The 144,179-nt window shown below is 45.8% G+C and overlaps 2 protein-coding genes across 3 annotated transcripts in view; both read right to left on the bottom strand.

The window, feature by feature from the left end:
* Positions 1-20,206: 20,206 nt before the first annotated feature.
* On the bottom strand, positions 20,207-64,799 carry TGM6 (transglutaminase 6). 2 transcript variants are annotated; one of them, XM_012455307.2, is made up of 13 exons: positions 64,726-64,799; positions 51,117-51,290; positions 50,313-50,555; positions 49,465-49,583; positions 48,070-48,198; positions 46,394-46,571; positions 45,709-45,847; positions 42,993-43,096; positions 42,670-42,912; positions 34,982-35,323; positions 22,334-22,488; positions 21,938-22,071; positions 20,207-20,470 (listed from the first exon to the last, which is right to left on the bottom strand). In XM_012455307.2, the coding sequence occupies exons 1-13, from the start codon at positions 64,730-64,732 to the stop codon at positions 20,317-20,319; spliced, it is 2,121 nt and encodes a 706-aa protein (XP_012310730.2). In that variant the 5' UTR covers positions 64,733-64,799; the 3' UTR covers positions 20,207-20,316. The 2 variants fall into 2 exon arrangements, with proteins under 2 accessions (XP_012310730.2, XP_012310732.2); XM_012455309.2 differs by lacking the exon at positions 21,938-22,071.
* Positions 64,800-97,378: 32,579 nt separating this feature from the next.
* TGM3 (transglutaminase 3) overlaps positions 97,379-144,179 on the bottom strand; it is a 47,499-nt gene continuing 698 nt past the window's right edge. Inside the window, exons 2-13 of the mRNA XM_012455306.2 lie at positions 131,300-131,473; positions 130,711-130,950; positions 129,997-130,115; positions 128,121-128,249; positions 123,799-123,976; positions 123,559-123,694; positions 112,860-112,963; positions 110,497-110,742; positions 106,576-106,884; positions 103,337-103,494; positions 98,484-98,617; positions 97,379-98,023 (exon numbers count right to left, since the gene is read on the bottom strand). Coding sequence (XP_012310729.2) covers positions 97,876-98,023; positions 98,484-98,617; positions 103,337-103,494; positions 106,576-106,884; positions 110,497-110,742; positions 112,860-112,963; positions 123,559-123,694; positions 123,799-123,976; positions 128,121-128,249; positions 129,997-130,115; positions 130,711-130,950; positions 131,300-131,473 — 2,075 coding nt within the window. The 3' untranslated portion in view covers positions 97,379-97,875. The remainder of the gene's footprint in view (positions 98,024-98,483; positions 98,618-103,336; positions 103,495-106,575; positions 106,885-110,496; positions 110,743-112,859; positions 112,964-123,558; positions 123,695-123,798; positions 123,977-128,120; positions 128,250-129,996; positions 130,116-130,710; positions 130,951-131,299; positions 131,474-144,179) is intronic.

Genomic DNA, 144,179 nt, shown 5'->3' on the forward strand with positions numbered 1-144,179 from the left:
CACGATGTTAAGGTTGGCCAGTAGGGGGTGCTGGAGAGACATTGCAGAAAGACAGGCTTTCTTTCCTGGTTCTGGAGTGCTGTCTTCGTAGTTCTGCAGCCTGCCCTGCCTCCCCCAGGGCCTGGCTCACAGCCTCAGTGATTTCTCCAGCACCAGGCTTCTGTAAGGAAGACAGTTTTGCAATGCACGGTGGCCATCCGCACCAAGCAACCAGCAGCTGCTTTTGTCAACTTCTGGGGTGATTTTGTAAGAGTACCTCTGGGGAGACGGTTCGCCATGAGTGGCTTTCCCTGCTATGCCACAGGGCAGATTTCCAGCAGGTTCCACCAGTGAGGCACCACAGTGGCTTCTTTGAGATCCACTGAACCACAGCATGCCCTGTCCGACAAAGCCTGGCCCTCAACCTTGTTGGCGTGAGGGGAGCGTGCTCTTCCTTGCGCACTCTAGGGATAGTAGATGTTCCTTAATTCTGCAATTCCTACATTCTTTGGCATTCTCTTTATTTCTTACTAGCTCACCTCTGTGAACATCGATTTATACAAATTGAGGCCATTCTTGTCACATCTAACTAAATCAGAGTTGAGGGACCAGAAGGAAAAATCACACTGGGCACATAGCACCTGCTCCAAGAATTAAATTTTCCACACACCCAGCTGCCAAATGTCTTGCTGTAACCCTAAGACCAGTGCTACCTGGTAGCTGCTGAAACAACCTGCCATGCCTCTAAGACTGGTTTCTCCTACAGCCGCCACTCGCCAATCAGAGCTTGCCAGCTCCCCAAAGCTCCTCCAATGCCAGTGAACTTTCTCAATACGTAACATTACTTTTTCCAGTTAAACTCCCAACCTTCTCTTTGTTCTTTGAACATAGTGAAGACACTCTGGTCTGTATGCGTGCCCTGAGTTGCAATTCTTGCTTTCCAAACAAAACATTTTAAATGTAGGGATTCATCTCTGCATTTTTATTTTGACCTCAACACCTTCCAATTCCTCCAACCCATGTTACAGTAAATAATTCTGTATATCAAACTCCCCCCACACAAATGACTGCATGGTTTCTATCTTAGGAGTAGACCCTGACTGGTACAGTCGCTCTAGCTTTAAAGGCATAAGAGAATAAAGGGTAGGAGATGACGTCAGAGAGGAACTAGGGTTCCTGGAGGACATTTACTTTCACTGAGTGAGAGGAGTCATCCATGGAGGAGATTTGAGGAAAGTAATGACAGGATGTGACTTAGGTTTTTTGAGAAGCTCCCTGTGGCTGCCTAGAAGGAGGAGAGGGAATAGAAAGGGAGGTAGGAGCAGAGCGATGAAACCGGTGACGAGGCTACGGGTGTGTTGCAAATGACAGATGATGGGGGCTTGGATCAGGGTGGGTTGTTGGTGGTGTTGAGAGACACATGGATTCTGGGTACCTCTTGAAGATCAAACTGGCAGGATTTGAAGTTGGATTTAATGAGATGAGGGAGGAAAATAGGGATAAAGAATAATTCAGTGGTTTTGACCCAGAGAGCTAAAATGGTCGAGTTTTCGTTGACAGTGAGAGGGGACAAGATTGGGAATTCCATATTGGATGTATTAAATTACACATAACAAATTGAGGAACATTAATTTAAGAAAATCTACCAAAGGATGGAGCTTATTTGCTCAAGGTGCTTAAGCACAACCTCTGACTATGCTGACCGAAGGTGACTTCTAGGAAGTCAGACTTAATAATAAAAAGAATTAAAGAAAAGAGAGAGACACAGAGACATCAGCCCTCACCCAGTGCTAGGGAAATAGGTTCCACAGAATTAATCCAGCCAAATCCAGGAAACGAAAAAACCAAATAACAGCGATAACAACCACTCCTCCTGGGGGAATCAGAATTCAGAGTCGCAATGTATTATGTAACATGTCCAGTCTTCCACAAAAAATTAAGAGGCATGCAATTCTCTCTCTCCTATCTCTCTTCTCTCTCTCTCTCTCTCTCTCTCTCTCTCTCACACACACACACACACACACCAGGAAAGTATGACTCATGTACAGAAAAAAGCAGTCAATCCACAAAATCTTTGAGGGGACCCAGATGTTAGTCTTAGCAGACACAAGATTCAAAGCAGCTATTATAAAGATGTTGGCTTATCAAATCTATAGACATCCCCCAACTCCCAGCAACAGCAGAATACACTCTTCTCAAGCACCCAATGAGCATTCTCAAGAACGGACAAGCTAGGCAACACAACACATCTCTATTAATTTTTTAATATTTATATTTTTCAATCAGCTGCCTCAAGTTGAAAATTTTTTTTGTAGAGATGGGGTCTTGCTATGTTGGTCAGGCTAGTCTTGAACTCCTGAGCTCAAGTGATCCTTCTGCCTTGGCCTCCCAAAATGTTGGGATTGTAGGTGTGAGCCACTGCACCTGGCCTGTAATTTTTTTAATTAAATCTTTTATTTTTAGATAACTATCAATTTACATGTCTTTGTAAGAAACAATAGAGGGATATACTTAAATATTACTCAATTTGTCCCAGTGGTAACATCTTGCAAAACTATAGTAAATCAACACAACCAGGTTATATCCCAGCCAGGATACTGACATTAATACAGTCAAGATACAGAACATTTGCATCATAACAAGGATCTTTGTGTGGCTGTGTTGTCTTTTTATAATCACATTCACTCACTCTCACTCCCCTACCCTCCTTAACCTCAGGCAACCACTAATCTGTTCTCTAGCTCTATAATTTTGTTGTTTCAAGAATGTTACAAAAATGGAATCATACAGTATGTAACCTTTTAGGATTGACTTTTTTCACTCAGCATACTTTTATGGAAGTTCCTATCACTTTTTATTCTATGGCATGGAGGTACCACAAGTTAACTACTCACAGGTTGAATGACATCCAGGTTGTTTGATTTATTGCTATTATGAATAAAGCCGCTACGAATATTCATGCACAGGTTTTTGTGGGAACACAGATTTCATTCCCCTGGGATGAATGAACAGGATGCAATTGCTGGGTTATATGTTAGTCGAGGGTTTAGTTGTTTTAAGAAAATGCCAAACTATTTTTCAGAGTGGCTATAACATTTTACATTTACATCAGCAATAGATGAGTAATCAAGTTTCTTTGCATCCTTGCCAGGAAGGAAAGTGTCACAATTTCTTTTCTTTTTTTTTTAGTCATTCTGTTTTTATATAGCGATATTTTATTTGTGGTTTTAATTTGCATTTTCCTAATGACTAATAATATTGAACATTTTTTTCATGTGCTTATTTGCCATCTGCACATTCTATTCAATGAAAAGTTTATGTCTTTGGCCATTTTCTTTTTCTTTTTTTTTTTTGAGATGGAGTCTCACTCTATTGCCCAGGCTGAAGTGCAGTAGTGCAATCTCGGCTCATTGCAACTTCCGCCTCCTGGGTTCAAATGATTTCTGGCTAATTTTTGTATTTTTAGTAGAGACAGGGTTTCACCATGTTAGCCAGGCTGGTCTTGAACTTCTGACCTCAAGTGATCCGCTTGCCTCGGCCTCCCAAAGTGCTAGGATTGTAGGTGTGAGCCAACGGGCCTGGCTATTTTCTTAATTAGATTTTTTTTTACTGTCATCTCTTGCTCTGAGCCTCTTTTGATGTGTTAATGGAATATTGGAGCCTTTATTCATCGCTTTACCCTCAGCTTCTATTCCTTCATTTTGTTAAGGACTTTCGCATCTATATCAATGAGGGTTATTGGTTTATGGTTTTCTTTTTTGTGCTCTCTTTGACTATGTTTGGTATAAGGGTAATATTAACTTCATAAAATGAGATGGGAATGCCATCTCCCTCTCTTTTTCTGGAGGGGATTGTGTAGAATTGGTGTTAATTCTTCTTTAACATTTGTTAGAATTCTCTAGTGAAATATTCTAGACCTGGAGGGTTTTTTTGAGAGTTTAAAAATTACAAATTAAAACCTTAACAATAATAGGGCTGTTTTAATTATCTATTTCATATTGAGTGACTTGCAGTAGCGTATTTTTCAAGAAATTGGTCCATTTCTTCTAAGTTGTAGAATTTTCTCTTAATATTATTTTGATGTCTTTAGGGTCTGCAGTGCTACACCTTGTTTAATTTCTGATATTGGTGATTTATATATTCTCTCAATTTTGGGGGGTCAGTCTTGCTAGGAGTTTATGAAAAAATTAACTCTTTGTTTTATTAATTTTCTCTATTGTTTTCCTTCCTCCCTCCCTCCCTTCTTTCACTTTCTTTCTTTCTTTCTCTCTCTCTCTTTCTCTTTTTCTTTCTTTTTCTCACTTACTCTGCCACCCAGGCTGGAGTGCAGTGGTGTGATTTCTGCTCACTGCAACCTCTGCCTCCTGGGGGGTTCAAGTAATTCTCCATCCTCAGCCTCCCAAGTAGCTGGGATTACAGGCGCCCACCACCATGCCCGGCTAATTTTTGTACTTTTTGTGCAGATATGGTTTCACCATGTTGGCCAGTTTGGTCTTGAACTCTTGACCTCAAATGATCTGCTCACCTCAGCCTCCCAAAGTGCTGGGATTACAGGCATGAGCCACTGCACTTGGCCTGTTTTTCTGTTTCTTATTTTATTGATTTTGATGATTATTTCCTTTCTTATGCTTCCTTTGAGTTTAATTTGCCCTCGTTTTTCTAGGTTCTGAATAAGCTAGGAGTTTAGATTGTTGATTTGAGGCTTTTCATTTTTTTCTGATGTAAATATTCAGTGCTATGAATTTTCCTCTCAGTACTGTTTTAGTTGGGTTCCACAAATTTTGATATGTGGCATCTTCATTTTAATTCAATTCAATGCATCTTTTAATTTCCCTTGAGCTTTCCTTTTTGATCCATGAATTACTTGGAAGTGTGTTGTTCAGTTTCCAACTGATTAATGTAGATGTATTTTTTTCATAAAAAATATATTATATATTTATATTATATATATATATTTTTTTTTCTTTTTGAGATGGGGTCTCACTCGCTCTATCACCCAGGCTGGAGAGTGCAGTGGCATGATCTAGGTTCACTGCAACCTCCACCTCCTGGGTTCAGGCGATTCTCCTGCTTCAGCCTCCTGAACAGCTGGGATTACAGGTGTGCACCACCATGCCCAGCTAATTTTTATACTTTTAGCATTTTCACTGTGTTGGCCAGGCTGGTCTTGAACTCCTGACCTCATGTGATCTGCCAACTTTGGCCTCCCAAAGTGCTGGGATTACAGGTGTGAGCCACTGTACCTGGCCATAAAATATAATTCAGATTAGTGTTTCTTTTCAAATCAAATTTAGAAAGTTTTGGCCATTATATTTTCAAGTATTCTTTTTCTGACAAAAGTCATAAATATTTATTATTTATAGCTTGTTGTTTTGAAATCAAGTATTTTTTATTATCCTTTATTTCTACTTCTGAGACTTCCATTGTATGTATGTCAGTATTCCTAATGGTGTTCCACGGGTTTCTGAGGCTTTAATCACTTCCCTTTATTCTTTTTCTCTTGGTTTCAAAGACTGGATAATTGCAATTTGATGCAGCACAGGAGGGCCTCAAAATTGGGGCTTAGCCTGGGAGGGTTCTTGGCTTTACCTAGGAAAGAATTCAAGAGCAAGCCAGGGTGTTAGATGGCAATCTTTTTTTTTTTTTTTTTTTCTTTTTTAAAAGACAGAGTATCACTCTGTCACCCAGGCTGGAGTGCAATGGTGCGATCTTGGCTCACTGCAACTGCCACTTCCCAGGTTCAAGTGATTCTCTGGCTTCAGGCTCCTAAGTAGCTGGGATTACAGCCACCTGTCATTGTACTTGGCTAATTATTTTTGGATTTTTGTAGAGACGGGGTTTCACCATGTTGGCCAGGCTGGTCTCAAACTCCTGACCTCAGGTGATCTGCCTGCCTTGGCCTCCCAAAGTGCTGGGATTACAGGCATGAGCCACTGTGCCTGGCCAGATGGCAATCTCTTATTGAATGGTGCTGCTCCTTGAGGAGGAGGGCTAACTCATAGGCAGTGCACCCAGAGTCAGCAAGGTGTGGGCTGTTGGCAACTGCATTTTACCCACTTAAAATTACAAATTAAAGGCAGGTTGATGCAAATTGAGGGGGCGGGCTACTTAGAACTTTGTAGGAAAGGGGTAGTAACTGCTGCATTGTTGCCATGGCATTTGTAAACTGTCCTGACACTGGTGGAAGTGATTTATGGTAATGAGCAATGAGGGCAGCTAAGGATTCCTTTTGTCACCATCTGCTGGTTTCAACCACTTTCTTTACTTCATCCTGTCTGGACCAGATCCCATTTTGTTCAGCAGGGTTGTGACTAGAAAACAAGTCCTGCTGGTCTCTAACCTCAAATTAATCTGTTTTCAAGTTTGCTTATTCTTTCTTCTGTCAGCTCAAATCTGTTCTTGAGTCCCTCTATTAAAATTTTTATTTTACTTATTATACTTTTTAACTCCAGAAGTTCTGCTTAGTTCTTTCGTATGGTTTCTATCCATTTCTATCCATTATTGACATGCTTTATTTGGTGAGCCTTTTTCTCATACTTAAGAAAGTTTTTTTACACATAGCTTTTTTTTTTTTAGTTCTTTGAACATATTTAAAACAGCTGATTTAAACTGTCTAGTAAATCCAATATCTGGACTTCCTCAGGAGCAGTTATTATTGAGTTCTTTTATTTTCTTGGGTATAGGCTATATTTTCTTATTCATTGTATATCTCGTATATGTTTTGAAAATTGGACATTGAAAATAATGTGGCAACTCTGGAAGCCAAAGTTCACCATTCTCCATTATTTTTGTTGTTTATTTAGTGACTTTCTTGTATTAATTCTTTAAAGTTGTGTGTTGCCACTGGAGTCTCTGCTCCATTAGCTTGGTAGTCAGCTAATTATTGAACAGAGATTCTATTAAATGTTTTGAACCAATAAACTCCCCAGCTTTTATTGAGGAGCTCTTTGTGTATGTTGGGGCATACCTTCAATTTTCAGGCAGGAAGTTTACAACTATACCTTATTCTCCACTTCCTCCTTATGTAGCACCTATGGTCAGTTAGAGGTGAAAATTTAGGGCTTCTTAAGTTATTCCTAGGCAGGCATACAGGAATAACTTAAGAAGCCATGTGCAGGTGCACAGTCCTGTGCATGCAAATGGCCTCCTACATTTCCAAACATATGTTGGAGCTTTTCAAAGTCCCCTATGGACATCTCATTTCTCAACTTTTTCTGTTAGTATTTTTGGTCAGCTTTTTGTTTACTCTATTTGCCCCAACTTTAGGTAGTTTTGATGTCAAACAATTTCTGCTGCTTGTTTTCAAAAAACTCCTAGGGGAAAGAGTCTATTTGTACTGAGCAAGCTCTGAGTCAGCTCAAATAAAAAGAAGCCCTACAAGTGAAAATTTTAGGGAACTACCAGACAGGCCAAATAATAATAATTCACTGAGAATGATGTTTTGTAGGAGCTCAAAACCTGTTCTGCCCTTTCCAGTGTCTGCCAAACTACTGATTTTCACCATAATTGCAAGGATGTTGGTTTTCAAGACAACCAAGGAAATGGGAAGTTAAAACATTACAAATAGATCGAGCAGGGAGGGTCACACTGGTAATCTCGGCACATTGGGAGGTTGAGGCAGGTGTATCTCTTGAGTCTAGGAGTTTGAGACCAGCCTGGGCAACATGGTGGCACACAGTCTCTACAAAAAATACAAAAGTTAGCTGGGCATGGTGGCATGTGCCTGTAGTACCAGCTACTCAGAGGCTGAGGTGGGAAGACCTCTTGAGCCCAGGAGGTAGAGGTTGCAGTGAGCTGAGATTGGGCCACTGCACTCCAGTCTGTGTGACAGAGTGAGACCCCCTCTCAGAAAACAAACAAACAAACAAACAAACAAGAAAAAACCCACTGCAAAGCCTTTACCATTCTAACTAATATTCATTTTTTAAAAATTGAATAAGCACTCCACAGATTGCTGCAAACCTTTGGTTAATTTACAGAGTTTGTTTTTGACAATTTTTGTCAACGTTTTTATTGCTTTAATGGAGGAGTGGAGGTTAGTACTCTGGCATTCCTGATGACATCCTGGGAATGTGGACATTTTCATGCCCCACCTTGCTCCCTCTTTTCTGGGTTCAGTGGCAGGTGCCTGTAATCTCAGCTACCATTGAGGCTGAGGCAGGAGAATCGCTTGAACCTGGGTGGTGGAGGTTGCAGTGAGCCAAGATTGTGAAACTCTGTCTCTAAATAAATAAATAAATAAATAAAAGGGCTAAGCAGCCATTTGCTGACTAGAGGTTATACATGTACTCTGCACTCCCAGAATGCTCAATTTTTTTTAACTTTGGAACTTTTGGATCTCACCTCAACCAACCAATCAGAGGTCACCTGCCTTGACCAATCAGAGCTCAACTGTATTGACCAATGAAAACGAAGTAAGTTTGAATCCTTCATTTGCATAAATGGACCTAATTGGGAACCGGGGTGGAAACTTTTGCTATAAAACCTGAGCCTTCTCTTTGTTCTCTGGAAAGCATTTTCATTTTACATGAAGGGTGTGTCTTCCCAGTTTGCAAACTATTCACTGGAATAAAGTATCTTTCCTCCAAATTTATTTTTTAAAAAATTTTGTTCACAGTGCATTTTTAAGTATTTAACCCAGTTTGAGTTATCTGTCTGTTCTTTATTGATTTGTAGACATCCATTGGATTTAAACCTTCATCTCTTTTCTGTGTCACATATATTTTCTTTCATTTTATAGTTTTCCCTTTTACTTTCTTAGTGGTGTTTTTGATTAACGCAAGGTCTTAAATTTTAATGTAGTTCTATTTACTAACATTTTCCTTGATGGTTAATGCTTTTTTAAGTGCACCATTTAATAAATCTTTCCTATTCTAAGGTAACAGTTTTTTTTTCTATGTTATCTTTATTGTCTTACCCTTCACAGTTAGATTTGCCATCCACCTGGAATTTATTTTTGTGAATGCTGTAGGGTAGTGTTTCGCAAAAGGACCAGATAGGTAAAGTGACCCCTGATTGTTCTGTGAAAGGGCTGTATATGCAAAGTGACCCAGAAATGCAGAATGAGCCAATAAACCAAAGAATGAGGCAGACAAATCTAGTTTGTGAGTAGCGGATGGTTTATTAGGGAACTTATGTACAGAAGCCTAGTCTTGGGCAGCAGTGAGGCAGGTAGATTTCCCCACTGTTACTCCCTAAAATCATAGCTTATATACCATAGGGAAAGAATGTATGTGTTCTATAAAGACAATAAAAAGCAACCCTGCAGAACAGTTAAGAATGCTGTGTGTGCCATAGCCTATGATTTGTGTGCTAACATCAAGGTTGCTTTGATTTAAAGGCAGAATTTATAGTAAGTATATGTTCTCACACTAAGAACAGTAAATAAGGTAGGAATCAGGAGGTATTCATGAGACTGGGGTTAATCAGAAGTCAACAAGGTGGATTAGCATCCAAGATGGAGTCACGTTTGTCTCCACAGGTCAGGTCTGGATTTTAACTTTTTCTTTCCTTCCTTCCTTTCTTCCTTCCTTCTTTCCTTCCTTCCTTCCTTCCCTCCCTCCTTCCTTCCTTCCTTCCTTTCCTCCCTCCTTCCTTCCTGCCTCTCTTTCTCTTTCTTTTTTGAGACAGAGTCTCATTCTGTCACCCAGGCTGGAGTGCAATGACATGATCTCGGCTCACTGCAACCTCTGCCTCCAGGGTTCAAGTGATTTTTCTACCTCAGCCTCCACAGAAGCTAGGATTACAGGCGCACACCACCACACCTGACTAATTTTTTTGTATTTTTGTAGAGACAAGGTTTCATGATGTTGGCTAGGCTGGTCTTGAACTCCTGACCTCAGGTGATTTGTCCACTTCGGCCTCCCAAAGTGCTGGGACTACAGGTGAAAGCCAATGTGCCTGGTCGGATTTTAATTCTTTTCTATGGATATTCAACTGACCCAACATCAATCATTTAAAAAACTGTCATTATATCTTTATTATAAATCAAATATCCATCCATGGGTCTATTTCTGGCCTCCACTTTTTCCCATTGGTCTTATCTTCCTCCTGTCATACCTCATCATGTTAATCAACATAGCTTTATAATTAATCTTGATATGTAACTCTTCTCATTTTGTTCTTTGAAATACTCTTATCTACTTTTGAATTTTTGCATTTCCATATACATTTCAGGATAGATGAATAGACAGTAATTTTTATTGCAATCGCACTGCACCCATAGATCAATCTGTAGTCTTCCAATTCATGAACCTGATATATTTCTTCAACTATAGAGAGCTTTCACTTTTCTCAGTAATATTCTATAGTTTTCTGGGTAGAGGCCTTACACATTTTTGTTATATTCTTTTTTCCAAGTATTTCATGACTTTTGGTGCTATTGTAATGATATCTTCTAAAATTTATTTTAAAAATTTTGTTGCTGGTATATAGAAATATGACTACTCTTTTCTATTAACCTTCCATCCAGTGATTTTACTAAATTCACTTATTAATCCTACTAACTATCCTTAGATACTTTTGGATTTTTCTATAATTGTACACAATCATGTTGACTGTGAATAAGGACAATTTTAGTTCTTCTTTTCCAATCCTTACCTTTTAAATTTCTGTTTCTTTATTGCACTGGAAGCTCCAGTACCTTGCCAGGTGGAAGTAATCATAATAATGAACATCTTTTCCTCATTCCCAGTCACCACTCCCACTTCCTGCCTTTGGGTACTCAAGAAATGTAAATCCTGGCTGGGCACAGTGCCTCATGCCTATAATCCCAGCACTTTGAGAGGCTGAGGCGGGCGGATCACTTGAGGTCATGAGTTTGAGACCAGCTTGGCCAACATGGTGAAACCCCCTCTCTACCAAAAAATAAAAAAAAATTAGCTGGGCGTGGTGGCGCACGCCTATAGTCCCAGTTACTTGGGAGGCTGAGGTGGGATAATCATTTGAACCCGGGAGGTGGAGGTTGCAGTGAGCTGAGATCACATGACTGTACTCCAGACCTTGGCAACAGAGTAAGACCCTGTCTCAAAAAAAAAAAAAAGAAGAAGAAGAAGAACTGTAAATGCAGGTGCATCACCATACCAACCTCTCATCTCTCCAGGCCAGGATAGCGCATGATCCCGCCATATGGCCTGGGGCCTGGAAATGGAGTTTAGCCCTTGCCTGGAGATTAAAAAGGCCTCAGTCTCCCCTAAGCATAACTTCCCTGGGTTATGCTTAGGAGTTCAACCCATTCCCTGTGGGCACGTTGGCTGAAAACTTCTCTGGAGAGAAGGGGGAGTAAAGAGGGGCTGGTTTCTAGGCTGGGCTGTGTCATTTGACCTGGTCTAGTGAGACAGGAACCTCACCCAGTTCTGGAGGCATCCTAAAATTTGAGGGATTATTGGGACATCCTGTAATTCTGGAATCCTCATTAAATATTGTTGTTATTAGACAATATTAACTCCCTGCCTCCCATGCCTGTGTTTGATGCAAACCAGTTTTACAAATAGCAATAGCCAACCTAGACTGCCACTGCTTTCCAGAGTCTGTTCAATAGCCGACTTCAGCACGGTGATGGTTAATTTTAATGTGCCAATTTGACTGAGCCATGGGGTGCCCAGGCATTTGGTCAAACATTATTCTGGACACTTCTATGAGGGGTTCTTGGATGAGATGAAGATTTAAATTGCTAGACTTGAGTAAAGCAGATTGCCCTCTCTATGTGGGCGGGCCTAATTCAATCAGTTGAAGGCCTGAATGGGACAACAGGGTGACTTTCCTCTGTAAGAGGGAATTCCTCTTGCCTGACTGCCTTCCAGCTTGGCTTTCCCCTGCCTTTGGGCTTGAACTGAAACACTGGCTCTTCTTCGATCTCAAGTCTGCTGGCCTTTAGACTAAAACTACACCATCGATTCTCCTGGTTCTTAGGGTTTCAGACTCAGATTGAGGCTATGCCACTGACTCTCCTGGGTCTCCAGCTTGCCAACTGCAGAGCTTGGGACTTATTAGCCTTCCTAATCCCGTGAGCGAGTTCCTTGTAATCAATCTCTTCTGTCTATATACACATCCTGTTAGTTTCATTTCTCTGGAGAATCTAACACAAGAACCACCATCACTACACCCCTCCTGTCCCTTGCTTGTTTCAACTTAAGAAACAGTCATAACCTCCTCTGCCTGGCCAATGAATAGGAGGCCAGAGATTTTCCTGAAGGGCATCCTTTTAGGCCTGAAGAAACTAAGATGATGTGAACGAGAAGCTGTTGGAGGGGTCAGAGTCAAGGTACTGGCCTCTGAATCTCCTTTGGTTACCTTCTAGGCTTTGAAGTTCAGGGCAACTGACCAGTGTCAAGAAGAGGATAATAAGCTGCAGGACGCTCGGGCACACTGGCCTCACTCTGTTCCTTAGATACATCTGGCTCATCTCTACTTCAGTGCCTGTATGGGTCAGGGCTCTTTGTCACAAGCAAAAGAAACTGACTCTTGCTGGCTTAAGCAAAAGGGGATGAAGTGGAAATAAAGCACGCATTGGAGAGGATGCTAAGAGACAGACAGACCTAGGGAATACTGGATCCCATGAATTTCCAGAGGGTCAAGAGCAGGCAGCAAGAAACAGCATGGCAGATTGTATATTTCCAAAAATAGCTACAGCAATATTTCCGGCCCCATAAGCTCTTCCAGAATCTTTCCACTCCTTATGATGAGCTGGAGTCTATTTCCCTTCTTGTTGGAACTGGGAGGAACTGCCTTGATAAATAGAATGTGGCAGGAGCAACACTAGGTGACTTACAACACAAGGCCATAAAGGCGAGATGGCTTTCTTCTGGTGCTCTTTCTCTGCGGATGTGCTTGGCCTTGCAACCCAGCTACCACGTTGTGATAGCCCAGGCCATGTGGAGGGATCACAGGTAGGTGTTCTAGCTGACAGCCACCACTTGGGGCTCAGCCAACAGCCAGCATGAACCCCCAGCAAGGTGAGCAAATGAGTAAAAGCTTTCAGATGATTCCAGCCTCCAGTCTTTGAGCCACCCCAGCTGTTGCTGAGTTGACCAGAGATGAGCTGTTCCCACCAAGCCCCACCCAAATTGCAGATTCAAGAACAAAATAACTGTCAGTATTTTAAGCCTTCAGTTATCATTATCTTGTTATGCAGCAATTGGTAACGGGAACACAGCAACCATATCAGCAGAAATCACCTGCCTGGAACACTGCCTAGGGCTCTACCACCACCACCTTTAGTGCCTTCTGAAGCTTCTCTCCGTTCTGATCTCTTAAGATCCAAGTCCCAGGAGGGAGCATATGCACCGTCTGAGTCAAGGTGCCCACTGTGGGCTGTGTTAAGGGCGGATGCAGAAGGATCTGTCTTCCTCAGCCCGAGGAAGAGAAAGGGGCAGTGGGAGATGAAAGCCAAGGGTCACCTTCCTGCAAGACTGTGTGGGAAAGGTGATTCCCTGTAAGTGTTATTGGAAAGGCATGAAACTGATGCGTGTGACCTCTGCCTGGAAAACATGCATTCTCCAGGTCTTTGCACAGAGGACTCTTCACATGCATAAAGCATAGCAGCTGAGAGTGCAGTCTCTGCTGGCCTGAGTTCAAATATCAGGTCTGCATCTTATGTCCTGTGCAACTGCATATAAAGTGGCTTCATTTCTCTGTGCCTCAGTTTCCTCACTTGGAAAGAGGAAAGAATAATGGCACCTACTTCCTTAAATTATTATGAGAATTAAATAAATATGTGTAAGGCATCTGAAACAGTTCCTGGCAGGTAGGAAGCACATTCATTAAGTTAAATTTTAACCATTATTTGTATTGTAATTACTAATATTTAAACTCAAACATTGCTTCCTCAGAGAATCTTTCTCTGGTACCTCCATCCAAAGTAGGGCTATGTTGGCTGGGTGTGGTGGCTCACACCTGTAATCCCAGCACTTTGGGAGGCCAAGGCAGGCAGATCATCTGAGGTCAGGAGTTTGAGACCAGCCTGGCCAATGTGGTGAAACCCTGTCTCTACTAAAAAGAACAAAACAAAACAAAACAAAAATTAGCCAGGCACAGTGGCGTGTGCCTGTAATCCTAGCTACTCAGGAGGCTGAGGCAGGAGAATTACTTGAACCCGGGAGGCGGAGGTTACAGTGAAACAAGATCGCATCACTGCACTCCAGCCTGGGCAACAGAGCAAGATTCTGCCTGAAATAAATAAATGAAAAAACAAATAAACAAATAAAGTAAGGCTATAGGGCTATCTTAACTCCACCACTCAGGGAGAGGTGGCTGTTGCTTTTATTTCCTTTTTGGTACTCATTCACTACATTTAATTAGCTTATTTATTCATGAATTTGTCTACTTGTTTACTTTTATTTCTCATTGTACTTTTCCTAGCTTTTAAAATGTGATTGAACACCTGTCTCCACCAGCTAGAGGATAATCCCTGTGAGTACAAGCCTAGGGGATCTGTCATGTCACTACTCTGTTTTTTGGGTTGGACAGAATGCAGGTGGGGGACACAGAGACACACGACTTAGACCCCCCTTAATGGAGGACTTGTTCCCCAAATTACTGTGAGTGCTGCACGCAGATGACCCTTAGCTGTAGCTGCTCCAGGGCTGGCCTCTGCTGTAGAGAGCTGTTTTGCCCAAAGTCATGCCCTTTCCTGGGTGAATCACTAGCAAAGGCAGGCATAGGAAGGCTCAGCGATCTTGGCCCAAACTGGACAACTCAGATAGGCCATTCTAGCTCCAGAGCTGCCTGGGGTCAGGACAGGCAGTCTCTGGGCCTGTACCATGGTTTGATTCCTCCCTCTGCCCACTCATGCTCCCCCATACCCTTCCATGGGTATTGAACCTAGGTCACTCTTTGATCAACATCCTGCATCCTAAACTCCATCTCACAATCAGCTTCCTAGAAAACTCAGCCTGCAACAGATGAGCTTGAGGCATGCAGACAGCTGGCATCTGCTGGAAGGATGAGGTGTCTGGAGCCACCACAAGGGGAAATGGATCTGATACACGTGGAGCCTCCCTGCGGGAAGGAGCATCCTTATATGTGGAGTGGCAGATGGCCTCCTGTTCCAGGGAAGATGCTTACACGGTTCCTTTCACTTGCGGGAGATGCATAAGAGGAGAAAGAAACCTGCATGATGAGAGGAGGGGACCCTGGGGGTCAGATGCTCCTTGACGATTGGGCCATGAATGTATATTCTCACTGTGTGACAGAGCTAAAGGATCCAGGGGTTCACCACGTTTCTCAAATATTCCTGCCCAAGTATCTCAAAGGGAAAGAAAGTTGCATGCAGAACCCTGGCTCAGGGACAGGCTGTCTTCACCCAGTGACCAGAGATATGGGGCACTCAGATCAGGCTGGAAATCCAAAGCTAAGTCCAGACCCCAGCTGGATCTGAGTGCCTGCCACTTAGTCCATTCCTAAAGAACTGAGGGTCCTGGGGATTTAACTATGTCAGTCTTGGGTCAGAGCTTTGTTTGAGGTTATAGCTTAGTCTGGGATCAGGGTTCACGTAGGATTGGAGCTCAGTCTGGGGTCAGGACTTAATCTGAAGTTGGGATGAGAGTTCAGTCTGGAGTCAGGACTGTCTGGGACTGGACCAGGGCTCTGTGTGGAGCCAGAGCTCTGTCTAGAGCCAGAGTCAAGTCAGGATTTAGCTATGGTAGGATCCAGGGCTTAGTGTGAGGCCAAGGTTTAGGGTTCATCTAGCGTCAGGGTCATGACCTAGTCAGCCTCCGAGTCACGGCTGTCTCTGGGGTCACAAGCACAAGCTGGAGCCTCATCTGAGTTTCAGGCTGGGGCTTGTTCAGGGCTTGGCCTTGGTTCGGTTTGGGCTTGATCCTAGGCCAGGGTGTAACCTGGTGTCAGAGCTCAGTCCTGGAGCAAGGTTTGAGGCAATGTGTTATTCCATAGCAAGGTCAGCCAACTACAACCTGTGAGCCAAACTTGGCCTGCCACCTGTTTTTGTAAATAAAGTTTTTTTTAAAAATTTTTCTTTAACCTGCAGTGTTCTATCATAAGTAAATAAAGTTTTATTGCAACACATCCATGCTCATTTGTTTATGCACTATGTGTGGCAGTTTTCATGCTATAGCAGCAGAGTTGAGTAGTTCTAACAGAGACTCTATGGCCTGCAAAGCCTGAAATATTTACTACCTGGTCATTGACAGAAAGTTTACCAACCCCTGTTCTAAAGATTTGGAGGCCCCTCTGGTGTGTGAAAGCCCAGATCCCTGACCTAACTTGGTGTCAAGGGCCACCGTGAAGTTTCAGATGGTGTTTAAGAGACCAGGGGGACTCAATGGAGGCAAGAGTCCTGAGTCTCAGTAAAGGCCTGTTGCTGGTGTCCTTCTGAGTGCCCCATGGGCAGCCAACTCTAAGGCTTTTCCCAGTCTTGAACTACCTGTTCTGTCCTTCCTCTGTTGAGGGCATGGTCAGGGTATTGCCCTATCAGCTGAAATACCAGGGTATTCCCTACCTGCACGTTTTTCTTTGTAGTTTCCAAAACCACATTCCCACTCACACTCTCCCTTGGACTTCTAAGCTGTCTTCTGTCAATTTCTCCACCTCTCCCACCCACAAGCAGGGCTTTCTCATTGGCTGTTGAGGCGGCTTCTGCTTTCCACTGGGGCTGGAATAACCAGTGAGGCCAGTTTTATCCCATTAAAGTGCTACTCAAAGGTGCCAAGGGCAAGAGCATTGTACTGTAAACAGGGTTACCTGGCAGGTGACCTCACCACCTGCAGCTACGTTCCCTCCCCTAAACACCCACAAGGGGACTTCAAAAAGTTAATGGAAAAGTAACATTAAAATATAAACATAAAAAACAAACTTTATTTCTCAACACGAGCTCTGTCAAGTTCAAGACATTTCCATAAACAATAATACCTGCCATTGAGTCCATCCCTAAAGAACTGAGGGTCTTGGGGATTTAACTGTGTCAACATAGTCTTTTTTCTTTTTTAACACAATCAACTGAAGTAAAATGGGCACCTTTTAAAGTTTTTGTTTTTTAAGATTAGGAAATAGGCTGGGCACGGTGGCTCATGCCTGTAATCCCAGAACTTTGGGAGGCCGAGGCGGGAGGATCACTTGAGGTCAGGAGTTTGAGACCAGTCTGACCGACATGATGAAACCCTGTCTGTACTTAAAATGCAAAAATTAGCTGGGCGTAGTGGCACACACCTGTAATCCCAGCTACTCGGGAGGCTGAGGCAGGAGAATCACTTGAACCCGGCAGGCAGAGGTTGCAGTGAGCTGAGATCACACCACTGCACTCCAACCTGGGCAACAAAGGAAGACTGTATATGAAAAAAAAAAAAAAAAAAAAGGTTAGGAAACAAAAAAAAGTCAGAGGGAGCCAAATCAGGGTTGTACGATAGATGCTTAATGAATTCCCATCAACACTCTCACAAAATTGCCTTTATTTGGTGAGAGGAACGAGCAGGAGCATTATTGTGGCAGAAGAGGACTCTCTGATGAAGCTTTTCTGGGGCTTTTTCTGAAAGTTTCAGCTCACTTTATCAAAACTCTCATAATAAGCAGGTGTTGTTACTCTGTGGTTCTCCACACAGCCAACAAGCAAAATGCCTTGAGCATCCCAAAAAACAGTTTCCATGACCTTTGCACTTGACTGGTCCACATTTTTCTTGACAGAGTCTTGCTCTGTTGCCTGAGCTGGAGTGCAGTGGTGCAATCCGGTTCACTGCAACCTTCGCCTTCCGGGTTCAAGTGATTCTCCTGCCTTAGCCTTCGGAGCAGCTGGGATTACAGGCACGCATCACCACGCCTGGCTAATTTTTGTATTTTTAGGAGAGACAGGGTTTCACCATGTTGGTCAGGCAGGTCTCGATCTCCTGACCTCAGGTGATCCACCTGCTTCGACCTCCCAAAGTGCTGGGATTACAGGTGTGAGCCACCATGCCCGGCTGGCTGGTCCCCTGTTGCTTTGGCTGAATCACTTTCTTGTAGCCATTGCTTTGATTGTGCTTTGTCTTCAGGACTGTATTGGTAAAGCATGTTCCAGCTCCCGTTACAATTATTTAAAGAAATGCTTCAGGATATTGATCCTTTGTTTACCATTTCCACTGAAAGCTCTGCTCTTGTCCGCAGCTCATCTGGGGGCAACGGTTTTGGCACCCATTGAATGAAACATTTTCTCAACTTTAATTGTTCAGTCAGAATTGTGTAAGCTGAGCCAAGCGAGGTGCTGGCTGTTGTTTGTGCTGTTAGTCACTTGCCTCTTCAATTAGGGCAATTTTCCTCACAAATCAATGTGGATGGTCTGCTGCCGAGTGCTTCATCCTCAACATGATCTCAGAATAACTTATCCATTTGTAAATTGCTGATTTCTTTGAGGCACTGTCCCCGTGAATGTTCTGTGAAGCATCAGTGATTTCACCATTCTTCCATGCAAGCGTCATCATCAGTGACACTGCTGATGTCTGTTTTTGCTTTAATTTTAGCAGAATTCATGTTGCTCTGATAGGGACTCTTTTTAAATTGACATCTTATCATTCTCAGGCGCTAAACTAGATCCTGCTCAGACATGCTATAACAAGGTAGTTTGAGTTTATTTTGGTGCAATAAACTTTTAAAATCCACGCATAGATTTTTCATAATACATATTTTCCAGGAACTTTTTGAAGACAGCTTATGCTTAGTCTGACAGGCCATTCTAGCTCCAGAGCTGCCTGGAGTCAAGACCTGGGCCTGCATGGTAGTTTGATTCCTCCCTCTTCCCACTCTGCTTCCCTCACTCCCTTCCATGGGTGTTGATCACCAGGTCACTCCTTAATCAATATCCTGCACTCTAAACTCCATCTCAGAATCTTAAGGAAGACATGCAGTTGGCATTTGCTGGAATGATGAGGTGTTTGAAGCCACCACAAGGGGAGACCCACCTTGGCTAACACATAGACCTTCTCTGCTGGAAGAAGCGTCCTTATCCTCGGAGTAGTATTTTGTCTTCTGTTGTGTTTAGTCCCCAGTGCCCCTTTCCTGCTGCATAACCCTGTGGAAATGCGCTTGCGCCCAACTTCCCCTTTTATACGAGATCAGCATCAAAATCCCTGGGTTGAAAAGGCAGTCTGACAGTTGAGGCAGCCCACAGGTCTTACTCATTAAATGCATCCATTCATCTGCTTCTCCAAATCCCATCCCCATGTGTTGAACCATCAGAGAAATGCCTTCACTGAGGGATGGCCAGGATCATCCATCAAACACTGTCCGTGTGTTTACCTGACCTTGTTTTTTGCAAAGACTCACTACATATTGTTCTCACTTAAATTCATATTCAAGAGCAGTCTCATTGCAGATAAGCCTGTTTTATTGTTTTTGTTCAGATTACCTAAATTATGTGATCAATTATAATTCCTTTGGCTGACTAGAAGATTTCAGAGTTGAATTCCGTGTCTAGTGCAGTTATCTTCAGGGCCTGGTGGTATCTACTTTGGTCCTTGTCCCAGGATTCTGTGTCCTGCCTCGACTCAAAGTCCATGATTTGCATAGTGTAAAATGCTGGGGATATTTTGCAAAGTCAGCACTGTTTTAAAGAAAGAAGTCCACACTGGGGTAGCTGGGTTGGTTTGTGAGCCCCTTAAAGACCATAACTAGATCAGATTTGGGGCTGCAGACTTTAGGGGAATGCAATCCAGTTTGGGCCTCTCCTTTGTCTTCTTAGCTTCTCCTAGGCATCAGTCGCCCTTAGATCCTCGGCCTGTGTCTTCATTGAGGGAAAATCTCTCTTTGCTTAAGATCTAATGCTTTTTAGGGTCAGGACTTAGGAAGTGTAAATGGCACACACGTGGGCCTCAACTGTGCCTGTAGCTCACCGTGTGCCCTCAGCAAGTTTCCTTCTTCTCTGTAATGGCAGTGTTGAGGGATGGTTAGGTTCCAGCTCTGATACTTTTGGGTTCTCTGTCAGGACTATGAGGAGGATCTCTGGCTCTTGATGTGGCCAGGGTATTTGAGAAGCAAAGAGAGCCCAAGGGCAAGCCAGGGTGTTGGTGAGCTGAAAGGGCAGAAGATGGCAGAGCTGAATGGGCCAGGGTTACTGTGATGCTCGGGTCTGTCAGCCTCCCAGCTCTGGGGATGATGAGATGAAGGTTGGAGAGGCTCCCTAGGTTCTTACATCATCTACGCTTGTCCAAAAGTTTAAGGATTACTGAGTGCAACACCTCATTTTAGAGAAGAGTAAACTGAGGCCCAGAATGAGAAGGAATTTGCCTAAGTTTACACAGTAGCACATAGGTTGAAGCAGGACTAACTGAGGGCCCCTGGCTCCCATGTGGAAGAGACAAAGAATGGGCAGGAAGAGGACAAGGGCCAAAACCTCCCCTCTCAGTCCATCATGATTCATCACTTGGCAGTGGCCACACGGATAATCACAAAGCCCTTGATGTCTGGGAAGTGAGGGCTTACAAGGTCCACCTGCAGCTGCCTTGGGCCACTCTTGGAGGGAGTGATGTCAAACTGGACTGAAGTTCTTTCCTGGGGCTCCAGGGTGGGCATGCTGAAGGAAAAGGTGGGGAGAAAGGCAGACCATCAGTCCTCTGGCCATTCTGAGTCTGGCCTGCCAGTCCATGGCTCCCCAGACTCCTCAGGATCAAGTTTACCTTGTGGCTTGACATTCAAGCCTTGTCAACATGTTTCCAGGTCAGGTGCAGTAGCTCACTCCTGTAATTCCAACATGTTAGGAGACTGAGGCGGGTGAATCACCTGAAGTCAGGAGTTGGAGACCAGCCTGGCCAACATGGTGAAACCCCATCCCTACTAAAATACAAAAATTAGCCAGGCATGGTGGTGCACACCTGTAATCCCAGCTATTCAGGAGGCTGAGGCAGGAGAATTGCTTGAACCTGGGAGAAGGAGGTTGCAGTGAGCCGAGATCATGTCACTGCACTCCAGCCTGGGCAACAGAGTGAGAGACTGTCTCAACAAAAAAGAAAAAAAAAGAAAAACAAACAAACAAAACCACCAATAACATGTTCCCGATTTAATTTTCTCTTCTACTACCCACACTCTTCCCATCCAGCCAGGCTAGTTTTCTCTCTGTGCCCTAAACTTCCCTCCTCTAGACTTTCATCTGCTCTGTTCCTCCCACCTGGGATGACGTCCTTATTCCAATTCACCCAAGGCCCAGATCAAGTTCTCTTCCTCCAGGAGACCTTCCCTGATGACACCAGCCATTGAGACCTCTGCCTGGCAAACTGTCCTTCCTCCTTGATACCTGGAAATCTCAGTTCATTGTTTAAGGCTCAGCTCAAAAATCATCTCCACTGGGACTTCTTCCTGGCCCCATTCCACCCTCACTTAAGGGCTGCTTTTGCTCCCCCAGATCTTGGACAAGGTCTTTTCCACAAATCACTGTCCTCATGTGAAGGGCCATCTATATCTGAGAGCCTTTCTCCAGGCAAAACTCCTCCTGTCCATCTTAGTGTTTCTAACAATTACACATGGCCCAGAGCACAGGTCAGTATAATCAAGGACCATATGAGTAGCAAGTGAATGAATGGAAGAATGAAGGAGTGAATGAATGATTGACAATGAATAAGTAAATAAAGGAATCCATGAACGAATGGGAATATGTGTGAATGAATGAGTGCAGGATACAGGTATGGATAAATGAATGAAAAATGAGTGAATGAGTGAATGAGTGAATAAATGAGTAAGCAATTCAAGAATGAATGAGAGATCAAATGAATGAAAGTGAGTGAATAAATAAATGGATAAATAAATGAAAATATGAATGAATGATATGAGTGAATGACTGAGTGAATGAGTTGTATGATTGAGTAAATGAATGATTAAATGAATGAAGAAATAAATCAGTGAATGAAGGCTGATGTGTATAGGCTGTGGGCTGGTTCCTGGGAGGTCCAGAATCTCTCCTGCACCGCCCATCCTTGGTAACTTCTCTCTGGCTCATCCATAAGGAAGGCAGCCCCATTCCCTGCCAACCCCCCAGGCTGGCACTTACTCGATGCTGAGCTGTCCCTGGAGAAGGCCGCTGCCCTCCACCATCAGTGCACAGTCCTTTACTCTCTCTAAGATTGGGTTGACTACTGTCACTTCCACCGTAACTGCCACTCCCACCACGGCTGGGCCCAGAACCTGAAGAGACACACCCATAAGTCATCCCGCCTACCCCTCCTCCCTCCAGGAAACCGATGGTCCTGTCCACCCCCACCTCCATATGCCCCATTACCGAGTGCCACCATTGCACCCATCCCCTTATGTCCAATCCACTCCTCCCACCCTTTAGAGCTAAAGCTGGAGTTTAAGGCACAAAACCCCCAGCTTCTGACACCCTCTCCCAGCTCTGGGGGTGGGGGGTGCTGCTAGGAACAGCATGGTAGAAGCAGACTGAGGTCACCTTGATGGTGATGAAGTCCTCTAGAGTAATGTCCTTCTCTACCAGAAGCTTCTCTCCTTTTGTGACAAGGCACATGGCAGCCAACAGGATCTTCTTGTCCTCTGTTAGGTCTTCTTTATACTTAGAGTAAGATATTGCAATTGGGATTCTCTTCTCTGGAAGGGAAAGCAGAGGTGGGAGTTAGGGCTTGATGTCTTTCTTCAACGGCACTGGGAAGAAGGAAGAGAATGCCCAACTAATAGCTCCGTTCTCTGTGGTCCTTGCAACCATTCTGAGACAGGCTTTATTCTCCTCAGTTCTCAGATGAAGAAACCTAAGGCTCAGAGAGGGTATTTTCTTGTCCAAACTCATATAGGAAGTAAACCAAGAAATTAAGATGAGGTGGGATTCAGATTTAGGCCAGGGAGCTACCACAATACCAGATTATTTCTCAACGAGCCCCTGGAGATGTTTCCAAACTTTCCCTAATTATTCAAGATGGAAGTCTCTCAACCCATCAGCCATTCATCCCATACGTCACTGTTTATTGAGCACCTACTATGTGCTAGGTGCAGAGGAGAGGAAAACCAAAGGCCTGCCTCAATCTTCCAATCCTGTGAGGCCAATTTCCCTCCACGAAGGCTCAGTCCTGGTCAAACCCACCAACCGTGAGAAGTCTTCACCGATACTTCCACCCAGTGCTCTCATGCTCTCTGAACTCCTGTGGTCCTGGCCATCGCTATCTCCCTCACAAACACCCTGCCTATGTGCTCTTTTCTTGTAAGCATGGATTACCACAAACCTCAGTCATATTTGTTTTTTTCTACTATGTATTCTTTCTTTTAGGTTCCATGTGCTCTTTCTGGTTTGCTCCCAGGCCCTCTTGTTCCCTGTTGTTCTACTGCCACTGCTTCCTTTATTTCATTCTCTTCCTGACTCTGAAGGCATCTGAGTTTTTAACTCAAGGAAAAAGTCCTTAAAAGGCGCAACTTGGCTCACGCACTCTGCTACCCCAGGGCATTGCATATCATAGATTCTCCTGAATGCCAGTAGGTCGATTTATGTGTTCAAGTATGATTTTGTTTTATGGGCTCCCTTCGTTCAGTAGGTCAATACTGTAAGAACCTTTCCTACAATAAAAGTAATAAATAATAATTATAGGCTGGGAGTGGTGGCTCATACCTGTAATCCCAACACTTTGGGAGGCCAAGGTGGATGGATCGCCTGAGGTCAGGAGTTCGAGACCAACCTGACCAACATGGTGAAACCCTGTCTCTACTTAAAAAAAAAAATACAAAACAGGCTGGGCGTGGTGGTATGCACCTGTAATCTCAGCTACTCAGGAGGCTGAGGCAGGAGAATTGCTTGAACCCAGGAGGCAGAGGTTGTAGTGAGCTGAGATTGCACCACTGCACTCCAGTCTGGGTGACAGAGTGAGACTGTCTCAAAATAACAATAATGACAACAACAACAATAATAATGATAAAAGCTAATGTTTACTAAGGAATTAAAGTGTGCTGCACTTGAAATTGCTTTCAAGGACTGACTCATTTAATCCTTACAACAATTCCATGAGAAGGTATTATTATTTTTATTTATTTTTGAGATGGAGTCTTGCTCTCTTGCCCAGGCTGGAGTGTAGTGGTGCAATCTCTGCTCACTGCAACCTCTGCCTCCTAGGTTCAAGAGATTCTCCTGCTTCAGCCTCCTGAGTAGCTGGGACTACAGGCGTGTGCCACCATGCCCAGCTAAGTTTTGTATTTTTAGTAGAGATGGGGTTTCACCATGTTGATCAGCCTGGTCTCGAATGCCTGACCTCATGATCTGCCTGCCTCGGCCTCCCAAAGTGCTGGGATTACAGGTGTGAGCCACTGCACCTGGGCTCAGGTATTATTATTTTTATCCCCAACTTTTGATAATAATATAAAAAACACTGATAATAAACAGCATAAATTGAATGTTCATTAGGTAGTAGGGACAATGCCCAGTACTTTATATACATTAAATCATGTATCATTTACTCCTTGCATAGTGATAGACTACAGTTCTCCAGGTGTGGCCCTGGGACCATTGGCATCAGTGTCACCTGGGAACTTGTTAGAAATGTAAATTCTCAGTCTCCAGCCTGAAGAACCACCATATGCCTCCATATGATACTCATGAGCAGAGTTCTGGGCATCAGTTCAGACCCTGGGAGAAAGGAGGAGAAAAATAGCCCCTTAAAATGTTCAGATCAGGGCTTCTTGAAGTCCACTGGCTCACAGACTCCACCAACAATCTAACAAAAGCTGAGACCCCTTTCCCTAGAGCAATGGTTCTCAGTAGCATCATCATTCAACTAGACATAACTGACATCTGTAGAAGATTACATCCAACAACAGCAGGATACACATTCTTCTCAATCTCACATGGAGCAGTCACCAAAATGGATCACCTTCTGTGGCACAAATGACACTTAACAAGTTTAAAGTAATAGAAATTATGCAATGTATGCCCCCAGAACACAATGAAATTAAACTGGAAATCAGTGACGGAAAGAGAGCTGAAAAATCTAAAAAACCTAGAGATTAAACAATACACTTCTAGAAGAACACATGGGACAAAGAAGTCTCAAGAGAAATTTAAAAGTATTTTGAAGTAAATGAAAATGAACACACAACTTATCAAAATTTGTGGGCACATGCCTGCAGTCTCAGCTACTTGGGAGGATGAGGAGGGAGAATCACTTCAGCCCAGGAAGTTGAGGCTACAATGAGCCATGATCATGCCACTGTACTCCAGCCTGGGTGACAGAATGAGACTCTGTCTGAAAAGCAAAGCAAAACAAACAAACGAACAAACACCTCAATGCACAAATTTGTAGGATGCAGCAAAAGTAGTGCATAGAGAGAAGTCTATAATATTCAATATGTATGGTAGAAAAGAATAAAGATCTAAAACCAATAATCTAAGCTTCTGCTTTAGGAAACTATAAATAGGAGAACTCATCATAAGCAGAAGAAAAGAAACAATAAAAATTGAAGCAGAAATCAGCACAATTGAAAATCAGAGATCAATAGAGAAAATCAGCAAAACCAAAAGCTGGTTCTTTGAAAAGATCAATAAAGTCAATAAGCCTCTAGCAAGGCTAACTTATAAAAAGAGAGAAGGCACCAGTTACTAACATGATAAATGCTAGAGAGGGCATCTCTACAGATCCCGTGGACATTAAGAAGATAGTAAAGGTAACAAGTTTGGGGAGTTAGGAAAAAAACAGACAGTGAAGGAATATTATGAACAACTTTATGCCTACAGATTTGATAACCTAGATGAATGGGACCAGTTTCTGAAAGAAAAAATCTGCTAAAACTCACATAAGAAGAAACAGACAATCTGAAGAGGCCTATATCTATTAAAAAATGGAATCAGTACTTAATAACCTTCCAAACCAGAATGCATTAAGGCCAGACAGGTTCATTGGTGAATTATACCAAGAATTTAAGAAAAAAAATTATAGCAATTCTCTACAATCTTTTCCAGAAAACAGAAGCAGAGACATACTTCTTAATTCATTCTGTGAGGCCAGCATTACCTTAATGCCAAAATCAGCCAAAGACGTTGCAAGAAAAGAAACTACAGATCAATATGAACATAAATGTAAAAATTCTCAACAAAATATTGGTAAATTGAATCAGCAATGTATAAAAAATTACATGCCATGATCAAGTGAGATTTATTCTAGGCATGTAAGGCTGGCTCAATATTAAAAGTCAATTATTACAGTCGATCAAATAAACAAGAAACGATCAAATCAATATGTCTATTGATCATATCAATAGACACAGAAAAATAATTTGATAAAATCCAACACCCATTCCTGATAAAGCTTTCAGCAAACTAGGAATAGAGGAGAAATTTACTTAACTTGATAAAGAACATCTACAAAAAACCTATGGCAAATATTGTACTTAATGGTGAAAAACTGGAAGCTTTCCCATGATGCTTAGGAGCAAGGCAAGGATGTCCCGTCTTACCATTCTTTTTCAGCATCACATTGGAAGTCCTAGCTAGTGCAATAAGACAAAACAAGGAGATAAAATGTACACAGATTGGGAAGGAAGGAATAAAACAGTCTTTGTTCACAAATGATATAATTGCCTATGTAGAAGATCCAAAAAAATCATTAACAACAACAAACGAAAAATCCTGGAACTAGTGAGTGATTATAGCAAGGTTACAGCGTATAAGATTACTAACATACAGAAGTCAATCACTTTCCTATATACCAGCAATGAACAATTGGAAATTAAAATTAAAAACATAATATCATTTATGTTAGCACCATCAAAAATGGAATATTTAGGCACTGATCTAACAAAATATGTATAAGATATACATGAGAAGAACCGTAAAACTCTGATGAAAGAAATCAAAGAACTAAATAAATGGAGAGATATTCCATGTACATGGATAGAAAGGCTCAATATTTTTCCTTTCCTTAAAAAGGCTCAGTTTTTCCTAACTTGGTCTATAGATTTAATGCAATCTGAAGAAGTTATTTTGTGGATATTGACAAACTGATTCCAAACTTTATGTGTGAATGGGAGGCAGGAATGAAGAGAAGTTGGATAATGGGGACAAGATAGTTAGAATAAGTACTAATATTTCATAATACAGCAGGAAAATTATAGTTAACAGTGATTATGGTGTGTTTCTAAATTGCTAGAATAAACAAATCATAATGTTTCCAACACACAAACAAGATACAGATAAATGTTTAAGGTGATGGATATCCCAGTTACCCTGATTTGATTGTTACACATTCTATACATGTATCAAAATATCATGTGCACCCACAAAGTATGTACTACTATGATATATCAATTAAAAATTTTTTAAAGAGCCATGACATAAAAAAAGTTTACGTCAAGAGGCAAAAGACCCAGAATAGGCAATACGATATTGAAGGAGAGGAGCGAAGTTGGAGGACTGGCACTACCTGACTTCAAGATTTACTCAAAAGGTACAGTCATCAAGACAGTGTGGTATTGGTGAAAGAATGGACAAGAACAGGCATACCTTATTTTATTGTGCTTCATTTTATTGTACTTTGCAGATATTGCATTTTTTACAAATTGAAGGTTTATGGAAACCCTGAGTCAGGCAAATCTATAGGAGCCATTTTTCCTGTGTGTTCGCTTCGTGTCTCTGTCGCATGTTGGCAATTCTCGCAATATTTCAAACTGTTTCATTATTATCATATCTGTCATGGTGGTTGATGATCAATGATTTTTTTTTTTTTTCCTTAAGACAAGGTCTTGCTTTGTTACCCAGGCTGTCGGTGCAGTGGTGTGATCATAGCTCACTGTAAGCCTCCAACTCCGGGCTCCAGCAATCCTCCTGCCTCAGCCTCTAAGTAGCTAGGACTATGGGAGCATGCCACCACATCCAGCAGATACTTTTATTTTAATTTTTGTAGAGACAGGGTTTTGCTGTGCTGCCCAAGCTGGCCTCAAACTCCTAGGTTCAAGCAATTCTCTCACTCTGGCCTCCCAAAGTGATTGGGATGGGGATTACATATATGAGCCACTGTGCCCAGCCCTTGATCAGTGATCTTTGATGCTACTATTGTAACTGTTTTCTGGCACCACAAACCATGCCTATAAGATGTTGAACTTAATTGGTAAATGTTGTGTGAGTTCTGACTGCTCCACTCACTGGCCATTTCCCCATCTCTCTCCCTTTGCTCAGGCCTCCCTATTCTTGGATACACATAATATTGAAACTAGGCCAATGAATAAACCTACAATGGCCTCTGGGTGTTCAAGTTAATGAGAGTTGCATGTCTGCATGTCTTTCGCTTTAAATCAAAAGCTAGAAATGATTAAGGATAGTGAGGAAGGCACATAGAAAACCAAGATGGGCCAAAAGCTGGGCCTCTTGTGCCAAACAGCAAGGTTGTGAATGCAAAGGGAAAGGTCCTGAAGGAAATTAAAAGTGCTACTCCAGTGACACAGGAGTGATAAGAAAGCAAAATTGCCTTATTGTTAATATGGAGAAAGTTTTAGTGATCTGCATATAAGATCACACCAGCCATAACATTCCATTAAGCCAAAGCCTAATCCAGGGCAAGACCCTAATTCTCTTCAATTCTATAAAGACTGAGAGTTTAGGAAGCTACGAAGAAAGTGTGAAGCTAGCACAGGTTTGGTTCATGAAGTTTAAGGAAAGAAGCCATCTCTCTAACATAAAAGTGCAGGGTGAAGCAGCAAGTGCTGGTGCAGAAGCTGCAGCGAGTTATCCAGAGACTCTAGCCAAGATCATTGGTGATGATGGGTACATAAAACATCAGATTTTTAACTGGGCCTGGTGGCTCATGCCTGTAATCCCAGCACTTTGGGAGGCTGAGGCGGGCGGATCACGATGTCAGGAGTTTGAGACCGGCCTGGCCAATATGGTGAAACTCTGTCTCTACTAAAAATACAAAAATCAGCCAGGCGTGGTTGTGCGTGCCTATAATCCCAGCTACTTGGGAGGCTGAGGCAGGAAAATCGCCTGAACCCAGGAGGTGGAGGTTGCAGTGAGATGAGACCGTGCCACTGCACTCCAGCCTGGGCAACAGAGCTAGCCTTCTCAAAACAAACAAACAAACAAACAACCAAAAAAACCAAAAAAATCTAGATTTTCAATGTAGAAAAAATAGCTTTATATTGGAGGAAGATGCTGTCTAGGACTTTCATAGCTAAATGCCTGGCTTCAAAGCTTCAAAGGACAGGCTGACTCTGTGCATTAAGGAGCTAATGCAGCTGGTGACTTTAAGTTGAAGCCAGTGCTCATTTATCATTTCTAAATCCTAGGACCCTTAAGAATTATGATAAATATACTCTGCTCGTGCTCTGTAAATGGAACAACAGAGCCAGGACGATAGCACATCTGTTTACGGCATGGTATACTGAATACTTTAGGCCAACTGTTGAGACCTACTGATCAGAAAAAAAGATTCTTGTGAAAATATTACTGCTCATTGACAAGGCACCTAGTCACTCAAGAACTCCGATGGGCTGGGCACAGTGGCTCACGCCTGTAATCCCAGCACTTTGGGAGGCTGAGGTGGGTGGATCACAAGGTCAGGAGATCGAGACCATCCTGGCTAACATGGTGAAACCCCATCTCTACTAAGAATACAAACAATTAGCTGGGTGTGGTGGTGGGTGGCTGTAGTCCCAGCTACTTGGGAGGCTGAGGCAGGAAAATTGCTTGAACCTGGGAGGTAGAGGTTGCAGTGAGCCAAGATCATGCCATTGCACTCCAGCCTGGGTGACAGAGAGAGACCCCATCTCAAAAACAAACAAACAAATAAACAAAAACTCTGATGGAGGTGTACAATGAGATTAATGTTATTTTCATGCCTGTTAACACAACATCCATTCTGCAGACTATGAATCAGGAAGTAATTTTAACTTTCAAGTCTTTTTATTTAAGAAATACATTTCATAAAGCCATAGCTGCAATAGATAGTGATTCCTCTAATGGATCTGGACAAAGTCAATTGAAAACTTTCTGGAAAAGATTCGTCATTCTAGACACCATTGGTTTATTTGTGACTCATGGGAGGAGGTAAAAATATCATCATTAATAGGAGTTGGAAAGAAGTTGATTCCAATTCTTATGGATGACTTACAGGGATTCAAGATTTCGGTAGAGGAAGTCACTGTAGATGTGGTGGTAACAGCAAGAGAATTAGAGTCAAGCCTAAAGATGTGACTGAATTGCTGCATCTGATGGGAAAACTTGAACAGATGAAGAGTTACTTCTTACGTACGAGCAAAGAAAGTGTTTTTTAAAGATGGAATCTACTCTCTGTGAAGATGCTGTAAACATTGCTGAAATGGTAACAAAAGATTTTGAATATTACATAAACTTAGTTGATAAATCAGTGGCAGAGTTTGAGAGGATTGACTTCAAGTTTGAAAGAAGTTCTTCTATGAGTAAAATGCTATCAAACACCATTGCATACTACAGAGAAATCCTTCGTGAAAGAAAGGGTCACTCAATGTGGCAAACTTCATTGTTGTCATATTTTAAGAAATTGCCACAACCACCCCAACCTTCAGCAACCTCTACCCTGATCAGTCAGCAGCCATCAACATTGAGGCAAGACCTTCCACCAGCAAAAAGATTAGGACTCAGTGAAAGTTCAGATTGTTAGCATTTCTTTTTTTTTTTTTTTTTTTGAGAGAGAGAGGTTCTCCCTTTGTTGCCCAGGCTGGAGTGCAGTGGCAGGATTTCAGTTCACTGCAGCCTTGACCTCCTGAGCTCAAGTGATCCTTCCACTTCACTTCTGAGTAGCTGAGACAAGAGGTGCATAACACCATGCCTGGTTAATTTTTTTGTGTGTGTAAAGATGGAGTTTTACCATGTTGTCCAGGCTGGTCTTGAGCTCTTGAGCTCAAGTGATCCTTCTGCCTCAGCCTCCCAAAGTGCTGGGATTACAGGTATGCACCACCTGTACCTGGCCCCGATTGTTAGCAATTTTTTTTAGCAACAAAGTATTTTGAAATTAAAGTCAATACTTATTTTTTAAAGAAATAATGCTATTGCACATTCATAGACTATAATGTAAACATAACTTTTATATGCACTGGGAGACCAAAACACTTGTGACTTGCTTTATTGCAATATTCCCATTATTGTGATGATCTGGATCCAAACCTGCAATATCTCTGAGGTATGCCTGTAGATCAATGGAATAGAAGAGAGTCTAGAAATAGGCCTACACAAATGCTGTCAATTGATCTTTGACAAAGTAGCAAGGAAATAAAATGAAGAAAAGGTAGTCAACAAATGGTGCTGAAGCAACTGGATATCCACATGGGAAAAAAAAATCTAGACACAGGCCTTACATTCCTTACAAAATTTACTAAACTGAATCATTGACCTAAATGTAAAATGCAAAAACTACATATCTTAAAGATAACATAGGAGAAAATCTAGATGTCCTGAGATTGGTAATATATATGTATGTATTTTTGTGCTTTTTTGAGACTGAATCTTGCTCTATTGCCCAGGCTGGAGGCAGTGGTATGATCTCAGCTTACTGCAACCTCCATCTTCCAGGTACAAGCGATTCTCATGCATCAGCCTCCTAAGTAGCTGGGATTACAGGCACCCACTACCATGCCCAGCTAATTTTTGTATTTTTAGTAGAGATGGGGCTTCACCATATTGGCCAGGCTGGTCTCGAACTCCTGATCTCAAGTGATCCACCCGCCTCGGCCTCTCAAAGTGTTGAGATTACAGACATGAGCCACCACACCTGGCCGGTAATAATTTTTTTAAATATAACACCAAAGGCATGATCCATGAAAGAAAAAAATTGATGTTAGACTTTATTAAAACTAAAAACTCTGCTCTGCAAAAAACACTGTGAAGAGACAGAGAAGAGAGGACACAGATTGGGAGAAAATACTTGCAAAATGTATCCAATAAAAGACATCCAAAATACACAAAGACCTTTAAAAAACCAGCAACAAGAAAATGAACCCCATGAAAACATGGGCAAAATATCTGGACACCTCACCAAAGAAGAGATACAGGTGTCAAATAACTATACAAAAAGATGCTCAACCTCCTATGTCATTAGTGAATAGTAAATTCGGATATACTATTACACGCCTATTACAATGTTAATAATCCAAAACACACAGCACCACCTGCTGGATAGGAGAGGGAACAACAGGAATTCTCATATATTGCTGGTGGGAATGCAAAAGGGTACAGCTACTTTGGAAGACTGTCAGTTTCTTACCAAACTAAACATACTCTTACCATAAGATCCAGCAAGTGTGCTCCTTGGTATTTATCTAAAGAATTAAAAACTCAATTCCACACAAAAACCTGCATAAGGATGTTTATGGAAGCTTTATTCGTAATTGCCAAAACTTGGAATCAACCAAGATGTCCTTCAGTAGGTGAATGGATAAACTGTGTACATCTATATAATGGAATACTATTTTGCAGTAAGAAGAAATGGCCTATCAAGACACATAAACACGAGGGATCCTTAAATACATATTGCTAAGTGAAAGAAGCCAATCTGAAGAAGCTTAATTATACTGTGTGATGTCAACTAGATGACATTATGGAACAGGCAAAAGTATAGAGACAGTAAAAAGATCAGTGGTTACTGGGGGTTCAGGCAAGGGAGGGAGGAATGAAGAGGTGGAGCACAGAGATATTGGGGGGTGAACTATTCTATGTGATAGTGTGATGTTAGATACATGTCATTAGACATTTGTCAGAAGCCATAGAATGCACAACACAGTGTGAAACCTGATGTAAACTATGCATTTTAGTTAATAATACTGTGTCAATATTGGCTCATTAATTGTAACGAATATACCACACTAAAGCAAGATGTTAGTAACAGAAGAACAGGAGAGGTGGTGGGCGGGGATATGGGAACTCTCTGTACTTTCCACTCAAAGTTTTCTGCAAACCTAAAACTACTTGAAAACCTATTAATTTAAAAAGTTACATGTATATTAATAAATTATGTTTTAATAGCCTATCATTTGATAGCCTATCATTAGTAAATTATGTTTTAATAGCCAAATAATTTCACTTTTGTGATATATTCTAACAGGAGTCCAAAATCCAGCAGAAAAAAAATGAAGATTTTTTTTTGAATCAAAATGTTTACTTGCTTGCCTGACACTCTAAAGATAAATTAAACAGAAGTTTAGTGTCATTTTTAATAGCAATAAGCTGATAACTACCCCAAAGAAGAGAAAAGATAAGTCACCATATATTTATTTAAAGATCTATTAAATTCTATTTATTTAAACATCTATTAAAATGATGTTTATGAGGAGCTTATAAAAATATTTAAAATGCAGTGTAATATGGAAAGAGCAGGGCACTAATGACTATTTGCAATATTTAACTAGAACTGTTTTTCAAAAAGCACACAGGCATTAAAAATTTGGAAGTAAAATACATTAACAGTTTGTAGGTGGGTGGTAGGATCATAGGTGGCTTTTCTCTTTTGCGTTCCAAATCTTTATGAATATGTATTACTTTTATTATGAAAAAAATTGCTAAAAGCCAGAGGGAAGTGTATGTTAATTAAAATTTTATGATGAAGTGTTATTTTGTGATTTAGACTTTGTGAAAAATAAATGTCAAAAAAAGCTAAAAAAGTGTGACACCTCCTTCATACGTTTTCACACCCTGTAAAAATTCACAAGCTTCACTTACCAGAAACTGGCCCAGAGCAGCAACTTCTTTGTTTAATTAAATCCTTAGAGTTTAGAAAGTATGTGAAAGGACAGTGAGGCAAAGAAGAGATAGAGATGCAGAGATAGAGAGACCAAGAGGCAGAGGGAGAGGAGAGATAGAGAGAGAGAGACCCACAAAATAGCCAAAGCGACAGAGACAGAGACAGAGACAGAGGGAAGGAGTGACACAGGGAGAGGGAGATACAGGCAAAATGACAGATGAACTAGGAAAAAAGTTCAGGAATAAATCAAAGAGGATACGTTTAATAAATCATCCATGAAGTGCTATGTGGCCTGGTGTAGTGGCTCACGCCTGTAATCCCAGCACTTTTTGAGGCCAAGGCGGGTGGATCACCTGAGGTCTGGAGTTGGAGATCAGCCTGGCCAACATGACGAAACCCCGTCTCTACTGAAAATACAAAAATTAGCTGGGCGTGATGGCATACACATGTAGTCCCAGCTACTCGGGAGGCTGAGGCAGGAGAATCACTTGACTCTGGGAGGTGGAGGTTGCAGTGAGCAAAGATCGCACCACTGCACTCCAACCTCGGTGACAGAGTGAGACTTCATCTCAATAAAATAAATAAATAAATAAATAATCCATGAAGTGCTGTGTGTTCAAGAATCACAAAAACACCCTTGATATATTTTTTAAGAAGCAATTGGAGTAAGGTCAGTTAGAAAATACAAAAACTGCCGGGCGCCATGGCTCACACCTGCCATTCCAGCACTTTGGGAGACCGAGGCAGGCGCATCACTTGAGACCAGCCTGGGCAACATCGCAAAACCCCTTCTCTACTAAAAATACAAAAATTGCTAGGTCCGGTGGTGCACGCCTAGAGTCCCAGTTACTCAGGAGGCTGAGGCAAGAGAATCCCTTGAACCCGGGAGGTGGAGGTTGCAGTGAGCTAAGATAACACCACTTCATTCCAGCCTGGGTAACAGAGCATGACTTCATCTCAAAAAATGAAAACAAACCAAACCAGAGAAAACCGTCTCTTACTGGTCCAGCTGTCTTCCAGAGAATGCCTGGGCCAAATGGGCTCCAGATTTTTTTTTGATTTTAGAAAAGCAATGCACGGCATATTCCATGTATGCTGAAATACCCCCAGCATGTATTTATTTGGTGGGTAAATATTCATTCTAATTAAAAAAACAACTATAAATCACATCTTCATCAGATTGCCACCAGATGCATGTGGACTTGTATTCCTATTGTTTTGCCCCACCAAGTCTCACTTTTCTTATCTATAAAGTGGGGACAAGAGGCAAGGCACTGAGTACAATGCTCAGGAACGTCCCCTTCCTTCCTGGGGATGAACGCAGATCCTGGGAAATCCCCCTGACCTCCACAACCCTCCTGAAAAAGGAGGTGGCTTGGCCTGATACCACCAAGCCAGGGTGCACTTACCTTCTTTCGGCCCCAGCCTCACGGTGTGGGATTCGTGCAGGATCTCTGCCACCGGCTTGCGGGTGTAGAGGATGGTGGCACCGCTCAGGTTGACTCTCACCCACCGGGCCCGGGAGGTGAGGTTGGCCAAGCACAGGGCCAGTCTCAGGTCGTGGCCCAGGATGGGGGGCTCTAGCACCTTGAACTTGCCAGTGATGCTGGGCTTGGTGGCAGGCTCCAGGAGGTCGTCACGCCAGAGACACCGCCCCCCAGCCCTGCGGATCTGGGTTCTCCTTCCAGAGGCTTCCACGCTGAACAGCCTCTTCACTGCCTTGCTATACACCTGCCTCTCTTTCCGGGACCCTGCAGGGCATCACACAGCGTCAGTGGCAGGCACCCCCTTGCTCCTTTATTTACCATGGCTTGTGAAAGTCAAACTGGCAGCTCAAGAGCCATATGCACACCACAGCCACATGCCTTGTGTGTGATTGTGTAAATAAAATTTTAAATCAGTTGCCAACAACTTCAGGTCAGGAAATTTCACATAAAAACACAAATTTCCAGGTTCTCTGACAGCTGGGTCAAAAGCCTCATATAATAATGATAGCTAGCACTTTTGCAGATTTGCTATGTGCCAGGCACTATAGCACTTGGTGCTTTTTTTTCCCCTAGGAGGTACTGCAGAGGTATTATTATCACCCACATTTAACAGATAAGGAAGCCGAGACACAGAGAAGTAAAGTAACTCCTCAATCACACAGACTATGTGGTAAGTGAGGGAGCTGGGACTTGAACCAGGCAATAATGTTCCAAATTCCACTTATGCTCCCTTACCACTCCCTACGTGGCAATAATGGCCTTGAGGCAGGAGGCAGGACTTGACTCCGGAGTTGGGGCTCAAACTCAGGACCAGATTAAAGACGAATGGAAACAGGGAGGAGGCAAAAGCACTTCTCTATGAGACAAGCCCAACAGCGCCATGGCAACACACAGAAGTTACCACCCCTTTTCAAGGCCGTCACCTTGAAGTTACTACGCTTTTCCTAAAAATTTCTGCATAATCTTCCCCTTAATTTGCATGTAATTAAAACTGAGTACAAATATGATTACAAAACTGTGGCGTATAACAATTTCATTCTTTTGTATGTGGATATACAGTGGTCCCAACACCATTTGTTGAAAACACTATTCTTATTCTTTCTCCATCGAGAAACTGTCAGAGTATTTTGTCTTCCATGTTGCCCAGATAGTCTTGAATTCCTGGCCTCAAATGATCCTCCTGACTTGGCCTCCTAAAGTGCTGGGATTACAGACATGATCCACCATGCCTGGCTGTAGTGAGTTTTGAATCTGGGAAGTATGAGCCCTCCAAATTCTTTTTCAAGACTGTTTTGGCTATTTGGGATACCCTTGCGTTTCCAAGTGAATTTTATGATCAACTTGCTAATTTTGGGGAAAAAACTCAGCTCTAATTTTGATAGAAATTTTGTTGAGTCTGTAGATCAATTTTGAAAGTACTGCAATTTTAACAATATAAACCCTTTCGATCCATGAAAACGGGATGCCTTTTCATTTATTCAGATCTTTAATTTCTTTCAACAATGTTTTGTAGTTATAGTGTATGAGTCTTGCACTTCTTCTGTTAAATTTATTCCTAAGTATTTTATTCTTTTTAATGCTACTGTAAATGGATTTCTTTTCTTAATTTCACTTTTGGATTATTCATTGCTAGTGTCTAGAAATATGGTTAATTTTTATATATTGATCTTGTGTTCTGCAAACTTGTTGAACTTGTTTATCACTTCTAATAACTTTTTAATGGATTCCTTAGGATTTTATATATATAAGATTATGTTGTGTGCAAATAGATATAGTTTTATTTCTTTCCAATTTGGAAATTTCTCTATTTACATTTGGTCTTTCCCTCCCTCCCTCTCTCTGTACCTCCATTCTTTTCTCTTCTTTTCATTTTAAAAATTGTAATAAAATACACGTAACGTAAAATTCACCATCTGAATCATTTTAAAGTGTACACTTCAGTGTCATTAAGTAATTCACATTGTTGTGTAACCATCACTACCATCTATCCAGAGCTCTTTTCGTCTTGCAAAACTGAAACTCTGTACCTATTAAATAATAATGCCCATTTTCCCCAAATCTTAGCCCCTGGCAACCACCATTCTACTTCTGTCTCTATGAGTTTGACTGCTCAAGGTACTCATGGATATAAGCAGCATCACAGAACATTTGTTCTTTTATGTCTGGCTTATTTCTCTTAGCATAATGTCCTCAAGTATCATCTGTGTTCCAGCATTTATTAGTTTTTTTCTTGATTTTTAAGGCTAAATAATATTCCATTGTATGTATATACCATTTTGTCTATTCATTCATTCAATGATGGAAATTTGGGTTGCTTTCACCTTTTGGCCAGTCTAGTAGGGAGACAATAAAGATTCAAGCAAATATCAAGTTGTGATATCTGCTTAGAAGGAAATCAATAGAGTGCTAAGATCCCTTGTCAGGCCAAAGTTTGGGGTGAAGCCAGCAGGTCCTTCCCAGGCAAAGAAAGCATCTTGTGCCGAGTCCTTTAGGTATAAAAGAGCTGCTGATGACCTTTCCCTCTTGCTGCAGTTCCCTGATCATTCTGCACCTCGGCAGCCTGACCTCATCACATTGCATTGGGGTTGTCTGCTTTCCTGCACTTCCTGTCCACCCTGCCACCTGGTACTTGGGGGTACCCACTAAATGCAAGAAGGGAGGGAGAGAGAAAGGCACAGTAGAAAGGCAGAGAGCAGAATGGTTGGACAGACAGAGAAAGTGGAAGAAGAGTGTCCTGGGCTGGTCACAGGGTCTCTGCATCAACCTCTCAGCGGCTGCGGCCCCACAGCCACTGCACTCACTGTTTCCTGCCTGCTTGGCCAGCCAGGCCCTGGGCAGCAGGTGCTTGGTCTTCCCACACAGGCTGTAGTGGATTGAACACCGTCCCCCTTAACAATATACCCAAGTCCTAACCCCTGGTTCCTGTGAATAGGATTTTTAAAGATGTAATTCAAGATCTTAGGATAAGATCATCCCAGATTTAGGGTAGGCTCTAAATCCAGTGACTTTGGTCCTTGTAAGAGAAAGGAGGTGGGAATTTGAAACCCATAGGAGGAAAGAAGTCCATGTGAAGATGGAGGCAGAGATTGGAGTGATATGACTACATGCCAAGGAATTCCTGAGCCACCAGATGTTAGAAGAGTCAAGGAAAGAATCTCCCCTAGAGCCTTTGGATGGAGCATGGCCCAGCCAACATCTTGATTTTGGACTTCTGGCCTCCAGACTCTGTGTGAGAGTATACATTTCTGATGTTTTAAGCCACCAAGTTTGTGGTAACTTATTATGTCAGGCCCAGGAAACTAATTCAGGCCCAGAGGCTGATGGCTGGACAGGTGCACCAGCCTTGCTTCCCTGCTGGCTGCCGGTACCAGCCTGACCAACTAAGATCTTGGCTTTGTATTTCCTTTGCTTGGAAGGCTCGTCCTCTCTTTGCTTAGTCTCCAAGGCTGTCTTAGGAGTATGGGCAAAGCACATTGTACCCAGGGGATCCAAATCTCTGTGCTGTAGCATGTGTCCTGGTTCCACAGACAGAACAAGGGCTCATCACACAGAGAGGCACAAGCCTCCATCATTTCATCTGTAGAATACTGCGCATGCAAGTCAAGGATGTCTTAGCTTACATGGGCAGTATTGCGCAGGATGAGTCTGGAATCGGGCTGGACCCTGTCTTCCTGGAATGCCTTCCCAACTCTTCATCTCCTGGCTAAATCTTACCCCCTTCAGCGCTCCCTCTCATAGACTGCTTTTCCTGATACCTTCTGCTCTGGCCGATTTAGAGACTCCTCCTCTCTGCTCCTTTAGCCTCTGGACACCCCAGTACAGTGCCAGTCATTCCGAATTGTTTGTGCTGTTAGCTTGCCATGTGATGAGTTCTCTGGGGACTTCTCTTTGTCCCCTTGCCTCTGAATCATGCCTGGCATTCAGGAAGCTCTGTACTTTGAGAATACATGAAAAATCCTAGCATGGTGTATGGCAAACTGAAGCCACTCAGCGAAGAGGGGCAGTGTAGCATAGTGGGAAGGGCAGAGGCCCTGAGATTAGACTGCCTCATTAGAATGCCAGTTCTTCTGGGCTTTGAAAGCTTGAGGAAGTTACTTAACCTCCCCAGTTTGATTATCCATAAAATGAGTTTATTTTATTATATTATTTGAAGCAGAATCTCTCTCTGTAGCCCAGGCTGGAGTATAGCGGTGCAATCTCGACTCACTGCAACCTCCATCCTGAGATCAAGTGTTTCTCTTGCATCAGCCTCCTGAGTAGCTGGGACTACAGGCACCCGCCACCACGCCCAGCATTTTTTGCATTTTGAATAGAGACGGGGTTTTGCCATGTTGGCCAGGCTAATCTTGAACTCCCGACCTCAGGTGATCTCCCCACCTCTGCCTCCCAAAGTGCTGGGATTACAGGTGTGAACCACCATGCTGGCTCATAAAATGATTTTAAAATAAATATTAAATGAAATAATGCATGGACATGGCTTACCACTGTGCTTGGCAAGTTCTAGATACTGTTATTGTTATTTTTGTTAACCTGGATGTGAAATCACATAGCCCACAGTAGGTGGTGAGTGTTAAACAATAGACAATATTATAATTAAACAGTGGTGGTGCAGTGCAGAGTGAGAAGCATGGGCTCTGGGTTCTGCAGGAGAGTTCTCCCTTGCTAGCTATGTTCCCTGGCTGGGTCAGCTTGCCTCTCTGTGCCTCTGCCTTCTCCTCTATAAAATAAACATTGTACCAGTGTCTCACTTAAAAGCTCATCATAAGAGCTTTGTAAGCATTTGTTAAATAAAATAACTACATAACGTGAAAATGGCCAACCCACATCAGGCGCTCAATAGGAGTGATTGCCATCACAGTCATCATGTAATAGGATGTTAATTTCTTCTGTGGCCATGGTTAAACCTTGGGACAAAAGACCCACAGACCTCATGTTCTTTTTTTTCTTGAGACAGTGTCTCACTGTGTTGCCCTGGCTGGAGTGGAGTGCAGTGACACAATCTTGTCTCACTGCAACCTCTGCTTCCCAGGATCAAGCGATCCTCCCACCAGAGCCTCCTGAGTAGCTGGGACTACAGGCACATGCCACCACACCTGGCTAATTCTTTTCCTTTTTTGTAGAGATGGGGTTTTGCCATGATGCCCAGGCTAGACCACATTCTAAGTTCCAGAAGCTCCCAGCAGAAGGGACCCAGCCATCAATCTGCAGGTCTTATCAAAGAGGTACCAGCTCAGAAGAGGTCTTACTATGTACTCCCCTCATCCATAGCCCACCCCTAAGACAGTAAGAAGATGACTAAAGTGGAAGATGTCTTTGACAGTCAAGAAAGTGCCATGTTCCCAGAGACAGGAGCTAAGGTATGAGTTGGGGGTATATGTAGGTGTTTAAAGGAATCAGTGTTAAGTTGGGGATGTCTTCAGCAAGAAAGGGCTGGCTGGTCAAGATTGGGTGTGCCTACAGAAAGGGAAGTTGGTATTCCCCTCCCTGTGGGAGGTCTCCTTATCTCATCTCACTTACTAAGCCGTGTACTACCTGAGCAGGGAGAAGAGAACTGGAGGGAGACAGCCAGTGAAGACTGCTCCTCCTACCCACAAGTGTCAGGTTTCAGTTCCCAACCTGTCTTCAGTGGGAGACAGTGGAGGTGAGGGCCAGGGGGCCACAGCCTTGTAAAACCTCTGCAGAACTTGAGGACAACCATCACCATGCATCAGAAAGAAGCTGTGTTGAAAGGGGCCAAATAGCACAAGAAATCAGCAGTGTCTGGAGGAAGAGCACAGGAATCAGTCTGAATGGCAGCAGGTTGTGATAGAGTCACCATCTGTCCTCAGCAAGCATAGATAGGAAACTAGGGCAGCAGCACCCGCCCACTGAGCCGACACTGAATCCTCACCCAATTAAGACAAAGGCATCTGCTCTCTTCTCACCTCTTCTTCCTCCCGCTTATCCCCTAACAGTGCTCTCAGCATTGGTTGCACACTAGAGACCACCTGGGAGCTTTAAAAAGTCCTGATGCCAGAATCACATCCCATAGAGACTATGATTCCATTAGTCAGGGGTGCAATCTGGCCTGCTGTGGTAGATTAAAAATGGCCATGATGCCTTGGAACCTCCTACCCCTTGAATCTCGATTGGGCTCATGAATTGCTTTGACCATTAGAATATGGCAGAAATGACGTGGTGCAAAGTCTGAGCCAGGCCTCTAGAAACCTCACAGCTTCATCTTTCACCTTCTGGGAATGTTGCTGCTATTCAGAAAAACAAGGGCTGGCTTATCGAGATATGAGAGACCAAGTCGGGAGACAGCCATCTCAGCAGTCCCATGTGACAAACACATTCGAGATCCCAGCCAACACCACCTGGAGGAGGTGAACCAACCCAGCTGAGCACAGCCTAAATTGCTGACCCACAGAATTGACCAAATAAGTAATTGTTGTTTAAGGCATATAACTGAAACAGCTCCTTGGGTAATTCAAATGTGCAACCAGGGGCTGGGTGCAGTGGCTCATACCTGTAATCCCAGCACTTTGGGAGATGGAGGTGGGCAGATCACCTGAAGTCAGGAGTTTAAGGCCAGCCTGGCCAACATGGTGAAGCCCTGTTTCTACTAAAACAAAAATTAGCTGGGTGTGGTGGTGGGCATCTGTAATCTTAGCTACTCGGGAGGATGAGGCAGGAGAGTCACTTGAACCCAGGAGGCGGAGGTTGCAGTGAGCCGAGAGCGCATCATTGCACTCCAGCCTGGGCAACAAGAGCAAGACTCCATCTCAAAAAACAAAACAAAACAAAAAAAAGTGCAACCAGAGCTGCAAACCATGATGCTAGAGAACAGAAAAGGGAAGTGAGAAGGTGTTCAGAGCAGATTGTGTCTCCTCTTTAGCAACCTTCCAGGGTCACTGCTCCAGCTTGTGCTCAGGGGATGGAAGGAGACAGAGTCTAATTCAAGATTGGGCCTGAAGTCATAATTACTTGGTAGCATGGTTTTAGCAAGCAGAAATGGTTGAAAATCTGTTAATCAGATCACAACATTGCTAAGGAACCTGCTACTCAGTGGGAAAGGGAGACTTCAAAGTATATGGTTGGAAGCAGCTATAAGAAAAAATGCAACTGTTTTGTTGTTGGGGCCTAACAAGTGCAGGCTCTTCAGTGAACCAGTGGCTGTAGCTGGTATCACGGCAGAGGTCCTGGCAGATGCTAAACAGGTGGTGCTATTATTACTAGTCTGAACCGGGCCTGTGCCATGCATTTGATCTAGGTGTTCCATAAATAATACCTGCTACTATCATCATTATTATTACTAACCGTGATTATTACTATGTGTGAATATACCTAATGCAATGCCTGGTATATGGCAAGTATTCAAGGAAGTGTAGCTGTTATTATTACATATGGGAACTCTTCCAAGGACGAAGAGGTACTTAGCAAACAGAGGAAGCTATTAATACAGCCTAAATAAAGGCACTTGGCTCAGAGCACAGAGACAATGCCAATGGAAGCTGCTGTCAGCGTCATACACGTGGGGCGGGGCCTGACCCCAGGCCACCCGCAGTGGGCTCTCTGCAGCAGCTGGGCCATCCTGGGGAAGGGAATAAAGGCTGCCATGTGGCCCTTACCTTCTGGATACTTGTAGAGGCCAGTGATGTCCACGCGGGAGTCGCTGCCTACCGCCTTGGTGCTGATGCATCTCCCGATCTTCTTCGTGTCCGAGTACACACGCTCCCGGCTCTCATCCTCATGCCACAGCCAGGTGATGTAGTCGGCGTTGACCTCCGCGAACACGAAGGGGCCATCGTGGGCCAGGTGTATATCGCCCTCACGGATGGCGGTGACTGAGGCTGGGCCGCACCGGAACACACCTGGGCAGGAGGGGTGGGTGTGAGCAGCATGGGTAAGGAAAAGCAGGCGTCCGGAACCTACCCCACCCAGTTGAGCGTACCTTCACTCTCCTCCTGAGGGGTGGCGTCCAGAACCTGCCAGCCATTGTAAGAGGGGCCGAGGTCCTGCCGGGCAAACCAGCTCTCATTCCAGACATGGAAATTCCTGCCACAGAGAGAGGATGGGTGAAGCGGCCTTGAGTGAAGGCATAGGAAGGGAAGATCCTACTGAGAAGCAGGCCCTGGGCCCCCTAATCTTCAGGAGAACTGTGGCCGCATCTCGTGAATCATTCATTCAGCCACACTAATGAGCACACAGCATTCATAGATGTTAGTATATATGTGTATGTGTGTATATAGATGTGTGTGTATATTTATCAAGAACTTATTATTCAAGGTACTGTAACTAAGACAGAAGATCCTTACTCTCATGCTGCTTACATTCTGAAAAAGGAGACGGGAAAGCTAAGTCAGCAGATAGACAAATGCAAGCAGCAATAAATGCCATGAAGAAAAAGAGGGGCTGGAGCTAGAGAGCAGCCCCTACAGATGTACTCTAGGTAAATGACATTGAAGGTGAGCCTTAAACGAGAAAGAATAAGCTATAGGAAAAGTGAACGGAACAATATTCCAGGCAGAAGGAACAGCATGTGCAAAGGTCCTGAGATAAGAAAAAGCCTTGTGTGTCCAAGGAGCAGAAAGTATTTAAGTGTCTCTGGGATGTGGCCAGCAGAGCGGGTAGGTATGGCTCCGATTGTGCAGAGCTCTGTAGGCTCTGGTAAGGAATTCCAGCCTTATTTTTAATTCCCTGTGTTAAAGCTGAGAATATGAGTAGGAAATGTGACATCACATGCTCAGGGTCCTGCAGAAAGAAAGCAGCAGAGAGAAACCTGATTCCTGGTTTGCCTAACTTGGCATCTTTACAGCCAGTCTCAGAACTCCTCTTTTGCAGGTAACTGTCTTTGTTGGGGAAAGTCTCTTGATTAGCATTTGGGGATTAAATGTGGGACCCTGACAACCTGGGTGGTGACAGAGTCCCCAACATCAAAATGAAGTCTCTGTGCTTTCTGCATGAAGGAAAGAGAAGAATGTGAGTATTTTGTGCTTCCAGGGTGAGGGAATGAAGAGAACCAAAAAAGAGGGGAGGCAAAGGGGAGCAGAGAGACGGTCTGAGCTGGAGGTGAGCTCAGGAAGGGCTACTGGCACGCACCTCTGGGGAACAAGGATACAAGACTCTCTATGTCTCTGTGTTGTGTTCTCTTCACCATCTCTCCTAATCTTTATTTTTATTTATTTATTTTTTTGAGACAGTCTTGCTCTGTCACTTAGGCTGGAGTACAAAGGTGCAGTCTTGGCTCACTGCAACCTCCATCACCCAGGTTCAGGAGATTCTCGTGTCTCAGCCTCCTCAGTTGCTGGGATTATGGGCGTGCACCACCACACCCGGCTAATTTTTTTTTTTTTTTTTTTTGTATTTTTAATGGAGACGGGGTTTCATCATGTTGGCCAGGCTGGTCTTGAACTCCTGACCTCAAGTGACCTGCCAGCCTTGGCCTTCCAAGTAGCTGGGACCACAGGTGAGCGCCACCACGCCTGGCTAATTTTTGTATTTTTAGTAGAGACGGGGCTTCACCATGTTGGCCAGGATGGTCTCGATCTCTTGACCTTGTGATCCGCCCGCCTTGGCCTCCTAAAGTGCTGGGATTACAGGTGTGAGCCACCGCGCCCGGCCTGAATGTTCTTGTCTGCAGAGTGTCTCTCTGACAGGAGACGTAGGAGACAGTGATAGTGTTGCCTCCAGGAGGAGGCTGGGGAGGCTGGGGAACTGGGAAGGAGGGAGACGTCACTGCAACTCGTTTTGTACCTTTTGAATGTTAAGCCACATTAACGTATTTCCTATTATAGAAAATTCAATTATAATGTTTTTTTTTTGAGATGGAGTCTCACTCTGTCGCCCAGGCTGGAGTGCAGTGGCGTGATCTTGGCGCACAGCAATCTCCGCCTCTGAAGTTCAAGCAATTCGCCTGCCTCAGCCTCCTGAGTAGCTGGGATTACAGGCACCCACCACCACGCCTGGCTAATTTTTGTATTTTTAGTATTCATGTTTCACTATGTTGACCAGTATAGAGTGCAATGGTGTGATTTCAGCTCACTGCAACCTCCGCCTCCTGGATTCAAGCAATTCTCCTGCCTCAGCCTCCCAAATGGCTGGGATTACAGGCATGTGCCACCACACCTGGCTAATTTTTGTATTTTTAGTAGAGATGGGGTTTTGCCATGTTGGCCAGGCTGGTCTCAAACTCCTGACATCAGGTGATTCGCCCACCTTGACCTTTCAAAGTGCTGGGATTACAGGCGTGAACCACCACACCCAGCCTAGAATGAATTTTTTAAAGCTTTATGTGATGAATTTTGTTTTAACTGAGGAAGGAGGCTGTTTCCCACCTGAGACACACAGCATGAAGAACCACAGCTGATACAGAAGCAGGTGCCTGATCCAGAGGTACCTGTGCAGATGGAGATCCTCCCCACCCCAGGAAGCCACAGATTCCCAGAGAGAGTAGAATCAGGCGTTCAAGGCAATCAAATCTTGAGGCCCCTCTTGCCCTCTGAGTCTACATCTCCTGACCTCAGACCCTACATCTCAAAAGAGGGACCACCCTATCTGCAGGATGCCTCTCACTCCCTTCAGAGTCAGCTTAGACTCAGGAGAGCAGACGCCTTGCTCCACCTGCTGGGCTTTGGGAGCCTGGGGCTTGGGCTGGGAGCGGGACCCACCACATGCTGTCTTCCGTCAGGTCCTCCAGGGTCCGCCCGAAGAAGTCCACGTATTTGTCCACACTCAGGTTCTGGTCTGTGTCGTGGGCTGAGTTGAAGTTGGACACGACCCGTGTGGCTATCCCCAAGCACCTGAGGACTGCAGAGCAGAGGCTGGGAGGCTAAGGGCAGGCAGGACCTCAGCCCCTGAGAGAGGGGCCTGGCTTCCACAGCAGGTGCCCTGGCTCATTTGTGGCCAAAGCCCTCTGCTACTCCATCTTTATCTGTCTGTCTACTTTGGCAGGTTGTGGGGCTGAGACTCCCATTTCCACTCTCAGAAATGCCACTATCTCCTGCACATTGTCTCAAGGACTTCAGGAGACGCTGCTGCCACCCCATATCAGTAGACAGGCTCTGAGGCTGGCAAGACCTTGGAAGCCACTTAATAGAGTCCACTCATCTTCCTGAGGGGACTGGAGGCCAAGGGGGCCACAGGACTCGCCCGAGGCATTCAATTAATGAGAGACAGAGGTAGGACTCCTTTAAAATGAAAGATCAGATGTCATGGAAATACATTCTCTGGCTTCTCTCTTCATTAGCCAGACTTGATCTCCCTGTCAATGAAGATGGATTGCAGCATATGCAAATATATGTAAATACATTTAGATAGAGGAGGCTGGGGGGGGGCCCTTCTCTCCCAGGGTACCTGTGCACATGACTCCGGCGAAGACCCAGCACTGGCCGTACTTGACTGGCTTGTGCCTGCCCTTGAACCACTTCTTCAGAATGGCCACGCTGCCGCGCCAGTGCAGTGGGCTGGTGCCGCCGCCGTACCTGCCCTGCCACTGTCCTTGCACCACACCTTTGTCATTGTTGCTGTTCACCTGGGCAGAGGAGGGCACGGGTCCACCACCAGGCAGGGCTTCCCACTTCAGGAACCGCATCGTGGTGAAATCCTCTCCAACTTTGGACCACAAGTTCAATTGGGGTCACTCTTGTTTTTTAACTGTCTGAAAATTTGGGGCATCTGTTGTCTTAAAATCCTACTTCTTGGTAGCACTTGTCATTTTCAATTATCTTCCATTTGGATACTGTGTCATAAAAATCATTACAACTTTACAGCATTTCCTACATTAAATGATCTGTTTTGGGGGACTGCTGGCCTAATAATTATCGGGACAGCTAACGTTTATTAAATGCTTATAGTGTGCCAGACACTATACCAAGAATTTTGTGCACACTCTATTAATCTGTTGAAGTTTACAATGTAGGTTCCATTATTCTCCTTTTTTTTCAGATGGGAAAACTGAGTTTCAGAAGCGTTCAGGGACCTGCCCAAATCACACAGCAAGTTAGTCCAAGTGGTGAACTGTGAGTCTAGGACTTGGACTCGGGAGACTGGGGTTCAGGACTTTCACTGTCCTCAGGACTGTGATGCTCTGCTGTTTGGGATTGTCACTCATGTTAATTCTCTGTGCTCCAACTGCTCTCTGAGGTCTTGAGGAATTGAGAGTATCAAATAGGAGAAATATAGCTTTGTGCAATTTTGGAATCTCAAATACCCACCCACTGACCTTAACACTTGCATATGGTACAGGGAGGTGGTGGGTCCTCTAGACACCTTTTGGGAGGAAGCATCGTGGCCTGAGGCCTGTGATAGCTTAAAAATGGTCATGCCTCCCATGGAGGGGTTGGTTTATGTCCCTCCTCTTGAGTCTGGGCTGGGCTCTGACTGCTTTGACCACTGACTATGATAATCTGATAATTTGAAGTGATGCTGTGCCAGTTTCCAGGCCTAGGCCTTATAAGACTGGGAGCTTCCACTTCCTCTTTCTTGGAAGAATAGCTTGGGGCAGGGAGGTGGGGATACAGGAGCCCCCGCTATGCATGAGACTGCCATATTGTGAGGAAGCCCAGGCTAGCCACATGGAAAGAGTGGAAAGAGTGATGACTGGTGGATCCCAGCTGCTCCAGCCACCCCGGTCCAGGGCCTGACATGAGGGTGGGGAAGCCATTCTGGACATTCCAGTTCCAGGAGACATGACATGGACCGGAACCTAGGAACTGCCAACCACCAGAACCAAAGCCCCAGACAGAGGTCCTGTCAAACCATCCCAGACATATGCCGCCATTCAGACACCCCCAGGAGAAGCATCTTGGAGCAGAGACAAACCATTCTCATGGTGCCCTGCCCAAATTCCTAATCTAGAAAACAGTAAGCATAATAAAGGGTTGTTTTTTACACCACTGAGATTTGGGGTGGTTTGTTATGCAACAACAGCAAATTAAAACCGGGGTGATGGGAAGAATCACAGGGTGTGGCCCCGGGGTTGGCTGGGGGATCCTTGAGGAAGTACATGCAGGGGTGGAGGGGCTTCTCACCATGGCGCTGATGACCCTGGTGACATAGATGGGATCATGGCGGCAGGACACGTCGGTGGCTGGGTTGTCTTGGTGACCGGGGCTTCGATCCAGGATGGAGAGGCAGATGTTCAGGATGTCCTCCTCAAACTGCTCCCCAGAGATGCCGTGCTTAGAGTCACCCACATTCCAGGCCCACCCACAGCCCTCACCCAGTCAGTCACCTCATCTGTGCAGGGCAGTTTGTTTCCCCCTCCAACCACCAGGGACATCACAGAGCACCCCCTAGTCTCAGAAACCCTTCCTCAAAGAGTCACCAGGGTAATTGGAAGCTCAACCTTAATCGCGTATTTCCCCTGCTCAACAACCTCCCCTGGCTCCCGACTACCCATGGTAAAGTCTGGGCTAAAATCGGTGGCTCTCGAGCCACGTCTGCCTCACTGACACGCTCCTTTGGTCTACATGATGTTTTCAAACACATCTGAATTACTTAACAACATTTAAAAGCTGGGGGATTTTTGCATACATGTTTAGGTTTCTGGTCTCTGATAATTTGGAAGGTCTGGCAACAAGAAGTGGGTGCTGAGTAGTGGCTACCCCTTAGATGGACTCTGAACTCTTCACTATATCTTCCCTGCCCAGCACCCAAATCCCAAATGCTTTAAACCCCTGGCCTGTAGGGCAGTGCGCGACTCCTCAGCCTGACAGTCAGATCCAATCTTCCATCTGGCCGGGCACCTGGAGTTGGGTCCTAGCAGTCTCAGGACCCCTTATTTCCCACCTCCGTGCGGCTCTGCTGCTCATCCCCCTGCCTGGGCAGATCTGGCCTCACTGTGGAGACCCAACCCCAATATCATGCAAGCCTCCACGGCGGCCGAGGTAGAGGTTCCTTTCACCCTCTTCTGGACTCCCTTTGCTTCCATTCCTATCATTCTGACTTTTTCCTTCCTCTATTGCATCTGGCATTGGAACTACTTATCTAAGCCAGTGGCTCTCAAAGCGTGGTCCCAGGCCAGCAGCAGCATCATCTGGGGACTGGTTAGAAATGCACATTCTCAGACCTTGCCTGAGACCTACTCAGTCAGCAGCTCTGGGGGTGGGGTCCAGCACTCCATCCCTCCTGGGATTCTGATATATGTTTGAGTTTGAAAACCACCAATCAGAGTTACTTATTTTTCCACAACAATACTGACCTGTTCTGTGTCCAAACTGTGTCCAAAGTACCTCCCCTTTCCCAGGACCCAGAGCAGCCCCTGGCCCATTCAATAGTACAGGAATGAATGAATGAGGGGATTTTCTCTAAGAGTGAGCCCCCCTTGTCCCTCCTGAGAAGAGCGCGTAGACAGAGGGACTCCACTCCCACCGACCTCCCCACGCCCCAGCCCGCGTCCCTGTCTGGCCCGTGCCCCTGGAGACCTGCCCGTAGTTCCAGCCCTGGGCTCGGATGTGCTTCTCCACGCCTCGGAAGATGATGCCGCTGTCATTGAGCACATACTCCTGTCTCTCCTCCTCTGAGGCCAGAAACACATCGTCCTCTGAAAAGCAGTCATCAGGCCCGGTGTGGGCTGGGGCTCTGGCCTTGCCCGCCTGGGGAAGGGGCTGCATCAGGGCTCAGCAGCAGGACAATGCCCGGAGACTGACTGGGGCAGAAGAAGGCAAGAGGGGGCTGGCGAGCTCCTGTGCTGCCTCCCTGCCGAAACCCATCCCTCCCGGCAAGTCTCTCTCCAAGCAGGGACTAATCCCAAGACTGAGGAATTTTAGGGGTCTTCACACTTTTGGGTGGTCCTCCTTGATGTTAATAGTAACCCAATATTTCTTAAATATTAATAAGAATACTGATCCTGGCCACCCCTTACTAAGGTCTTACGGTGTAGCTCCTATGTTACAAGTGTTAGCTCTATGGATTTTCACCATAGTCCTAAGAGGTAGGCACTGTGATTTTTCTCATATTACAGATGAGGAAATTGGTAGAGGGAGCAGCTTAACAGAGCTGGGACTTAACCAAGGCAGTCTGATTCCCAAGTCCTGGTTCTTACCCACCCCTGGGCCTCTCCTGCCCACTGGCTTCTCCAGCACAGGCTTTGAAGCACCTGCTTGTAGGTTTCTCTGACTGTTGCCTACCTCTGCTTCCACCAAGTTCTTGCCCAGCTCTTGGCTTTCAGCTTCCTGTCCTTTAATCCACCTCCCAGGCCCCCTCCAAGGGCAGGCCCACCTCTAAGGATATCTTTTGGAAAAATCTCTACCTTGGACTTAGCCACTCGTACCTGCGCACCACGGGTTGAAAAGGAGAATAAACTCCCCCAGCCTCCGGTTGCTGTGTTTGCGGTGAGAGGAAAGCCTGATGCTCAGCAGGTAGCGGCCAATGACAGCATTGGGAGGGCTGGTGAGACTGACGGTCAGAGTGTTCTCCATCTGAGCCTCCTTTGCTGCTGTCCAGCCCTCACCCCCATCCAACTCTGATGTCTGGAACACAGCTTTGGTGTGGAGGGCCTCAGAAGCCCGGGGTCCTGGAGGAGAGAAGAGGGACTCAGGAGACCCTGCCCCTGGGAAACCCAGCTTTAGAGAAGTGAAAAAAGCTGCAGGCCTGGAAGTCTGACCTTTACCCCCTGAACTGGGAGGCTTTGGGAGAGAGACCTGACCAAGAGCAAGACCAGTAGCAGAACGGGGGCCCACCTCGGCTGTCCCGACACGCCAGCCACTTCCAGGCCAAGGAGAAAGTGACAGCATCCTTTGAAACCAAGTCGGCCTATGGCGGGCCAGGAAAGGAAAGAAAAGCTTGGGCTGCAAAGTGCTTGATGATTTTTCATACCCTTCCAGAGCCCTGGGTGTCTGGTACACAGAGGATTCCAGAGAGGTCATCCCATCCAGCCCACTGTCTGCTGGCAGCACCTCCCAACCACCCCCAGAAAGGTGCTACCAGAAGTCTCCAGGGTTCAAAGCTTCGTCTACCTACAGGGACTTGCTTCCCCCAGAGCCCGAGCTGCTGACTGCAAGGTCTCAGGTTATTGGGTCGTAAGACAGGGCCCTCCTGCTGCAGACCAGCAGGGGGCGCTGGCGAGCCCAATTACCTGTCTCCACCGTGAAGATCGGGGTCTCCTCGCAGTCCAGGTCTCTGCTCAGCTCCAGTGTGAGGCTGAATGACTGGCCCCTGCGAACCACCAGCTCAGGGCAGGGGTACTCCTGGGTGTGGTGGGCAGCGCCATTCCTCAACCGCTGCCAGTCCACCTTGGTGACTCTGATCCCTGAGTGGGGAGAGGACAGGGAGATAAGGCCATGGGCTCGTTTTTTCTCACTCACTCTGGGCTTGTCCTCCCATCCACTCCCTGCCAGTCATTTGTTCATCCAGCTGCCTATTTATCATATACTGGCGATTCTTTTTGTTCTGTCATTAAGTTCTTTTATTTATTTATTTGAGACAGGGTCTTGCTATATTGCCCAGGCTGGAGTGCTGTGGCGCGATCTCGGCTCACAGCAACCTCTGCCTCCCGGGTTCAAGCAATTCTTGAATTCTTGTGCCTCAGCCTCTCAAGTAGGTGGGACTACAGGTACCCACCACCAGGCCTGGGTAATTTTTTTTGTATAGTTTTGGAGAGATGGGATTTCACCATGTTGGCCAGGCTGGTCTTGAACTCCTGACCTCAGGTGATCCGCCTGCCTTGGCCTTCCAGAGTGCTGGGATTACAGGTGTGAGGCACCACAGCCGGCCTCTTGGTCATTAAGTTCTGTAAAATCACTGCAAAGGTTGAATTAATCAGAACTGACCCATTGCTCTTAGGGAAAATAAATACAGGTTTAGGTTCCTGTGAACCTCTGGTCCCAACTTATTCATCAATTGGTCAGTATATAACCTTGTTATATGTGTGTTTCTGTTTAAAGATACGTTATTTAGGGTGGGCATGTGGCTCACGCCTGTAATTCTAACACTTTGGGAGGCCAAGGCTGGCAGATTGCCCAAGCTCAGGAGTTCGAGACCATCCTGAAGCCTACATGGTGAAACCCCGTCTCTACCAAAATATAAAAACTTAGCTGGGCGTGGTGATGTACACCTGTAATCCCAGCCACTCTGGAGGCTGAGGCAGGAGAATCACTTGAACCCAGGAGGTGGAAGTTGCGAGCCAAGATTGCTCCAGCCTGGGTCACAGAATGAGACTCTCTCTCTCAAAAAAAAAAAAGAAAGAAAGAAAGAAAAAAGAGGTTCATGCTGGCATGTTTACCTAACACAGAGTTTCCATGTAAGGCACATCACAGCCTTCCTGCTCCTGGGAGCACAAGGCAGCACTTCAGTACTATGCTCAGGGGTCATTTTAAACAGAGAAATCACCAAAAAAATTTAAAAAGCACAAAAATGCAATAAACCTAATTTTAAATGGACAGAGAAAGGATATTCGTTTGTAGCATGAGAGCTGAAATGAGAAGGCAGAATATTGCCTGTTCAGCTTCAACTGGGGATGTGCATGTCAGATCAGGCAACACAATTTTTCTGTACTCTGTGCATGTCTCTAAACGGCCAAGTATTGATTTGGGACTTAAAAATAAATATTAGCAAGGCACAAATACAGAATCCACAAGTGTTGAGGATTGCCTGTGTATTCTCTATGCCAGGCTGGTGTCTGGTGCTGAGGATGTGCTGGAGAACAAGATAGATGTGGGCTTGCCGCAATGCGTGGTGTGGTGAGGCTGTATGGCCCAATGGTCAGGAGCAGGTCCTCTGGGGGAAGGGGACGTGGGTTCAGATTCTGACTTGGCCATCTGCTACCGGCTGAGCCACCTTCCTTTTTTTTTTTTTTTTTGAGACAGTGTTGCTCTGTTACCCAGGCTGGAGTGCAGTGGCGTGATTTCGGCTCACTGCAACTTCTGCCCCCCAGGCTCAAGTGATCATCCTCCCATCTCAGCCTCTGAAGTAGCTGGGACTACAGACACATGGCACCATACCCAGCTAATTTTTTGTTATTTTTGGTAGATATCAGGTTTCACCATGTTGCCCAGGCTGGTCTTGAACTCCTGAGCTCAAGCAATTCACCCTGGCCTCCCAAAGTGCTGGGATTACAGGTGTGAGTCACTGTTCCTGGCCCACCTTCTTGACCTCTCTGCATCTTAGTTCCCTGATCTGCAGAATGGGAATAATAATGGCTGTGGCGTGATTGTGAGGATAATGGCCCATCATTTAGAGTGTTCAGAACATGAGAGCTCAATACGTGTTACTTATGATGTTCCAGGGGTGACACCTAAGTGGGTGAGTCCACAGAACTAATTCTTGCTTTGATACATGCTGCCAGGGAGAAAGACAGGAGCTGAAAGAACAGTAGCAGAGGGCTTGGCCTGGTCTGAAGGGTGACAAGCAAGGCTTCCTCAAGAAGGCAGAACTGAAACTGAGTCTTAAATTGGATGGGTGTCTCCAGGAGAGAGTTGAGTGATGGACCTAGTCTCAATCTAAGCATCCTTTTCCTCTATTCTGGGTTCATTCATTCAAGTTCTGGGCATTGTGCTGGGTGCTACAGACCCAATAGTCCATCAAATACCCACTGGCCCTGACATCAAGCAGTTGATAGCCCAGTAGAGAAGACTGGCATTACGCAGATAGATCTCAAACATTTAGGGGCAAGCTTTGAGATGAACCCTAAGGGACAGACATGGGGAGTCCCGGGAGCATAGAACACCTAAACTCAAGTAGTTAGATTAACAAAACAATTTGCCAGAGTACTACAAGCAACAGCGTAAAACTCTAGGATGTGTGCACCCTTGAATTCTAGGCAGCACCTATGGTGCTAGGCAGAGAGACAGGAGGGAGCACAGTGACTTCTAAATTTGAGAGAAAGCAGATGTGAGGGGAAGGCAATGAGGTTGGAGGGACTCATAGGGGGCAGACCACCAACACCTGGAGTGGGATGAGGAGTCTGCCTTTTACCCAACCTGCAGGCAGGCTCCCTCTTCAGGGCCTTTGCACCTGCTGTTCCCACTGTGTGGATTGCTCTCCCTTCAGATTCCTGCAGAACCTGCTCTTTTGCCTCCTTCTTCAAGTCTTTGCTCAAATGTCACCTTTTCAGTGGGACTTTCCCTGACCACGCCTTTGTAAATTGCAAATCATCCCTACTATTATCCCCTCCTTCTCCACGATCTTCCTCCACGGCACTTACTGACATCTTACAATGTATTTTATTTCTTTATTTTAATTGCCTACCTTCCCTTTCAAGAATATCAACTCCATAAGGGCAGGGAGCTGTGTCTGTTTTGTTCACCGATGAATCTTCAGTGCCTGATACGTGGAAGGTGCTCAACAAATATTTCTTAAATGTATTAATGAATGAATGAGGAAACTGAGGACCGTAGTCAGCCAACAAATCATTTTAAGCGAAGGTACGATGTAATCAGATTTGCACCTTGGAAAGATCATTGTGGTGCAATGTAGGAGATTAATTAGTGATATCTGCTGAGATGCTTTAGTAAGCAAAGGGATGTTCTTCCTTAACTGCTGTTTCATCTTGCCACGCATCTGCTCCCAAACTTCCACTGGAGGCCCCATTGTCTGTTATAATCTGTCCAAGCTCCTTCATCTTGGACAAGGAACCAGGCAGGAGCCCTGTTGCTTTCCACCCCTGCAGCTCACCCCCACCCCTCACAGCTCAGTTGCTCCTTGCTCTGGTTGCATCAGACTCTACCTTCGCAACCTCCCGCCCTGACGTCCCATACATCTCTTTCCTGCCTTGTGCCTTTCCTAAGGTCCCTTCTGGTTAGGGTGCCTGTGATTGTCCTCTGAGATGTTCCTTCCTCGGCCCTGCTGCCAGGGTTCATCTCTCGTTTGTCCCATGAGCTATTGGATTTGGGATAATACAAACAACAATAATAAAAGCTTTTATGTATTCAAGTGCTTATGGCTCCTAAAATACACCTCCCTTATGTGTAAGGGAGGTGCCATGACCCTTCCCATTTTCTAGATGCAGTCATGCTCACCGGGTTCTCTATTTCACCTCCTCTGTGCCCCCACCCCCACAGATCCCCAGGACCCATTCCCAACATGGAAGCCAGAGGAGTCCTGTTACAATCTAAGATCACCTCATTTCTCTCAAGCTCTCCATGGATTCCTGTCTCTCTCAGCAGAATTGAAGTCCTGACAATGATACACAAGCCTTTCAAGATTGGGCACTTTGATATCTTTTTGGGTCTTCTGTTTCTCTTCCCCTCTCTCATCCTCTTACGCTACACTGGCCTCCTTATTTCTCCTTGAACCTGCAGGCAGGCTCCCTCTTCAGGGCCTTTGCACCTGCTGTTCCCGCTATGTGGATTGCTCTCCTTTCAGATTCCTGCAGAACCTGCTCCTTTGCCTCCTTCTTCAAGTCTTTGCTCAAATGCCACCTTTTCAGTGGGACCTTCCCTGACCACCCCTTTGTAAATTGCAAATCACCCCTACCATGATCCCATCCTTCTCCACGATCTTCCTCCACGGCACTTACTGACATCTTACAATGTATTTTATTTCTTTATTTTAATTGCCTACCTTCCCTTTCAAGAATATCAACTCCATAAGGGCAGGGAGCTGTGTCTGTTTTGTTCACTGATGAATCTTCAGTGCCTGATACGTGGAAGGTGCTCAACAAATATTTCTTAAACGTATAAATGAATGAATGAGGAAACTGAGGGCAAGAGAAGTGAAATAACTTGCCACAGGGCACACAAGCAAGGGCTGGAGTGGAGTCCGTGGGCATCCTGGCTTTCAGCTGTTGACCACTGGGCCAGTGGTTATACTATTTTTATTGTAATTGACATAGAAATATTTTTACATGTTCCATACTCCATATGCCTGCAAACAAATATACATGCACAGATAGAAACTGACACGAAAGTTCTGTTACCATTTCCCCTCATTATGAATGATGAATACTGAAATTTGTTGTCTTTTCTGTCAAAGCTCTCTAGCCAAAGACCACTAGGAATACATCAGTACAAGGAACAGGAAAGGCGCATCGCTCATGGTAATGAGAAAGAATGCTCACCGCAAAGAACCACGGAACATCTCAGGAAGAGGATATTAGAGAGGACTTATAGGATTGCAGCTTGTGTTAGGTGGGTTTTGGGGAGAGTTCAAAGAAGCAGGGCTTTGCTCTGCATTGGAGACTGCTCTTGGAATGAGGCAAGTCTATGTCTGAGTATCTTCGTAGTCCTCATGTAGAAGGGGGGAAGAATGAATCGAGGCTAGAGTCGTAAGTGGTAAAGAGGCAGTCATTATTCATATTGGCCCAGCTATAGGGGTGTTTAGTCATTTTTGTGGCTCAGACAATGTGCATGTTTGTCTGTGTTCACTCATGATTACGGAGTGGCCTTGTTTTTGTCTTGATTCACTGCAGTCACAGGATGGTGTCTGATCACTTCATCATGTCTTCTGCTAACATTTCAACAAGCATTTATATAGTTAAGTATGTTTAGCAAAAAATTGATTTCCTTTTATTTACTCTTTATATTATAGTTAGAATACAAATTTTTAAAAAGTGGTGTATAGAGGTAGGTAAGATGTGTCAATTCAATTTCAGGTTGGTGAAGAGACACTGTCAAATATTTGTTTTATTGAGAGGGTATTAGGGACAAAAGAACTGATATTTTACTTCTCTATTGCTTCTTAACCAACCTGTTTAACCCAGAGTTCAGCTTGGAAAAATGACAATCGTATATTATCTTTCATGGTTTCTGTGGGTCAGGAATTTGGGCAGAGCTTTGCTGGCCAGCTCTTAATTGGAGTTTCTTATGCAGTTGCAATCATATGTCAGCTGGGGCCATACTCATCTGAAGGCTTGACTAGGCAGGCAGATCCACTTTAAAGGTGACTAACTTAGATGGTTGGCAAATTGGTGCTGAATACAGGTTAGGGACCTTGGTTCCTTTCCATGTGGATCTCTCCATGGGAATGCTTGATGTCCTCCTGGCACGATGCTTAGTTTCCCTTGAGCAAATGATCAAGAGACCATAGTGGAAGATGCAATGCTTTTTATGATCTAACCTTAGAAGTTACACACTGTCACCTCCACCTTATTCTATGGGTCAAGGCAGTTACAAAGGTCTACGACCCAGGTTCAAAGAGAAGAAAGATGCCCCATCTCTTGCTGAAAATGTACCAATGTCCCATTGTAAAAAGAACATTGAGCTGAGATGTATACTGATATGACTACACTGTGAAATATAATCTGCCACAGTTGAGAACCACTGAAGTTATATCACTAAGTACTCCCCACCCAAGGACACTTGTCACGCGACTCCTGGCTGTGTTTTATTTGATGCCAAGCATACAGGAAGTGTTCAGTAATTGTTGGCTAGGCCATTGTATAGGTTTTATTTAATAAAACTTCCTATGAACCAAGCACTTTTCCAAATATTTCATAAATATTGGCTCATTTAATCTTAATAAACCATATGAGGGAGGTACTCAATATCACAGATGAGAAAACTGAGACACAGAGTTACACAGCCCTTTTTTTTTAAAAAAAAAAAAAGTCAGATGGGGTCTTGCTATGTTGGTCAGGCTGGTTTTGAATCTTGGCCTCAAGCAATCCTCCCATCTTGGCCTCACAAAGTGATGAGATTACAGGCATGAGCCACTGCACCTGACCCAAAGTTATACAGCCTTCTAAGTGATGGAGCTGGGAATCTGCCTCCTGAGTCTGTGGCTTGCCTATCCCCAGGCTGTGGTGCTTTTATCTTTGACCCCATAGGAGTCAGAGCCTAGAAGTCCCAGACTCTAAAATTCAACATGAACTTCACCAGAGGCATCAGAACACTGGCTTGTCGGGGCCAGTGTCTGGACAGGGCTGGTCAAATGTTTGACTTTTTAAAGATTCCAGCATCTTTGTGCTATCTTTTGGTTAATAGCATGTGGCAGACTGTGTTTTCCAAAGATGGCTGCAATAATATCTCCCATCCCACATACTCTTCTTTCAATATGGTGTTGATATTTCTCTCACTGAGAAGTAGGATATAGATTCTCACCCCCTGGACCTGGAAGACTGTGGCTAAGACAGAGTGACACATTATGACTTTTAAGGCTAGATCATAAAAGTTAAGACAGCTTCTTCCTGGTTCCCTTGGGTTGCTTGTTCTTAGAACCCAGCCACCATGCAATGAAGAAACCCAAATGGCCCGTGGAGAAGCTCACCTGGAGAGGAACCAAGGCTTCCAACCCACAGCCCGCTGAGCTCCCAGCTGACAGACAGCACTACTTGGAAGCCATGGGACTAAGCCATCTGGCAAGTGGGTCCTCCAGCCCCCTAGGCAAGCTGCCCAGCTGATGCAGACACGAGCTGTCCCTGCTGAGCTCTGCCCAAATTGCAGGTTCTTTAGTAGGAGAATGATTGTTGTCTGAAGCCCCTAAGTGCTGAGGCGGTTCGCTACACAGCAATCGATGACTGAAACATGGAGAGAGAGCCAAGATTCTTGTCTCTATCCCAACAGCCCCCCAACTGCTCTCCACCTGTGAGCTGTCTGGGCTGGTGCTCTGGTCTCAATACTCAGGCTTGAGATTTACGGAAAAGACTAGTTTTAGCTTAGCCTAGGCCAGAAGCCCCTGCTGGCATCATGATATGGGGATGGTGACTGAACATGTGGGTAGGAACTCACATAGCTGACACATGTGTCCCAAGCTTGGGAGCGCCTACAGACCCTGCTGTGGTGAGTGAGCAAAGATTGTGCAGGACCAGTGTTCAGTAGTGACCCCGTGTGGCGTGAGCTGGAACAACAGTGCCAGGGGGCTTTCCCATTGCCCTGCCGATTCTCACAATGGAAAACAGAATCAAAGCTTTCACATCAAGCCAGCCCCAGTCGTTTTAGGGCAGGCACAAACCTTTGAAACTCCAAAACTTTGAACTCAGATGACCTTGGCTTAGTCAGAAAACACAGGCAGGACCCTCTCCCCCAACCAGGTACCTTGTACATAGAATTGTCAAGTCTAATAGCAGAGCTGAAAGAGCTGTTAGGAGCTCAGGTCTCCATTTCTGACATGGAAACTGAGACCCAGAAATAGGAAGAAAGTGACTTTTTGCCTGAGGACACACTGGATTTGTAACCCGCAATTCACGTTGCTACTTCCTAAGCAATCTATGTAGGGAGGCGCCAGAAGAGGATGCTATTTTTTCAGTGGATGAGTCAGAAGCAGGGGATGAGGCTGTTGGGTGGTAATTATCCAAGCCCTGGCATGCCCCTGGGCTGGATACAAGGGGAGTTTGGGATTGGATGAGGGCTGCTGGATCCTGGGTCATGAGTTCAAGCCCCATGGATCCTGCACTTTTCCCCTTCCGTGCCACAGCCCAAAGCAGCTCCTATCCTCTGAGGCATCTGCATCCTTATCACAGATGGGCAAGTGGAGGTGGGATGAGTCAGAACTGCCATTATCATCATTATCCTTGAATCTCAGAGACCATCTTCTCACAACTTCCTGCCAAGGTGCAAATTCCCTTGGCTGAATTCTTGGTGGATACTTGCCCACGGTCCCAGCTTGCCATACCTCTGAGAGGTAGCTCACCTACCGCCCAATGTTAGAAAGCCCTTCCCTCTGCTGAGCCAAGCTCTTTCTTCTTGCAACTTCTCCCCATTTGTCCCGATTCTGCTCCCCATTACTCCCATAGTGCACACTTCTTCCTTTGCTCCTTGATGGTTTTGCAGAAACATTACCTAGAAATCTCAACCTCCCTAGCTCCCGACACCTCCCCTCCCCAACTTTATGTTTGCCTCATAACCCAGGCAGTCACTGTTTGGGTCCCTGTGGAATCTGTCCCTGGAGCTGCTGCTTTGGTGATCTAAGTTGTCCACACCCATCAGCATCACACCTCCATGACCTGCCATTTGTGGGGTGATGGCCACAAATAATGGGGTCCAAGATTCTTCAGGGGGAGATACTGGTGATTACAGCTAAGTTCTGTCCTAACCAGGGTCCTTCCTAGCCCTCATGGGCACAGTGAGACTGACAGGCATAGGGAGAGGCTCCTTTGTATAGGGCAGCCCGAGGCGAGGAGATGGATATGTGTGTGAGATGGCTTCCAGGCCCCTTGTCAAAATAAACCCAGTATCACCCCTTCCATGTGATCAACTCAAATTTTGCTAAGATGAAGGCTTCTGTCCCTAATCTGTGACCAGGGATGCTGTGTTATAGTTGTTTGCTTACATATCTCTCTCCCCCGCTGGACTCAGAGCTCCATGAAGGCAAGGCCTGAGTTTCCTCCTCTTTGGGTTGCTAGAGCCTGGCTCAGGGCCCAGGACATAGTAGGTGCTCAGTGAACGGTGGTTGAATGAATGAATAAATGAATGAATGTCTTTCCCCATCTCTTGACTTGGGTATGGAAAGGGGAGCTGATGCTCTGCAGCATCCTGGACCCGCCCTCAAGGATCAGCACCACACCCTGTCAGCTGCCCACACCCCGACAGTCCACACCTCATAATCCCTCTCTCAAGCTGTCACATTCCAAAGCCTGCCTTTCCTTCTTAACTTCTTTCCTTCCACAGAGTGAGGAAGAGGAGGGTGTGTGTGGCCTCTGACAGGGGCAGGCAGACCAGCCACTGACCACCCAACCCCACCCACCGCCTCTCTGAGTCTGTTTCCTTCTCTGTGAAATGACCCAGAAGGACTCTGATGGTTTGCATAGTCTGTGGTTTGCTGAAGCAAGTGCCTCCGATCACCCAAGGACTCCTGTCAGTCCTCCTTCCTACAAGACTACCCCCCGCCGCCAGAGTGTGCTGATGTGAAGATTGTCACACAGCCCCTGAGTGGGAACCAGGGAGGGGATGGGAGAGGCAGCATCTGCTCTCGGACCCCTCCAGTTAACAGTGCATCCAAGGCCCTGAGGACGGAATGAGCAGCCTGTTGTCAGCCCCGGGGCCTTCACCCTTGGGATATGCAGGATGAGCTCCCAGCCCAGGGCTGAAGGCTCACCAACCCCAGGGCTGAGGCTGTGCCCCTCAAGCAAGGGAAAGGATGTGGTAAGACAGCTCCCTCCACCTGCCTGTTACCCCAAGCCTCACAGCCCCTCCGGCTTGACAGCCCTCCTCCCCTTCTTCCTCTCACTGTCTTGTCCGGGCTTCTTTTCACTCTGCACAGCAACTCAGAGCCTGATTTCAGAGGCATAGACTTGAGCTCAAATGCAGGCTGTGCCCCTTGTTGGCTGTGTGGCAAGTGAGTGAACTCTGAAACTCAGTCTCCTGGTGATAATGAGGGTGATGATCGTATCCACCTCCTCATGCTGGGAAAATTAAATGAAATAATTCACATAGAGTATTTAGACCAGTACCGGGCACATGCTAGATTCTCAGGAAATGTGAGTGTTATTATCATTATTTACACAGGACCTCCTGGCTGCCATCCCAGTGCTCTGCCGATTCATGCCACCCCAAAGCATCTACTTGGCTGTGTGGTCCTGTATCAGTTATTGGGCCACGCTGAGGATCTGAGTTCCTTCTCTGGAATGTGGCAATAATAGTATCTTCCTTCTAGGGTTTTGAGGAGGATTAGATGAAGTAGTAATTATAAATACGGTAATGATAAAATGCATCACTGAAACCAGGGAATTCTGAGCGTGAAAGGAGAAGCCATTAATAAACACGCTAGGGCAATGGGCTTCCACCAGGATGAATGTCTCCCTATTCATCGGGTACATAGCCTGATGCTGGGTCCACAGCGATGAGCTCTACAGACAGGGATTTTTACATCATCACCTCTTTCCCCGCATCTCCCCCATCCCTTCGGTCCTTCCCTCCCCAATTCCTACATACATGGGGTTTCATGTTATTCTCCCCTCTTTGCCTTTCAGTTAAGTGACTGCATGGCCCCAACAGCCTCATCCTGTTCAGTCCCTTCCATCACTACGGAGAAACTGAGGTTCAGAGAGGGGAAGGGGCTTTTCCAAATGTCAGCCTGTCATTTTCCCTGCTCAAGCACCATGGAATTTACAACCATCTTGTTGGCATTCACGGTCCTTGATAGTCTGGCCTTGCCCATCACTCCTGGCCCTCTGACCTCCTCCCCAGCTCACTTGCTCACCAGCTGGCCTCAGAGGTCCACCTAAGAGAGAAGGGTCTATGTGCAGAACATTGCCTCCTGCCCACTCAGCTCTTCACCCTCCCACTCGCAGGGTCAGCTCATAGCTTATCCGTCTTCATCCTCCTGCCCTTGGGTGATACCAGAGAGTTGAGTGATACAATCCTCCTGAGTTCTTTGTCCCAGCCCAGTAGGGTTGAGCCCCAGAAGCTCTGCTGAAGCCAGTAGCATCTCCCAGACTCTGGACTGAGCCTAATTGGTTTTTAATGGGCCCCATTATGACCCGATGCTCAGTATGCATCATGGGCACCTGAGCTCCATGGCTAAATGATTAATCGGGGAGTTGCCTGGGGCTTTTCTGGGGCCACCGCCCCATCTCCCTTTCCTTCCTGGTCTTGTTGGAAGCTGCTGGTCTCTCTATCACCAGGAGGCAGTGACCCATCAACTCCAACCCAACGTCCCAGCCAGAGCCAGCCTCACACAGAGTATTCCACTCAATTCTTGGACTCTCTGAGCTGAAAGATGATTGTAATTTAATCATGGCAAAAGGGTCTCATCTCCTTTGCCAACCCTGATCAACTGGTACTTGAAGAAATGTGTTAAGCATTCCAGGGCCACATCCAGGCTCCAGAGGGAAGAGCTCTGGGGTCAACGAGGAATGTCCACCATGGATGGAGTGAGGGAAGGGGGATAGGAGGAGCTCCAGGAGGACGAATGCACTTTCCATCTGATGTCTCAGTCATTCGAGCACAGAGCACATAGTAGGCATGGCCTACTGCTCAGGACCCAGAAGACCCAGGGAATTGAATCCAATCCAACACATAATCTGTTCACATAGGCATGACAAGTCCAATGCTGACATTTCACAAAAGGAGAAACAGAGCTTCAGAGAGAGGAACTGTCACCCAGCAAGTTAGTTACAGATCTAACAATGGGCATCATCAACTTTTTCCCTTCCTCAGCAATTAACCTTGACACTGTCAAGTTTAAGTCTGATAGATTATCAAATGCCTAGGAAAGAGGGATCATCTAGGTGAGGCTTGAAAAGCAGATCTTGGAGGAACAAAGGCAGTCGATTTCCTCTGTACCCGGGCCATCAGGGAGGCAACCCCAGCTGCGGAAACAGGCAGTCTGGGCTGTGAGCTGGGGTTGGCAAGGCCTGGTCTTTAGGAGAACAGACCTATCCTAGGAGCCTGAAGGGCCGAGCATGTTCAGTAATACTGTTAACTGCCAGGAGGAAATACGAAGAGGAAGCTAGACTACGATGAGGAAATTAAAATACCTGCCTTTGAAAGTTAAAAAAAAAGTAGCTGACACACTGGGGTAGGTTGTGGGATGGGGAGGCAGGGGAGGGATAGAGGGGGGCAGGGAGGCTGAGGAGGGAAGACACTGGGAGAAATGCCTGTCGTAGGCGACGGGAGGGACGGAGACCGCAAATCACCATGGCATGTGGGTACCTATGCAGCAACCTGCGGGATATGCACATGTACCCCAGAGCTTAAAGCACAATAAAAACAAATAGTTGATTCATGAAACTGTCACACAATGCTGAACAATTAAAACTGGCAGGCACAGACTCAGAAATGCCCCTTGAATACCTGTGAGTGTAGGACCCCTGGTTCTGCTGACTTGCTCATTACGGGACCCAGCATCTAACAGACAAGCTCTTGCGGAAGGAATTTGCTGCTCACTATATTGAGTGTTGTGGGAGATACATTTTCTTTCTTTCTTTTTTTTGAGACAGGGTATCACTCTGTTGCCCAGGCTGGAGTGCAGTGGTGTGATCTTGGCTCACTGTAGCCTCGACTTCCTAAGCTCAAGCTATCTTCCTACCTCAGCCTCCCAAATAGCTGGGACTTCAGGTACCCACCACCATGCCCAGCTAATTTTTGTATTTTCTTTTGTAGAGATAGGGTTTTGCCGTGTTGCCCAGGCTGGTCTCAAACTCCTGAGCTCAAGAAATCCACCCACCTCAGTCTCCCAAAGTGCTGGGATTAGAGGCGTGAGCCACCATGCCCGACTCACATTTTCTGTGGTTTACAAGTCCCCGCTTGAGAAGTGTGGTGAGGAAACAGCACACGTGGTCTCACCAACTCCTCACAGCAGGCCTGTGAGATAATTTGCATTATAATCCCCATCGCACAGATCAGAAAACAGAGGTACCAAGGTCAAATTTTCTTCCTCAGGGTCATATAGCTCTTTTCACCTCAGCCAGAGCTGCTCTTGCCCTTGAGTGCTTGGGGTGGGAATCAGGCGAGGATGCAGCCTGTGGGCCCTCTCACTTCTTCCCACCCAGGCCACAGTCCCCAACTATGCCCAGAAATGTCCCTGGGTCCATGGAATGTGCATGGAGTGTGAGAAGATTTTATTTCTTCTGCCCCTGCCTTCCCGCGCCTGCCTCCTTCTGTCCTGCGAGGCACAGGGGTGAGATCTGGCCCCAGCCCCGGAGACAGCGCTTGAGCCAGCCTCTGCCACGGATTCGCTGGGTGGTCTAGGGCTGGCTTTTTTCATCCTGGGCCTTAGGAGCACACACGAAGAGTTTATGTGTTCATGGGGGACTGTCCAGCTATAAAATCCTGACAATCAATGATCACACATCATCCCACAAATCCCTGTTTCTTGAAGCCCCTCTTATGAATCCTGGTCCCCCAAAGCCCCAGGCTCTGCCCACTCACCTGCCATGTGATGGCCAGCTGGACTCCCTTCTTCCTCCACACAGTGGTGTGTGCACCGTCAGGACGGTGTGGCGTGTCACAGCAGCCAGCCAGACCAATTTTAACAAGGAAAACCTTGGGACACTCCTAGGCAGGAAAGTCAGAATTCAAAAGAGGAGGCGTGGCCCTCCACCCCAGCAGTGACAGCCACGAGACACAGAATCACCTGGTAATTGCTCTGGCGTGCACCTAGAGGGGTTTACCGTGGGAGTGGCTCCAGCCAAGAGACCTTGGAAACGTGGAGTTGGGAGCGGGACTGTGGAAAGATCACAAGGCTGGCAAGAAACAGAACGGGGAAGGAGAGAGAGAGTGGGAGGGAACTAGGATTTATGGTTGGCCATTTTTAGCCCTCACAACAGCCCTCAGATGAGAAAACAGAGGCTCAGCGCGAGGACCCCAAGGTACATGGTTATATCCTGCAGAGCTAGGTCAGTCTGGGGCTCCCTTTCCCCTCCTGGGTAAGACCAGGAGATTCCTGGGTGCACAGCTCCTCTCTGTTCTGCAGACATCTAAAGAGGCAGAGGTCCACAATCCTCCTTCGGGGCCGCTAGACTCCCCTAGTGGACACTAGAGTCTTGAGAGGAGGTAGATAAGAAAAAGAGGAGGGCTGGCTCTGACTCACAGGCTAGGCCCATCTGCCCTGACTTTGTGAGTGACCTCCAGCCAGGAGCTTCGAGACCTGGTTGCCGTGGGTGTCCCGTGACCTTGGGCAAGACCTCTCCCCTCCTGGAACCTTGGTGTTTCTACCTATAAGCTAAAGGGACTGGACTCAATTATTCTTCAGGGCCATTCCAGCTCAAAGTCTAAGATTCTGGGCTTGAAGATGCTGGACTTCGAGGCATCTAAAGTCTTTTGTGTGATGAAATCGAGGGGATTTTATTTTCACGGGAGCTGGTGGGGTAGATTTCTTTTTGTGGAGAAATGCTTTGATGGATGACTTGGGGCTATCGGAGGCTGGATGTGGCCTGGGCCAGTGAGGAATGGGAAGGGGGAGGGGGTAAAATCGAGGGAAAGATGACAAGGAGGGGCAAGGAGCTGAGCACAATGTGATGACACCACGCCATGGGATCAACCCAATATTCAGAAAACTGCATAAAAACCCCAAAGTGTTTGATATGGTTGGATTTCTTACAGAAGGTGGCAGAGAGGCCGAGTTCTGCTTCCTGGTTTCACACAGATCAAGCATCTTTAATGGGCTGTCTGCAGGCCCACGTAGCCTTATAATTACTGACATCTGGCACCAGGCCAGGGCAGCTCCTTCTTCAACACCCTACAGACTGCTGCCCTGCAGACCCTGGGCCCTGCTGAAGCTGCTTTTCTGCCTGTGCAGGGTCAGGCTCCTCCCCACTAATGATGGTCTTATTCGGGGCCCTTTTATCTTTCATCCTGGGTTTGCCTGGACGGGAGCTCCCAGAACACAGGGCATCAAAATCACTGCCCTCTCCTCCTGGAGACCCCAAATAATGATTCATGCTCAGTTTTTGTTGTTTGTTTTGTTTCTGAGACAGAGTCTCACTCTGTCACCCAGGCTGGAGTGCGGTGGCACGATCTCGACTCGCGGCAACCTCTGCCTCCTGGGTTCAAGCGATTCTCCTGCCTCAGGCTCCCAAGTAGCTGGGACTACAGGCATGTGCACCACGCCCAGCTAATATTTTTTGTATTTGAAGAAGAGACAGTGTTTCGCCCTGTTGGCCGGGCTGGTCTCAAACTCCTGACCTCAGGTGATTTGCCCAACTGGGCCTCCCAAAGTGCTGAGATTACAAGTGTGAGCCACTGCACCTGGCCCATAATCAGTTTAGAGGTGAGCATTGTAGCCTGGTATTAGAGTCCTGGGTTCTGTCATCTCTGGGCCAACTGGCTGTGTGACCTTCAGCAGGTCACTTACCTTCTCTGGGCCTTAATGCCTTCATCTGTAAAATAAGGGTGTGAACTAGGTGTTACCAGTCCCAACATTCTCTGATTCTGATGATCAGGCTAGAAATGACAGGAGCCAAAGCCTTGGGCAGTTCAGGGCACCCCAATGCCAGGCATAGAGTGGGTGCTTCACAAATTAAAATCTGTGCCTGGGGAATAATCAGATGCTTTAAAAGCAGTCTAATTGTTCTTCTGGCTATAAAGACAATACAGACTCAGGTACAAAATTCAAGCAATACAGGGAAAGAAGAAAGCATACATGCATGTCGCTGTATACATATGGCAATAAATTTACATGAATCGCATCATAGATAGAAACCGTTTGGTAACCTGTGCTTTTTGCTTGACCAGTTATGGTGCTCCCTCTTCAAATCACAGAATATAGCTCTGCACTGTCATCATTAATGTCATCTCGTGTGAATTTACATAATTTTACTAACCCTTCTGGAATTGATAGGAATTCATGTCCAGTTTTTTGCCCTTATAAAGAAATACAATTTTTTGCATGTATTTTTGTGTGCTTCTGTGATGGGACAATCTCTGCAAAGTGGAATTGTTGAGGCGAACCCACTCTTCAAGGCGACAATTCCATGTGCAGAAATTTGTCTGGCAGATGGATCCAGAAGTGTGGAAAGATTTAAGTACAAGGATATTGATTGCAACATTGGTTATAACAGAAGGAGTGAAAACTCTCCTGTCTGCATTAGTGGGATAAATTATGATATATCCATGTAATCAAATACTATATAGCTATTTAAAAAGAGGAGACAGATTGATGCATGTTGATATTAAACAGTCTCCTAGGTACATTGCTAAGTTAAAAACAAAAAGTAAGGTGAAAAAAAAAAAGAAGTGGTAGAAACGAGAAGTCAGGGAGAAACCTAATTTTTGAACTCTTAGAAATGTTTAACTGTGGGTATATGCTACCTTTCAAAAACATTATTATTATTTTTCAAATAGCAAGCCAGGTGTGGTGGTGCACACCTGTAGTCCCAGCTGCTTGGGAGGCTGAGGTGGGAAGATACGGTGAGCCCAGTTTGGGTCCAGCCTGGGCAACATAACAAGACTCTGTCCCTAAAAACAAATAAATAACCAAAATTACGGCATATTTTGCCAAATTTCCCGCTAGACACATACATATTCTCAAAGCACCATTTTCATTCTGTGGCATCCCTGGTTCCAAAGGCCTTGTGGCTTCTCACTCCCAACAAGGTCCGAGATTCAAACTCTTTATGGTGGCGTTCAACACCTTTTGCAATACAGTCTTTGTTTTTATTTTGAGATGGAGTTTTGCTCTTGGCCCAAGGCTGGAGTACAATGGCATGATCTCTGCTCACTGCAACCTCCGCCTTCGTGATTCAAACGATTCTCCTGCCTCAGCCTCCCGAGTAGCTGGGATTACAGGCACGTGCCACCATACCCAGCTAAATTTTGTATTTTTAGTAGAGATGCTGTTTCACCATGTTGGCCAGGCTGGTCTCAAACTCCTGACCTAAAATGATCCGCCTGCCTCGGCCTCCCAAAGTGCTGGGATTACAGACCGAGCCACTGCGCTCAGCCAGTGATACAATCTTAATTTGTCCCAAGTCTCTTTGCTTCTCTGCATGAATACCTGGCCTCACACAGGCTCAGCAGCACCCGTCACAACATCCCCAACCCCACCATGGCATGAAGATGCTGAACAACTTACTTTCAGAAATCATGTTTTTCTATCCTATGTGCTCAAGTAGGAGACCACAGCCAACAGTCAGATGCATGAATCTAGAGTTTAGCGGGTACCTGGCATGTAGTAGATGCTCAACGTATGAATGTTTAGATGGGTTACCTGCATTTAGATGGTTGCCTAAGATCTTGGCTCCAGAGTCAGACTGCCTCGGTCAAATTTCAGCTTCATCACTTAGTTCCCTACTGGCAAATAAATCAACCTATCTGGGCCTCAGTTTTCTTGTGTGCAATGTGGGGATAAAAGCAGTGCCTTCCTCATAGGGTTGTTGTAAAGATTCGATGTGAGTATATGTAAAGCACTTAGAACACTGCCGGGCACACAGCCAGCAAGTATGAGTTGGAACCATTTTTACTTTCTTCTTTTTATTTTCTCTATTGCTTTACTTTTCTATACAAACCTCTATTATCTTTAAAGTTAGGGGAAAAAAATAAGAATTTCTCATTCATTTTGCCCCTTTTTCCTGTCCTAAAAACTGAATTTCAGCTCCGTGTTCCTCCAGGAAGCCTGACTGCCATAGTCTCCAGGGGTCTTGCCTGCTTGGAGCTCCTGGGCGCTTCCGTCATCCGCCCATCTGTCTGTCTGTCCACCTGCGCACTGCACACTGCAGTGGCTTGTTTCCGTCCCTCCTCAGCCTCCTTGATGAGGACGTCTTGAGGGATTCAGGTCTCTCCGTCCTCCCACATACTCCCCCGCACCAAGCCTAAATCCGATGAAGAGGAGGTCATGCTAAAGCACCCTGTCTTTTGAGGAGGGTTTCAGAGAAATAAGGGCCTCTTGGTGGGGAGTGAGAATGGAAGCGAGGCTTTCTCCAGGGAGCCAAGCAGCAGAGGCCTGGGCAGGGCCCCTCCCCTTTGATCAATGACAAGTTATTCACATGCTTAAGACATCAGTAAAGAGTGAGTACCAAACCATTTTTTTTTTTGAGACACGATCTTGTTTTGTCTCCCAGGCTGGAGTGCAGTGGTGCGATCTTGGCTCACTGCAACCTCTGTTTCCTGGGTTCAAGTGAATTGATTCTCTTGCCTCAGCCTCCTGAGTAGCTGGGATTACAGGAGTGCACCACCACGTCCAGCTAATTTTTTGTATTTTTAGTAGAGACAGAGTTTCGCTATGTTGGCCAGGTTGGTCTCAAACTCTTGGCCTCAAGTGATATGCCCAAAGTGCTGGGATGACAGGCTTAAGCCACCATGCCTGGCCTGTATTTTAAAACATATTTTAACATTTAAAAAAAATCAAGAAACTCACCTTGGGAAAATAAGAATTGTGTTGCGTTCACTTAATCTCAAGTTTACTTTTGTTTTAATTATATGGATTGGGAGGGCATCATGATTTTTTTCAGGACTCAGAGCATCTCCCTAGCCCTGCCCCAGAGCGTGTCAGAGGCAGAGCTGCGAATCTGTGAGTGTGTGGTTCTCTGGCAGCAGCCTCGGCGTCATCAGGGAGCTGGACAGAAATGTGAACTCTCGAGCTGAATCTGCATTTTAACAGTTCCTTGGGTGCTCTATACAGCAGTCCCCGAAGGGCTATCCAGGGTCCCCAAGACTCTTTTAGGGAATTTTTATAAAACTACTATTAAGGTTTTGTTTGTTTTTTGCCTATTTAATTCTCATCTTCTCCTGAATGTACAGTGGAATTTTCCAGAGGCTCCATGATATGTAATGTCTAAGAAATTGAATGCAAAGCAGCTATGAGAATCCAGCTGTTCTCTGTGAAGCCTTCCATTTAGTTAAAGACATTTGCCAAAAAAAAAGTTTATATCTAAAACAATGCCACTAATGCTTTTTTTGTTGTTCTTGGAAAGTACAGTTATTTTAGTTTCTAAGTGAATGAATGCATACATTTTGGTAAGTTTCTCAATGTTAACTTCCAAATCAGTAAATTTCTATGGCCATAACCCACATAAACAAGTGCTCTTTGGGATTTCAATAATTTTTGAAAGTGTAAAGGGGTCTTGAGCTCCAGCAGATTGAGAACTGCTGGTCTAGAGTGCACGTCCGCTTTAGGATTCGAGGTCTGCCCCTTGAGAGAAAACTCCAGATGACCAAAATCACAGGGAAGGGGGCCTGAGGCTGTGGCCTCCAGTAAAGATGAGGCTGCGGGCCAGAAAAGTCCAGAGCAGCTGTGCTCTGTGGGTGGTACCCTAGGCCTCCCTGCTGCTTGGAACCCCCATTTCCAGAGCCCCATGGGTCCAGCAACCACAGACCTGGAACTGCCCAGGGGCGAATTCCAAGGTCCAAGCAGCCAGCTGGGCACAGGATCCCCTGTGCACTCCGGCTGGGAGTCACCTGTGTTGTTTTGGGAATTCATCCTCACAAGACAATGAGTCAGAACAACCTATCATAGCTAGGCCTGGACTGGTCGGGCGGCAGGCTGTCCCTTGCCCTCTCTGGGCCTCTGTTTACCTGACTATAAAAGGGAAGATGATACTGTTCTCTCCCACCCTTGGGTGAAGTCACTGGGCAATTAGTAAAAGACTGTGAAGCTCTAACTCATTTCTATATCACCTCCTTCTGACGGTCATGCCTGTGGCCGGTGACGTAGGTGGCGGGCAGCTGGCGTTCAAGCTCTTGCAGGGAGGTGCTCACCCAGTCGGAAGGCAAGATGCTCTCTAGTACTATCAGCAGACCTTGCCCTTGTCCAGCTTGTGTGGGCCAGAGCTGTGCGGCACACCTGGAGGTAAGAGGTGGCCTCATCCCTGTCACCTGTGTCCAGTTGCGGCCCCGTCTGTCTTTCCGTACATCACACATTGTTGGCACCTACAAGTGGCTCTGAAGCTGCAAAGACTTCTGAGCTCACTGTGTTAATGCTTTGGATGCTCAGGGATCACCTCACTTTTGATCCCCTCTTCATTCATCCATTTGGGAGTCATTCATTCCTGTCAAAACGTATTCAGCAAATACTTCTTCATGCCCACTAAAGGGAGAATACTGTGGCACCTATTGAGATGTCAGTGGTTATAACACTTTTTCTATCAACATCTTGGTGTCATCTGATTCTAGATCCTCCCCTTGGTTCAGTTCGGCTCACTCATTCTGTGATGGGGATAGTGTTTTTGAAATATTTTCAGCCATATTGCTGGTAAATAATGTTGTCCTGAGACTCCCACCCACTGAAGCCAAGAGTCTCTGTGCTTCAGGGAAAGGGCAGAGGAGGCCAATTACAGTGGGTCATCATCCAGCACTGACTGCCCAATCAGGCTTTTCGGTTTCTGTTTTGTTTTGCTTAGTTCATCATAAGACAACGTTGTTTTTAAATCTAGGCTTTGTGAAGCAAGGGTTTAGTGAATTCTTTAAGTTTCCATTAACTATCAGGATCCAGGCTTACTGAGGATATCCTGGGCTTAAGTGATCCTCCCGCCTCAGTCTCCTGAGTAGCTGGGAGTACAGGTGTGTGCCACTATGCCTGGCTAATTTTTATTAAATTAATTAATTAATTTTGTAGAGGCAGGATCTTGCACTGTGTTGCCCAGGAGGGTCTCAAACTCTTGGCCTCAAGCAGTCCTCCTGCCTCGGTCTCCCCAGTTGTTGGGATTACAGCTATGAGCCACTGCACCTGGCCTGGATATACCATTTTAGGGAAGTCCTTTCCACCAGGGCACTGAGGGGAGCCTACCTCTGCTGAGTGTGGGGAAGAGAAGTGAGACCAAGGGAGGAGAAGCAGGTAGATTCTGTACCTGATCTCACCTTTCTGGGCCAAATTTCCATAGTTTCAGGGAAAAGCCAAAATTAAAGAGCTTTTGCCAACTAACCTACGGTAGGAAAAAATTCAGAACAGTGGTTGCCTTTGGGGGTGGTATAGAGACAGAGATTGGAAAGTGGCACGAGGGGAGTTTCTGGAGTGATCATTTGTTCTACATCCTGACTGGAATCTTGGTTACACAGGCACTTATTAAAATGCAGCAAATGTACACTTCATATTTGTATATCTCATTATATGTGAATTCAACATCAAGAAAAAATAAACAAATTTCAAACTCTAGTTAACCATAAGCATGATGAAGCATTTAGAAGGAAGTGTACCAATATCTGCAACTGACTTTGAAATGCGCCAAAAATTCCATGGTTGGATGGATGTGTGGTGGATGAACAGACGGATGGATGAGTGATAAAATGAGCATAGTAAAATGTTAATGGTAGAATCCTAGGTGAGCGGCATATAGTATTTCCTATTAAATTCTTTTAACTTTGCTCTAGGTTTGAAAATTGTCATAGTAAAATAATAAAGGGGTTTTTGCTTCTTGTGGCATCATGTTGTCTAGCTGCCCAGTCCTTTTTGTTGTTATTTATTTATTTATTTTAGAAACAAGGCCTATGCTATGTTTCCTAGCCTGGACTCAAACTCCTGGGCTCAAGAGATCCTTCCATGTCAGCCTCCTGAGTAGCTGGGACTACAGGTGTATACCACTGCACGCAGTGCAGACCCTTTTGAATACCTTTGCTGTATTTTGCAAATTTCCAGCCTCAATAGTTCCACCATCCAAAGCCAGAACACAGAAAACTCAAAGCCCAGTCTCCCTGGCAGGAAGGATATAGGCCTGCTACACGCACTCATCAGATTAAGCCCAGGCAAGCAAGACTCCAGCTCAGAGGTGTGCAATTGGATGGCATGGACTCCTTGCTGGAGCCAGGTCTGTTGGCATGGGTGGTGGCAGAGACCAGCTTCCATGGGGGTTATGGTTTACTAGTAGTTGCCGGATGAGTTCCTGCCCCAGAGGAGCATTGGCAGAGCAAGGGCAGGAGCACTGGTAGCAGCTTCTATTTCCTCGTCAAGCCGGTTTTGAGGTTCTGGATCTTATTCCTGGAAGCTGAGTGATCCCGATGATTCTATGGGTCCTCCTTTATCCTTTTAATAAATGCAGTTTTGCAGAGAGAGGAACTTGAGAGGCAGGCCTGAAACAAGCCTGTCCATGGCAGGCAGGGATCCAGAAGTCTCCATATGGTCAAGGGAGGGGAATGGAGACACTGAAAAGACTTGTTGACCTGCAGTAGCCTGGAGTTGGGACAGAAGCCATGGAAAGTGAGGATTTCTCAGCTGGAGGCACAGGGCAGGGACCACAGCCTCCAGTGCTGGGAGCCAGCACCGCATGCAGAAGGCCAGATGTGATCAGACACACATCAACTATCACAATCAAGGACCAGGCCAAACCAAACAAGTCTATAAACAGAGATCATGTGGATCCCAACCTCCCTCATATAAGCCCCCATTCCAGGATCCCTAGATGCAATCCTGGAGGAGAACAGAAGGAGGAGTCTGAGAGACTGATCACTCAAGTGGCGGGGGCTGGATCATAATTACAAGACCACTTGGACTGGAAGAGTCTAAGGTGTGATTGACCCAAGTTTAAAATGTGTTTTTCCTGGAACCCAACAGGACCAGGGCTCATAAATATTAGATCAGTGATTAAAATAAAAAAAAGTCATCTTTTCATTACCCATTGGAGAACTGCAGTGCTACCATTTACTGTGCACTTTCTACATGTCAGGAGGTGCTCTAATTTGCATTTTACTTACTACAAGGCAGCAATCTTGTTCCCACTTTTCAGAAAGGAAAACTGAGGCTCAGAAAGAATACACATACTTCTCAAGTTCACAAAGTTGATAATGAATGGAGTCAAAATTTGAACCCAGAGACTCTGAGTTTAGTATCTACATTCTTAATCATGGTGCTAGCACTACCACGGGCAAGGATGGACATGGCAGAAACACGAGGAGGTTGCCATGCTCCGGCTTTGCTGCTCCAGTTATCACTGTGTTCAAGATTCTGCACTTCATCTGGCCAACCTCCAAGCCTATATTAGTGTCTATGTGGGCAAAGCACCGTGGAAGAGCAAGGAGTTAGACCCAATTGTGCTAGCAGGCATTACCTTGCTCGGAATCTTTTTAATCATTGATTGATTGATTCATTCATTCATTCAAGATGATAATGGTAGGAAAGAGGGAAGGATTAAAAATGAATAAGACACAGTTCCTAGCCTTAAAGGAACTCATTATCTGTAAGAAAGAAAAACAAATACACAGAAGTGACAGCCCATGGTAGAAGTGGATGATTCCTAAGAAATATATAAACAGAGAGCTGGTTTAGCTCAGAGCTGGGAGAGGACATTTCCAAGAAAATTTTCATAGGAAATAGAATGAATGTAATTTAATTCTTTGGGAGAATGATATTCTTCTTGTAAATCTTAAGTGCTTTTTAAAGAAATCAGTCGGGGCTGGGCGTGGTGGCTCACACCTGTAATCCCAGCACTTTGGGAAGCCGAAGTGGGTGGATTACCTGGGGTTAAAAGTTCGAGATCAGCCTGGCCAACATGGTGAAACCCCATCTCTATCAAAAATACAAAAAATTAGTTGGGCATTGTGGCAGGTGCCTGCAATCCCAGCTACTCGGGACGCTGAGGCAGGAGAATTGCTTGAATCCAGGAGGCGGAAGTTGCAGTGAGCAAGATCGCGTCACTGCACTTCAGCCTGGGCAACAAGAGTGAAACTCTGTCTCAAAATTAAAAAAAAAAAGAAAGGAAATCAGTTGGAAAAAGTATTCTTACAATCGAATCCCCAGTCTTTCCTGTGCTTAAAGAATGTTTCAGACTCTCAAGGGAGATGAACAAGGAAGAAAAAGATGAAATGGTTAGGAGTGAGAATCTTCCAGCTCTGACTGTGTCCCAGCCAGTACAGCGTGGCTCTTCCCCAGGCCAGTCACTCCAGAAAGCCAGACATAGATGACACCCCCTAAAATACAAAAATGCCTTACCAAGAGCTTCACAGAACAGAGGAGTACAAGGGGCTTCCAGGTATAGATATTGGCGTGAATACCTGCAGTCAGTTCCTGAAATCTCACCAATATGGCAAGAAAGACTTTGGGAGAATCAAAGAGAAGGTAACAGCAGCAAAATCTTGAAAGCTGAAAAGCAGAGGGAAGGCAGGCAAATAATGAGCAGATCCGGGAAAAAAAAAAAAACCAAACCTATTTCTCAGCTGGCAGTGAGAAATCCAGGCAGTGGTGAAACCAACCCAATCTTCCTTTGCAGCAAGCTGAAAAGCTCTGGAATTTGACAGATGCCTCTCCGTACATGGAGGTTGGAGTGGAGGGGCTTGTGTAAGAAAGTAAGAATTGGTTGAAATTTATGAAGTGGCAGATCCCAGGTCCCCTCCACACTCTGTGAGCAGAATCACTGCCCCTTCCCTGGCCCAACAAAGTCTGTGGTGGGAGTAAAAGAAGGCCACATGTGATCAGACACACATCAACTGTCACCAATCAAGGACCAGGCCAAACCAGACAAGTCTATAAACAGAGAACATGTTGGTCTCAACCTCCCTCATATAAGCTCCCATTCGAGGCTCCCTAGATGCCTTCAGTGGAAGTAAAAGAGAGGGTCTCTCGGCTGAAGCACAGCAAACTCAGCTGAGGTCTGGGGTCTACACTAAAAATGGGGTATTCAAGGGACATTTATCTGTTGGATGCTGAGACATGGCCCATCCACATTCACATGCCCATGTGCTCCACCATGATGCTGGCAGCCAGGAGGAATTAGCTCTCATGATTCCATCAGCTCCAAAGGAAAGACTTAAAGACACTGCCATGAGAGTTTCCTCAGCTCCACAGCCCTGCGCAGTCACCCTACAGGGACACCCTCAAGCACACACTCAGAACTTCAGTTTTGTATTTGTCTGTTTGCTTGTTGATGTTTGAGAAAGGGTCTCACTCTGTTGCCCAGGCTGGAGTGCAGTGGCATCATCTCAGCTCACTGTCACCTTGACCTTCCTGGGCTCAAGTGATCTTCCCACCTCAGCCTCCTGAAGAGCTGGGACCACAGACACACACCATCATACTCGGCTAATTAAAAAATTTTTTTTTGTAAAGATGGGGTCTCACTATGTTGCCCAAGCTGGTCTTAAATTTGGCCTCAAGTGATCCTCCTACCTCAGCTTCCCAAAGCGCTGGAATTACAGGCGTGAGCCACCACACCCAGCCCCAATCAGTTTTTTAGCCCTTACTTTTAAATATGAGCGGAAAAGAATTGCCAGACATCTAAAGAAAACTTCTAACATGAATGAGAAAGGAAAAAAAAAAAAAACAAACATACTAAAATAAGATGCTCAGAGGAAACAGCCTATTTGAGGAGAAGAACATTCGGGAAAATAGACCATTCTTGATGTTTTCAGAGCTGTGAAAAAATATTGCAACCATAAAACAAGAGCAGTGATAAAAAAGAAACATCTAAACCCAAAAAAAGCTCTAGAAATTTACAAATATGATAGTAGAAATAAAAAAATCTCAAAATATACAGCTAGGAGAATAAAGTTGAAGACATTGCTCAGCAAGTTGTCTAAAAAGAAAACCAAGGATGTCTGAGAGAGAAAAAGACAATCAGAAGGTCAATCCACAAGGCAGATATTAAGGCAATAGGAGTTTTAAAAAGAATGAGAGACATAGATAGAATAAGAGCCAGCAAGTGAGTGATGGGGTTGCGGTGAGGGGGTGGGTTACAGGGGAGGGGTAGTGTGTCAGCAGAAAGAGAAAAATTATCAATAAAATATTTTAAGCCAAATTTTCAGAACCAAAGGACATGACTTTTCAAATTGAAAGGAGTCACTGAATGTCAAACAGAATGGAGGACGGATGAAAATGAGCACTTGTCAAATCCTGTGAAATTACAGTCTTACTAGAGACATAGAGAAGATCCTCTGGGCTTCCAGAGGAAAACAATAGATCAGGTACAAACATCTGGGAATTGAAGTGACTTCGATTTTCCCGACAATAACACTAGAAAGCAGAAAATTCCAAGGGAAAATCACTTCCATTTTAGGATTCTATACCCAGCCAGACTATAAGCCAGGTGTGAAGATAAAATACATTTTTAGAGATGCAAGGTCTGAAAAGATCTGCTTTTAAGGGCCCTTTCTTGAGCAGTTGCTGGAGGATACCCTGCAACATACAAGGAGTGAGCTTGGTAAGAAGAAAATACATTTGCTATATGAAACAATAGATCCAGCTTAGAAGGAGACAGATCCAGGGTGATGCTGAAGGGAGGCCCCAGAACATCAGCTGAGAGTTGGGCATAAAAACCAACCAATCCAGGGCACAACAGATCAGAAGACTCCAGGCAAAACTTCCGCAGGATGTTAAATCTGATAGAACACCTGGTGTGTCTAAAAGTCTTGAGAGGCTACTTTAAAAACTGATGAGTGTTTGGGATTGAAATGGTAGTGGGTATGTAAAAAACTAAGCCAATATAAAGCCTAGACTTTGAATCATTAACTCCAGAGACGGGAAAACAAAATGTTGTTGAGGAAAGGAAAATCAAACATGATTTTACTACTTGGACCAATTGTGAATTTACAAAGCTTAATAAGGTAAGCACCTGATAGTGATCCAGCCAATGTTATGACACAGCAGTATCAGGAGGATGGGCGATGGGAAGGCTATACTGTGTGATGGTAGTGGAAATACGAGAGGAGTCAGCTCTTGTTTACCGTAGGGACAGTTGTCACTATATTTCTGGCAAATCAAGAAGTAGCAATTATCTTCCTCGGAGCATGTTATTTACAGGTGTAAAGGTAAACGTAAAAATAATTAGGCAAAAAAGTTGAGTTTATCGTGTAATTTTGTGTAGCAAATTCCCACAAACTTAGCAGCTTAAAAGAACGCCCATGAAAAAAAAAAGTCACTGTTTCTCAAAAGCTAAACAGAATTATCATAAAACCCAGAAATTCCACTTGCAAATATACATTCAAAAACAGTAAAAATTCAAATAAGCACATGTACATGCATGCTATGGCAGTACTATTTACAATAGCTGCAGAGCAGAAAAAACCCAAATGCCCATCATCAGATGAATGGAGAAATTGTGAAATCTCCATGGAGTATTATTCAGCCAAAAAGTGAAATGAAGCACTGATACACCTTACAACATAGATAAGCCTTGAAAACAATTGTACTAAACTTCAAAAACATTGTACTGAGTGAAAGAAGACAGACAAAAATCATATATTGTCTGATTCCCTTTACATGAGATACCTGGAATAGGTAAAACCACACGGAACGCCAATGGTTGCCAGGGGCTGGGTTGGAGGTGGGGAATGAGGAGTAATTGCTCTGTGGGTATAAGGCGCCCATCTAGGGTGATGAACATGTTTTAAAACCGTGTAGAGGTCATCATTTGCACAACATCGTGAATGTCCTAAATGCCACTGAATTGTTCACTTTAAAGTGGCTAATTTTATGTTATGTGAATTTCACCTCAATTAAAAAAGCATATACTCTAATTGCACAGTATTATTCTGGGTTAGTGTGTGCAGCCCTCCACTAACCTGATTAAGATAAGCTACAGTGAAGTAGAATTATAACCTTATTTACTTTTATTTATTCAGGAAATTCTATTCTTTTTCTTCAATTTAATTCCATTCCAAAAAATGGAGTTGACCGGGCTTGGTAGCTTATGCCTGTAATCCCAGAACTTTGGGAGGCCGAGGCAGGTGGATCACAAGGTCAGAGATTGAGACCATCCTGGCTAATATGTCGAAACCCCATCTTTACTAAAAAAACAATAACAAAAAAAAAAAACAAAAAAAAATTAGCTGAGCATGGCAGTGAGTACCTGTAGTCCCAGCTACTCAGAAGGCTGAGGTAGGAGAGTAACTTGAACCCGGGAGGCAGAGTTTGCAGTGAGCCGAGATCGTGCCATTGCACTCCAGTCTGGGTGACAGTGCCGCACTCCAGTCTGGGTGACAGTGCCACACTCCGTTTCAAAAAAAAAGCATTATGCTCCTCTTTTTAAATTTTTTTTGATGGAGTTTCGCTCTTGTTGCTGGGGCTGGAGTGCAGTGGTGTGATCTCGGCTCACTGTGACCTCCACCTCCCGGGTTTAAGCGATTCTCCTGCCTCAGCCTGCCAAGTAGCTGGGATTACAGGCACCTGCCACCACGCCTGGCTAATTTTTTGTATTTTTAGTAGAGACAGGGTTTCACTATGTTGACCACGCTGGTCTCAAACTCCTGACCTCAGGCGATCCACCTGCCCCAGCCTCCCAAAGTGCTGGGATTACATGCCTGAGCCACTGCGCCTGGCTATTCCTCTTTAAAAAACAAGGAAACAAACAAACAAACAAACAGACAAAAATACCCTAAGAGCGGAGGAAAGGATGTGATTATTGCTGTCTTTTGAAAATGTTCTGAGCCCTTTTAACTCGAGTTACCAACTAAATAGGACAAGTCTGTATTCTGCAGCATGAGGAAGAATATCCAGAAATCATGACCTTGTCTACATGAAATAAGACTCTGTTTCTGAAAAACAAAAACAACCTACGCATTTACTATTCCACAATTTTGGAAGGTCTGGGCTCAGTTTAAGTGGATTCTCTGCTGATGTTCTCACATGACTGAAACCAGGCTGTCAACCAGGGCCACTTCTCATCTGAGGCTCGGGGTCCTCTTCCAAGCTCATGCAGATTGCTGAAAGAAACTGGAAGTTGTAAGACTGAGGTCCTTGTTTCCTTGCTAGGTGTCAGCTAAGGACTGCTCTCAGGTCCTAGAAGCCACCCACCGTTACTTGCCAAGTGGCTTGTACAGACTTTCTTCCAGGCCAGCTGAAGCAGGTCTCTCTGATTTCCTCTTCTGCAACCAGACAGAGAAAACTCCTTGCTTTCAAAGGACTCACTATATCTGGCCTACCTAGAATACTCTCCCTTTGGCCATATAATGTAACATAGTCGCAGGAGTGATATCATACTCAGTTTCTAGCCACACTCAAACGGGAGGGCATTTTATAAGAGCAAGGGTCATTGGTGGTTGTATTAGTCAGGGTTCTTGAGAAAAACAGAGCCAGTTGTTTTTATTTATTTATTTATTAAAAAGAATTGGCTCATGAGATGATGGAGGCTGATAGGTGCTAAGATACGCAGGGTGAGCCAGCAAGCTGGAGACCCGGGAGAGCCAATGGTGTAGTTCTAGTCTGAAGGCCAGCAGGCTCAAGGATCAGGAAGAGCTGATGTTACCGTTTGAGTCCAAAGGCAGGAAAAAGCTGATGTCCCAATTAGAAGTCAGGTGAGCAGGAGGAATTTCCTCTTATTCAGGGGACAGTCACCTTTTTTGTCTTATTCTGGACTTCAACTGATTGGATGAGGGTCACTTACATTAGAGGGCCATCTGCTTTATTCAGTCTACCAATTTAAATGTTAATCTCACCCAAAACACCCTCACAGAAACACCCAGAACAATGTTTGACCACGTATCTGGGAACTCCATGGTCCACTCAAGTTGCCACATAAAATTAACCATTATGGTGAGCATCTTAGAATTCTGCCTTGCATAAAAAGGGAAAGGAGTAGCCACTGGAGAAGGGGCAATCGGAGGAAAAGAAAAGGGGAGTGAGTGTTTTCCATACAAACCTTGTAGAGATATTTGATGCGTACTTAGACCTGGGCCAAATACCATATCCTTCCCCACAGGGTCAGAAGCCTGTGGGGCCAATAGGCCATGTCCACATGGAGCCTGTGACCCTATTTTCTATCTAGAACATGTCAGGGACCACTGAATACCCTAATAAAACAGCTCTGAGCCTGCATCTAAATTGTGAACAGGTCTCTTTCCCAGGCCAGTCTTTTTGTTGGGGGACTGAACGCTGCTGTGTATACCTCCGGATCTGAGAAATGGACCAGGGCAGCTATTTGTGATGGGTGCAGATAGCATTTGAACACGTTGGCTGAGGTGACTTTTTAAAATTAAACTTTCAATTTTGGGCTAATTGTAGATTCACATGTGGTTGTGAGAAATAACACAAAAAGATCCCAGATTACTGTTTACCCAATTGCTTCCAATGCTAACACCTTGTAAAACTACAGTACAATATCACATTGATATTAACATTGACACAACCCATCAACCTTTTGATATTAACATTGACACAACCCATCAACCTTATGCACATTTCCCTAGTTTTTACTCTTACTGATGTGTGTGTGTGTGTTTATTTGTGCGCAAATATTATCACATGTGTGGGTTTGTGTATCCACTACCACAGCCAATAAATAGAACAACCACATCACTAAAAGGATCTCCTATGTTCTTTTATAACCATAAAACCACGCCAGCCTCATCAACTTCTGTCCCACACTCCCTCCGTCCTACTGGCAACCAGTAGGCTCTTCTTCATTTCTATAATTTTTGTCATTTCAAGAATGTTATATAAATGGAAACACAGTATGTAACTTTTTAGGGTTAACTTTTTTTTCTACACAATGTAACTCCCATGAGATTCTTCCAACTGTTGTGTGTATTAACAGTTTGTTCCAAATGCCGGCCAAGATGCAGAGAACCTGGATCAGTCATGCATTTTGGGTGAGAATATAAAATAATACAGCGTCTCTGGAAATAGTTTGGTTTCTTACAAAACTAAACATGCAATTTCTGTATGACTCAGCCATTTTCCTCTTTGGCATTTGACCTAGAGAGATGCAAACTTATGTTCACACTAAAACCTGTACATGAATGTCCATAGCAACTTTATTCTTAATACTCCAAAGCTGAAAACAGCTAGTCCTTCAGTGGACGAATTGTTAAACCACGGTACATCTACACCGTGCATGCAGTTACAAAGAGGAACAAGCTATTTATATGCACAAGTCAGAGGCCAGTATTACCCCGATACCAAAACCAGAGAAAGGCAGTCAAACAAACAACAATAGAAACTGGGGTAGTGCTCTCTTTTATATTTCCTGCAAAAAACGGAGCCACCTTCAGTTGCTGTACTGGGGCTGGGCTGGGTAACCTTCATCTGTTGGGTGTGAGTTGTAAGATGCTTGGGGGCTGTGTTGTTTCTTCATTGGGATCTCTGACCAGTCCATCTTCTTACCGCCTCTCAGGGTTCGCCTTTGGTTGCCTCTTGAGTTATTTCTGGGGCTTATTGTTGTATTCAGTGGGGACAAGCGGGGCGATCAAGTCTATGATATCAGTTTAAATTGGGAGTCCTGAGGTGTCCTTTTATACTCTGAAGGGTGGCACAGAGCCACAGGTGGGAAGGAAGATAGAGATGATCTAGGGCCAGGGGCAGGGGACTTTTTCTACCCTATTATTTATGAAACAAAATTAAAGCTGTCTAAAATTTACACTGGGTCTTCTGGGTCATTTTGAATATATATATTTGTCAAGGCTGGAGTAGAGACTGCATATTTTTTAGCAGCTTATTAGCATGACTTATGACTTTTAAATATTTGCATACCAAATTCATAAGCCTCCATTTCTACTCTTGCCCCAGCCTGACAATTGCTAAGGGCAGGCCTGATAAGTGTGTAAGTCATTAATAAAAAGTAAAAATAAAACTACTTTTTTTAAAAGGGAGAAAAACATTTTCTTATTTCACTTTTTAGTAAGCTGATTAGAAAAAGTGGACTTTGGGTCCAGGCATGGTGACTCACACCTATAATCCCAGCACTTTGGGAGGCTGAGGTGAGAAGATCACTTGAGGTCAGGAGGTCAAGCAATGTGCAGCATAGTGAGACCCTATCTCTAAAAAAAATTTTTTTTAAATGAGACGGGTGTGGTGTGAGTGCTTATAGTCCGAACTACTTGGCGGGCCGAGGCAAGAGGACTGCTAGAGCCCAGGAGTTCAAGGTTACAATGAGCTATGATGGTGCTACTGCACTCCAGCCTGGGCAACAGAGTGAGATCCTGTTTCTAAAGAGAGAGAGAAAAAGAAAGAATAAAACAAGAAAAAAGAAAGAAAAAGTGAATTTTATTTTTATTTCATTTTTTTCTTTGTATGTTTTGAAAGACTCATGAGGAATATGGTGGGTGGTCCACTTGGAGAATGAGGCCTGGTGTCAGTTCAGAGCTGGGTCTGGCCTCCCATAAAAGATAGATATTATTGCTTAGTATGACGCTAAGAAAAGGGGCAGTTGACTTAAAGAAATACATTAAGTAACAAAATTAAGTAAATAGAAGATTCTAGGGCCATGGCAGAATAAGGAGCACCAAGAATCTGTCTCCTCACCTAAGCAACAATTGAATTGCCAGACTCTGTCTAATACACCTATTTTGAAACTCTGGAGTCTACTAAAGGCTTGTAAATTCCAGGGGAAGGTTTGGATGATAAATTGCAATTGATTTTAGTAAATTTTAGCTTTTAACGCACTAGCAGCTACCCATTCTCCATGGTGGGAAACTTTGCATGCATTCTGGGAGCAGCTTAAAAGAGCCAGAGTGGGCAAAAGGAACCCTGTCCTCCAAGTATCAGGAACCTGTGCTCTGATTGCTGATTGCTGCTTCTAATCACAGAGATGCAGCCAAAGAGGTGGGCAGTCATTATTGTCACACCTCCCTCATTGCTGCACGCCCCTCTCCCTCCAGCTGAAGCAAATTCCAGAGTACTTAATTTGCTTCTTACATCTGACTTTCCCTTTGTTTTTCTCTTTTTATGCTTTTGGGGACCAGACATCAGACACTAGGACATTTAAAAGCAACCGCATGTGTGGAGGAAATTAAAAAACTACTACACATGCCCCCAAAAGGGGCAGGCTCAGCAAAGACCTGATATAACCTTAAGTTTATACTTTAGGCTAATTTTCAGTACAGAGACAGTCTACAAGAAAAAAATCAAAAGCCATAAAAAACAAAACAAAAAACTGCAAAGGGGGATCTGGCTTATGGTCAGCTAATGATTGGCCAGAGAGATTCCCTTAAATTCCTTATCAATAAGTGTTTTTATCCTTTGCTAAGGGGCTCTGTGTATGTGTCGGAGCACACCTGCATCACTTGGCAGCTTGAAAATTCTGCTTTAGGCTTTGCTTCCTGCTTGCGTTAAGACCTCAAGGCCAAATATACGTGAGATACTGAAGCTTTCTCTAGGCTCTCTTGGGGCTTCACACAAGCCTGATCACACCACAGCCTTCTAGATCCTCAGGAATACGTCAGATCTTTTCAGTGTGGACATTTCACTCCCCGAATCTTTCAGTTTTTGGCCAGGATCTTGTTTGACTAAATTGGTATCACTGCTCCAGGCAGCTGTGATGTTAAACAGGTGCTGCTGATTGTTTCTGAGTTTCTGAAAAACACTTTGGGGCTAGGAATTTTCCTCCACGGCAAACTTTAAGTCACATCAAATAAAAACACCTTTCCAGGGAGCTGCAAGATGAATCAAATAGTGACAATGTTCTGGGGATGGGGCTACGTGAGGAGCTTCAAAACTGGTCTGCCCCATCTAGTGGCTACAAGTTACTGGTTTTTAAAGATACGGGTGATTGTGAGGCTTCTGGGTTATAAGGCTACAGAGAAGAGGAAGGGGTAGGGAAACTGGTCAAATTACAAAGTCACAGATCCTAGTGTTTTTATTGAGATTTTGCAATTTTTCTCTAATGAATGCTCCTCAGATTGTTGTGAATTTGGTTAATTTTGAGTTGTATAAAATTGATTTTGACTATATTTGTCACCATTTTCATTGCTTTCACAGAGGTCCTTATTCCTGAATTTCCATCTCCAGAATACGCATTTTATGTATGTATGTACGTATTTTTTTGTAACAGAAAATTTCAAATACATACACAAATAAAGAGAATAGGATAATAAAGTTCGATGTACCCATCAAGGCAGGTTCAACAAATTTTAACTCTATGGCTGGTTTGGTTTCATTTTGTTTTAGCCTGTATCGCAAGAAAGTAGAGCCTCAAGTGAAGCTGTAGAGACTCCATTAAGGAGAGCTTCCCTAGAGAAAGAGCCAATACTAGGGTGTTACTAAGCTAGCCACTGCTAAGAGTGCAACTGATTGTGTCATGCTTTTTTTTTTTTTTTTTCTTTTTGAGATGGAGTCTCACTCTGTCACCCAGGCTGGAGTGCAGTGGTGCAGTCTCATCTCACAGCAACCTCTGCCTCCCAGTAGCTGGGACTATAGACATATGCCACCATACCTCTTTTTTTTTTTTTTTTTTTTTTTTTTAGTAGAGATGGGGTTTCACTATGTTGGCCAGGCCAGTCTCAAACTCCTGACCTCAAACGATCCACCTGTCTCGACCTCCCAAAGTGCTGAGATTACAGGCGTGAGCTTTTGTGCCCAGCCTCCCAACTGATTGTCTTTTAGAAGTCGTTACAGGCTGCTTTTAGGGCTGTGCACCTCTGTGAGAAAGGTGTAAGAATGTATCCACTGACCCCTATCTCTTTGATGAAAGGATCATCAAGCAGGGTATTAACTCCTCTGTGCTTCCAGTTTCAAGTGTGTGGTTGCTCAGGTGGCTCCTCGGCATTAGAAGGAAAGGCACAGACAGGGAACAAGAGTCCCAAGTGCAGGTGCAAAGGGAGATGCTGTCAGGTGCCAACCCAGTTCCTGCAGCAGCGACTGGCACAAGTGACAGGTGAGGCCAAGAGATTGGAGGGCCTGATACACATCTGTATGTTACCCCAGCTCCCTGTCCCCACCTCCTTCCATGTTGGATTAGGATCTACATTTTTAACAAGCTTCCCAGCTACTTTCAATGTACTCTGGAGGGTGCTTATCTCACTCTTGATGAAACTCTTGATGCATGCTAAAATCACTGAGTCCCTGAGTCTGGCATTCACCAGTTGTTAAATTCTGGAGGCTGGTTGTAGTACCTAGGGCTCTCTCTGCTGGTTATAATTAAGATTTCATCAAGGCTGTCCCCAGCCCTAGCATCCCTGAGTCTTAACATTCCAGCCACAGCTATCCACGCCTACCCCTGTGGTTCTCCAGAAAAGGGGGCCTCTGCTCTGCTCTAGGCAGATCCTCAGATCCTTCAATCTAGGGATCTCCCTGGTGCCACAGACTCAGCCCTGATTAGACCACTCCTGACCAAAGAGAAATCCAAATCTCATCTCTTTCAAAAGTCCTCTCAATTACCTTCAGTCAGAATGAACTGTACTGTCAAATCCTGGTGCTGTGGGGTGGCAGTAAACAACCACTTTGACAGAGATGATGCTTTAGCCAGTGCCTAACCGACAGTAATAATTTGCTGAGCACTTACTATCTGCCAAGTGCTATTCTAAGTGTTCAACATATATTAACTCACTCATCATCATGAGTCTATGAGGTGGGCACCATTATTACCTGTATTGTACAAATGAGGAAACTGAGGTGCAGAGAGTTTAAGTAATTTCCCCAAAGTCACACAGCCAGTTAAGGGGCAGAGCAAGGATCCCTAGGCAGTCTGGTGCCGTAAATATCATTTTTATTATGACTGTGCCCACTGAGGCACTGTGAGGGCCTTGACATCCACGATCACATTTAGCTTTGCAGATGAGAACTTGGGACTTTGAGAGGAAGAGGAAGACGTTGCAGGAGACCCGGGTCTGCCTGTGCCCTTGCTCACCAAGTCAGCCCAGTGGGCCTCCTGCATCAGATGCATCTGTATGCCATAAAAATGCAAATTCTTTGTGAGTCTCAGCCAGTGAGCTTGGGGGTGGATTGTGAGTATCTCCATTTTAATAAGCACCCCCAGTTGATCCTGATTCACACAAAAGTTTGAGAAACCTTACCACCCTGCCCATCCCCGCCCATTAGAGCACATTCTATCAGTCACCTTAGATAATAACTACTCGAGGCTGGATGCGGTGGCTCACGCCTGTAATCCCAGCACTTTGGGAGGCCAAGATGGGTGGATCACAACGTCAGAAGTTCAAGATCAGCCTGGTGAAGATGCTGAAACCCTGTCTCTACTAAAAATACAAAAATTAGCTGGGCGTGGTAGCATGCACCTGTAATTCCAGCTACTTGGGAGGCTGAGGCAGGAGAATCTCTTGAACCCAAGAGGCAGCGGTTGCAGTGAGCTGAGATTGTGCCACTGCGCTCCAGCCTGGGTGACAGGACTCCGTCAAAAAAAAGAAAAAAAAAAAAAAAGGAGATAATAACTACTAGAGCGTGGATCTCTTTTTCTTTACAATGGTTAAAAATGCTTTCTAAACAATGCTTTCTGTGCAAGTAAAGAACTTTTGACAACAGTGGCTTAAAATCCTAAAGATCTTTATTTGTTTAGTTCATTAAAATGTCTAGAATTTGGCAGTCTCAAGACTGGTATAGCAGCTCAGCTGTGGCGCCGAAGGGCCTCGTTCCTCCAGCCCGTGGTTCACTCTCCTTGACTCTTGGCTGTTCTCTGTGCTTGTTGCTTCATTGCCACAAGGTGGTTGCTGCAGATCCAGGTGTCTCATCCAAACAGCTACTTCCCTAGATTTTGCTGCAGCAAGGGCACAGTCATGCGACAGTTTCAGCCTAGAAGATGTTCTCACCTGGAATTTTTACTTGGGAACTGGTGTCAAGAAGAAGAGGGCAGAGTGGGGACTCCATTCTGGGGGACAATGGTGATGGTCCTGGTGGCCAAAATGGACTCTCCGGCCACCTTATTCTTAGGTCAAGCAATGATGTGCTTACCTGTGGGTTTTGTGGTGCAACTTTGGCTGTGGTGCTCAGCTTCACGGTCACTCTTTGCGCCTGTGTGTTTTCTAAGCCTGATTCCCTAACATTTCCAGCTAAGCTATGAGTTTCCTGATGTCCTTTCAATATTTTCTCCTCTCCTTGATGCAGCCAGTGAATGTCCATTGCTACAGAAGGACTTACCAGGCTTGACTCCTTCAGGTCGCAGCTGAAACACAATTCCATGGAAGCGTCCCTGGGGCTCAGAGGAAAGTGGCCTATTATTCCCGGAACAAAACCTGTGTCTTTCCTTCCTCACACTTATTACAGCCTGTCAGCATTTTGTCTGATTACTTGCCCTCTGGCTCCCCACTAGGATAGAAGCTCCATGGAGCCATGGACCACTGCCTTCTTGTGTGGATAGCACAGAGCTTGACACACAATAGGTGTTGAAAATGGTTGCGGTTGAATAGATGAATGGATACAAGAATGGTTGAAGAAGGCTTGTTTTAAGATGGGGCTGACCTGGGAGTCCCCAGATGAGCAGATAAGCCCCTCGCTTCAGGTCACATTCCTTCCTCTAGAGTCATAATGAAGACTCCAGTTCTGTTCTTTTGCCATTGTTGACCACAAGAAGGCATCATGAAGAGAAAAGCCTATTCTTAAGCAGGGTCACAAGGGTTGTGCCTGCCCTGGGTGGGAGGGTGCCTGCCACCCCAACAAACACACCCTAGCCAAGCATAACAGCGAGTAATAATAAAGTAATAATTAGATAAAGACCGTAATTGGCTCTAACGCTTGTGCATAATGCCTAGTTAGACACTGATAACCCTGGAAATAACAGAGGGGACATGAATGATACCAGGGAGTTATTCACCAGGCTGACCTGTGTTGGGCTTATTCCAGTTGCTGTTGTTGCATAACAAACCATCCCTAAACATGGTGATAAAGAATGTCCATTTATTATTCTTATGGGTGAGGATTTCTGACAGGGCACAGTGGGGATGGCTTGCCTCTGCTCCACACTGTCTGGGTCTCAGCGTGAAGACTTGAGGGCTGAGGATAGCTCAGTGTCTGGCACTGACATTACCCGAAGGCTTATTTACTCACATGATTGGTGGTTGATTAGCTGATTTGTTGGCTGAATGCCCACATAAGGTATTTCCATGTGATCTGAACTTCCTTATAACATGGTGGCTGGGTTCAAGGGTGAGCACTGGTGGGCTGGAGTGGAAGAGACAGAGAGAAAGAGAAAGAGAGGAAGGACAGAAGCCATATTGCTCTTATAATTGATCAGAAGTCACATAGGATCACTGCCACTGAATTCTACTAGTCAAGGCACTCTCAAAGGACAACCCATATTCCAAGAGAGAAACTAGACTTCACCTTTTGATTGAGACAGGAAGAGCATGTAGAATTAGCAATACTATTGTGGTCACTTTGGGAAAATATAATCGGTTACGCCCCTTTCCCCACCCATCCCACACTGTTCTAACCCACTAAATTGGGAGTAATTCCAACCAGTCAAGGTCAGGTTCTTCCCAGTCTCTTCTACCTGCCTCTCAGCCTCATGTCGCTTTGGTTCATTAACACATCTTCCATTCTCCTGTTTCTCCCCCTGGCTGAATTTGAGGAAATCCTAACATTCTTCAAGGTCAGCTCTTATGAGATCCTTCCTGATGGCTCTGGCCTCCCAGCTGGGCCTTAGGGCTTCTTTTCCCTCTGAAACCTGCTTTTCCTTCCAGGACTGGTGTGGGGCTCTGAGCACCTGGGGTCTGAGCAAGCTTGACCAAAGAAGATGCAGCTTTGGCTTTCTGGGCTGAGGCCAGGATCTCAGCACAGTGATTAGGGAGTCAGACACAGAGAAGTGACTGAAGAGGGGCCAGAGCGAGGAGGGAAGGAGCTTCCCACATCACAAGTCCCCAGGGTCTACCTGTTGGAGGAAGAGCAACAGAGCTGTGCCCCATGAGACCTGGAGTCGCTGAATTGCTTAGGTGGAAAAGTGCTGGTGTCAGCTGCATGCTTCCTTCCTTCACAGCCCACTTCCAGTCCCTCATCACGTCTTGTGGGCTCTGCCTTCTCCACTTCCCACCCACCCATCGCAACCATCCTGGACCATGCCACCCTCATCTCTTACCTGGTGGTTACAACAACCTCCTCCATGGACTCCTTGCAGCAGCCAGAGGGTTTCTTTTAGAACACAAGTCATATCCTGTCACTTCTTTGCTCAAAACCTTCCTGGGCTTCCATCTCAATCACAACAGAAGACCAAGTCCTTACAACAGCTTACCTGGCCCCACAGGATCTGTGTTACCCTTACCCTCACCTGTTCACTGCAGGACCATTGGCTCCCTTGTCTTTCACAAACACGCCAGGGGTACTCCCAACTGGCTTTATTTCCCTGCCCCAGAACCTGCTCCTTCAGATGTTCACATGGCTCTCGCTCATCATTCATGTCAAATTTCCACCCAAATACCACCTGTCAGAGAGCCTTCCCTGCCCTGCCCAATCCCACCCCTGAAATGCCCCCATCCTGACTTTTATTCATCAGTGTACTAATCATTACTTGAATTTATATTTTCTATTTGATATCCATCTTATCATCTATTTCCTCCTACCTTCTCCCACTTCCATCCCACTACCCACCCTCCCACCTCCTTGATGATAAACTTTCAGAAAGCACAAATCATCTGCACTGAACCCCCAGAACCTGGTCACAGGAGAGACTCATTAATCACCTGTGATTCAGTGAAATCTTGGCCATATAATTTAATGGCCTGGTGCCCTCGGGAGGTCATATGTTGCAGAATCAGATGAGTTGGGTTGCCAGCGTCGAACACAAAATACCAAAACCTCTTTATAGAGTTATCCTCCCTGCCCCTACATGCATTTCATAATTAAACAGAAGGCTGGTCCTTCAGTATGAAGCACTGGCCATCAGATGATTTTACAAATACCTGTAATTCTCCCATCTACCAGTAGGAGGTGCCCTACTCTCATTCCTAAGGGTTAAGAAGTATTGAGAAGGGCGTACTTCATACTCATAACAGGCATGTCCTCTAGGGGAAGGAGTGGGGAAGGGGGAACTGTCTATTTTTTCACTCTTACAGGCTTACATATTTAAGGAATTTTTAAAATGTGAATATATTTGTATAAAAATAGTTTAATACATCCATACACTTATAAATTTTTTAGTAGAGAGAGCAAATTTGAGACAGAATGACCAGAAAGTCTGACTATATAAGTAATATTACTTAATTTTGTTCCAGATTGAACCCCCTTGATTACATCTTCTGAGGCATACTAAAAGTGCTTGCTTATTCCGTGAAAGTCAGAGGCACAGATCACCCAAGGCAGTGTGGGAGAACGATGGAGTTGCTACATAATCCTCCACTTTAATTGTAGTTTTGCATAGCACAACCAATTATGCTCTGAGGAGGGACAACACATTGAACTTATGTTAAGGTCACTGAACATATAATGTATTGTAATGTGACATCAATAAATCATCTTACGCATATTGACCTGTGTTTCCACCTGTAGACTGGCAACCATTGACAAATAAACAAATGATTGCAACGAAGTATGGTAAGTGATTATAAAGATATGTGAAGACTAGCATGAGAGCAAGGAACGGAGAGAATTTGCTTTAAACATCAGTTCCCCCATTGGTACCAGTGTGTAATAATGTTCACCTTTGAAGGCTGCTGGGAAGAGAAATGACATAATGTCAGGGAGATCCCCTGGTACTAACATTCACTGTAATGGGACATGTCAGATTTAGCTCTGTGAGGCTGGTTTCCACAGGTAAGTGCGATCAAGGTTGGGAGGAGGAGTGGTCTAGAGCCACAAATAGGACAGGCGAAGAGCCTGCTTCTGGGAATAGGGATGCTCATCAGCATAGGAATGAGAAAGCCAATAAACTAAGCAGTTGCAGGAAAGGAGGTTGGGAGGAGGCATCCAGAAATGCCTCCCTAGGGCTGGGTACCACAGCGCAGACACACTTCCTTGTTTCTGCTTCATTTTCTTCTGTATCTCTTTGTAAGCCTGTGATGGCATTTATCATTGGATACCTGTTTAGAATTTGTGTAGGTAGTACTGCATAACATACAGATTAGGCATTAGACCCAGACTACCCGGGTATGAATCCCAGCTCTGCCATTTACTATCTTATGATCTAAGTAACTCTCAAAATCTCTGCTTCCTTATTTGTAAAATGGGGATAATATTAGTACTTTCCTCAAAGGATTGTTGGAAGGATTAAGCAAATACTTATAATAGCCTTAGAACAGTGACTAGCATATTGTACACTCTCAATGAATGTGAGATATTAAAATTCAATCAGTCACTTCATTCATTCATTCATTCCCAATTTTGTTTACTTTTTGGCTCTTTTATGAATTCTTATCGGTGCTTAATCTACACCAGGCACTATGCTAAGTGTGGAGAATGCAGGGCTAGAGAAGACATGGCTTTTGCCCATGACAAGTACATAGTCTAGGACAGGGGAGGAGAGATGTAGGCCAGATGACTTTAAGCCAAAGTGGTTCAAAAAGACAATGGAAAGGAAAGCATAGAGAAAGAAGAGACCAGGTGTGCTTGGATGCAGCCATGTGGGAGGGAGATGGAGAAGGTTCTGCAGGAGAGGGAACATTTGAGTTGAGTGCTGGAGAGTGAATAAATATTTTCATGGGGATAATATAATAATCAATAATAACAAGCCACATGAAAATATAGTGACAAAACAACAACCAGTTCTGTGGCTGGCAATTTGTGTTAGGCTCAGCTGGAGAGTTTTCTACTGAACTTCACTCCAAATTCAAATTTTAAAATAGATATGGAGAAACTCTGGATTTCTTCCTCAATGGGTTTTGATAGTTTGTGTCTTTCAAGGAATTTGTTCACTTTATCTAAGTTGTCAAATTTTTTTTTTGAGACAGGGTCTGGTGCCTGTTACCCAGGTTAGAGTGCAATGGCCCGATCTCAGCTCACTGCAACTTCTGCCTCCTGGGCTCAAACCATCGTCTCACCTCAGCCTCCCGAGTAGCTGGGATTACAGGTGTGCACCATCACACCCAGGTAATTTTTGTATTTTTAGTAGAGACGGGATTTCACCATGTTGGTCATGCTGGTCTTGAACTTGTGGCCTCGTGATCTGCCTGCCTCAGCCTCCCAAAGTACTGGGATTACAGGTGTGAGCCACCGCACCCGGCCTTTGCCTTCTTTTTCTATTAATTGAGTATTCTTTACTATTACGTTGTGTTTACTTTGTCGGTTTATTACCGATAACTGGGTCTTCTTGTTTGTTTGTTTGTTTTTAGATGGAGTCTCATTCTGTTGTCCAGGCTGGAGTACAGTGGTATGAGCTCAGCTCACCGCAAACTTCACCTCTCGGGTTCGAGAGATTCTCCTGCCTCAGCCTCCTGAGTAGCTGGGATTACAAGCATGCACCAGCATGCTCAGCTAATTTTTGTATTTTTAGTAGAGACAGGGTTTTGCCATGTTGGCCAGGCTGGTCTCAAACTCCTGACCTCAGGTGATCCACCTGGTTCAGCCTCCCGAGGCGCTGGGATTACAGGTGTGAGCCACCATGCCCAGCCTGTTTTCTTTTCTTTTTCTTTTTTGAGACAGGATCTCACTCTGTCATCCAGGCTGGAGTGCAGTGGCACCACCTTGGCTCGCTGCAACCTCTGCCTCCTGAGTTCAAGTGATTCCCCGGCCTCAGCCTCCTGAGTAGCTGGGATTACTACAGGCGTGCCACCATGCCCGGCTAATTTGTTTGTATTATTTGTTTTTTTATGAGAGATGAGGTTTCACCATTTTGGCCAGTCTGGTCTTCAACTTCTGATCTCAAGTGATCCACCCATCTCGGCCTCCCAAGGTGCTAGGATTACAGGTATGAGCCACTGTGCCGGCCTTCTTTTCTTTTACTAGTTTCTTTAGGTTTATAGTATATATCTTTAACTTGTCACAGTCTGTCTTCAATTAATATTTTATTACTTCATGTAGTATATAAGAAATTTACATCAGTGTATTTTTATTTTCCCCTTCTGGCCATTGCTATTATTTTCATACATTTGATTTCTACAATGATGCTTTAAATGTAGAGGATGCCACCACTGAATTTCTTAGTAATGTTGGGGTGGGCTTATAAGGATGGGAGAAATGACTGTGGCCATCTTTGCAAACACTCTGCCACATATAGTATTTATTGAGCCTCTATTATGCACAAAGCATATTAAATCTTCATGAGAGAGGCATTATTATTACCCTCATTGTATGAAACAGAAAAACTATGGAAAGAGGGGTTAGGTAGTACGATCAAGCTTATGAAGCTGGGAAGTGATGGAGCTGAGCCGTGAATGGAGGCAAATGGAGAAGCAAGTGCAGTAGTGGGTCTATATCTTCTCTGAATGATGCATTCTGATGTGGTTTGGATGTATGTTCCCTCTAATTCTCATGTTGAAATGTGATCCCAGTGTTGGAGGGGGGGCCTGGTAGGAGGTGTTTGGTTATAAGGGTGGATGGCTCTGTCACTACTCATTTCTGATGGCCTTAGTGAATGGTGGGTGTGTCCTCTGGGCCCTCTGAGGGAACATAATCCTTTGGAAGATGTCTCCTGGCCCCTTGTAATATGTCAACTCCAGCATGCCCATTTCCCTGAGCCTTTTAATTCTTTCCTCTATCATGCATCATGGCAATTCAGCCATTTCAACTGTACTTAGCATAAGCCATCACTTCTTCCAGATATTTGGAGCCATTAAGCCAGTTTGCACCAGCTCTCAGGATCCTCACCTGGGTGTTAAATCTTATATCACAAATGAATGGCCCCAAGTCAATAAATTCTTCATTGTTTAGGCTTATGCTACAGCTTCCTTGATTAAGCACCCTCAAATCCACTCCCAGAGATCTCCCATGATCCTGCTGTCACATGATGGCTAGTTTCTCCCATCCTGTGGACTACGGTCCCTTTATTTCTTTATCAGACATGGCACAACCCCAACTGAGTTATGCTGCAAGTTAACATGACTTATCATCCCGGGGGCCAAGAGAAGAGGCAGACATACATCCTAAGTAGGACTCCTATTGCAGGGGAGAGATTTTTCCACTGTCTTCCCATATGGGGTAGAAGGTGAGGAGAGAAGTTACTGGATCTTAATAGGAAGGAGATCAGGCAGGCCTATGGGCTCTGAGGGTCCAGAGGAGTCCGGGAGTCAAAATCTTTGAGGGCATCCACCCAAATGTACCCATTCCATATTGCCTGGGATAATATGGGATGAGGATGGGGTTCATGGCAGCTGGATGGTGAGTGATTCAACCCCAAATCCCTAATTTACTGACTGCTTTTTTTTTCTTAAGAGATGAGGTCTCACTGTGTCATCCAATCTGAAGTACAGTGACACAATCATAGCTCACTGCAGCCTCAAACTCCTGGGCTCAAATGATTCTCCTGCCTCAGCCTCCTGAGTTGCTGGGACCACAGGTGCGAGCCACCTCACTTGACCTGACTGCTTTCTTATGCCAGTCCTAGCATCAATTAGGAGTGATATCCTAGTATCAGCTAGGAATCCTCCAGGAAATAGACACTGAGATGGAGTTGGGAGTTTAAGAGGTTTATTGAGGGATAATGCCTTTGAAAGATAAAAGGGAAGAAAGCAAGTTTGGGCAGGGGAGAGACTCAGACTGCAATGCAGATCTGACAGTGTCTTAACCAACCCAACAGAATGCTCCGGAGCAAAAACTGCCCACTATAGGAATCCGATGTTGGACAGAAACCACCAGGCCTTGGTTCCCTACTGGCTTAGTAACTGTCTGGGACTGCCCAGGAAGAAAATGGACTAATCTCAAAAGCTGAGATTGAGCCCAAAGGTGCTAACAGCTGGAAGCTGTCAACTAATTGAACTGCAGCTGAACGAGTTCTTTCCTGGCGGGACAAATGAGTGACACCCACGCATGGCTAACGTAAGTAAGAATGGACCAGGCTTCTTCACACAGCAATCTCAAGGTAGTGTTCCAAGAGGGTGAAGACAGATGCACACAAGCCCTCTTAAGCCCTAACCTTTGGAATTCACATAATTCACCAGACTAGGTCACAGATCCACCTTCAAAGCAGTAGCTGGCAAAAGGGAAGGGGATTGCTGTGATGGGCTTAGACCAATCAGAACTTACCCTCTGAGGCTGGCCGAATTGGTTTTGGGCCCCAGACGAAACCAGGGTTCAATTAGCAAGAAAGGAAGAATGACTGTCGGCCACCAGAAGTGTCTGATACATTAGCACAGTGGCTTTGGCTCTAAAGGTAGACAGAAGGGTTTGAACCCCAATTTCTCCACTTCATGGCTCTGTGCTCTTGCACCAATTACTCAGCATCTCTGAGCTTTAGCTTCTTCAATGGTAACGTGGGAGGTAGCAGCAGCTATCCCATAGGTGTGCTGGGAGGATTAAATGAGACACTGCAGATAAAGCACTTGGCTCAGAGTTTGGTCCACAGTAACCATTCTCAAGAGGCAGTGACTAATACATCCTGAGTTTCATGATCTCCTCAAGTGTGTAAAAATAAAATTAATAAAATTGACAACTAAGCCCAGTATTTGGCAGGGCAAGGAGGTGCAAGCTTCCTGTGGTCAGTGTATCCCATGAAAGAAACTGGCTCAAGCTATCATGAAAGCACACTCCTTCCAGGGCAGTCAGAGGTAGTGGGGTGCACCTTCAGGGTCGGAACCTGAGACCACGTTGCCTGCATCTGGCAACAAGCAGTGCAGAAAGCCTGCATTTCAACGCCGGCGACACACAGAGCGTCACTGGCTGCGTTACACCAGCACCAGTGAAACAGACAATCGTCACTTTTATTCTCCTTCTCTCTCTGCTCCAACTCTGAGGGATCAAGCAACTCCCCACTTGAGGAAGGAAGGGAAAGAAGGTGAGAGATGGACAGTGCCTCCTTTGCAGGCATGAGTAAGGCCTGTGCTGCACACGGGAGAGAAGATTTGAGCTGGGTGTGAGGTTTCTATTTAGATTCAACTGGTCTCTTAAGTTCAGAAAATGATGTAGAGTTGTCAAAATGGGATTAGTCAGCACAAGTGACGGGAAAGCTAATGGGATCTGCTTGAGGTTATTTTAAGGGACAAAGACTGAAGAACCATCAGAGTGTGTATAAAGGCAGAGAAGATTCAGGTTGAGTTAACAGCGCTGTGGCTGGTGGAAGCACACATTCGCTCCTGGCTGCTAGAGGAATGTGGAACCCCGTATGTGCAGAGGCTGGGCCACCTCCAGAGCCTGCTCTGGCAGAGGGTTCCAGCAAAAACTGAAGTCCACTCTCACTGTGATGCATGTAGAAAGGCCTGAAAAGCTTGCCCAGCTACACAGAGAATGTTTGAAGCCTTCTGTGACCAGGAGCTACCTCCCAAGGCAGTCGTATCTATTTTTGGACATCACGTTAGAAAGTTTTCCTAAACTGGCTTGAAATGTTTCCCCATTTTTGCACCTAAAGCCTTGCAGATCAAGCTCACTCCCTTTGGACATTGAAACACAGAGAACATGGCCTCCTCAAGTTTATTCCCTGCTCCAGAAGGTCACGGCCACAGCCCGTCTCTCCTTCGCCACCACTGGTGCAACGGCAGTCAGGTAGAGTCGGCGCCATGTGATCACACTTATTTAACATTTATTTTGAGTTAGGGTGTGGGTGGTGTAGCAGGTGCCTAACCATCCCCTGCCCTCTGTGGTGGCCTGAGAGAGGAGCAGGGATGCCCCATGCAGGCTGGGGATCAGCAAACGCTCTAGACCAGCTTCTCTCCTGCATCCCGTTTGGAGAGTCCCTGGGTCAGGGGCCAGTCCATCCTGCAGCATTGAAGGGCATAAGGGATGAGCAGGACTGTGGGGCTCACAGAGCAGGCAGTCCTGGGGAGGAGCGGCCAGGGAATGTGCAAAAGTGATCGAGTCATGGGCCAGGGTGGCCCCAGCCCTGACCTGGGGGAGAGGGGAGGGGGGATGTGCTGGAGCCTGGGGGTCCATGTCTGGCAGCCTTGGGAGATGGAGAGGGTTTCCCGGGCTGGACAGCATGGGCAGGGGGTTCGTTCCATGGTGAGCCCTCCCTGCTCCGTGTTACCCAAGTTTGTACGGGAAGCCACCAGGGCCCTTCACTCCGCTACATCGATGGACAGCATGGCCTTGATTGCATGGAACTTATTGCAGGAGAAGTCGGCGAGCAGCTGCTTGGTGCCACTCCGGGTGGGCAGGATCTCAAAACGGACCCGGGACCGCTCCTTGGGACGCAGGGTCGGCACACTGATGGGGAGGGCACGGATCAGTGTTGATGGGAGACAGATGGACCTTGGACTGGCCGGGCCTTCTGCGGCCACCTGTCCTGCTCTGGTGGGGGCTGGGCAAGGCCACTGCTTCTTTAGCTCCCTCTAGCTGTCTCTCTGGGTTATGGGGCCCCTCCAGCCCTGGGACACTTCAGCAGGGGAAGTGGGAGGGGGTCCCATGATCTCCCAGATATTCTAAGCCCTGAAGGTCAGTTCTTAGCTCTGGTGACCTGGACTTCCCAGGAATTCAAGTTTGTTTGGTGAACCCCCAAACCAAATGCAAAGGCAGATTCTAGAGTTCCAAGACCCCCAAAAGAGTAAAGAACTCAAGGTCACAGGGAGCTCTGTCTGTCCCACCCTGGGACCCGGGGATCTGGAGGCACCCCCCAACCACATCCCCTCCCGCCATCCCCGCGTCGCCACTTGGGCCCGGGACTCACTCGATCTTCAGGTTACCCAACAGCAGGCCGCTTCCCTCCACCATCAGCACACAGTCCCGCACCGGCTCATCCAGGGGATTGGAGAAGAGCATCTGCACATTGACAGGCTTCCGCACACGAGCCTCGCTCAGCACCTACGGAGGAGAGGGGCTGCCGAGTCAGGACCCCAGCTGCTCAGCCCCTGCCTGCACCTTGGTGAGGGCTGGGCAGGGTGACTTAGTGAAGGGGGTGATGCCACTGAGGATGAAGGAAGGGGAGATCATTTATGTAGCCCTCCTGGTGTCAGGCACATTGTGCCGGATACTCCCTGCCTCCCAATACACAGGATGGTCCTAGGACATTATCCCGTGCTGTGGATGAGAACCCCAGCTTCGAGGAAGAAGGAGTTCACTGCAGTGGCCGACAGCACTGTGACTTCCCTGTCCTGACTCCAGTCCAGCCCCTGCTTCCCAGCACAGCCCAACCCCACTGTGGGCTCTGTGAGGGTCAGGACATTTTTCATGCTAAATTTAATTTTTGTAGGGATAGGGTCTTGCTATGTTGTCCAGGCTGGCTTCAAACTCCTGGCCTTAAGTGATCCTCCTGCCTTGGCCTCCCAAAGCACTGGGATTACAGATGTGAGTCACTGTGCCCAGCCACATGCTGGATTTAATATTACTTTCCTTGGTTTTCCTGCTTATGGGTCCTGTTTCTTCCTTTAAAGCTTGAAGCTCCCTCCCTGAGAGGCTCCACAGGTGTTGAAAAAGGCAGCCCCGGGCCCTACAGCTACACACACCCTGGCTCACACTGTTGCCCCTTAAACTCTTTTTCCAGGGGTTGAGTCCCCCCCAGCTCAATCCAGGCTACTCTCTGCTGACACCCCAGTCTATCAATGTCCTTCTAAACTTCTAAAGCCCAGAGGTTCCCTGTGCACCATTCATAGCCTGGGCGGGGCTCTAACACCACACTGTCCTTGCTCAGCGATCAGAACAGGTGGAGGCTGGGTTTGGGGTCAGGAAAGCAACTTGACTATTATTCAGACAAAAAGATGAAAGTTGCTGTGTTTCTGCCAAGAAATGGCCATAATTCATTCTGGACAGACAAGTCATCTCTTTGAGCCTCAACGTCCTTATCTGATAAAGAAGGACAATCATCTCTCCCCTCCCAGAAGGGGCCATATGAGATCAGGGATGGGGAAGAAAGTATTTTGGAAATAAAAATGGAAATTGTATGGCTACTGGATTTCTTTTCTTCTTCTTTTGACGATGACCGGAAGTTGCTGGCCTTTTTTTTTTTTCAGTTGGGTTTTTGTTTTTCTTGTCACCAATCCTCAGAGTGGCCATTTTACAGTGACAGATATGAAGTTCAGGCTGATTCAATAACCTGGAAAATTCACACACTAGGAAGCAGCAGAGCCCAGCTGGATCTAAAGTCTTTGCTCTTTCTAATAGGCTCTGCAATACCTCCCAGTAATTTGTGAATAATTGAAGCATTTTAGACCTCATGCTCTGCATTATCATTTCTTCCATGAAACTGATGTAAGTGTATGACATAATTTGAAGAGTGAGGCATAATTTCGTGCTATTGGGTTATAACAAAGCTGTACAGATGTTGCCGCATTTTTCATGCTGATATTTAATTTGAGATTTCCATGCACTTTTTTCTTTCTTTAATGCTGCTTACCACTCTCTCCTATTGACCCAAATCTGTAAATGTACCCAGAGGAGAGGATAAAAGCCACCAAAAACCTGAGTTTGATTGTCACAGATGATGGGTCAATTGGGAGGACATCAGCCTTTGGAAACAATGTTAAGATATTTTTTTTGCCTCGTTTCGTGGTCTAAGGTCCTCAATGCTACTTATCAGTCAATACCAGGTTAGATAACGGGGTTTTACCCAAATTCTTGTCTTTTTATACAGATCACCTTCTCCAGTTTAATAACCTGTGCTCTGCTCTGAGTGAGCTGTGCATTGATCCATTCAATAGACACAAGAATGCCTTGATTTTTTGAAGGCTTAGGTGGAGGAAAGAATGTGCCCAAGAGAAGAAAGATCAGGAGTCATTTAAAAAGATTAAATTTTTAAAGAGTTCATGATGGCATATTTCTAGCCTGTGTATATTTTGATTTCCTTTCTAAAGATATTTTATTATCTTTAAAGATAAGTAGACTTGCCACGGAAATCCGAAAGATGCATAGCAAAAGTGTTGTATAAAAGATAACGCTGGAAGAAGGTTTGAGGACATTGGATAAGGGAATATAATGGGGAAAAAAAACTAACTTTTTTTTTTTTTAAACAGACAGAGTCTCACTCTATTACCCAGGCTGGAGTGCAGTGGCACAATTTCCGCTCACTGCAACCTCTGCCTCCCAGGTTCAAGCAATTCTCCTGCGTCAGCCTCCCAAGTAGTTGGGATTACCGGTGCCTGCCACTTCACCTGGCTAATTCTTTTGTATTTTTAGTAGAGATGGGGTTTCGCGATGTTGGCCGGGCTGGTCTCGAACTCCTAGGCCTCAGGTGATCCACCCGTCTCGGCCTCCCAAAGTGCTGGGATTACAGGAGTGAGCCACTGCGCCCGGCCAAAAGCTAACTTCTTTTAAACACTGATCATTTTAATACAGAGTGTTTTTACAACTGAACTGGCAGCCACCCAGTGTCATTTTCTAGCCTCAGGAGTTAGAATGGGCACTCTGCTGTCCACCAAGTCTAGAGAGATGGGGAGTGTTTCTCAGAAAGGCCTTGTGAAGCAGGAGAGGCTGCCACATGCAGGCACAAGCACAGACTGACAGTGACCTCTCCTCTGTGCAGGGAAGAATGCAAGCCCACAGCCAAGGGACGGGCTCTGTTCCAGTCCGGCCCGAGGAAGGGGCTGTTTCTCTGCTACAAATATTGGTTATCCACTAAGACACTGTGCCACGGGAGACAGTGATGAACTCAGAACAGAGTAACACCTGCCCTCGTGGAGTTTACGGTTGGATAGAGGTTCACAACCAAATAATTGCACAAAGAAAGATACTATTCCAACTGGGAGAAACGCCTTGAAGGAAAAGGACAGCAGGTTCTCAGGGTGTAAAACTGAGACCACGCCTAATTTGGGAGCTCAGGAAAGGCCTCCCTGAGGAAAGGACACCCTGCAAGGGAAGTAACTTATTGTCCCAATGACGGAGTTGGAACAACTGAGACTTGGATTAAGGGACCAGCTCAGTGTTACTACTAATCAATGGAGGGGTTTAGATTCAATGCCAGATCCATTGGTTACAGGGTCCAGGGCCTGAACGACCACCCCTCTCTCCTGCTCCCAGACTGGCTGCCCAGTCACTGGCTCTCTAGCCCCTGAGGTAGGGACCAACTCCCCCATCCTGAAGCACAGTCCAAACTAACCAGGACAGTGGAAGGATGCAATTGCAGGCCAGCTATGGGAGAACCGGGCCTCGTATCAGAGTTATCAACCTAGAGCTCCCTGCCCTCCTTGAGGTCAGGAACCCCTGCAGCCAGGTTACAGCTTAGCGAGGGGTGGGCCAGGGCAGCCGTGAGTGTCTGGCTCCTCCCGGTTTCTGGGGCTTGGGAAGCCAGTGGCATTGTGATGGCTCAGGGAAAGGCAATTTCTATCTAGACAGCTGGGGCAGATGCTTGGTACAGCAAATGAGAGAGGGCAGGGCCCGGCCCATGAGGCTCTTGGTTGAGCCTCAAGGGAAAACCTCATGATCGCTCTCCATTTGTCTGTCTCCTTGTCCAGCCTTTTACATTTCAGACCTATACTGCCTGGCTTCAGCACCCTCCACCCTGGGCTGGAGGGACCAGGCATGGGGGCTGCTGGGTGACGGACAGGCTTGGAGTTAGCATAGGTGGTCCTGCCAGTGCTGAGGAAGGGACAGAGTGGCATGAGGGGCCTCCCACAGACCTGCAAGCCCCCATGCCTGGGCTTCTGAGAAGGAGACTGGGGGTGAAAGCTGCAAACAAAAGGAAGCCCTATGAGCAGAGAAAGAGCGGTCCTTGTTCTCAGCCACTTTGAATATCCTGTTGCTGGCTAGTGATGTACCAGGGTGCCTTGGAGGGGCATGGGCTGAGAGTCCCAGGATGCCTTAGAGGGGCATGGGCCGAGAGTCCCAGGATGCCTTAGAGGGGCATGGGCTGGGAGTCCCAGGACGCCTTGGAGGAGCATGAGCTGAGTCCCAGGGTGCCTTAGAGGGGGCATGGGCTGAGTCCCAGGACGCCTTGGAGGGCATGGGCTGGGAGTGCCAGGGCCTGAGGTGTAGCATTGGCTCTGGCAGAAGCCGGTTCTTCCCTTCTCTCTGGACCTTGGTTTACTTGTGTGAAACGAGAGCACAGGAACATGTGACAAGGCTCCTAAGCGTCCACGATTCCGTAACTCCAGGGTCTAGACAGCGGAGAGATGCTGTGGCTCATGCCTGTTTCTCCTCTGGTCCATGAACAGGGGGCTGGGCTGTGGCCCTGACATGTCAGCTCGCTGTGCCCAGGACTCACAGCTGTGCCTCTCTGTGGTTCCCAAGCCTGGCATAACCCAAAACACAGCAGATGCTCAGTAGCTGAGCGAGAGGGGAATGAGCTGAAAAGAGTCCCTCCAACCCCCTCCGCAGCTGATGCCCCCAGTGATTCTAAACTAGAACCCGAGAAGCAGCCAGGCAAATGCATGCATTTATCTCACCAGACGGGGAGAAGGAACACGGGCCTGAATGGGAGTTCTTGGCTGGTCTAATTGGCAGAGGCTGGACCTGAGCTGGACCCAGTTCTCTGTCCCTCCCAGCAAGTAAAAAACTCTCCTTTGCTGTCTGGGAGAGCTGTGGCTCACAGGGACGGTGGGGCTCATGGGAGCTGGGCTGGCTGTGGGGCAGCTCCCCTTCCCACCCCATTACCTCCAGGGTCAGAGTGGGGTTGTCCAGGATGACGTCCCGCTCCACCACCACCTCAGGCTCGTCTGGGACCTTGCACACGGCTGTGATCCGGATCATGTTGTCTGACTTCAGGTACTTCTCATACTGCGCGTACGAGATCTTCACGGGATACTCTGTCTCTGGAAGGACAAGCCAGGGGATCGGAGTGAGGGGGAGTGGGGATGGCTTGTGAACCTTCCTCAGAACTGACGCCAAGCCAACGCAGGGCGAGCTAGTGGGAGGATCTGCAGCCCTGGGCTGGACTGAGCCCTCCTTGGGCCAGGTGCTGTGAGAAGCGTCCCCCTGGTTAGGGTGGGCTCCAGAGCAGGGGCCAAGGAGACCCCAGGACTCTCTCTGGCTGGGCAGATTCCCAGGAGAATGAGCTTGTAGGTGATAAAGATACTGCTGCTTCCTCCCCACCCTGAAAAGTGTTGGAGGGCAAGTGTCCTTTTTTTGATTTTTTAAATTATTTGTAGAGATGGGGTCTCCCTATGTTGTCCAGGCTGGTCTCAAACTCCTGGACTCAAGTGATCCTCCCACCTTGGCCTCCCAAAGTGATGGGATTATAGGCAGAGCACTGTGCCCGGCCATAGGCATCCTTTTGAGGGGCAGGGGAAGAATACAGATGCCACCTGATTGCCTAACAACAGTAGCAATCATGACAGTAACACAAATAATAAGTAGGAAGGGAAGCCGGGGTATTGGCCAAATAAACGCTTAGGATCCTCCCAGTCGTCTAATAGCCCGGGGTTCTACTGCCACTGCATCCCCTTCATACCTTAGGTCTCTTCTGCTTCTAAATCATCCACACACCAGCCAGACAAAGCCATAGAAAGCTGGGTTTTTTTGAGACAGAGTCTCTCACTGTCATCTGGGCTGGAGTGCAGTGGCGTGATCTTGGCTCACTGCAGCCTCGGCCTCCCAGGTTCAAGTGATTCTCCTGCCTCAGCCTCTCAAGTAGCTGGGATTACAGTCACCTGCCACCATGTCCAGATAATTTTTTTGTATTTTTAGTAGAGATACGGTTTCACTATGTTGGCCAGGCTAGTTTCAAACTCCTGACCTCGTGATCTGCCTGCCTCAGCCACCCAGAGTGCTGGGATTACAGGTGTGAGCCACCGCGCCTGGACTAGATAGCTGTTTTGTTTTGCTTTGCTTTGTTTTTTTTTTTTTTTCTAAATCACTCTTCTTCCGTGTCACATATCACTTCAAACATCTTCTGTGGCTCCTCGTTGCCTTAGATACAGTTCAGACCTCTCAGCCTGGCCCTGCGTCACCTGTCCCTTAAAAGAACCTTCCTCACTTCTTGTTCTGCAGACAAAACAGGCACCTTTTGTCCCCATATTTTGACTCACAGCGTTCCTCCAGATGGAAATTCCTCCCCTGGCTTTTCTCCATGCATCTGGCTCCTTTCCCATGCTTTAAGGCCTCTCTTCTGACCCTGTGGGCCACGGGGCCCCCCTCCTCTGATAGGCTTAGGTGCTCTCCTCCCTCAGGCTGTCATGCTGGGTGGCCTGGGGTTGCCCCAGAACCCACAGTGTCACATACTCTTTTAGGTAAGACTGTGCAGAGGAAGCTGCCTCTGCTTTTAGCACTGGAGGAATTTGCCATCACTGCCTTACACGTGGAGAGGGCAAGCCTTTGCATCAGCTGATCCAAGCCTCACCATCAGTGACCACTGAGGTTCAGAAAGGGAGGGAGACTTCGCCAGGGTCATCCAGCAACGACTTGGCAGACAACCAGACTCTAAGACCACTGTATACCTGCCTCCTCTCTCTTTTCCAATCAGTTCTGCAAAAGGATTTTTTAAAAACCATTTCCATCTTGTGAATTTTTTTTTTGATTTCCAAAAGTTGTTCTTTTGGCCAGGCATGGTGGCTCATGCCTGTAATCCCAGCACTTTGGGAAGCCAAGGTGGGAAAATTGCTTGAGGCCAGGAGTTTGAAATCAGCCTGGGTAACACAGTGAGACCCCATCTCTACAAAAAACTTTAAAAATTAGCTGGGCGTGGTGGCATGCCTGGAGTCCTAGCTACTTGGGACTATAGCTACTTGGGAGGCTGAGGCAGAAGGATTACTTGAACCTGGAGTTTGAGGCTGCAGTGAGCTATGATCACTTCAGCTTCAGCCTGGGAGACACAGCAAGACTACCTCAAAAAAAAAAAAAAAAAAGAAGCTCTTTGAGTTTCTAAGGTCAGTAACAGCCAGGCAGTTGCTTCTGATATTGAAAAGGTTTCTGTTAAAATTCTGCCAGAAGACAGATGGTTAGGGGATACTACCTTCTGACAGGTGTGACACTTCTCAGTTTCTTTGGAGACAGAATCCTTTCAAGATTGGCTGTATAATTAATCAGTTTCTATTAGTCCCTTATGTGAAGTGAATAACCACCCCACCCTTGTTAATCTGGTTTGTAAGTCCAAACTTTTCATAACAGCTTGAAGGATTTTACCAATGTAGGCACACCTGCATTCTAATCCTTCCACAGACAGCCTTTATCTACTCCACCTTGTTCTCTTCCCATCCCTGCTACCCAAAGGCAAGGAGTCACTGTTCCTCCCAAATGCTCAGACCTCTAAGAAAGCCTGTCACTGTTGTCAGGATTCCAGAAAATCTACCCACCCCATGGCAGCTATGGGGGAGTCCTGGGCCAAGGTTTAGGACCCCGTGGTCATTGCCACCTTCCCAAGGTCAAACTTGAAGAGTGATTTGTTGTGGGGTGGGGTGAGGTAGGTAACAGCAATGCAACCTAGAAAATAGGCGATGGCTCTGGACTCAGTATCAGGAAACCTAGGACCAAGACCTAACACTGTTACTACTACCTATGACGCTTTATCTCTAAAGCAAGTCACAAATATCTCCCAGCTTCCCTTTCTGCCTCTGTAAGATGGATATTGAAAATCTGCCTTTTTTTTAGAAGGTCAAACTGTGTGAGTTGGTGTATACCTTTAAGGGATATTGTGCCATAGTTAAGAACCGCCAAAGCCTCCCTCCTTTCTCCCTTGGGGCGTAATAGGATTTTGGTTGGCACCACCCTGACATTTGGTTGGCATCACTCTGCTCATAGAGACAGCAACTTCCAAAGTATTAAGTCGCGGCTTAACCACAGGGGCTGATGGCTGCTCCATTCTTAGCTAACCTGGAGCCCCGCAGACACCCTGCAACCCCAGAAGGCCATTGGCTACCTTGAATTCGTGGATCCCCCCCAACTGAGGGATGCTTTACCTTCCTCGGGGTCCAGGGACATTGTGGCAGAGTCCTTCCACACTTCATGTACAAGCGTGCCGTTGTAGACGATGGTCCAGGCTGTCATGTTCACTGTCACTCTCTTCCTATTGCTGCTCAGGTTTTTGAGCTGTAGCACCAGGTTGACTTCTTTGCCCACTTCCAGCGAGCCAGTGACCTTGAACTTCCCGCTGATGCTGGGCTCCTGTTCCTCTGTTTCTGAACCCATTGAAGACGTTGCGCCAAATGATGCGTTGGGTTTAAGTTTCCCCAGAGCCTTTTGGAACACTCGTCTTTCCTCCTCAGAGCCTGTATAGTGGGAAAAGACAGAAACACCCCAGAGATGTGGAGGCAACCTGGGCAGAGGACAGTGCCCTGCCTGGACAGGTGGCCTAGGACTGGTGCTGGCTCTACTGCTGCCCGAGCAGGCATTTGACCTCCGCAGGTCTCCTGCTCACCCGTCTCAACCTGAGACTCACAGACCAGCTGGTCTTTGGTGCCTTTCCAATCTGCTCTCAATTTCCTGGAATCTGTAGAAAGGCTTTATCAGCACCTACACACAATTACTATGTGGTTTGATCATTTGCTTGTGTTAATTAGGTTAGATTTCATTTTTTTTTTTCTGATAAAAGGTCTCTTGTGAGACTTAAAGAGCAAACAAATAATTTCAAAGTAAGTCACAAGAACTAAGCTGAAAAAGATTAGAATACATTAATATGCCAAAAAACAAGGTGATGATTTAAAACTGACTTCATTAAAAAATAGTTTTTGTAAACTATATTCTTCTGGCTTGTTTCTAAAGGTGCCTTGAGAGTGAAGGAGTGACATTTTGATCTGTGCCAGTTGACAAGGACTTCCCATGGCTGACATGTTTCCAAGTTAGGACTAGTTGAAATTGTCAAGAGATTCCAGGTTTTGAAGCTGCAAGCGCTAGACGAAAGGATGGGTTTTCTGACTCTGACTCAGGCTATGGGCACTGCTAAGTGTGATGGTAAGTGGCCCACAGAGAATGACAGGGATGTACCCAAAAACGGCTCTCGGGGCACACAGAACTGAGTAACTGACTGCAAGCCTCTGAGCTAGGGCTGACTGAGCAGTTCACAAAAGGCTTGACCTGAAGATAGATCTAGGAGAAGGTGCTGACTTTCCAGGAACCCAGGCAGAGGTACACAAGGAAGGCTAACCATGTTTACTCTGCAGACCACACTTACGATCTCCCACTTTCCCCAACAACCTGTGAAATGCTTAAGGCACCAGATGGCTTTTTTTTTTTTTTTTGTGGCAGGGTGTCACTTTGTCACCCAACTGGAGTGTGGCACGATCTTGGCTCACTGCAACCTCCACCTCCCACATTCAAGAGATTCTCCTGCCTCAGCTTCCCAAGTAGCTGGGATTACAGGCACCCACCACCACGCACAGCTAATTTTTGTATTTTTCGTAGAGATGGGGTTTCATGATGTTGGCCAGGCTGGTCTTGAACTCCTAACCTCAGGTGATTGTCTCACCTCAGCCTCTCAAAGTGCTGAGATTACAGGCGTGAGCCACTGCACCAGGCCCCGATGACTTACTATAAGCACTTTATGATGCAGCAAGCCCCTTCCCATAAATTACATGTGACTTGCAGAGAATTCAGAGGCCAAATTATCCATGCCCATCAAGTTAAGACCCTAAGAAGAGATACAACTTGTCCAGACCACTCTGAGATGGACTGGGCCAGTCATCTGCAGAGGCAGAGAGGGGGCCAGTTCCTTGGTGTCTGGACCCCTGGTCTAAGTTTTCTCCCACGCACCCTGCTAAAAAGGAGGCAGGCAGCCAGATTACCTAAGCTGCTAGTTCCTGGTGGGCTGAGTTTCTTTTGATGCCTTCCCATTCTCTAGTCCAGTTGTAAGTCCACACCCAGAGCTGAAGGCAGTGCACGGATCTGAGCCTTCCGTGCCTGGGACCTCGAAGCTGGTGTGTTTGCACAATGAGACTCGGAGCCTCGATGCCTATATAGGTCACCTGCTGGGCTTACTCAAGACTAAGCTTCCTCCTGCTGTTTTCTCCCTTTGCTGTTGTTATTGCATCAATACTTAGCAACCTATTTTATTGGCTTTTCCTCCCTGGGGCCCTCAGAGAGAAGCTAGAATCATTAGGTAAGAAGATCTGGGCAGCATCAGGCAGGGTGATCTGTCCTGTCACGTTAAGGGCTGGGGCATTGCCAGGAGTCCTCCAGAACCCCTCCCCTCACCCCCACAATGGACCTGCTAGTTCTCCATTGTTTAGGAGGCTTGGCTGGGACAGTCAGAGATCAAGGTGCGAGGGTAAGGTGAGGAACCCCACAGGATCATACAGCTATGTAAGCAGTGCCTGCAAAATAATCACCTTGGGAGCTTATTGTTCCTTCAAGGCTACAGATGTTCAAACTGATAAAGATTACCACGGCTATTTATCAAGTCTTGACTATATGCCAGGCATTGCACTTGGTACTTTGTGTACATTGGCTCATTTAAATCCAACTGAGGATAGGCATTGCTCTTCTCATTCTTCAGAGAGGAAATGAGGGCTCAGAGACCAGAGGAAACTTGCTTGAGGTCGCACAGTTACGGCTGGTAGGGCTGGAGTTCACCTTGTGCCCCAGAGTTTTTGCTCCCTGGACCCCTACGCTTGTTTCTACGTCATAACATTGTTGAAAATACTTGTCCCTCATCTCTGCCCTCCACACCCTTGGCCCATCTGCAGTGTCGTCTGTTGCATCCCCAAGGCCCAGCATGAAGCAGATACTCAGTCGGGGCTCAGAACATGTTTACTGACTGAGCGAAGGTATCTAACCTCAGTCCTGTGGATGACCTGCAGAGGAAGACTGGGGCCAGATTGAGGTCACCAACCTCATCACCCTAAAATTGTGCCTCTGAATGTTCACAAATACCAGCACTGGAGGGGCACCCACCTGGACCTGAAGTGAAACCCCATCTCCTGCACTCAGCTTTCCTCTTTTGTAAACTCGGCCAATAGCAATAGCCAACAGTCACTTAGAGATTCAGGGCTTACTTTAGGGGGTACTGTGTGCACCTTTGTGAGAATACTTTTCTTGACCCCTCAGAACTAACCGTGAGGATCAATGGAATGAAGCATTTCAAAGCACTTTAGAAAGAGTGAAATGTTGACCCCCTTAAGGAGTGACCGTGGCCTGCAAGAGCAAGCACTAAATTACTTTTGGCTGTTTCTAAAAGTGAACTTCAACTTCAAATGCAGAACCTTTGTCACCATTGACAATCCTCAAAGAGATGCACTGCTGGTTTCAAAAGCAACTGTGGGCAGTGAATGTAATTGAGTCGAGGCAGCCTCGCAGCAACTGGCCTTCCAAGGTGACTTTAGGGGGACCAGCAATATATGGCTGCCTGAGATTTCAGGGGCCCGTGCATTCATACCATGTAACCACACCTCATCTGGCCTCTTGGGAGACCTCCAAACGTGCACAGTGTGAGCCCACATCTCTGGGTTTCTTTGTCCATTTCTTTGTTCAGATGGTTTTCTGCCTGAGTTTCTCAGAGGCTAGGGGAGCAGACTGATGGAGAAATCTCTCCTAAAGCCCTTGGGGGCCTTTCAAGGGGGCCGTGTCTCTCCCTATGATGTCCAGTCATGGTGCTGTCACCCCAGCTGTGCAGCTGAGACAGGGACACAGCTGGAGATGGGCTGAGTTGACAACCATCTGTGCCCTGCCGCAAACTTCCACTGGCACAGCAGCTGCCCATGATGGTTTTGCACCTGCTGGAAACAGTCCTGGGAGGTGGTTGTTAGGTGCTAGGGAGCAATCCTATTGTTCAGGCAGAACTGGCTGCCAGTGCGGGGCAGGAGGAGGCCTTTTCTCCTCTCCACCCTCAGAGCCATCCTCCTTCCATTGAGCCCCTCACAGTACCACCCCGTCAGTGCCCCTCCTACCTTCTGGGTACTTGTACTTGTCTGTGATGTCCATGCGAGCGTTGCTGCCCACCGCCTTGGTGCTGATATACCTTCCAATGCTGCGACTGTCCACAGAATTCTTCCTCTGTGTGCCGGTGTTGCTATCAAACAGCCAGGTGATGCGGTCGGCATTAACCTCCGCGAAGATAAAGGGCATGTCGAAGTTCAGGTTCACGTCACCCTCTCGAATGCCAAGGACCGAAGCGGGGCCACACTGGAACACTCCTGGAGGCCAAGATGCAGAGGCTCAATAAATGCCAAGGCCACAGCCTGCCCAGTGCCCAATTCCCAAGGGCCTTCCAGGACTGCTGCAAACCCCTGCCTCTGCCCCTCCCAAATTCCTTCACCCCTGACTGTGTCGCACTCATTTGGCATTCCGCAGAGACCTCCTGGGCTATTATTCTCTTGCTGGTCGAACCCACGCCCTCCATAAGACTACACATCCGGCATTCTGCAGGCGCCTAATCCATGCTGACCCACTGTCCTTGGTCTGTTTCCTAAAGAGGAAAGTCTTGCTCTCTTCTGCTCAAGGTGGATGCCTTTCTTTTTCTTTCTTTTTTATTTTTGAAATGGAGTCTTGCTCTGTTGCCAGGCTGGAGTGCAGTGGCACAATCCTGGCTCACTGCAACCTCTGCCTCCCGGGTTCAAGTGATTCTCTTGCCTCAGCCTCCCGAGTAGCTGGAACTACAGGAGCACGCCACCATGCCCAGTTAATTTTTGTAATTTTAGTGGAGACGGGGTTTCACCATGTTGGCCAGGATCGTCTCGATCTCTGCTCGTGACCTGCCTGCCTTGGTGGCTGCTTTTTTCCTACCTCTGCAACTCATTCGTGCCTAGAAGCCCATCACCTTCCTATTCCTGGAAGACTTCCCTGAGCAGGCAGCCTACAGGGGCCTCTTGTTCCTCTGAGCTCTCAAGCCTGACCATTTCTTCCCTCCCCTTAGAATTCAGCATAGGAAGCTTAGATAGATAGGTAGATAGATGGATAAGTAGGTAGTCAGTGCCTTTCAATTTTTTCTTCACAATCCCTAGAAAGAACTACATTTGACATCTTGGCACACATATGATATAGAAACAAAAGTTTCACAGGACAGTGGTCCTTAGTCTAACTATATCTAATGAACCTGGATAGTTTATGCTCCTTTCTGCCTTTTCCATTCCATTCCATTCCATTTTTCTTTCCTAAAATGATGGCCACAACCCACTAACTAGATTTTATAACTACTAATGGGTTGCAATGAAAAGTCTGGAAAATAGTGGCCTAGCAAACATCTCAGTTACCTCCAAGCCCCCAAATCTAGTAACATATACTGATTGTGGCAGAGGAGCTAGGGGTTGGTGGTAGAGTAAGACTTAATTTTCACTGTTAGTCCTTTAGAATAGTTTGAATTTTTTTCAACTATGTGCATGTATTACTTTGTAAATTGCTAATCACTTTTTTTTTTTTTTTTTGAGACACAGTCTTGCTCTGTCTCCCAGGCCGGAGTGCAATAGAGCGATCTTGGCTAACTGCAACCTCCGTCTCCTGGGTTCAAGTGATGCTCCCACCTCAGCCTCCCAAGTAGCTGGGACTACAGGTGTGTGCCACCATGCCTGGCTAATTTTGCATTTTTAGTAGAGATGGAGTTTCACCATGTTGCTCAGGCTGGTCTCGAATTCCTGACCTCAAGTAATCCGCCCGCCTTGGCCTCCCAAAGTGCTGGAATTACAGGCACGAGTCACCATGCCCAGCCCCATAAGTCACTTTTTAATGTTTCAAGAAACAACTGAAAATGAGGGTAACAGACAAGACATACTCCAGAGGTCAGAGGAAGGAAGAGAAAAGACCCCTGGAAAGTCTGGGACCCAAGCCCTGATGGGGCAGAGGAGGCCAGAGGAGGAAGCAGAGGCCCGGGATGGGGATGGCAGAGGCAGCCTGCCTAAGGGGGAGCCTGGCATGGTAGAGAGAGCTGCTGTGGGTGGTGACCAGTGGAGAATGTGGACTAAACCCCAAGGGCAACAGGGAACTGCAAATTTTCTGTGCTGGGAGGGAGAGGCTGCTACAGTTGGTGCAGGAAAATCATTACTGGAAGAGGAAGGCTCCTCTTTCTGCTCACCTGGCCTGTGCCAAGGCTCTTTGCAGCAACAGCAGCCATTGTGGGTGCAGGGCAGGCACTCACTTAAACAGCAGCCCAAGCCAAACAAAATTAGCAGGGGAGATTTATTTTTAAAACTATTTTTGTTTTAATCCTGTCATGCATTCCAGAGAGGGAGAGGGCTTTGGAGTTACTACCCTATGCTGCTATCCAAGGCTGTAAATAATTGTGAGGCTCACAACTTAGAACCACACCCAGAGAAGTTACCTTGGCTCCTTTCCTGCGGGGTAGCGTCCAACACTTGCCATCCACCGTACGAGGGGCCCAGGTCAGACCTCACAAACCAGCCTTCATTCCAGACGTGGAAATTCCTGCAGACAGAACCAGAGACTGCAGCGCTTGCCCAAGACCACACAGCAGGTGAGCAGCAAGACGACACATCTTTACACCTACGTGCATCGAGTGAGTTTACCCTGTGACAACTGTTATGCTAAGCCCTGGTGAGCACTGTCTCTGGAAATCCTCATAGCACTGGGAAATGGGTACTATTTTTATGCCCACATGGCAGGGTCAAAATTTGGACCCATGTATGCCTAACTCCAAAGTCAAAGCTTTGACCAGCATGCGCCTTTCTAAGGAGCAGAACAAATCTAAATTGGAGCCAGCTACCCAGGGGCAAACCCACATAGCTTTCTCCCTGTGCCTGGTGGGGTATGCTTCTGTGCTCTATGTAGTCTGAAATGAATGGGGTTGCAGCAGGAGTAACTGGCCTACCTAAGAGCCACACAGTCTTTTGGCTGGGGTCTGTATGGAAGAATGACATCTGCCAGTCCTCAAATATTCTTTGTCTTGCATCTCAATTTGTAAGCCTCAGTCACCACAAGGCACAGCCAGGTAGCCAAAGTCTTATTCTGTTTCCCAGTTCTGCCCTCTTCTCTCCTCCTTTCTACTCCCATGGAAACTATACTTGGTCTTGGTACTTTTCAGATCAACATGAAGAAAATATAAGTCCGATATAAATCCAAGTTCTAATCAACATGGAAAAAAAAATCTATACTCATGAGGTGGAAAAGATAGTTCTAAGCAGACTACCCATTTCAGAAGCCATAAAGGAAGAGACTCACATATTTGAGCATGTAAAAATATTGAAGTTACATGTAAACCAAAAAACAAACAAAAAACCTGTAGTTCTGTTTCTGGTATGGAGGATAAGCTCAAAACAGATGAATCCTTCTGCATATAATGAGAGACTGTGGGGAAAAAAATGAAAAACTAGAAAATGCAACTGAGCATGATCAAAGCAAGAAGATTTTGGAGAGGAATCAGAATGTGGAGGAAGCTGCACTTTTTATGAGTTTGCTCTAAGGAAAGGCCACAGTTGGGGTAAAGTGTATGGAGCAAGAACTCAGTGGGCCGCCCACAGCTTTCTGACCTGAGGAACCAGGAACAGAGCCTGGGCCAACCTGGGTTGCTGCAGAGTGAGCGGGGATTTCTGCCCAAACCTCTGGGTCACCCTCAATCATGCATGTATGAGGCAGACCACGAAGCATTCAGTTGGAGATAAGAGCACTGAACTGAGAGCAGAGCCACTTACTGCCTACCACAGGAGAGAGATGGTTTGCATGTTGAGTCACCCAAGATACATGGCTAAAACAAGATAACAGAATTCAGACAAATTCAATGTCTGGGGTATGAGCCAAAATTACTCAACAAACAAAGAACCAGGACAATGTGACTTATCCTCAAGGGAAAAGACAGTCCACAGAGACCAACCATAAAATAATCCAGATGTTGGAACTGTCAGACAAAGACTAAAGCAGCTACTGGAGCTAGGCTTAATGAAATAAAGAAAAACATGTTCATAATGAATGAAAAGAGAGAAACTTTTGGCAGAGAAACAGAAAATATGAAGAAAGAACCAAATGGAAAACTTTAACTGGAAAAAAGACCAATATCTGAAATTAAATGATGTAACAAACTTATTAGCAGAATAGAGATAACAGGAAAGAGTCAATAAATTTGAAGACAGATGACTAGAAATTATCTAATTTGAAGGCAAAGTAAGACAAATGATTGAAAAAAAACCAGAAATATATGCAACATACATGCTAGATATTTACTGTATCAATATTGTAATGTACTTACAAATCAATAGGAAAAAGCATACTTTCTTTGAACTAAGTGGTGAAAAAATAAGAAATAGAAAAAGAAAAACATGCCTATAAATAGCAATGAGCAGTCAATTTTTATAAGAAATACAAATAACCACCGAACATATGAAAATAGTTTTAAGCTCAGTACTATTAAAAGAAAATTACAATGACAAAGAGATAACATGAAAGAGATACACAGATTACGCCTATTAGACTGACAGAGATTAAAGCATAGGGTGATACTCGTTGCACTCATTTCCAGGTGGGAAAACAAGCACTGTCATACTCCACTGGTGGGAGTTTAAATTGGTATGACCTTCATGGAAAGCAATTTGGCAAGGAATATAAAAACCTCTAAAAATCTGCATATCCCCTGAGCCAGTAAGTCCACATCTAGGAATTTCTCCTATGGAAAAACTCGTGTAAGTGCACATAGATGTACATTTAAAGGTGTCCACCGAGGGATTGTTTGTAATAGGAAAAATGTTGGCGCAAAAGTTCATCAATAAGGGAATTGGCAGATAAATAGTGGTAGAGCCATGCAATGGGATATCAAACATTTGTCAAAAAGAACAAGCAAAATCAATCTAGTACTTACAGGGAGAGATGTCTAAGAGATATCATGACATAAGAAAATCAATGTGACCGAACATCGTATGTTCTCTCTCATAAGTTGGGGCTAAGCTATGAGGATGCAAAGGCATAAGAATGACGCAATGCACTTTGGGGACTCAGAGAGAAAGAGTGGGAAGGGGGTGAGGGATAAAAGACTACAAATTGGGTTCAGTGTATACTGCTCAGGAGATGGGTGCACCAAAATCCCACAAATCACTGCTAAAGAACTTACTAATGTAACCAAATACCACCGGTTCCCCCAAAACCTATGAAAATAAAAAAGGAAAAAGAAAAAAAAAACCTATGTGTAAATATGTAGATGTATGATAAATCCATCTATTAAAAATTATACATAAGATGTTGGAGAAAGTTAGTCTCCAATAATTCTACTTTCTTAGATATCCACCATTAACTGTTTGGTGTATGTATTATGTATATAGTGCATACAAACTTTTACGTTACTTATTTCTGTAATGTTTTTATTTTCTGTCATGTGAATTACTCATTACTTCTATAATTAGAATATATATATGTAATATGAATGATCATAGCTAACACAGTGTTAATACAGAAAGTTGTGTTCTGTGTTATTGCATATATTAACTTATTTAATCCTTACAACTCCCTAAAAGACAGAAATAATTATTCTTCCCCATTCAACAACTCCAGAAACTGAGGTTCAGAGAAGTTAAGCGACTTGAGAAGGTCTTACAGTGAGTAAGCAGAGTGGGATTTGAATCCAGGCAGATGGGGTTAAAGAAGGGAAATAGTTAACAATAGGTTCCATTTTTTTTTTTTTTTGAGATGGAGTTTCGCTCTTGTTACCCAGGCTGGAGTGCAATGGCGCAATCTCGGCTCACCACAACCTCCGCCTCCTGGGTTCAGGCAATTCTCCTGTCTCAGCCTCCTGAGTAGCTGGGATTACAGGCACGCGCCACCGCGCCCAGCTAATTTTTTGTATTTTTAGTAGAGACGGGGTTTCACCATGTTGACCAGGGTGGTCTCGATCTCATGACCTCGTGATCCACCCGCCTCAGCCTCCCAAAGTGCTGGGATTACAGGCGTGAGCCACCGCGCGGTTCCATTTTTTGTAACCTGATTTTACATAGGTTCCATCCCATATCACAGAATATGATGCATTTATGATGCTTTTGAAATGATGTCATTTTTAAAGATTTTTTAATGACACGGGAGAATGCTCATGATATAATGTTAAGCAAAAAACACGTGACTAAAACTAATGGTGAAGTGGCTGGTTTCGAGGTGTGGGAAAAAGTGGGATGTATCTATTATATGTTCTGTCTTCTACTCATGCCTTGTAAAATGTATCATCCCAATTCTACAAATAACAATAACTCACAGAGAAAAGATGAATGGAAAACTACCAAGTTTTAAAAATATGAGAATAAGATCATAAATGATTTTTATTTCATGTATCCTGAAATTTTCTACAATTATTTTTAAAAGGCATCATAAAAATGGTCTCCAGGACCCAGCAAGAGTCTTTTTGAACAGGCTTTTAGGATCAGTTAGAGCTCACCAAGGAGAAGGCAGGGGAAGAAGTGTGGGAAGATGGTCCTAGGTGGGTGAAATAGGCAGTGGAGGGATGAGAAAGTGAATGAGAAAACCAAGTTTCACATTCAATTTGATCCTGGCAGAGTACCCTAGGGGAAGGGCAAGTAGGTTAAAAAAAAAAATTGATAAGTAGTTGTACTTTAATTCTTGCTTGCAAGGCAGGAATTTAAGCCAGAGCAGATAACAACTACATCCTGGTTCCTCCCTCATGCTAAAGTCAGCCACTTTAGTTACACATACATATTTGGGATGTGCGTCTTTCTAATGCCCAGTGGCGCCATGTGAAAACTCCGGTGTGAGTTTCTGGTTGGGTGTCACGCTCTCTCCCCCTGCAACCTGGGGCTCCACTCCTTTCCTGAAGGTTTCAGGAGCAGGAGCTCAGGAGAGGACAGGCTGTGGGCATCAGAACTACCTGAGACATTTATTAAAAAGTGCAGATTCCTGCTGCTCTCATCTTTATCCGCCCAAATTAATTCTGATGCAATCTTTGACATTTATAAACCACTGCTCTAGAGACACCAACTGAGCTGTGCTTACCTTTGAATTCACAGAATTAGGAGACCCTGCCTAGAAAGTGGCCCCAAGCCCCACCCTTCTGTGGGTAAACTCCCATTTGTCCTCCCAAATTCTGTTCAGATACTACCTCTGCCAAAAGCCTTTCCTGACACGCCAAGAGAGTGCCAACCATACCTCTGTGCTATCTCTGAATCTTGGAAATAATTCATTGATTTTGTTGCCACTCCATAATTGCCAAGCTATTTATGCAGCTGTAAACTCTCTATTCAGTCTCTAAGGCCCAGTTAGAAAACAAAACAAATGAAGAAAACCTGCCTCCAGCACAGTTCCCGCATCTTGGTCCTCCTGGTGCCCAGAGTCCAGTGCAGGTGTGCACGGAATCACGTCTGCTGAATTATTACTGGGCTGAAATCACTCTCCCTCGCTTCCTAAGGGCCTGGGAGCCAGCTCAGGATTAGTGGAGGCAGGTATTCAGAGGCAGAGGCCAGTGGAGAGATTGTATGAGGAGCCAGCAGGTTGGCTGAGGTGTGGGTGCTGACAGCTCTTCTCTGAAAGCTCTGCCCAACTCTACTCCCCGGCAGGGCTGGGCAGTCTCTAGGTGCCTTCTACCTCGGAGTTCTGCAAAGTTCACAGGTAGAGTCAGATCTATGACTCTAGAAATTGGGGTATCAAGTCAAATGAGTGAAGCAAAAAAGCCAGAAAAGCCAAGACAACCTTGTCTAAGTTGTTCCAAATCATTCGGCTGCTGCTCAGTGGCTGAACAGGCTCCAGAGACCTCCTTTGCAGCGGCCCAGAAGGAGGACATCTCCAAGAAGCATCCCATACTGAGCTCCCTGAAAAGCGTCCTCACTCCGAAGAGAGTGAGGACGCCGGAGCTGTGTGTCTCCTAAGCCAAACCATTGGTATGAGCAGAGTGGCTTAGAAAAAAATTTACTCCACTGGCTGCTATAAATGTGATTAAAAGACCTAGAAAAAGGCACTGCAGTCCCCTAATCTGGCCCTTTGTTTTAAAAGTGGAAAACTGAGGTGTAGCAAAGGTGAGAACTTACATAATGCTATATGCTTAGAGCGTCCAAATGTCTCCAGGTGTTTATCTGTAGACAAGTTTCTTCTCTCAGGGCTTTTGTTTTCTCATCCATAAAAAGTAAAGTGAGGATGATAATAACAATGTCTGCGTCATTTGTGAAGATGAGATGCAAGCACTTAGAACAGTACCTGGCACACAACAATTGCTCAACAAATTATCAGTTGCTGCTGTTACTCTTACTAAGCACTTCTAGTGCTTCGTCTCCCTTGATTCTCACATTCTATTTAGGCAAATCTGGACAAGGTTCTAAAGTTTCAACACTTTTTGGTAACATACAAAGATTCAGATCAGAGGTTTTCTGTCCAAACTCCAGTTGCCCTTATATTAATGGTTCAATAATTTCACTCCAGGCAGAAACTGGCTCCTGATTTAGCTCTCCCCTGCATGGGATTTAATGAGGAAGAAACAGTAGGGTTCCCTTGGGAGGGCTAGCTCTCTTACAGAAAGTGGAGTGGGCTGAAGTGGCAGAGAATTAAAAAAATTTAAGCTGGCAAAGGACTTAAGGGATCATCTAGTTCCAGGCCAACCCTTATAATTCACATATGAAGAAACTTGGGACCAGAAGGATGAAGTGTCTTGCAAAAGCCTCACAGCAATTTGGCAGTAGGGCTGGAGCTAGTGCTTGGGACTCCCTGTCCTCATTCCCCAGCTGGCATGAGGGCTGGCTCCCCCAACCATCAGCTGGAGGGAACGGAGTAGGGAGTAACTGTCAGTTCCCTCGGCTTTCTGAGAAGGTTCAGAAAACGGGAGGGGAGGAGAGGGATGACAAGATCCTCAGGAACAATCAGAGCTTCTGCACCTGGTACCCTCCCATGAGGCCACAGAAATGACCACGGAGCCACCCTAGAATGTCTCCATCAGCTCCTACTTGTCCCAAAGTTGATGTTAAGCTGATGTGGGGGGCAGTGTGAATCAGTAACCAAGAGACCTGCATTCTAATTCTAAATTTAGCTTAAAATCCCCACCTTCCTGCTTCCAGGACGCCTTCCTTGAGGATTTCCTCCGAGTTCCCAATATCCCTTTCTGAATCACTTCCCTGCACATCACACACCACGCTGTGTTGCTAATTAGCCTCTACTGGTAGCTTCCCCACCCCCTGTCTCCTAACAGCACCGTAAACCTTTCAATGGAGGAACTGAGACTTAAGCTTTCCAAGTCCCTGCAGTTCCTAGTGTACAGGATAATCACAGAAAGCATATGCTGAGGGGACCCCCAACTTGTCTGACCAACCACCTCCTTTTGTAGAAGAAACTAAGGTTAGGAATGGCATAGATCCAATGATCAGAGCTAGTTGCAATGGGATTTTGGACACAAGAACGAAGAAAAGCCCAGGGAAAAGAAAAGACACTCATTTATGAGAAGCTGGAAAATAGTCTGGCCACAAGGACAATGTCATTTTAGAGAAAGTTGTGTATGTGCAGACCAAGAAAGAAACTCCTTAAATAAGCTTTCTCTCCCCCGATAAAACCCTGAAATCCATTGACCTGGGGCGAGTTACATAAACCTCACTCTCCTTCAGAAGGGAAGGGATGCTTTTATTACTCAATTGGGTTGTTGTATGGAGTTGTTATTTATTTGTTTTAACAGCTTTTTCCATTATTATCTATATTCCTTTCACTTTATACCCTTAGTTACATTAAGCACAATTCAGAAAATGTAGATGTACTTATTCTGGGAATGATAAGTAATAAAAATATTTTATGTAGACTATCTCAAAATTGAACATCGAAAAATAAGATGGCATCTGGCATACGATTATCTAGCCATATACATGCATGTGAGCAATTATGTGTGTGTGTAGCCTTTGAAATGGATTAAAACAATAGATAAATAGGTACTTTATATAGACACATAGATATCAGTGTATATACAGATATAGACATCCTTGTCAATTGCCATCCAGTAATAACTTGGTAGATGATATAACTTTAAACAGTTATAATAATATCTATTTTTATATCTACATAATATCTATCTGTCTATCTATGCAGTTATAGATATATGTCTACACATTTTATATAACCTATTTCCAGCAGCATCTATCATAAAATGTGTGTGTGTGTTCACACCCATGTGCATTGATAGTGTGCACATAGCATATTTATGGTTAGGGATGTAAATGCCCAAATATATAGAAAACGTTTTGGACAGGCACAGTGGCTCACGCCTGTAATCCCAGAACTTTGGGAAGCCAAGGCGGGTGGATCACCTGAGGTCAGGGGTTCGAGACCAACCTGACCAACATGGTGAAACCCTGTATCTACTAAAATACAAAAATTAGCTGTGTGTGGTGGCGCATGCCTGTAATCTCAGCTACTAGGGAAGCTGAGGTAGGAGAATTGCTTGAATCCGGGAGGCAGAGGTAGCAGTGAGCCAAGATCGTGCCATTGCACTCCAGCCTGGACAACAAGAATAAAACTCTGTCTTAAAAAAAACAAAAAAAAGTTTTCATCCAGAATCCAGAATAAACTCTGAGCTTTTCATTCTGACAACTAAGGCATATAATAAGTATCTTTACGCTAAGAGAAGATGTGTTGCTTTTCTTGTTCTCTTTAAGGAAATGCTGGTCACGGCAATTAGGCAAGAAAAAGAAATAAAGGGTCTTCAATTAGGAAAAGTGGAAGTCAAATTGTCTCTATTTGCAGATGACATGATTGTATATTTAGAAGAGCCCATTGTCTCGGCCCAAAATTTCCTTAAGCTGAGAAGCAACTTCAGCAAAGTCTCAGGATACAAAATCAATGTGCAAAAATCACAAGCATTTCTATATACCAGTAATAGACAAACAGAGAGTCAAATCACGAGTGAACTCCCATTCACAATTACTACAAAGAGAATAAAATACCTAGGAATACAACTAACAAGGGATGTGAAGGACCTCTTCAAGGAGAACTACAAACCACTGCTCAACGAAATAAGAGAGGACACAAACAGATGGAAAAACATTCCATGCTCATGATTAGGAAGAATCAATATCGTTAAAATTGCCATACTGCCCTAAGTAATTTATAGATTCAATGCTATCCCCATCAAGCTACCATTGACTTTCTTCACAGAATTGGAAAAAACCACCTTGAACTTCATATGGAACCAAATGAAAGCCTGCATAGCCAAGACAATCCTAAGTAAAACAAACAAACAAACAAACAAAAAACCTAGAGGCATCATGCTACCTGACTTCAAACTATAGTACAAGGCTACAGTAACAAAACAGCATAGTACTGGTACCAAAACAGAGATATAGACCAATGGAACAGAACAGAGGCCTCAGAGGCAACACCACACATTTACAACTATCTGACCTTTGACAAACCTGACAAAAACAAGCAATGGGGAAAGGATTCCCTATTTAATAAATGGTGTTGGGAAAACTGGCTAGCCATATGCAGAGAGCTGAAACTGTATCCCTTTCTTACACCTTATACAAAAATTAACTCCAGATGAATTAAAGATCTAAACATAAGACCTAACACCTTAAAAACCCTAGAAGACAACCTAGACAACACCATTCAGGACACAGGCATGGACAAGGACTTCATAACTAAAATACCGAAAGCAAGGGCAACAAAAGCCAAAATAGACAAATTGGATCTAATTATACTCCAGAGCTTCTGCACAGCAAAATAAACTATCATTAGAGTGAACTGGCAACCAACAGAATGAGAAAAAATTTTTGCAATCTACTCATCTGACAAAGGACTAATATCTAGAATCTATAAAGAACTTAAACAAATTTACAAGAAAAAAAAACCCATTGAAAAGTGGGAGAAGGATATGAACAGACACTTCTCAAAAGAAGACATTTATGCAGCCAACAAACATATGAAAAAATGCACATCATCACTGGCCATTAGAGAAATGCAAATCAAAACCACATTGAGATACCACCTCACACCAGTTAGAATGGAGATCATTAAAAAATCAGGAGACAACAGATGCTGGAGAGGATGTGGAGAAATAAGAACACTTTTATACTGTTGGTGGGAATGTAAATTAGTTCAACCATTGTGGAAGACAGTGTGGTGATTCTTCAAGAATCTAGAACTAGAAATACCATTTGACCCAGCAATCTCATTCATTACTGGATATATACCCAAAGAATTATAAATCATTCTATTATAAAGGCACATGAACATGTATGTTTATTGTGGCACAGTTCACAATAGCAAAGACCTGGAACCAACCCAAATGCCCATTAATGATAGACTGGATAAAGAAAATGTGGCACATATACACCATGGAATACTATACAGCCATAAAAAAGGATGAGTTCATGTCCTCTGTAGGGATATGGATGAAGCTGGAAACCATCATTCTCAGCAAACTAACATAGGAACAGAAAACCAAACACTACATGTTCTCAATCATAAGTGGGTGTTGAACAATGAGAACACATGGACACAGGGAGGGGAACATCCCACACTGGGGCCTATCAGGGGGTGGGGGGCTAGGGGAGGGGGAGCAGGGGGTGGGGGGAAATAGGGGAGGGATGGCATTAGGAGAAATACCTAGTGTAGATGATGGGGTGATGGATGCAGCAAACCACCATGGCACATGTATACCTGTGTAACAAACCTGCACGTTCTGCACATGTACCCCAGAACTTAAAGTATAATAGAAAAAGAGAAAGTTTATAAATAATTTGGATTATCTGAAATGAAACAAATGTATATTTCTTACTAGAAAAGTGACAGTTTCAACTTTTATCTTCTAAAGTAGTATAAGGTCTAATGGATCCCATGAATTTAGAGTGAATTTAGGAGCCCTATCTTTCACTAGGATCAGACCCTTTCTCTGACGGCAGCAAGATAGGACTAGCAGACTGCAGAGCACCGAGGAGAGGTGTCTCAGGTGCTGCTAAGTGTGTAATCAGTGTTGCCATCATTTCCATTCTATGTCCTGTGCTGACATGTTACTTGCCTTGCAACTCCTGTTTGGACCTGGGTCCCAGGAGAATGGTGAGAGTGAGAAGCCACGCAAATGTGGTGCTCGAGGTTCAGGGAAAAGGTGAGATGCTTACCATACGCTATCACTACCCTTGTCCAGGGGGTTTCCCATGGGGTCGTAGTACACGTCCACACTGAGATTTCGGTCTGTGTCATGAGCTGAGTTGAAGTTGGTGATCACCCGGGAAGGAATCCCCAAAGACCGCAGTGCTGCAAGTCAAGGTGTGCGTGAGGACTCAGGTGGTGGAGGTGGTACCTTGGTATACCCCACTGCCACCCACTGACCCAGCCAAGGCACACCATACCCAAAGTACCTGTGTTGAGGGTCCCAGCAAAGACCCAGCACTGGCCATATCGGACTGGCCTGAAGCCAGATTTTTTCCAATCCTTGAGGATCTCCACGCTGCCGTTCCAGTTCCTGGGGTCCCGGCCACCCGTGTAATTGCCGCTCCAATTTCCAGCAAGCACACCATTGTCATCGTTGCTATTGATCTGGGCAGAAACCACCCCCCAAATGAGTCAGTGCTAATGCCTTTCCTAGGAAGAGTGACAAGCAGAATTCAGAGGACCAGGTGGGGCGATGAAGAAAGAAGGCAACGACTGTGATTGAACTTTTCTTTGTCTTTCTAGGTGACTTGGGGAAGATCATTGTAACACCTATTCCCTACGGGTATGGAGTGGTTTACGAGTTTAGAGCTGCTTTCCCAAACAGGCTGTGTTTGACTGTCCTTGATCCATACATCATTCCTGTGCAGCAGGCTGACATGGGAAACAGACAGCACAGCTTGTCTGTGGCAAGGCAGGGGCACAAATCCTGCTTGCAGAGGACTTCTGGCAGAAATTAATGGCTATCACTGTTATTTGTATGCCTGGGAGTCCATGGTTTGAAACTTTTTTTTTGGTGTATTGTCTTACAAAAGGATCACTTTATTTATTTATTTTTTGTTAGTTTTTGATATGGAGTCTTTCTCTGTCGCCCAGGCTGGAGTCCAGTGGCGTGATCTAGGCTCACTGCAACCTCCGCCTCCTGGGTTCAAACAATTCTCCTGGTTCAGCCTCCAGAGTAATTGGGATTACAGGCGTGAGCCACCATGCCCAGCTAGTTTTTGTATTTTTGGTAGAGACAGAGTTTCACCGTGTTGGTCAGGCTGACCTCAAGTGATCCGCCCACATCAGCTCCCAAAGTATTGGGATTAGAAGCGTGAGCCACTGCACACGGCCAAAAAGATCACTTTAGAACTTCAGCAACTAACTTCTTCTTGGAAAGAATAAAGATAGAGTATTTCTTTTCTTTCATTCCTTCAGCTATTCGTTCATTTGTTAGTTTACTCATTCATTCATTCATTCATTCATTCATTCAGTTTAAGGCACGGTTCTAGTCTAAGTGACACAACCAAGAGGCAGCCTGAAAAGATCGCTGGATGAGAAATCAAGAGACTTGAGTTCCATTGTCTTCTAGGGACATACCTGGAAATATTTACAGGTGAAATGATGACAAATGTGTACTGTCTAAGATTTCTCAAATCATCTGTGAAAGAGAGGGCCGGAGATGAAATGACACTGGCCCTGAAGAGTATTGTTGAAGCTTGTGATGGGTACACAGGAGTTCATTATGCTCTTCTCTCTACTTTTATATAGGTCTGAACTTTTCCATAATAAAAGTTAAAAGAGAAAGAGAGAAGGAGACACCAAGGTTACAAGCCCCACCTGGACACTTGCCAACTTGATGATTGCACGAAGGCCCATTCACCTCTCTGGGCCTTAGTTCTTCACCTTCCAACAGGGAAGGGAATTTTCAAGGGAAAGTTAGGACAAAGGCCCTCTGAGGTGTCTTCCGCAGTCAAGGGTCAGGATCTATGAAATGGATCCTGGTCCAGCCTCTCGTTGCAGTCATTTATCTCAACCATGGAATGAGAGGCTGGACCAGGATCTCTGATGGCTCCTTCAGCCTGTGAGTCCCACCCCCTCTCCTTGGAGTGCCTGTAAGTGGCAAGGCCTATGAGAATGGACAGTCTGGACACAGAAGGATCCTTGCCCAGGACAGGCCATGCCCAGCCTTGCCAGTCCCTCAGTGCAGTGGTGAGTTCTGCACCCCTTCCAGGAGGGCCTGGGCTGTCATGGCAGAGTCAGGCAAGACAGGGCCTCCTTCGAGATGGAAGGTTGTGCAGCCCTTCCCCATCTCCTGAGTCACTGGTGCTCCAGCCTCCAAAGTGGCAATCAGCACCGTCATCTCTGGCGGAAAGATGAGCATTTCAAAGTTCTGCACAGGCCATAATTAGCTCATGGCCCAGCCCAACTGGGAGGTCTGAAAAGAGCATCAGGGAGGTGCAGCTGAGGAAACTGGCTCCACGATAAAGTGGTTTGGCCCTGGGGTGCAAGTGAGTCAGTGGCTGCAGGAGCCGCCGGCCTCACCCACTCTCTCCTGGGCCAAAGAGACTCAGCTTTCTAAGTGACCAGGGCTTTAATCCCAGCTGTTCCAGGTCATTTGGTTTCAAGGTTCTGCTCCAGGCTCACTTCCTCTCCATACCCTCGCTCAGCTACTCTGGTCCTCATTCATCTCCTTAGAGCCTCTAAGTTCCCCGGGCCTGCCTTACTCCTTTCCTACCAGGCTCGGTCTAAGACTCAGCTCTTTCCAAAAGCCCTCTCAGATGCACACCAGATTTTTATCATGCAGCTGAGAAGTTGTTCACATTTCTAACCAAGTAACTAGCTCATTAGCATGGACACATCCAGCTCAAAAGTCAAGAGATCAAGAAATGCCTAAACCATGAACCATATAAATAAATAAACAAAGGTTACAGCATATCTGAGAATTATTTAGTTTAAGAGGGTTAAAGAACTCACTTTGACTTTTAGGCTTTTTTTTTTTTTTTTTTTTTTTTTTTTTTTGAGACAGGCTCTTGCTCTGTCACCCAGGTTGGAGTGCAGTGGTGCAATCATAGCTCACTGCAGCCTGCAACTCATGGGCTCATATGATCCTCCCACCTCAGCCTCCCAAGTAGCTGGGATTACAGGCATGTGCCACAATGCCTGGCTCCTTTGTGTGTGTGCTAGTGTGTGTGTGAGTGTGTGTGTGTGTAGATGAGGTCTCACTATGTTGTCTAGGCTGATCTGAAACTCCTGGGCTCAAGTGATCCTCTGCCTCAGCCTCCCAAAGTCCTGGGATTACAGGTATGAACCACTGTGCCTGATCATGACTTTCAGCTTTTTAACTTACAACTTTTGTGCAGGTTGATCTAGGTTTAGATATTTTGCATGATTATTTTTGGAAACAGGCTCTTCCTCTATAACCCAGGCCTGAGTGCAGTGGTGCCATCACAGCTGACTGTAACCTCAAGCTCCTGGGCTCAAGCAGTCCTCCTGCCTCAGCCTTCTGAGTAGCTGGGACTACAGGTATGTGCCACCGTGCTTGGCTAATTTTTATTTGTTTATTTGAGATAGGGTCTCACTCTGTCACCAGGCTGGAACACAGTGGTATGATCTTGGCTCACCACAACCTCTACCTCCTGGGCTCCAGTGATCCTTTCACCTCAGCCTCCCAGGTAGCTGGGACTACAGGCACGCACTACCATGCACTGCTAATTTTTCTTTTTTTGTAGAGACAAGGTTTTGCTATGTTGTCCAGGCTGGTCTTGAACTCCTGGGCTGAAGTCATCCACCCACCAAAGTGCTGGGATTACTGGTGTGAACCACTGTGTCTGCCTATGCCTGGCTAGTTTTTTTAAAAAAATTTCTGTAGAAATGAGGTTTCACTATGTTTCCTGGGCTGGCGGCAGACTCCTGGGCTCAAGTCATCTTCCCGCCTCCATCTCCCAAAGCGCTGGGATTAGAGGCATGAACCACCATGCCCAGCCTGGATGGAGACATTCTCTACACAATGAGTGCAGAACCATAGATTCCTCCTAGGGGATATAGCTTGGGTGTGTGTGTGTGTGTGTGTGTGTGTGTGTGTGAGAGAGTGTGTATGACTATGTGTGTGTGTGAGTGAATGTGTGTGAGAATGTGTGAGAGTGTGTGTGTGTGTGTGTGTGTGTGTATGTGTGTTGTAGGGGCACAGGCCTTTTGTATGGAGGCCTTGTTCTGGTCTGACTTGCATGCCTTGTGCCTTGAGCAAGCCATTTCAGCTCTCCGAGCTTGTTTCCCCATCTAGATCATGAATGAGGTGGCCTACCATCTGACGCTCTGGGCTGTGCTCTCAGCTGTGGAAGAGATGGGTTAGGCAAAGGAGGTCACCACTTCCAGTTCAATAGGGGCCTTGCTTCCTTTCCCAGGAGACTCAGTGATGGAGCAGAGGGCTAGCTTTGCATCCTCCCCTCCTCCCATCCTTGGCAGGCACCCAAAGAGCAAGTTTCCTTTTCCTCTGAGAAAGGCTTCACAATGTGGAAAGGGCTTTGAAGCCGGCTGGACCTGCGTCCGGCTCCGCCTCTGCCATATACTCACTGTGTGCCTCAGGCAAGCCCTGTAACTTAGAGGGGCCTCATGCTCGAAGTTGGTAAAATGCGGACGGTTCTAACCAACCGCTGTAATTGGTGAGGCTTTGAATGAGATGATATCTGAAAAGAGTGTGCGTGCCTAACCCATAGGTGGTGTTCAATACATGATGACAACTAGCTGGGATCATTTTCATGTTACTCACCATGGCACTTAGCACCCGGCCAACATATTTGGGGTCATTTCTGCGGGCCACGTCAGTAGCAGCGTCACGGCGGTAATTCAGACTCTTATCCAAGATTGAGAGGCAGATGCTCAGAATGTCTTCTTCGAACTGTTTAGAACGAGACCATACGTTACAATGAAAGAAATGACAAGGAGAATTGGCTCAAGAATGAAACTACACTGGTGAGAACCACAGAACGGTCAGATCCTTTGACTCTGTGGCCTCTGGAACCTAGAGCTACTGAGGATAGTCACCACGCCCAGCCCTCAACCCTGCAAACTCATCCAGAGCACTCACTAGGCACAGGACCCTGTGTGCTTCCTCAAAGGCAGCTTTTGAAATGAGAGAGAAAAGGATAATAAATTTAAAAATTATAAGAAAGAAAAAAGCACATGACCTTGTGCAGACTCTTGCTAAGTGAATGCGTGGGAGGCAGCCAGGGCTAGCCGACTCCCCGGCTGCCACAACCTCAGGAGCGAGTCGTTTAGCTTGTCCTGCCTCGATTTCTCCATCTGTATAATCAGGCCAAAGTCATCTCAGAGTTTCCTTCTAGCTCTGCCTACAATCCTTTTTTTTTTTTTGGGACAGAGTCTTGCTCTGTCGCCCAGGCTAAAGTGCAGTGGCACCATCTAGGCTCATTGCGACCTCTGCCTCCTGGGTTCAAGTGATTTTCCTGCCTCAGCTTCCCGAGTAGCTGGGATAACAGACACACGCCATCACTCCTGGCTAATTTTTGTATTTTTAGTAGAGACAGGGTTTCACCATATTGGCCACGCTGGTCTTGAACTCCTGACCTCAGGTGATCCACCCACCTCAGCCTCCCAAAGTGCTGAGATAACAGGTGTGAGCCATGGCACCCAGCCTGCCTATGATTTTGAGCATGTTATTGAGACTTCTGGAGAACTAGTATACAAATAAAATCTCTTGCTAAAGTATATCTATTTGAAGCGATTTTCACAAAATAAGACTTAATTGAAGTCATTGCTTCTCAAACTGAGAAGGCCGGGCTCCTCCTGCCTTAGGTCTTTGCATTTGCTTTTCCTTCTGCCTGATGCTCTTTCCCAAGATCTCCCAGTGCCCTTGTCTCCTTCAGGTTCCTGGTCAAAGTCTCCTCTCTGAGTGAGGCCCTCCCTGACCATGCCATCAAAAAACTGGCCTGTCTTCCACTCATATGTGCACTCCGTGTCCTGTCCTCTTTTTTCCTTCCTCCCAATAAAGGAGATAGCTGACTTGCTCCGGTTGATCACAGACAGGGTCTGCAGATGGTCCAAGCGTACATCCTTCTGATATCCAAGGCACTCAGCCCGAGGTGCTTTATTCTAATGCCTTTGTCTGGTGGATAAAATAAAAGATGGAGGGCATCCCTGAAAGTTGTCTAAACTGACTAAATCTGAGAACTCTGTAGACTCAAATGGGAATCACTGTAATAAAGGACCCAGTGGCTATGGCTTGGAAAGGCTGAATGAACACACTAAGGAAGTTTCACCACATTTTTCCATGGAATGAAAAACAGAAGCTACATGACTGTCCCCAGTGTCTCTAGTGGGTCTTATATTTATTTGTGCACCATGGCACCAATACTGCTTCATCACATCCATTGAGTTACGTGTGTGTTCTGTCTTGCCCACTAGATTGTGACCCCCTCAACAATGGATCTGTCTCATCTTCTGTATCCTTAGTGTGGATCCCAGGGTCTGGCACATAATAGGTGGTCAATAAAAGTCTTTCGAAGGCATGAAAAAATCGAAGGGCAGGCAGATGGACCGATGTGGGACTTCCCATTGATCTGTGGGGCAAGATGCTGAGCTTCTTGGGTAACAGGGACATTACCCTCAGCCTCCTATGACCCTTTTACCTGTCCAAAGTTCCAGCCAATCATGCCAATTCGGTTCATGCTTCCCACATAGACGATGCCGGCATCTTCCTGAACATACTCTTCTCTCTCAGCGTGGTTACCCATAAAGACACTGTCCACTGTTTGATACAAAAGCAGACACCAGGTACTAGAATTCTAGGAGGACTGCAGGGATAGTTCCTCCTCTCCTCCCACTCCTGATCTGGCCTGGGGTTTGGAGCAAGGCCCACCATTAGCCCTCCCTACCTGACCCTTGGGCTACAATTCTTCCAACTCCAATTGTGGGAACTATGAGCTGGAAAGAGAAGCTAGGATGACCTGAGGGTCTGAACATGAGACTGCAAGGATGAGACACCAGCTCTTTCTGGCAGGAAGCTATCTCCATACTGTGGAATTATACTGTGGTGTTGTCTCTTAGAAGGAACCATGCTATGCAGTTTGTAAAAGCTCAATGTGATCTCCACAATATTCCCAGAAGAAACAGCAGGATGTCCATTTAATGGTGAGGACTTTGGGACCTGGAGAGATCGAGGGACTGCCCAGACCCAGACAGCTGCTTACATGTCCGAGCTCCTCATTTCCAGCTTCTGTGCCCTTTCCACAGCCCATGGACTTTTCCTAACCAAACTTGAGCCTGTGAAGATCATTTCCCCCACCTCCTTTCTCTTTTCTAGCTTAGGCCAGGGCTGAGAGTGTGGGTGGTTAGACACCTACTGTTCAGCCAGGGGTTAAAAAGCAGTATGAACTTCCCAAGGTTCACAGAGGAGACGCCGCCCTGGGAGGAGATCTGGAGGGCCATTGTGTACCGTCCTATGGGTGCGCTGGCGGGACTGGAGATGTTGATGGTCACAGTATTGCCGTTGCTGGCCTGGAGCACTGCACTCCAGCCTCCGCTACTGCCATTGGAGAGTGGAAACACGGCCTTCGTCATGGCCGACTCTGAGGGGTAAGGTCCTGTCAAAGAAGACAGAAGTTGAGAGAAACTGACAAGCACTGGTCAGACTGTGGAGAGACCAGGTTCCAATACGACCTCCCTCTGGGGGACGTGAGCCAATGCAGCACCATGTTCTAGCACTGGAAGTAACCGGAGCAAACATACAGGCCAGATCCCTCTTGATTTGAGGATGATGACTCTCAGGCTCAGAGATGGACAGCAACTTGCCCAAGGCCACACTGAATCAATGACAGAGCAGGGCTAGAGCCCAGTGCCCAGTGGTCCCAGTGTGGTCCCCATCACTCCTTGAATGCACAAGGGCTACGCAGGTATGTGTGTGTTTGGGCAGGGAGGGGAACACGCAGGTACCTGTGGAGACAATGAACTCCAGTCTTTCTCTAGAGCCAAGGCCTTTGTTCATGATCATTAAGACCTGGAAGTTTTGGCCTCTCCGCAAGATGACCTCCTGGCTGGAGAACTTGTCTGTGTGATGCGCTTGCCGGTTGAAGGCCGTCTGCCAGTTGATACTCTGGAGTTCTAGAGCTGTGAGACAGAGAGGAGAACCTGAAGTCCTAGGAGGTAAGGAACGGTGGTGTGGGGGAAGGGTTTAAGTTACCAAAGACAGGCTGTGGGGTGAGGCTCATCAAGGGCAGAGCCAAATTCCTAGAATCACATTAAAATCCAAAGACCTTGACCTTGCATAGCAAGAACATCACAACCTATTCCCAGTCAATCTTTCAAGACTCAGTTATGCCAGCTCCCAGGATGCAAGATTATAGAAAATGCTCTGCCCTTTCAGACAGCTGAACCTCTGTGCATCCTGTTCCCACAGCTGAGAGTGTCTTTCCCCTCTCCGTCTGCCGAACTGTCACGCACCCTTAAGGAACAGGCCAAATGTTCAGCGGCGCTCCATCCAATCAATGAGGAGAACTAGGTCACCAGAGCACCTACGTTCTGTCTGCTTTCAGCATTTCTCATTGCTTTGTGGATAGGGGCTCCAACAGAATGGAAGGGAGGGGCCGGGCACAGTGCCTCACGCTTGTAATCCCAGCACTTTGGGTGGCTGAGTCTGGTGGATCACCTGAGGTCAGGAGTTCAAGACCAGCCTGGTCAACATGGTGAAACCCTGTCTCTATTAAAATACAAAAACTTAGCTGGGCATGGTGATAGACGCCTGTAATCACTTGAATCGGGGAGGTGGAGGTTGCAGTGAGCCAAGGTCATGCTATTGCACTCTAGCCTGGGCGACAAGAGCAAAACTCTGTCTCAAAAAAAAAAAAAAAAAAAAAAAAAACTGAAAGGAGGATACTTTTCTTACACCCATCACCCTAGTTTGGCTTCTTAGTTGTCCCTTTGTATGCTTCCAGACACCAAGCACGTTTTGCCTCTCCAGCATCCAGCAAGTGTTTACTTTTGCATCCTTTACCTTCTCTGTATTTGCAGTGCCTCAGTGTTGGCCTGGACCTCTGAGGCTAGGGAGGCTGGCGGAGACTCTGAGTAGTGTTTCTAGGCCTAGAGATTGGGGAATCCTTGACCCAGAGGAGACTTGCAAATGCTCACTGGCAAGAGCTGTTTATAGGAGCAGGTCAAAGGCCATAAAATACCTAGATAAGCCCTGAGGACAAACATCTCAAAATCCACCCCCCTGACTTCTTCTCATGTGACCATGAGATGATGGAGCTAAACTGAGAAGGGTTTATGAAAGATGCCACAAGTTACAAGGTATTCGCTGATATCAACTTTTTGGGAAATCTTCCTATGAGTTTTGTTTGACAGGTTACATCACCCCTTCCTCTGTAAACCAAACTGGTCTCTGTCTTTGCAAAGAGGCCACAGCTCTGATGAGAGTGTGAGGGTGCATTCCAGTGCCAGACACGGTTCTTTTTTATATGTGTCCACCTCTCTGCATCAGAACATGCCTTCTTCATCTTTTATTCTGTTTCATTTTTGAGTCAGGGTCTGGCTCTGTTGCCCCAGGCTGGAATGCAGTGGTGTGGTCTCGGCTCACTGCAACTTCTGCCTCCTGGGCTCAAGAGATCCTCCCACCTCAGCCTCCCGATTACAGGCGCAAGCCACCACACCCAGCTAACTTCTGTATTTTTTGTAGAGACAGGGTTTTATCATGTTGCCCAAGCTGGTCTCGAACTCCTGGGCTCAAGAAATCAGCACACCTTGGCCTCCCAGAGTGCTGGGATCACAGGCATGAGCCACTGTACCCAGCCCCCTCTTGATCTTTATATTCTGATGCCTAGCACACTGCTTGACTGTATTAGGATAATTAGATAAATAAATGAATGAAGGAATAAATGAACAAAGACTAATGTCATGAGATGACCATCATGACAACAGCTCACATTTAGTCTACAAGGAAAAGTGAATATAAAGTATTTATTTGATAAAAATATTAGAACAACTGTTATTCATAGGACATTGTGTGAGGCACAACGCTGGGAGTGTAGACATGTATGAAGTGTGGTTGTAACTCTCCAGGAGCTTCGGCAGTGGATAAGACAAGGAGAAGTGATCATGAATGACGGAATGGGGTAAATCCAGGAAAGGTGTATGAGAGATGCAGGCAAGAAAAAAAAGTCACTTTCAGTTGTAGGGATCAGGAAAAGTTACATTGAAAATGCTGGGCCTTGAAAGGAGGGAGAATTTTGTCAGGTGCCCATAGAGCAGCCTGCATTCTAGACAGTGGGAAGGAGAAGCCCAACGGTGCAAGAGAAGGAGTAATGTAATTTATCTAGAGTGGGATCCCTACATGGAAAAGGGAGAAAGGTGCCGGAGTGGGGGCCAGGGCCGGACTGGGGAGGGGCTCCCACTCTAGAGCACTGGAGATGGGGCAAGAGGGTCACCACAGTTACCCTCTCCAATAAAATTAGACTCCCTGGGATGTTGAGCCATCCTGCCATTGAAGAGGGGCTCAAGAGGTGAGCTTACTTCCAGCTCAGGGTGCTGAAATTCATTCATTTAAACGTCCACTCATTCATTCATTTAACAAATATTCATTGATAATGAATATTTATCAGTGATACCAGTTTATCAATGGATATTTAACAAAGATCCATTAATTAGTAGGTTTTTACACAAATTTGGGGAAACTGAGACATTGTTCCAATCCACAAGGATCTGATGAATGAAGGAAAGTAGTAAGGGAGGACAGAAAGGACAGCGGGAGCAGGGGGAAAATGAGCATTCCTGCACCAGAACAGCCAACAGAGACAGCCCAGAACTCAGACACTGGCAAACACTGTGTACAGCTGGGTTGATACATGCCAGATCTCTCTAGGGAAATGGCCCCAACTTTTCTACGCCCGCCTCCTTTTCTACCCCCGCCTCCTGCCAACCTTGCTCACTACTTTCTGTGCATCCCAGCCAGTTGTGGTTTGGTAGAGCTTTACTTGCTTTAGAAAAAGAAAGGCTAGCTGGGTGCAGTGGCTCATACTGTAATCCCAGTATTTGGGAGGCCAAGGCGGGTAGATCACTTGAGGTCAGGAGCTCGAGACCAGGCTGGCCAACATGGCAAAACTACATCTCTACTAAAAATTAAAAAATTAGCCTGATATGGTGGCACATGCCCGTATTCCCAGCTACTCAGGAGGTTGAGGCAGGAGAATCACTTGAACCTGAGAAGCGGAAGTTGCAGTGAGTCAGGATCGTGCCACTGCACTCCAGCCTCGGTGACAGAGTGAGACTCCATCTCAAAAAAATAAAAGAAAAAGAAAAAATGAGAGCTCTCAAATAAGAACCTCTGGGAATATATTTTTTAAAAAGGGAAGGCTCTATGGAACATGTGGTTTCAGACCACTTGAGCTTTCCTAGAGATTCTTCACCCCACTTCCAAACCCCAAAGGATGCATGTCCTTTTCCAGGTAAAGCTCGCTCTAGACCATGAGTTCTTTGAAAGTAGAAAGTCTGACTCCAGGTGGCTCTTTGTCCAGCACAGGGGTAAGGAAAGAGGGGCGGGGTACTCAGCATCTCCTGCTGGCACCTGCCTCTCCCAACAGGCCCACACCCTTCTTTGCTCCACCAAAGCTTATGCATTGTTTACTGTGGCTGTGTCAATAGTAAAGGCCTCTCCCATTCATCCCAGAGATCAATGTCTTGTCCCTAGAGAGGATGACAAAGAAAAGACTGAGCTCCAGGGTGCCTCCCAAGAAAAGAGTCACCTGCAGAAGAGAGATGAGGGGCACTTTGCATGCCCCACTAAGTCAGACCTGGGGTGACTGTGGTGGTGATGAGCATGGTATTAGCTGAAGTTTACTGGGCATTTGTGTGCCAGCCATCTTTCAAAGGGTTTACATGCATTAGCTTAACTCCATGAGGCAGGCACTTGTAACCGTCCTGTTTTACAGACAAGGAAGCCAAGGTGTAGAGAAACCAAGTACCTTGGTGGTGGTCACCCTACTCCACAGTGGAGGACTGCAGCCTCCAGAGCCCACATCATTATCTCTGCCTTTTCTGACACCAAGCATGAGCCCCCACAGCACCAAGGAGCTTTGCTAACTGTTAGGGTGGCTGTGGGATGTGCCAGACTGCTCTGAGCTGGAGGAGGAGGAAAAGTGGGGCTCACTTTTTTCATCCACCTTCTTATGTCAACTGCTATGCACAGTCTACAGAACACGTTATGTATGTCATCAATGAAATCTTATAACGAGAAACCAAGGCTCAGAGAGACCAGATAGTTTATCTGAGGCCACTTACCTGGTAACTGGCAGAGCCAGGATTCTGAACCTAGGTGTGGCATAATGAGAAATACATATTTGATTTCTGATTTTTCTTGGCACCAAGTTCCTGAAACCCTTGGAATCTCCAAAATGATAAATGACTTTTTGTATTCTAATGAGATGACTGGTACTGGAGGCTCCTGGATAGCCTCAGGATGGGAGCTGGTTGCGAGGGGAACAAATCAGTGATTAGAGGGTTGGGACTTTCAGCCTCATGCCCACTATCCACCTCCACAGAGGGCAGAGGGACTGGAGATCGATTTCATCACCAATGACTGATTTAATCAATCATGCCTATAAATGAAGCCTTCATAAAAACCCACACCCCAAAGGATAGAGTCTGAGGAGCTTTCAGGTTAAACACACAGAAGTGCTGGGAGGGCATGGGGACTCTGCGTCCCTCCCACACCTGGTCCCAGGCATCTTTTCCATCTGGCTGCTTCTGAGTTGTATCCTTTTATCACAAGCTGGTCATCTGTTTTCCTGAGTTCCGTGAGCTGTTCTAGCAAATCTCCAGACCTGAGAAGGGGCTGGTGGGAACTCCTGATTTAAATCTGGTCAGTCAGAAGCACAGCTGGCAACTTCTGAAGCAATGGCATCTGAAGCGGGGGTCAGTCTTGTGGGACTGAGGGCTGTGTGCACACCCTGCGGGCTGTGTGCTAACTCCAAACACTGTGAGAATTCAGTTGAATTGTAGGACACCCAGTGGGTGTCCACTGAGAATCGCTTGGTATGAGAACAAACCCCACACATTTGGCGGCTAGGAAGTATTGAGAGTAGCCTGGGAGAAAAAATGGTGTTTCCTTTTCACCAGGCCTTACTGACCCTACCCTGTGACCATGGTCCTGAAACCTCCTTCCAGAAGAGGGTCTCATGCAGAATTCTGAGTCCAGAAGGTGCCCTAAGTGGTGAGGGGCCCTCATGCTGCATCATCCACCTGCTAGCATTTGGATTCTGACAGAGGGGAGAGAATGAGCTCCTGGAAGGAAAACATCTCTTCCAAAAGAGCCATCTTCAGGGGAGCTGGATAAAGGGGACAACCTGTTCTGCAACCCGAGTAGGGCATGCCAGCTGAGAGCGTGCTCATCAAGCTTCTGATGTGGTTCTGAAACCTTTCTCCCCTCACCAGCTGCCTCCCTCAGGCATCGTCCTATCCCTGAACCCTAAGATTGCTCTGCCAGCCCCCAAATCAAGGATCCGATGATCCTGACCCCCCAACCCCATTGCCCTTGACATAACACGAATCACAGCCCACTCTGTCAGAATGTGTAGGAAAGGAAAGGGGGAGAAGGTTCCCAGCTGTCTAAGGTTTTCAAGTTTACAGCTTTATGTGCATTTACAAGCCTCAGGGCTGTCTTCTGTACCAGTCTGGGTGAAGGGAGGAGAAGAGAGAAGAGTCCCGTGATTCCTGTAACTGACTCATCAACTTACACACTTAAAAGAAATCAGTGGGAAAAGAAACCTTACAGACAAATCACATACTCCTAACCCTTATTCCAGACGTGAGCACACAGAGGCCGGAGAGGTGGTTTGCCCACAGTGTGACATCTCTAAACTCTGATGCCAGCGCTCACCTTATAATTCCATGCCACCTCCCTGAGTTACTGCTTAACTCCTGGGGCAATTTCTCAGGTTTTTTTTCCTGAGAACATAGGTGCCAGCAGCAATCCTAATGTGGTGGACTGCCAGATAAATACCTATCCTGATGTTCAATCGCTCCTCTTTCTTGGTAATGAAATCCGCCATAGGTACAGGCACTACTTTCCCAGGCTCCACTCTGGCTCAGGGCCATGAGGGTAAGTTCAGGCCAAAAGCTTAGAGGCAGAAGTTACAAGTGTTAACTTCCAGGAAATCTCTCTTTTAAAAAATTTAGGTAGAATTCACATAACATAAAAAATCACCATTTAAACCACTTTAAAACGTACAATTCAGTGGCATTCAGTACATTCACAATGTGCAACCATCTCCACTATCTAATGCCAGAGCTTTTTCGTCACTCCCTAAGGAATCCCCCAATCCATCAGCAGGAACTCCCCATTTCCTCCTATCCCTAGACCCTGACAAACCCAACTCTTTCTGTCTCTATGGATTTGCCTATTCTGGGCATTTTATTTGTTGATTGATTTATTTTCGAGATGGAGTCTCCCTCTGTCACCCAGGCTGGAGTGCAGTGGCATGATCTCAGCTCACTGTAACCTACACCTCCCAGGTTCAAGTGATTCTCCTGTCTCAGCCTCCCAAGTAGCTGGGATTACAGACATGCATCACCATGCCTGGCTAATTTTTTGTATTTTTAGTAGAGATGGAGTTTCACCATGTTGGCCAGGCTGGTGTTGAACTCCCAGCTTCAAATGATCCACCCACCCTGGCCTCCCAAAGTGCTGGGATTACAGGTGTGAGCTACTTTGCCTGGCCCTATTCTGGGCATTTCATATATTAACAAATGGGATCACACAATATGTGGCCTTTGGGTCTGAGTTATTTTACCTAGTGCAATGTTTTCAGGGCTCAGTCATTTTGGAGGATGTATCAGTAGTTCATTCTTTTCTTATGGCTGAATGATAGTCTGTTAAATGAATATTCCATGGTTTGTTGATGCATTCATCAGCTGATGGACATCTGGGTTGTCCCGACCTTTCAGCTACTGTGAGTAGTGCTGCTATGAATGTGTACGTGCAAGTGTTTGTTTGAATACCTCTTTTCAATTTTTCTTTTTAGAAAACCTCTTTGTAAAAACAGTTGGCAAACGCCCTTTGCCTGTTTTCTTCCTCGTGTTCCATCATGGACAAGGCTTTAGCAGCCATCTCAGATCATGCAGGGCCATACGTACCCTAGCGATGGCGGGGCAGAGACTGGACAGAGCTGGGTCCTGAGGATGGTGTCACCTCCCAGCCACTTGGCCTGCCCAGAACTGCCTACATCCAGGCCGCTTGTGTAAGGAAGAAAAGAAACTTCTGTCTTATTTTTCTAAGCCATTGTTTTGGGGGATTCACTGTCAATCACAGCCAAACATAATCGCAAGTATGTTAATATAACCCCGGCCCATTTATTCTCTGGTCCCTCTTTGGCAGGGGTCATATGAAAAGCACAAACACTCCCGACTGTGAAAGGGAAGTTGCTAGTCAGCCGTCCCAATCCTTACCAGCCTGGCTCTGTAATCAAATCACCTGCAGCAGACGGGTGAGAATGACTTGGTCACCGGGTGTGTGATGGAGCTCTCATCTCCTATTCCGGGGAGGACCACGCCACAGAGGGGCTCACAGGGGGCCCAACATGGAGTGATGCTACTCCAGTGGCTGGGACTATCCCTAGCCTCCACCCAGACTCTACTTCCCACATCTTTTCTCTAGACCTAGATGCATTTTTATCTTACAAAAGTCTAGAGTTAATGAGGGCTGATAGAAATGCTAAAATGTGGCTGGACACAGTGGCTCATGCCTGCAATCCCAGCACTTTGAGAGGCCAAGGTGGGTGGATCACCTGAGGTCAGGAGTTCGAGACCAGCCTGGCCAACATGGTGAAACCCCGTCTATACTAAAAATACAAAAATTAGCCGGGCATGGTGATGCATGCCTTTAGTTCCAACTACTTGGAGGCTGAGACAAGAGAATCACTTGAACCCAGGAGGTGAAGTTCGCAGTGAGCCGAGATTGTGCCACTGTACTCCTGCCTGGGTGACAGAGGGAGATTCTGTCTCAAAAAAAAAAAAAAATTCTAAAACATATCTAGCTGAGTGGTTTTTGAACTCTATTGAGAAAGGCCAAATCAAGAAACCTATCTAATAGTCTTTACACACATAGATCTGGAACTGACACAAGGTTTCACAGGGCTAATGCTTACTATGTATCAATGTAATCTGATATTTTCTCTTCTGCTTTTTGTTTTTTCTCAATGGCTGCTTAGAGTTCACTAAACTCATTTCACAACCTGCTAATGGATGGCAACTGGCAGCTTGAAAAACAGTGATGTAATCTCATATGCCTACATGACAGGTTAGAAAGCTGAGGCCCTGAAAGGGGAAGCCATCTGCAGAGGTCACAGAGTTGAAGCAGATCTTCGCCAGGAAGCCAGGTCTCGGATCCTGGTCACTGACAGGCTGTGAGTCATCCCACTTCCCACCCCTAGACACTGGGAACATCTTCAGCTCCTGACTGGCCCCTCCTCCGACTCCAAGGACACAGGAGCTTTCCTGCTCTGCACCCACCTCTCTCTCCTTTCTCGCTTTCTAGCCTGTGCCATTTCCTTCTAGCTTCCCCCACATATCCTGACATTTTCAAGCTCTGGGCAGCAGAGGTGGCGCAATTTCTTGGCATTCAGGCAGAGTAAGGGACTGGTGAGGATGAAGAGGAATGAGCCCTGGACTGGTGCCTGGACCTGTGAGAGGCCCAGGTCTCAGTGTCTCCAAATTGCACTTTTCTCACCTGTAGAAGAGGGATAGTGAGAACTGAACATCTTTCCTCTCAGGGTACATGTTGAGATTCAACATGTACCCATCACTAGCCCCCAGAGATTGGGGGAAACGAATGCCTTGGGATTCCATATACAATGGCGAAACAACCCAAGAGTAGAAGAGGGTTCAAGCTGTTAATGGGCTGTTATTGAGGACCTCTTATGTGTCAGACACTGAGCTAAGCATTTCACCTGCATTATATCTTTTAATAGTCACAAAAACCCTATGATATTGCTATCCCCATTTCACAGATGAGGGATTTGGAAGTCTAGTCAGGTGAAGTCACTTACCCAATATCACATGCTCAGGTAGAGGCTGGACTCAAGCCCAGACTTAAAGTCAATTTTGCCTGACCCCAAGCTGCCACTCTGCAGCAGCCAAGGCAGCAATGACTTAGACACAGGTCCTGGAGGGGCTGTCCACAGCCTACTCTCTGCCCACACACCCTGTGGTCAGGGCAAAAGGAGAGGACAGAAAGACTCTTCTTCCTGAGAGTTTAGAATCTCTGAGACCAGAGGCTCTCAACCCTAGCTGCACAGAAGAATCACCTGGAGAATGTCCTATTGGTCTGAGACCCATCCCAGGAAAATTCAATTAGAATCTTTGGTTAGGGACGACTCTGGCATTTTCTATTTTTATTGCTGTTGTTGTTGAGACAGAGTCTCTCTCCGTTGCCCAGGCTGGAGTGCAGTGGTGTGATCTCAGCTTACTGCAACCTCTGCCTCCCAGGTTCAAGTGATTCTCCTGCCTCACTGCAACCTCAGCCTCCCAAGTAGCTGGGACTACAGGTGCACGCCACCATGCTCCACTAATTTTAGTATTTTTAGTAGATGAGGTTTCGCCATGTTGGCCAGGCTGTTCTCGGACTCCTGACCTCAGGTGATCTGGTGCCTTGGCCTCCCAATGTGCTGGGATTACAGGTGTGAGCCACCGCACCTGGCCAGCATTTTCTTTAAAGCTCTCCCGGTGATTCTAATGGGTGGCAAGAACTGAGACTCACTTCCTTAGGCCTATCTATCATCTACACTTATCAAAGCTCCTTTACATGAATTATCTGACCAGAGCCACCCTGCAGCTATAGGAAGGAGGCAGGGGAGGAGTCGCTGTCCTCTTTTTACAAATAAGGAAAATCAGGCTGAGGGAAGGGAAGGCTGACTCTTTCTGACTGCATCTCTCAGCTCCTACCAAGACTCTGGGGCCTTGTGCCCTCCACTGCTAAGCGAGGTTTCGTGACTTCAGCACACACCCCAGCCCGGCATGTGGGCCCTGGGGAGGAGAATGATTGCCCCATCTGCAGAGCACGGCCCTGCGGGGTGGAGCCAGCATGAAGTTATTTGAGGTGAACAAGAGAAGTGCACAGGCATAAGGACCTTGGACTTGGGAACAGATGAAGGAGGATGGGGAGGGCTTGTACTGGGAGGTGCTTAATGGAGAGGGTCCCCTGGGAATCGCCCCTGATTAGAAAATGTAATTCAGCTCATAGGATTTGTCTTAAATTCCCCAAGACAAGGAGAAAACAGGCTCATGAAAGAAGTTTCCAGGCAATCATAAGCACCCATCAGGTGGATATCACAATAACCCCATTTTGGAGATGAGGAAACTGAGACACACAAGTTAAGCAACCTGCCCAAGACTCGTCATCTCATAAGGGGTAGAGTGGAGACTCGATCCTGAGAGCAGCTCTGAACCTGCACTCATAACCCACCAGCTATCCTGCAAAGAATCCAGAGGAACAAACGCTGAAATACGGGCAGCTGTCATTCTTGGTGGAATGAAGCTGCTCATGGGTCTGTCTCTAAGGAACAGGAAGTAGCCATTGTCCCAGGTGGAAGAAGGCCATAGGGCCGGGCAGAAAGGAGGCAGCTGGTCCTCATTTCACACATTGAGCAGCTGCAGTCACAAGACTCTGAGCCCAGAGGGGAGATCTCCTTTTCAGACAGAGAGTAGATACTGCCTCTGTCCCAGCGCCAGGCACAAAAATGTGAGGAGAGCATAGGAAGCACCTAGAAGACTTACAGAAGAGAAGGCCAGAACCCAAGAGCAATTCCTGACCACTTCCATGGGAGGGAGGGCGACTGGTGTCCCAGCTCCAGGGAGAATGGTTTTCTGGCAGACCCGGAGGCTGGAAATGTTACAGGTCCTTTGGAGGTGGAGGAAATGAGGCCTTGCGATGGGAAGTCCCTGAAACCAAGGCCAGTGCTCTGCCCAGAAAAGTAATTGGTGAGAAAGCTCACTGCCCCAGAGGGACAGAGGTTCGGGTCTTTTGCAGGCAGAGGTCTGGGGTTCATGTGTGTACCCTGAGTATTCTGCCTCTAACCCAGGGATTCCAAGTGGCTTTGGGGATGGGAAACCTTGCTTCCCCTCCACCCTGGGGCCCTCATCTGTGCTCACAAACTGCTCTCCCGTCCACTCTGGAGATGCCAGCCCGCTTGACGCAGATCACTGCCAGGCCTTCCTCCACTGCCTTCATTCCTAGCCACAGCCCAGGCTGCCTTCTCCACCGAGGGGCAGAATAATGGAACCCCTTCCGATTCCAACAAGAACCTTAAACTAGCAGCTGGACACAAGTCTTCTCAAAACAGCACACATGTGATCCTAATAGTCCCCTGGGGTCACACCTGCTCACACTGACATTTATTTTCCTGTTCCCATTCCCCAGAACACGCCTCACCCTGCAAAACCACTCCAGACCAAGTCCAACTCATCGCCCGTGACCCAGTGCCATTCATTTCTCAGTCTTCCCTATCCCAAATTCCAGATGGGATTAATCTCCTTCTCTTGTTGCTCCCCATAGCACTTGGTTTGTATTTGTCATGGTGCTTAATAACAGTCTGCCTTGCATGCTACTTACCTACAAAACTGGTGTTACCAAGAAATATCAGACTAAAAGCTACCGAGGGCAGTCACCACATCTCACTGACCTCCATATTTCCCACTGCCCCGGCACAGCTCTTCTCCCGTAGGTGTCCAGTGAATAAATTCATTCATCCAAGAAACACTGACTGGGCACTTCCTGGCTGAGTGACTAGGAGCTGAGCTAGGATTTGGATGTGGGACAGATTTAAGGGACTGGATGTATTCACCTGTCTCTCCTCCACCTTTTCAAAACTGATTTTCTCCCAACCAGCCTCATTCTGTTGTGACCTTAGAACATCTCTGGTTGTTAACAGAGGCATGTCATCCTGGCTCACAGTGGGCAGGCCATTCCTGGGAGTCCAGGGGAGGTCCTGCACAGGGATGGGAGTGCACATTCCTGGGGGCTGGACACATCCCTGTCCACTCCCTGTCCCTGGTTTCTTTTGTGGAGAAAGAGAAGTCAGTATTGGAAGGAACCTCAAAGTGCATCCATGTCAAGCCTTTCATCTTGCAAACCTGAGGCTCACGGGTGGCGGAGAACACACAAGCATTTGGTCACAAAGCTCAAATGAGAAGCCAGGTTCAGAATTGCTTTTCTGTGTTCCAGATGTTACGTGCACTCATGTGGGAGCACAGCTCTGGCAGCAGGACATGGTGGAAAGAGCACTGCTGAGACCTAGCTGGGCTCTGATGAATTCACTGTGTGTAAAGCTCCACCCCTTCCTGGGCCTCAGCCACCTCCTGGAGGGAGGGAGGTGGGCTAAATGACAGCTCCCTTCTTGCTGTCACCTCCCTTCTTGCTGTCACCTCCCTTCTTGCTGAAGTCTGTAGGGTCCAGAGCGCCTCTTCTTAGCATCCCGGCCATGCTGTACATTATAGGAAGGAATAGGAGCCAGGGGAGGGGGCCCAATTTGCCGTCACCTGTCCCAGTCTTTGTGGCTTCCGAAGTAGCCAGCATTTGCCTTTTGCCTCTGGCTCGGTGATTTCTTTGGCAAATCTTCTAGCAGCCCTAACCGCCATTCACAGTATTTTACAGGTTTGACTCATATCTTGTTTGTGTTTGGCGTCCCTGTTAACCCACTAGGCTGAGCACACAGGCAGATAATAATTAGCATTCTGCTTAGCAGCGGTGCTGATTAACAAAGGCCCAAATCCTCGACAGTAACCGCAGAGCCGGGGAACCTGCACTTCCTGTTGTTCTTTGGAAGTAACCCCT

The sequence above is a fragment of the Aotus nancymaae genome, unplaced genomic scaffold, assembly GCF_030222135.1.
Source record: "Aotus nancymaae isolate 86718 unplaced genomic scaffold, 86718_ANA_hifiasm-v0.15.2.pri h1tg000029l, whole genome shotgun sequence".
Classification (NCBI taxonomy): Eukaryota; Metazoa; Chordata; class Mammalia; order Primates; family Aotidae; genus Aotus; species Aotus nancymaae.

Coding starts and splice junctions, on each gene's coding strand:
- TGM6 (XM_012455307.2), bottom strand. Junction 35,324..42,669: donor CCTCTACAAGTATCCAGAAG/GTAAGGGCCACA, acceptor GATGCCCTGCAG/GGTCCCGGAAAGAGAGGCAG. Junction 22,072..22,333: donor AGGACTTCATCACCATCAAG/GTGACCTCAGTC, acceptor GTGTCTCTTCAG/GTTCTGGGCCCAGCCGTGGT.